The sequence below is a fragment of the Dermacentor variabilis genome, chromosome 4 (assembly GCF_050947875.1).
Source record: "Dermacentor variabilis isolate Ectoservices chromosome 4, ASM5094787v1, whole genome shotgun sequence".
Taxonomy (NCBI): Eukaryota; Metazoa; Arthropoda; class Arachnida; order Ixodida; family Ixodidae; genus Dermacentor; species Dermacentor variabilis.
This window is the reverse complement of record NC_134571.1, coordinates 149,317,607-149,461,785: the sequence shown is the minus strand read 5'-3', so window position 1 is coordinate 149,461,785 and position 144,179 is coordinate 149,317,607. Positions and strand designations below refer to the sequence as shown.

At 46.1% G+C, this 144,179-nt stretch overlaps 1 protein-coding gene across 3 annotated transcripts; it reads left to right on the top strand.

Annotated features, from left to right (window-relative positions):
- The first annotated feature begins 34,538 nt into the window (after positions 1 to 34,538).
- Positions 34,539 to 134,870, top strand: LOC142578004 (glutamate receptor ionotropic, delta-2-like). Of its 3 annotated transcripts, XM_075687430.1 has the most exons (10): positions 34,539 to 34,699; positions 73,477 to 73,520; positions 81,687 to 81,793; positions 86,488 to 86,578; positions 110,274 to 110,435; positions 111,438 to 111,588; positions 117,832 to 118,049; positions 118,420 to 118,712; positions 125,261 to 125,460; positions 134,671 to 134,870. In XM_075687430.1, exons 1-10 carry the CDS (start codon positions 34,687 to 34,689, stop codon positions 134,841 to 134,843), a joined length of 1,452 nt encoding a protein of 483 aa, XP_075543545.1. In that variant the 5' UTR covers positions 34,539 to 34,686; the 3' UTR covers positions 134,844 to 134,870. The 3 variants fall into 3 exon arrangements, with proteins under 3 accessions (XP_075543545.1, XP_075543547.1, XP_075543546.1); XM_075687431.1 differs by lacking the exon at positions 73,477 to 73,520 and having other exon boundaries at positions 34,545 to 34,699; XM_075687432.1 differs by lacking the exons at positions 118,420 to 118,712; positions 125,261 to 125,460 and having other exon boundaries at positions 134,671 to 134,813.
- Positions 134,871 to 144,179: the final 9,309 nt, after the last annotated feature.

Sequence of the window (144,179 nt, the reverse complement as noted above, 5' to 3'; positions counted from 1 at the left end):
GCACGACCCTCGTGACACTTCTCCGTCGTGGGCGTCTCCTGCTGCTAGGGAAAGCTGTTCATGTTTTTCTTCCTATGGATATCCCCTTGTTAGACCATCCACCACTGAGCCGCTAAGGGATGCCAATCACACTCCCTTGGCAATGGTTCTGGCTGCTGCGAGTACAGCGGCAGCCACCACTTCGCAGTACACAGTTGTACATAAAAGCGTCCGATTGGATGAACACGCTCCTTGGTCCCGACAGCTGCGAGTAAGCTTGCGTCTTTGCGCTCACTGCGTTTCAGAACTTCGGAGATGATCAACGCCATAACCCCTATTTGAGAGATGTCATTCTCCGGTGGACTTCTGAGACACATATGTGTCTTCTCTGCGTATGTTTGTGCTTCATGATGGCGTCTTTTACAGATACAACATGCAACGTGACGGTACAGGACTGCTCTTGGATATCTCCACACATATGCGTCAAACTCTCATCGCACAATGTTCCTACCACATGTCACCTAGGAGTCTCTCGGACGTATGACCGTGTGTGGCATCGATTCTTTGGGCGCCGTATTTATCGTATTGCATGCCGCTACGTCGCTTCCTGTGAACAATGCCAGCTGGTCCCAGCTGGTCCCAGTCCCAGCATCTGGCCGCCTTCAACCCGTTCACGTACCATTGCAGCCATTCTTTAGGGCGGTTCTTGACCTTTCTGGCCTTTTCCCTCTATCTGCCGGCGGAAATAAGTGGATAGCAGCCGCTACCGACTGCGCGATCCAGTACGCGATCTGTACAACCAGCTGTGCAACCAATGTCACGGGCATCCTCCTCGAAGACCACGGCGCTCCTCGAAGACCACGAGGGTCGTGCTTCACCACGGCGCTCCTCGACAGCTACTAGGAGACCGGGAGCGCTATTTCATATCATAGGATGTCCAAGGCCCCTTGCGCTCCTGTTTTACAAATCACAAGTTGACAATGGCATACCACACTCGTATCAACGGTCTGACAGAGCATCTTACTAGAACTATCGAATGCCGGCTTTCTATGTATGTTTGTGCTGACCATCATGACTGGGACGTCACTCTGGCCTTTGTAACATTTGCGTATAATGTCTCCTTATATGACTCTGCAGGTTTTTCTCCGTTTAATTTCTCGTGTGTTAGGAAACTCACGTTGTTATTTGACACACTCTTCCCCGCCGTTTTTGATACGTCTTCATAATAGGCTCCCGAAGCCATGCTTGAAGCTGTAGAGGCAACCCAGGTTACCCACCTGCTCCTTACCACTTCGTAGGAAAAGCAACCACGCTTCTATGATAGCCGGCACCGCTATGCCCACTTCAGCCCTGATTTTATGGTCGTTCTTTTGGCAACGTCATGGCGGGTAAGCCTTCGTGAAAAGTATATTTGGTCATGCCCCAACCGGTGCAGTGTTTTGCGCCAAGTGACCGACGGCACATATGAAATCACGCCTCTCGATTCCACCATGTCCCGATCTTCCATCGATGTCGTCCACGTTACCCGCCTTAAGTGACACAAGTCGGACAATCTTACGAGCACCGGGATGGCGCTTTCGCCGCTAGAGGTCACGTTATCAAACACCGCCAGAGATGAAGCTGCTGACAGTACAGAAGAAAACGATTCTCGCTGAAGTCGCGCGGACTGTCTTCCATCTTATACGCCACTGAACGCATTGTGAATACCTGTAATCATATCGAAACCTCTCTCCTTCCCGTAATGACATGTACATAATAAAGGCGCCATTAGCAGACCACCTTGTCAACCCACGTAATTTCAGAGTCATAACAAATAGAGTACATTTTTTAATGTTCTGTGGCAATGGAAACCAAATTCATGTTCATAATGAAATAAAAAAAACAGCCGTATAATGCCAATTATTCTCATAAAATTTATAATTCATCTCACCATCTGAATGAAGTATTCGACGAAGCAAATGAACTTATAACTGCTTTAACATAGTGAAACTATGCACTGGCCTCAACAACCTACACTGTATTCGCACATAAGCCATTAGGTACCTATACCCGATTTGTTCAAACTTTAGGGGAATATCCGATCAAACTGGGACAAGTAGGTACAGACAAGAAGTCCACTTGTGTCCATGGTAAGGAGTCTGTACTCTAGATCTGTAGCTAAGTTAGGTCCGTGGTCAGTAAGTGCTTTTAAAACGAGTCAGTTGCTGCTGTTTGTCTAAAATATCTCTAAAGCTACCTTGTCGAGTGTCTGTTGGAAAATAATTGGATGTGGGGTTTATCATTTCATTTCAATTTTATTTCAGATATATGCACTAGTATTGCACTGTTTTGCTCCGCTTATGTGTCCCTGTGATGTTTTTCAAAATTTCAGAAACTGGGAGTTTATTTTTGGTGCACGACATGTTCTTAACTGCTTCTGAACGTGTGTGATATATTTGTCTTTGTGTTATAGAGTAGCCATCAGCGCACATGAGTGACTATATGTAATGACTTTGTCTTATCCCTAAATTATAACTCGGCTTTTCAAAACAACCAAGAGTAGTGAATCCAGGGTCACGCTTTACGGCTCTATGGTGCATAACGTGGAGAATGACGGGGCTTCAGGCCATGAACGACTAGCGACATAGAAATTCTCTCAAGAAGAAAAAGCTTAGCTCCCTAATCACCATTATGCCACTGAGTTATTGCTAGTCAGGGCAGACAATTCTACACTAGACATTGCTGATAGCCAGCAGAATGTCAAGTGAACGTTAAGCATTAGCTTTAATGAACAAACCAGGAGTACGCCGATTCCGTAGTCTGACATTAAAATGCAATGTAGTGCTTACTCGAAGGTTGCCTAATGCGCCCACCTTCTACTGACGCAGCTTGTTTTTCTTCAGCTAACGAGGCCCACTTCCATTTGTGCCAATATACCAGTGGCCTAGGTTGACAGCTGTCTGATATTTTGTTTTTTATTTATACGTCGTCTCAACCAGTCGCCGAGTCGTTGTCATTCCGACTTAATTTAGGACGTTCTCTTCATTTCCTATTACTTGAGTCAAACAACACCGAATGAACGCTCTCTAAAGAGTTAACCATACACCTTATCAAGCCTGTTTAAAGCAGACGCCACTGCAGATCGGCGCACGACATGAATGAAACCGGTGATTTTATTAAGCTTGAATACAAAACGTAAGAGATATTGGAAGTGTGGGTGCTTCAGAGAGAACGTTACAGAGTGAATTGATCGATGGAACGTCGCGCTGCGCTGAGGACACGCTGTCGATCTTTAGAGACGACAGCTAGTTCTCAAGGGTGGAGAAGGAGACGGCCTCGGCAGGAAGAGGTGACCGGGAGAGTGCCTCAGCATCTAGCATGCTTGCGGCCAGAGCGGTATACAATGCGGATGTCATAGTCCTGAATCCGAAGAGCCTAAAATGCAAAGCGGCCTGATGGGTCCTTCAATGAAGGCAACCAACACAGTGCGTGGTAGTCTGTGACAACTTCGAAGTCACGGCCATCTAAATATAGACGGAACTTGGCGTGTGTCCAAACAATTGCAAAGAATTCTCTCTCGCTAACACTGTAATTTCATTCAGCTTTCGTGAACGTTTGGCTGACATATGCGACAACATATTAGGCGAAGCCAGGTTTCCATTACACAAGAACTGTACCGAGACTGACACCGTTTGCACTGACACCGCCTGGAAACGGTAGCGCCAGTGTCTACAGAGCATGTGCACGGGCGTCTTCCAGAAAAACCTTCGAAAATTTTCTATGGAACAGGGTGAAGACTTCGACGTTTCGACACCAGCACAGTTGTTGCATCCTGAACTCCGGCACTCAGTTTACCTCTTCCCCAGGTTTATAACGATGACGCATCGCAGACAAAGAGCGGCAACGCCGTGAAGGTGCACGACTATGGTGGACGTCTACCTATAGGAACATACTGGATTGCGGGTTCGAAGAGTCCCAGCGTTAGCGGTGCCGACCAGCGTAGTAGGTTCCATGATGAGCATCCTTAAGCAATTGCACACGAGGACCGCAGTGTCTGGCGATGTGGCCGGAAACCATATGCGAAACAGATCGGCTCTTTAGAGGGCATACGACAAGTATTCGCGGCCACGACGAGACGATGCGAATCAGTAGGCGGCCAAGGGGCTATTGCGGCCACGGGACTATGCAAAATAACTGGCATAGAAGTGAATATCATAGGCGACACATGATGAAATGGCAAATAGGTTTGTGGTCGGTGTCATTTTGCTGATTCGACCTACTTCACAAGCGCGTCGAAAGGCTGCTGCAGGACTGTAATTAGTAGGGTCTCAGCGATCTGCTCCTCAATCGCGTGATGGAGGATAGGACCCAGAGTAGTGGGCTGCTGCTGCTGCTCCCGTTGCGGGTCTGGATGCTGTGTGATGGTTGAGAAACAGTTGACGCGCAACGTGTTTCCACAGTAACGTTTTTATTTGTGCGGGGAGGGCCGACTGGTCCGGCATGACATCCAGCCCCGCGAGAAGCTCGTCCTGTTAGTGAGGAAGCCAGGTCAAGCCTGGTTGCTTCCGCGATTCATCGCAACCCTGAAACATCGTCACATCTTCGGCTACAGTCACAGGGGACTTCTGGAGATTTAATTCAAAGGCTCCATCGTCGATATGCTTCGTCATGTGCTTAATTTTAACAGTTCATGTCATTGAATTGTCGACAAGCTTGCATAGGTCGACGAAGTCATCGATATAACTCGTAAATGTCTGACCATGATGTTGCGCCGGAGCACATAAACGTTGTTCGACGCACAGCTTCTGGACGGCAGGGCGGCCGAGATCGTCCAAGAACGACGCTTTGAAAGCTGTACAGATGTGAAAGTCCGTCTAGTTGTTTTTATACCACGAGTTTGCCACGTCCGAGAGCCAAATATGACGTCATATAACTTCGTGGTATCATCTCGTCGATTGTGTGGGCTCCCCTTTCGTAGCATGTGAGCCAGTCTTCAATGACGTAGTCGTGGGTGTCTTTGCCACTGAACACAGCGGGCTCTCCTAGGCGAAGCGTGTCCGAACAAATGACTGCCGGTGATTGTGACAACGTCTGCTGGGCGGCATCAGTTGCCATGGTTGACTCTAGCGCGTGAGATCGGTGTTCCAGGGAGCAAGCGTTGTTGGGACGCCCGCACCTCTACCAATTGAAAACAGGTTTCTTCGACGTGTGCTGTGAATCCAGAAAGGTCCGCAGCGAAAAGCACTGGTTCAGATCGTGTACTGCCTGGCCTTCTTTGCTAGAGATCCCGCTTGCGCCGGAAATGTCCTCCTCTACTTCATTACAGGATCAGCGCTGTGGTCATTCTGGTTAATGCACTTTCATCTCATTCCATCTCATTAAACGCTGTATAAGGCAAATGTAAACGACATCAGCCAATCGCCATTATTTTTACAGGACCTGATTACCAGTTTCAACAAAATACTTGCTTCACACAGCTTCCAAATGCGTGTTGAACCTGCATAATTTTTAATGTGCACAGGTTCCTGTATGTCTTCTTTTCATTTTGCGGATGATGGCTTTTAGCTGTTGGCTGCTATTTCGCTGAGCGTAAAACTGAGACGGCTAGCTATGTGTCACTGAGTATGTGCGTAAACTTGTGTGTCCGTGTATATTTGACTGTGCTAGTACCACTGGTTATATCGCTGGACAAACAACTTAAGACTGATAATATGCCAGTGTCATTGTGTCACTCAGTATGTGAACATTCTTGACCAACTCCCAAGAATGTGCATATGCCAGTAGGTAGACGCATGAATAGGCACGCTGAATTAGCGGCAACAAATAAACAGTTCTGAGACAGATTATATAAGTTGACTGCAGAGAGGGGAAGAAGCCGGTGACAAAACACCAAGTGCGGATAAAAAATTCAAGGAAATGCAGCTGGACCATAGTGTTCATTCAGCGAGGAGCCTGGTGCTATCGAAAAATAAACTCCACTTGAGAATACTCAAGATGTTCAGAGGGAAATGTGTGATAAATCGGCAACAGTTTTGACGACTGTGGGGAAAAGTCACCAAGACGAGACACGACAGGCCATTAAGCGAACAGCATTCAGTTACGTAGAACTGAAAGAAAACTGAAGCGAAATCACTTATGTAAACTCTACAGGAAGCTTACATCGTAACCTAATCATACATATGCGTGGTATCTGCCAATTCCTTTGATGTGGTTTCTATCTGCTGCAACAATGCGACAGAGGTAAGTGCAGTGCCCTTTATTTTGCACGGGAGGAAACATTAGCTGGTAATATTATACCGGAAGCCACTGATCTATGCCGAAAAGCGTCAAAACAGAAGCCGCTGTTGGACAATATCAATAAGTTGGTTTACATAAAGCTACCAGATGCGACTCTCAGTGGTTAGTTTAATAACAAGTATTTTGTTAGGCTACCGAGCGTCTCTGCTGTCTGTGTCGGCGTTCTTTCCGCCTGTGTTCTTTTCATCTGCAATGCAGCGCTTTTCTGCCTTCAAGCATTTGTGTTGCAGCATTGCATTTTAAATGCATAAAAAAGCGTAGAGAAATAAAAAGTAGCACACTTATGGAATATTTCAGAATATAAACCTACATTAGGCGGAGCTGTTCGTGCAATCGCTTCCCACGCCGTCCTTTTTATTTTATTTTTTTTTTGTCGCTTAGCCTCCGGAGCGTCCAATAGCTACGGCTCCTACGATCATGTCGCGAAAAACACGTGTTTTTTCACACTAGGAGTGCCAGCTGCGCAAGTTGGTACAGAAGTATACTCTTATTTGTTCCCAGCTCAAGAAATGAGCGCTCCAACAGAAATGCTTTCTTCGTACCATGGACGCTCACACATCACATGCAACGCGTACTCAAATTTTTGTGTTTAGGACCTGGGTCTAGCTCCATGGCGAGGACAATGGGACACAAGCAAGAGACTCAGTTTGTGTCAATACACAAAGCATCTTAATCAGCTGTGCCCTGTTTGATGGCTGATGAGGTGACTGCCAGGGTCACATATTGTCGTACAGCGCGTATGCGCGCCTGTTGAATACAAGCAAGCCCAACGGAGAGATTGCCTTGAGACTACCAAATTGGGCAATCGTTCAACATTGCGCCACACGTCCATATCTGAGAATCCTGAATCTGCTATGAGGAAAGTATATTACCAGTGGGTTCAGCAGCGAGTATCATTTTTATTTCTTCCAAAGAACGGCGTTGAGGTTTTCTGTAGGGTGCTCGTAACGGGTACAAGCTGCGGGTCGCTTGAAGTAAATCTACCTTCATGCTTCTGTCGAAGCCCGCGAGGGCAGGTAGTTACGTGGGACATGGCATGAAACGTGGCGTAGCAACCTTGTCGTTTCCTCAAATCCACTTGACTCAGTTATCTATTAGGAAATTGCACCTGCGTCGAGAGAAAGCGGTTGGACTAACGCTATGTGTTATCAGGTTGTAGCAGCAAAGGTATGGCTTTAGTTTCAAAGAGTCTATATGGCCCTAACTGGATTCATCGGTGTGTTTATTTGGGGTATTTTGCGATGCTGTCACCGAAGGTGCCTGCAAGTGCCTGCGCGTGTCTCCATCGGCAATCCTGGATTCGTTGATATTCGTTGAAAACATTATATGTGAGCCCGGTACTCTCTTCGACTGAGGTAACTATCAAACTATAGAAAAAAAAAGGCTGAAAATTACGCCTTTGTCTAACATACCAAAAATCTGACGCGGAGAGGCAGCGTCACTGTTGGTTGAAACATTTTAGAAAAAGCTAGGGAATCCGCGAATATTATGATCGTTTCTCTTGTTGTACAGGTTACTAAAATGTAAAATGGCGTCCAGTCAATCCTGACATTTGTTTGTTAAATAAAGCTGTTTACACAGCTGTTGGCACATGACCAATGCATTCTCAAACCAGGCAGGGTCGTACTGGGAAATTCTGTCGGCGGTAACGCAAATTTTAAATAAGGGTTCCAATACATCACGGGAATACTTCGCCTTTAGAACAGCCGCAGTATCCCACTTGTGACACCTTTCGACATTGAGTGACGAAAATGGGCGATTCCTGCACTTCACGAACCCTTTACTTCTGAACCATTTATTCTGATTATTATTATGATTTGCTGCAGCCGGAGCGTTTTACTCGAATGAAGACCTGCATCTTCCCAAGTATTTCTTTGCGATGTCCTTAACACCGTAACCTTCCATTGAAGCACTGCCTGATGGGGCCATTTTGACTCACCGAGACTATATGCTGCTCAAAGTTCTGAAAATTTTAAGAAGTGCGAGTGCTGCCCATTCCATAAAGTGCTGGATGCATGCGTTAGTTTACCTCAGTTCCGAGTGAGTTTATAGATATATATGCTTGGTCAAAAGTAGTATATGCTCCGTCGTGCGCGTTTCATTGAAACAAAGACAGATAAAAGTTATTTCTTCATGAGTGCATAATTTATGTAGCTACAAACAGCGCAATGTCTAATGGCAGGAGTTCAAAACCCCTTGAGAAGAAACGAATCCACATAAGCAAAATGTTACAGCTCAGCTCAGTGACGCTTACACATCCGGCATGAAGTCTGGCTCCTCCACCGAAAACACCTTTGTTTAAAGCGCAGCGCTCTGAACGGGATGCGCGTATCCTCTTCCTAACGTGAATGATGTTGTAACGCGTCGGACGCACATGAAAACAGGCACAAGCGTGACATAATTCACATAAGCAACGGTAATGGGTGCTCTGTAATAAGCTACCAGTCAAGTAAAGAAAACACTGAAAATTACCTGATTGAAAACATCGCCATTGCTGCTCGTTTCCAGCAGCGAGGCTGGCGAACCTGCAAGAGCCCACTCGTATAGATACTCCATATCAATTTTGACTGTTAGTGCAGCGCCATTCTGGCTATTCGGCCTGCAAGTCATTATGTCTATATTTGCATTTCCGTGTGAGCAGATCCAGGCAGAAAATTAAAGCTGTGCCAGCTAGTTATTCATTCTTATAGTGCAATGCTCCAGATCGCAATAAAGTAGGCGGTTTTTAAGACAATATTTAATTGGCACCGCGAATAAAATTCTTGAGATGCCAATAAGCCTAGTTTCTCCTTTCCCGGTCAAGTTTCATTCTTCTTTGAGACCACTTTATACGATGACCGGTACAAATTTTGAATTTGTGCAGCGTCCAAGCCGACTTTTTCGTCGTTGATGTCTCTCGCGGTGTTGGCCAACTGGACAGCATGGAAGACATCGCTACTTGCTTCTTACGTCTTCCTGCTTGTGCATGTCACTAATTTGTTTTGTGTTCCCAGGTCATCACGTTCCAATAAATAATCGTACCTGTTTTCACCGTTTTACGTGTAGAACAGTGTGCACAAATAAAAAGCAGATAAATATCAGTAAACAAATTTCAAGCTTACGGTGATTAGCTATTGTTTACTTACCCATCAGGCGCCCTATAACGTAAAACTATTCCAATCTACTTTTATTACAATCTCCTGACGTAATATTTACATAACTGCCGACGCAAGCACCGGTCGGTGACGCACAGCGCCGTCAGCCCAATCAAACGCTCTCGTCGTTTCTAGGAGGTCACTTTTGTTTTCTTTAAAAAACGAATAACGTTGACAGCATTGAAAGGTATTTCTTATCTAATTGGCTGACAAGAGGCGAGAAGCACGCCCAAGTGGAGAGGGACTCAATGGGGCCGAGCCAGTGCACTGAAAATCGATAACCGGATGAAGAGGGTGGTGCCGGCGTCTGTGATTGGTCCGCTTTCCCTAGCTTAGCTTGCGGTGGCTGGTCGAAAATCGCGGCGGCATGCAATCGAACGTTCAAAATGACACTAAAACGGTACTTCTCAGGAAAGAAGAGTTGGCGGAACGATGTCGTATACGTGCTGAAAAGGCTCGATAACGTTACAAGGCCCGCACAAGGCTTCATTATACGGTTAATTAACGCATGCTCGACGGCAGGTGCGAGCAGCCACTGTCTGAGCGATTGGCGGGCAGCCATCTTCTATTCCTTTTGGAACGGCGGAGCTTCCTTTTAAACAGCGGAGCTGTCATAAGACGAGCCTTCACCTTCGGGTGTCCGGTGTCACGCAGGGGGAAAGTTAATGGCCCAAACCCACTATGGGGAAAGTACGTAGGAGGGGGGAGGAGATGGGTACAACGGCAGGTGTTGCGCTAGCACGCGCTCTTTCACCGAATACATTCCGTTCGGCGAGAGCGGCAGCGCCGACGTCGCGCAAATTCCGAGCTTTGAGAGCGAGAAGCGCAAGCAAAGCGGTAGAGGAGGGAAGCCGCTGCCGCCGAGGATGGAGAAAGGGAAGCGCAAACGAAGCGCCGCTGGAGGGAAGCCAACCCCCAGTTCCAAGAGAAGGCAACATAAGCCAAGCGCCGTGAGAGGCAAGCTAACCCCCAACGGAGGGTGCCGACAGGCGATTCAAGAGAGAATTCCTCGACCACATCTCCAAGGTGTGTGAGAGACTGTGGTGTGACGACAACGTTACGCAACTGTAGAAAGTACGCAATCAGGAACCGATGTTCGTATCTAGCAAAATGGCAGCGATCGAGACTAACGACTTTCATGAAAATCGCGCTCAACACGATTTCAAACTTGAGAAAATGACCATCAGCTTTCCTGTTTTGACAGCTTTCACTGCGTGGAACTGTCTATTTTTTTATTTATTTGGATTTAGACATACGGCAGGCCAATGTTTTCGCCCAAACAGGAGGGATTGTGAAATAAATGACAAGCGAGCAAAAAACGGTGTATGACAAATGAAAGAGCAGACAACACAGAACCAAAAACAAAAAGAACTTATGAAATAGAATAATCACGCCAAAGTACGTTTCAGCTCATTTGCGAAGTTGTCGGAACCAACGATCAAGCACAGCACAAAGTACCTTCCTTGACCGGCGATTTTCCAGTGTTCAGGCCCATGGACCCTCACTTCTAGTTTGCCAGGTAAACTGTGACTTCGCTGTCATCATGATTTCGTTGCAGAAGCAAAACTTTAGCCCCGATGTGTGTGCCATGCTGCGAGGGATAGCGGTCAAATTTGGTACCTAAATTTTTTGCTTCGAATCAGGAACCCGTAAACCAAAGTGGCGTAGCAGTTATTTTTATTCACTTCCACATCAGTGCACGGTGCACTCCGGCAACAGATATCTGCCCGCAAACACGCCTACCGCAACTAACCCTTACTTCTGCGTCGCCTCCAGCAACTGGTCGTAGTGTGCATGGTCTGTCTATTCGGTCCCAACGTGTCCTTATGTATTCAGGATGTAGCAAACGCTCTGTCTCATGACTCGTAATTAACGACGCTGGGCTGCTTTAATAAGTATCTACACATAGGCATTAACCCGCATGAAATGCGCAAAATCGTATTAACTTGTCACGAAGTCTCTCACATTCCACTTCTGCCATTCGGGTTAGGCGATGCCACCAGCTCCTATCAAATAATGTGTTTAGTTCTGTGCGATGCGAACGGCCTGCCGGCTTGCTCTTTCCTAACTTGACGTTGTGATTATATTTTATGCAGTTTTGACGGGCACAATGAATATTTGCCGATCGTACTGCTGCGTATGTACATTTCCGGACCTATCGTCCATTCTGCGAAGGTTGATCATCATAATAATTATCAGCAGCAGCAGCAGCCCATTTATTACCAACACAAGACCAAAGCCTCTCGCAACGAACTGCAAAGGCCCGTCTTGTGCCAGCCAAGGCCATTTTATCCCTGCAAGTTTCATCATTTCATCACACCACCTAGTTCGCTGCCCTCCTCGACTGGGCTTTCTATTCGTGGCAGCCGTTATGTACCTCTAGAAGGCCACCGATAGAGAGAGAAAAAGAAAACCCTTTAATCAAAGGCAGAGATTTTAGCCAGCGTACAGACATTGCTGACATGCTACTCTGCGTGGGGAAAGGGAATTGGGGAAGAAAGAGAGGAATGAGGCTCAAAAAACAAAGGAATAAGTTTTAAAAAAATGGGCGCTTAGTTTTCTGACTGATCGGCAACGACGTGCTAAGGTAAAGTCATTCAGCGTGTGCACCGTCCCACAATGAGGTGACACAATTTGCTGCGGGAAAGGTACATTCGGGTGACAGAGTAGAACTCAAGTTTGTCGAGTTCACCAATGTTTCCTAAGTATGTGAATAAAAAGTTCATCACGCGCCTCTGTTGAGCGAGGCATGCTAAAGGGCCTAAAACACAGTCAAACGACACAGGTCTCTGTGTAAGCGAATGCACGCAATGTTCATAAAACTCACGCTTGTCGGCATACTCTCGACACTCAAACAGGTTATGCTGCACGGTTTCAATTCAGCCACAGTTGTTGCAGTGTGGACGTGTCATTTGACCGAAGCGGTACCGTAAGCTGGATGCCCATAGGGGGTGTTCAGGCGAAGACGATGATATAGAGTTTCCAAATGGCGAGGAAGGTTGTATGGCAGTCTGGATCTGGAGATTTGGGTCGATTGAGCAAAGGAAAGGATAATGCTGGATCGGCAAGCTCCGCAGCCAGTCCTTTTCTTCAGAAGCAAATCTTTCAGGCAGTTTTGAAGCATCAGATTTAGTGAAATAAATCCGCTTACAGTTTTGGTGTTGAAGACCTTTGCGTGCCGCTTCATCTACTTTTTCTTTGGCTAGAATGCCACAATGAGCAGGCATCCACTGAAATTCGGTACAGTGGACTCGTGCAATGGCCAAGGGGTGTAAGTACGCAATGTCGAAAGAAACAGGCTGATGATTGTTTTTATGATGTTTTTTTAACAGAGGATGTCCTCCGCTGAAGCCGATAAGAAAGCATTTGTCCTGCGGAGGCCACGTAAAGACCCCAGGAGGAAGTCTTCCGAGTGGTTGAGGCATCAGCGTAGATGTGAGTGTGCTGAGTATATTTCTCGATTAAATAGATTAGAGTGGTCTGCAGCACCACGGCCTCTGTCATGCGACTCTTTGTCCCATTTACACCTGGTACAAACCGGTTTATGTCTAGAGGCGAAAGTACCCGTTGAGAAAAAGTCTGTGGCTGAATTTCTGTGGCTGAATAATCGGAGGAAAGTCCAAGATTTGCGCAGTTTGGCCAAAGCCAGACTTACTGCGAGTTACGTGGACACGGTACATGAAGTGCTTCTTCCCTTGGAGCACATGCCGAAGATGGGTGCTCATTATTTCTTGGGAAGAGTAGACATCTAGCGGTGGACGTGTTGTTCCCGAGGCTGAAGAGCCCTTCGGGAGGCCCAGGCAAATCCGCAGGCAGTTGTCCCGCGCGGCTTCCAGAATCTTCTTATTTGCTGGTCACAATCCTTGAAGCAGCTGTAGGCAATAGCGCAATGTGCCTTCAATATAGGTTTTTTTCAAGTCGTACCATTGAGCGGCAATTGCAGCGCCATCGTGTTCCCGCCGTGAATTTGGAAGCTGGCGATTCAGCGGCAACCCTTGCACTTAGTTTTTTGACGTGCGGTGACAAAGAGTGATTTCTATCAAAATTTCAAGCAATCGCTGAGACCGTACGTATGGTAGCGGTCGTCCGCTACCATACGTACGTTCTCAGCGGTAGTAAGAGCGGATATTTGGTCTTTTTTTTTCTTTTGAGAACCATGACTTGGCTTTTCGGCGAGAGTTGAAGACCTCAGGTAGCCAAATACATGGAGAGCTTCGGTAATCCTTTTTGAAGTCCTTGTTGGGTGATATAGCACAAACTTGATGCGCCCCTGATGCACATATCTTCGGCATAGGTTGTGATGTGTACTCCTCGCGGCATGTTTCTTGTTTGGCGTATCAGGGTGAGATTGCATAGGAGCGGGCTTAGCACTGCACCCTTCTACACTGCGTAAGACTGTGTAGGTCCGTTCAGAGCACTGATAAATATTTTTCACTCTGTTAAATTGTTATTTGTTCACTTGTACAGCTACAGCTTTCTTCCGAAGCCAGGGCTAGCCATAGCTGCGAGAATTGCGTGGTGAAAAAGTAAGTGAAAAGCTGCTTTGATGTCAAGGAAAACGGATGTCGGTATGCGCCCAGCGTGATTGACCTCTTCAAGTTAAGAGACGAGGGCGATGACATTATCAATAGCAGACCAGTTTTGGCGGGAGCCATACATTTGTTGGGGAAACTTCTTGTGGCTTTCAAGGAACCATGTATGTAATACGTTTGTAGACCATCCGCTCCATAGGCTTGCCTACGCAGCTCAGTAGGGCGATGGGCCGGAAAGACGCGTAGCTTGCTGGTTGCTTAAGATGCTTCAGAATGGGCACGATTTTTCCAGTTTTCATTCCTTTGGAATCTCACCAGATATCCACGAAGAATTATAATATTCCAGGAGCCGTAAGCGGGAGGTGCGGTGCAGCTTTGCGATGGCTTCATAGCTTATTTCCTCATGGCACGTAGATGTCTGCCTGTTTCATTCAGCGATAGCGGTGGTGAGCTCTTCAATTGTGAAAGGCAGATCTAACGCTGGCACTGCCCTCTGTGGTATGCCAGATTGTCTATCTGTGGAGGAAATCGAAAGCCTTGAACCCACTGATAGTAGTCTGCAGTATTCATCTGAGATTTAATTGAGGAAATTTCGTTCCTGTAGAGAGAGTGCAGCAAAGGGGTGACGCTGTTGGGGCGGCTCTCGCATACCTCTAGGGATCTGCGAAATTTTGGCTACAGGTTGACGCACATCCAACGCGGAACAGAAGTTACGCCATCTTTGTCGACTACGTTCATTCCGGTATCTCCGGATATGACGCTGTGTCTGTCGGCAGGCACGGAGTTCTTCAAGGCATTTGGTGCGGAAAACTTACCTTTCAGATCGCCTGCGAATGGCACACAATCCTTCAAATTCCTCGTCACTTGGCTGTAAGCCGACTTTGTTAGTGGAAATTCGTGTGCTTTTCCTCAGACAATGAGCCATTGTTGTAATTCCTCGTCTTGGGTTGCAGCAGCAATTCCCCTGCGTGTAGCGTCCTTGTATGCATCTCAATCTGAGATTTTGTATGGAATTTTCTTCTTGGCAACTGCATGCAGACAGCTGACATAAGAATTGCTAATGGTCACTCCCGCGTGTATCGAAGTCGGTACACCAGGTAACGTTTCGGCAATTGAACTTGTTACGAAGGTCACGTCCTTGCTGCATAAGTTGCCGTGCTTCGGAAGTAGGTTATACGGCCGTCATTTAGAGGTTCAATTGAATAGTTGGAGAGACGCTCTGCGAGCTTGGCTCCCCGTGCAAATGTGTTTGAGCTGCCACAAATTTTATTGTGAGCATTAAATTCTCCATAAAAATATGTAGGGAAGGTGCCTTTGCAATCAATTTTTCAAATGTCGAAGCGTCGAATGACCTGCCTGGCTCCAGGTATACCCCAATGAGAGTTCATTCTTGTTGGCCTTTTATTTTTACGGCACACACATATTCCTTGTCACTGTGAGGCGGAATATCAACCACGGAGGCCGGAATAAAGAAGTGAGGCGTGCATAATGAATCCTTACCAACTAGCTCAGCTTTCTGTCGTTCTAGAACGGAATATCCTTGCGAAAGCCTACGAGTAATGTGCTGATGTCATCCGGTCACTGTGATTGGTGAAAATAGTTCCCTTGCATTCGGAAATCTTCCTCGATGCGCGATCCAGAGATTAACATGAAATTGATGTGATACGCACGCACCAGATGCCGGAAATCTGAAAAGTTTCGAGTGAAGACCGCGAGCGTTCCACAGAAATATGGTGCATGGATGGATGAATCGATACAACTTTCTTGTACGTCCGGCAAGGTTTAACGCGACCCGTGCTCAGGTCTCCCCCTGCCTTAACGCTGCCTCACGGGCTTGCTGGACTGCTCACGTCTGGATTCCGAGGTCTGAGCTGCGCAGAGTGGCGGCCCACCTCGACGACAGGTTCCCAGGAGAAACTGCCATCCCTCCTATAACTACATTGCACTCCCACAGCATGTGTTTGAGTGTTGGTGGTCCTTCCTGGCACAATTTGCACATGTCGTCTTGATGCTTATCTGGGAAGATACGTTTCAGACGGAACGGATTAGGGACGGCGTTCGTCTGGAGTTGTCGCCAGGCGACGGCCTGCCTCCTGTTCAATTTGAGACTCGGCGGTGGGTGTACCCTTCTGGCGTTCAAATATACACTGGTTATGTCGTTGTATCTGGTGAGCCTGTCCCGTTCTGCTCGAGAAGCGTTCGCTATCGTGCGAGAGGCATGACCCGCCGCGCCCTGTTCGGCGCGGCGGGTCATGTCTCTCTCTGGTCACTGTGAGGTAGTGCGCCCCTGGGGAGCGTAAGATGCCGACACTAACGGCTCCATTATAAGGACAGCTTCTACCTCTGGGAGACATCCTGACGAGAGGTTGGCGCGGACAAGAGCTATCAGGGCTGTAAGCAACATCTGACTAAGTAAGCGTATAATGTCGTGTTCGGTGCTTTCGTGTTGCTGCCTTTCGCAGGTCATCCTGCCGTGTTGTGGTGCCTGAGGCTGATGGCCGCAGTCGTCATTTAGTGGGACTTGTGCGACACGTTGCGGTAGCTTCGAAGGAGGCGATGAAGCCGCGGGGTTCCCAAGTTTCTTCCTGACCACACCAGCATATGTGTTTCCAGATGTCTTTTGGCTTTGTGGTGATTGTTCCTGGGAGTGGCTTGTCCTATTCGTGAACACCACGTCGAGCTTAGGCGGTGGTTCATGACGCTTAGGTGGTTTCCTTTGTACTTGCTCCACCTCGCAAGCAAGCGTAGCAGCCTTCGTTTTAATGGACCTTCCATATGAAGCAAGGTGTGAGCCACCGCACTTGGCGCATTTAGGTTTCGCTCTCGAGGTCCATTCCTTGTACGAATGCAGAGCATTGTACATTGCAGAGCACTGAGCCGGTGAAATGTAGCGATATAAAGCCATGTCTTTGTCATTTGTAACACTGTGTTGCTGCCCCGGCGTATTCGGTGACAGAGTAACTGCAGAATCGAAGCATAATTCGTCGAGGTAAAGGTAAATATTTGGCGAATTCCAATATAACAGACTGACGAAGTGTCTCTTTGACCTTGCCGCCATCTTCATGGATGTAAGTGGTGAGCCTTCTCGCTGTAGCGACACCTTGGTCGCGTAGATAATCTTCTAGGTCTTCATTTGAGTAGCTGAGAGGTACATCGTGTATTTTTCCGTAGCTGGTCGTGTATGAATGTGGGACACAGGCTTCTACATCTGCGCCAGCTAGCTTAGTTACCGTGAGCAAACGGTTGGCGTTGGGCAGTGTTCACATTGTAACCATCATGCTGCCGTTCTTGTTCAGGCGATGACTGGAAACTTTCTCTTGAACCGACGTTACAAGCACCGATGCCACGACGTTAGGGTTAACATTCTATAGGCTTTCCCCTTCCAGGGTAGGTCTGAAGGTAACAGGGACACCAGCACCCTTTTTTCTTGTAGGAAAGACCGTCAAGGATGCCTGGTCGACCTCCTCTGCACTTTCGCCCGAAGATGCTTCTTCACCTACCCTCTTGTTCGCAGGGCCTGCATGGTATGCAGCTGCCACTGCAGGGGCTGCAGGACTAGTAGTTGCCACCGCTACCATGGATGCAGCGTGGAGTGCATCTGGCGGTGATATACCATGTCGTGGTGGATACGGCACACAGCGCCTAAAGGGTCGCATGATGTGCTTCTACGGGTAGGCGGGCACCTACGGGTTGTCGCGCGGCGAGTACAGCGCCCGAAAAAATTTTAAAGGCTATCAGACGGAGAAAAAAACTGAAAATTAGGGATTGGTCTCAGGCATCCAAATCTCTAAGACATCGTTGTGCTCTTTTCAGGCCACCGATTATGTGCCATACTCTAGTTCAGCCCCACCTCTTCTCCATTCCCACCTTCAATGTCGAGTATCCCCGTTTTCCCTCTAATCCACCCAGCAGTACCTTTGTCCATTACGCCTATTATTTATCATTTAATTGTTTATTGCGGCATTTCAACGTTTTTTAAGCTTCTTTGCTAAACTTCGAAGTTCGGCTTCGCCCTTAGTACTGGCAGAATTAAATCATTGCACACTTTTAAAAGATTTGGTACAGGATAGCGTATGTGCTTCAACCCAAATTTATTGTCTTGTGGTGATCGGGGGCCCTTGGGTCTGTTAGGCCCAGATATACCTACTGTGAGAAGGTTCACCTACCCTGACAAAAGATCCACTTGCTTGGCTTTGTCGTAGATAGCGCCACACTTATTAACGGGAATGAGCGGCGCCCCATTATTATGCCCCACTCATTCAATTGAAATATACCGTGGCTTCTTTGACATTACTATCTGATATTGCCAGTTTCTTTTGAACTTCGGCTGCATTTTCAAAACGATAAACCATCTGCTCAAATGTGAGAATGAAATGGGGATTTAGCTGTCAGCAAGGAGGCCGCCTTTAGACGTTGTATTCCTTAGAAGTGTTCTGGTATTTTCTTAAATTACTGTCTTGAAGAAGCTTTTTGGGCGTTGTGTTATCTTGAGTTTGCAATATATTAGGAGCTCCACTGTTCTGGAGAAACACACACAACGCCATTCATGCACACACGCGTGGCACAATACCAGCTAGAATATGGCGCACATGCACCCATAATTTCGCTATGCACCCCCGATACGGTTACAAGAACAGTCACCGTTACCAAACAGCGCAGAAGTTTGTTTTGCGAACACGAAAGCGCCGCAACGCACTGCTAGCGAGCGGAGAAACCAGTTTTCATTAGCAGATATCCTGCAATTTAGCATTGGCATAGTCACCGCTCATCATGGGGCACTTTTATCCTGCTACTTATCTCACTGAACAATGCCGTGCAAGAGCGGAGGAGCGCATTGTCACCTCGCGACCTGCAGGGCCGAGTACAAAGCGTGGCCGGGTGCATCGCCCTAAAATTGACGTTGATACAGGCTACATGTTATCCTTACTTCGGCGGGCGTGGCCCTCGCGGCCGATGCGGGTTTACTCAACTAGATGTTTAATCTTATTTTTGCGCTTGGAACCCCAACCCAGGTTTCCCTCATCACTGGCAGAACGTAGCACACCAGCTTCAGTTCCTATGCCTCTCTGATTTTCTCCTATTTCTCCCATGCTTGGAAATTATTCTAGGTATACTATCATTCCTTAACTTTTTGCGGATGTATGTATTTTCACTCTTTTTTGTAAGCGTGCTTGATATGCAAAAGATCAGATAGCAGCATGCCTTAGTGACGGTAGGGCATTGCGTATACATCTATAAAAAATTATACACAGGGAATATTTCCTGGCTATACCGTCATCGAGAGTAGATGTAAGCATGAAATAGCTACCGGAAAAGCAGATTGCTTGGAGATGATACCAGCCTCAATGTTAAAACGGGTCTAGTGCGTGTTCGCCATACTGTACATTTGTCCACATGGACGCAATAGTTTCCTGCCACAAACAGAACCTCATTGGAAGTCTCCCCTCGGTCAAAGAACCATTCGCGGTGCTTCGGACGCGCCACGCGACTCGCGGACCGCTGGCGTTGAAAAGAGCACTCAACGCCAAAAGGTGACAATGAAGTGTATATTGCCCTGTATTTCTCTTTTGAACTTCGCTTCTGCAAATTACAAATAAAGCTTCAGAGTACTAGAAGTTATAGCTTAAATTGCGGACAACATTAGGAAGAACTCAGAATCAATCTCTTTTGTAACTTGCTTGGGAAGTCACTAGCGTATGTAATGCTGCGTTGTCTGATTGCCCAGATGACCTCGATTTGTTGCAATTTTCCCGGATGTTTGCGTTTGAGTGCCCGGATAGCGGCTCTCGCTTTTGGCTGGAGGTCACCGACAACGGTGGTAGAAGCGTTTCATGCTTAGAAATAAACGTGTTTCTGAAACAGCAAAGAATGCACAAATAGGCCCACGCTTTCCGGCTAAGTGATTCATGAGTCCAGAACAAAGACGGTGTATGCCATGACGAGCCCGCAGCACAGAAATTTATGCGGCAGAAGAACGCCAGACTGCATAAACACAATTATCTCTTTGAGTGATTCCAAATTATGGAGGACAAATATACACAGTACATTGCATATGGCCAAGAGAACCTTAATGGTGCGTTGAGTCTGCTCATTAGTATTTGAAACACGAGTCTGGAGAGTCCATCACCTCGCATTAGGCTTCAATGTGCCGGTCACTTGGATATTTTTGAACCTTTTCGTTTTAGTTGCAATACACGCCGCTCGCTTCCTTCTTACGAGGCCCGCTGCCATGTGTTACCAGTGTACCACGAACAAGTACTGACGCAGCTTAGCGGCTGTCTGCTCTCATATCTTTCCCCTCTTTTTGGTCAATCATCAAAGCTAGCCTAACATTGTTTACTGCTGTTGATTCCGTTAGGACCATATTTTGGCTTACCAGTGACAGGTATAAGCAGCATAGAGGCACTCCCTCCCTAAATAACCAGATATCTTACGAGGCCGTTTCAAAGCTAACTGCGCTGACAGTGCTGTGACGCATTGAGTAAAACTGGCGAGTACATTATCTCGTATTCCTTTACGAACAATTTCATAGTAACGGTTCTCAATATCGGTGGCCACAGGCGGACAGTAGTGAGATAAATGCATAAAAAAATCTGGAAGAGATAGTCAAGCGCTTAGTTTACCAAAAAAAATCTGTGTGTCCTAAGAATCTGCACGTCCTTACATAACAGAGGTTTTGCCCAATGATATATGGGGCGTAAGATGTAATTAGCTTCCGCGCTAACTAGACCTGCGCACATTTCACGGGTGAAATGTCGAGGCCTTGTTCGCTAAGATACGTCGATATTTATGCCGTGCCTTCTTGATGCGTCGCGCGCACCTGATTGCGTGTCACAGCTGGTCTCTATGTGCAGGCGTCATTGGCGTGCATCGATATCTGGACAGCACTTGGTATGCGTTTCGCGAGATTTTATAAAAACAAGGTAGAATAGTGTAGGGCTGAGGACGCCACCTTGCGGAACACCAGAAAAGGGGCTAATATTGCCCATGTGTGTGGCCTGAAAAACTGGGCCATAACGCTAATCTATTTTCTGTATAAGAAAAATGAAATTGTCTGTATAAAACCTTCAGATATATAGTACTCATATATATATAGTGAGATATATAGTGACATATGTCGTAGTATAGTAGAGATATACACAGAAACTCTTACCTGAATGAAAACATGGTCATTGCCACTTCTCTTGAAAATGTTGTCTTCCGGCTACGAAGCACTGAAACCTCTAAGACACCACACATTTCGCTTTCAGAGGTATTTCAAGAGCACTCCTAACGCTCTAGGGAGGCTACTTGCGTCGTAACACTTCATGCCACTAGCTGTCACTGTAGCCACAAACTCACAGTATTACAGCTTCCACTATGCCTACAGAACGAGATGCAACTACGCCTTGCACACTCCCCGGGCAAGGACAAAAAAAAAATTGAAAAAAACAGGTAAAGGTGGTGATTGGTGTACGGATGTGAGACACACGACGTGGCTGTGAGTGGATGTAGTCCACGTAGCAAATATATAGTTTCACCATATATACGTTTCGCTGTGTTTTAGCAGATAGGGGGTCGATTGGCTCTGCAGGGGCTTCCCACATTCTGATTTCTCTTCGCTGAGCGGTTGCGCTCTATGCCGAAAATTCTCACCTGGACCAATGTTTATACCTTGCTGTCATTGTCAAGTGAACAAAGGAAGCACGCAAGAAAAAAACAAGCCTTAATGGTATGCTGAAGATGTTAGCCACACGCATAGAAGAGGAAGCTTCATGTGTGCTACATGTGCAGCTGAAGAGGAAGCGGTTTCATTAAATATAATATGGATGTTCGTTGCTAGCACAATCTCTCACTCTTCCATAGCTTGGAATATTTTCGATGAAGGTATATGCGAGTGTGTTTCAGTGAAGCGCACGGGGTTTTGAGCAAGGTATACAAGTGATGGGGGGGGAGCAAGTGTGCGATTTGTGCTGGTATCGGTATCATGGATACCATGAGCTCAGTGCTTAAATGTGCCGTTTTTCGTGAAAAATTTCCGAACGACGGCTTTTTCTTTCTTACAAATTTATTGATCCCTATGTAGCTATTTGTTGTAATAGGTATACATGACAGCGTGGCAGAAGGCTGTCGATTTTGCGTTTATTAGGTGATAGCTGAGGATACTTGGGAATTCTTTCAGCTGCCGTCTCAGGAGGCACAACGGAGCCGCACGTAATTACCTGACGGCGGTGGTGAAAAAAAAAACTCGTTGAAACGAAACTATGTGCTTCCACAGATGTACGATATGGCGACATGTTGTCGTGAACAACACGGGGATGAAATTAAACTTTTTTCCATCTGCTTCAAAGCAAATAAAATTTACTCAGACTATTGGTGTTCTTTGAATGTGGACAGTCTTCGAACGCGGAATAGCGTCTTCATCGTCATCAACCTGGTTACGCCCACTGCAGGGCAAAGGCTTCTCCCACACTTCTCTAACTACCCCGGTCATGTACTAATTGTGGCCACGTTGTCCCTGCAAACTTCGTAATCTCATCCGCCCACCTAACTTCCTGCCGTCCCCTGCTACGCTTCCCTTCCCTTGGAATCCAGTCCGTAACCCTCAATGACCATCGGTTATCTTCCCTCCACATTACATGTCTTGCCCATGGCCATTTCTTTTTCTTGATTTCAACTAAGATGTCATTAACTCGCGTTTGTTCCCTCAACCAATCTGCTCTTTTCTGATTCCTTAACGTTACATCTATCATTCTTCTTTCCATAGCTCGTTGCGTCGTCCCCAATTTAAGTAGAACCCTTTGCGTAAGCCTCCAGATTTCTGCCTTGTACGTGAATACTGGTAAAACACAGCTGTTATACATTTTTCTCTTGAGGGATAATCGCAACCTGCTGTTGATCTGAGAATGCCTGCCAAACGCACCCCAGCCCATTCTGATTCTTCTGATTATTTCAATCTCATGATCCGGGTCCGCAGTCTTTACCTGTCCTAAACAGATGCATTCCTTAACCATTTCCAGAGCCTCGCTAGCTATCGTAAACAGCTGTTCTCTTCCGAGACTGTTAAACATTACATTAGTTTTCTGCAGAATAATTTTTAGACTCACCCTTCTGCTTTGCCTCTCCAGGTCAGTGAGCATGCATTACAGTTGGTCCCCTGAGTTACTGAGCAAGGCAATATCATCAGCGAATCGCAAGTTAGTGAGGTATTCTCCATTATCTGTTATCCCCAATTCCTCCCAATCCATCTCTTTGAGTACCTCCTGTAAACACGCTGTGAATAGCATTGGAGAATTGAATAGCATCTCCCTGCTTGACGCCTTTCTTTATTAGGATTTTGTTGCTTTCTTTATGAAGGACTACGGTGGCTGTGGAGCCGCTATAGATATATTTCAGTATGTCTACATACGGCTCTTCTAGACCCTGATTCAGTAATGCCTCCATGACTGCTGTGGTTTCGACTGAATCAAACATTTTCTCGTAATCAATGAGAGCTATATATAAGGGTTGGTTTTATTCCGCAAATTTCTCTATCACCTGATTGATAGTGTGAATATGGTCTATTGTTGAGTAGCATTTACGGAGTCCTGCCTGGTCCTTTGGTTGACGGAAGTCTAAGGTGTTCCTGATTCTATTTGCAATTACCTTAGTAAATACTTTGTAGGCAACAGACAGTAATCTCGTCGGCCTATAATTTTTCAAGTTGTTGGTGACCCCTTTCTTATGGATTAGGATTATGTTAGTGTTCTTCCAAGATTCCGGTACGCTCGAATTCATGAGGCATTGCGTGTACAGGGTGGCTAGTTTTCTGGAACAATCTGCCAACCATCCTTAAAAAAATCTGCTGTTACCTGATCCTCCCCAGCAGCCTTCCCCCTTTGCATAGCTCCCAAGGTTTTCTTTACTTCTTCCGGCGTTACTTGTGGGATTTCAAATTTCTCTAGATTATTCTCTCTATGCATTATCATCGTGGGTGCCACTGGTACTGCATAAATGTCTATAGAACTCCTCAGCCACTTGAACGATCTCATCGATATCAGTAATGATATTGCCGGCTTTGTTTCTTAACGCATGCATCTGATTCTTGCCTATTCCTAGTTTCTTCTTCACAGCTTTTAGGCTTCCTCAGTTCCTGAGAGCATGTTCCAATTCTACCCATGTTATAGTTCCTCATGTTAGCTGTCTTACGTTTGTTGATTAACTTCGAAAGTTCTGCCAGTTCTATTCTGGCTGTAGGGATAGACGCTTTCATACATTGGCATTTCTTGATCAGATATTTCGTCTCCTGCGATAGCTTACTGGCTTCCTGTCTAACGGAGTTACCACCGACTTCTATTGCACATTCCTTAATGATGCCCATAAGATTACCGTTCATATCTTCAACACTAAAGTCCTCTTCCTGAGTTACGGTCGAATACCTGTTCTGTAGCTTGATCCGGAATTCGTCTATTTTCCTCTTATCGCTAACTCGTTGATCGCCTTCTTCTGTACCAGTTTTTTTCCGTTGCCTCCTCAAGTCTAGGCTAATTCGAGCTCTTAATATCATATGGTCACTGCAGCGCACCTTACCGAGCACGTCCACATCTTGTATGATGCCAGGGTTAGCGCAGAGTATGAGCTCTATTTCATTTCTAGTCTCGCCATTCGGGCTCCTCTACGTCCACTTTCGGTATCCCGCTTGCGGAAGAAGGTATTCATTATCCACATATAATGATGTTCTGCAAACCCTACTAATAACTCTCCCCTGCTTTTCCTACAGCCTATGATATATTCCCCCCTTGACTTGTCCCCAGCCTGCTTCTTTCCTACCCTGGCATTCAAGTCGCCCATCAGTATAGTGTATCTTGTTTTGACTTTACCCACCGCCGATTCCACGTCTTCATAGAAGCTTTCGACTTCCTGGTCATCGTGACTGGATGTAGGGGCGTAGACATGTACGACCTTCAATTTGCACCTCTTATTAAGGAGTAGCGTAACTGCTGCAAATTCTTCGTTATAGGTCATTTAACAAAGGGAAAATCAGACATCCACCCGTTCGTAGCAATTGCTACAAACTGCTACAATCGTCACAAAAGGGTAAATGCGTTTTTGTGGATAATATTGTGCTTACGCAAACGCTATCTTCTATATTATAGAGTGGGTGCTATATCGCGCTGCGGTAGTGATATTATTTTGTAATTCTAGCATGACTATGCCTCACTTTTATTCAAATATTTAACTGTATCCCTTACGCAAACGCAGCTAAAGCACCTGTCTTAGCAAGTGTCATAACTTCACTCAATTCCCCCACATATATAGTTCGCTTAAGCTTCGCTTTTGAGTAGAACGTGGTAGCATTTTAAGATCCCTGACTGCATATTTCGCTTCCTGGCAACTGGAGAGTATGTAACCGTAATGTTTATCGCAAATCGTATTTACAATTGCTAGTAGGTATAGGGGGCCTGGCACTTCGGGGATGCCGAACATGTGCGCGCATGCGCGAGTAAGAGCTTGTGCGAAAGATGAAATGTGGGGACTTTTGCTCCTGTATTATATGACTCTGCCTAGGCACTACGGAGGAGTTTCTTAGCGCGTGTTGAATTTGTTTGTCCCTAGGCGTGCCGGCAGAAGTCGCGAGGCGTGGTACTGCTGAACTTATGGTCGCAAGTTGGCGGCTGAACGTAATATTATATTTATTCAATCGTGTTCTTTTTTGTTACAAAAGGAAACAACGTCTCATTATTTGGAATTATTGGCGGCGTCTCCAGGACACCAAAGCGGCAGCGCGGTCATGAAAGCTAGAAGCCGGACTGGTCCTTGGGTTGAGGCTCGTCGAGGCCTGCTCGGGGCAGGGCTCGGCAGGACAGCCAATTTTTTATGCGAGCACCCCCTGGCAAGCTTCGGCCTACGCGGCCCCAACCCATGGGCCGCCCTGCTACCAGCTTTGATCCCCCCGCTACCGCTTGGGTGCCCTGGACATCCTGCGCCGCCTGCTTTATTATAACCTCACATGCTGTCCTGAGGCCCCAGTTTGCCGGTTACATGTGCCCTCCTGGAGCAGTGCTTGTAAAAAATGGAATATATCGTCACGACGAAAAAAGGGGCCCGCGACGTATGCAACACCAGTCAGAACCTTGCCCCTTCAGACACAGCGATCACCAAATGGGTCGTCCGGGCCCACTGCCTCACTGCGCGGGCAGCCAGTGGCGGGCCGTAAACAAACTCGACCACACTGCGATATGTCGGCATGTCTAGGGGACAAATGCATTCAACACGGGCTAAGAAACCTCCTCCGTAGTGCTCGGCAGAGTCACATATTTAAGAAGCAGAGACCCACAGATTTTCTCTTTCGCGCCCGCTCTTACTCGCACCTGCGCAGAGACGTCCAGCGCTGCGAGAAACTCCACGCCCCGCTGTACCTACTAGCAATTGTAAAAATGCTACCGGGAAACGATGGCCGCGAACGCTATGCACGAAAAGGGGTTTTCTGGTAGAAACGCGGCCTCTTGCGTGTTCCGCGGTGTGACAGGGGCGAGCGCCACCTAGAGCTATTGCAAGGAACCGGGCTCGTTGGCCTCCGAGATACTCACGTGTCAGCGCGCGCAAATGGCGGACGCCGTGGCTGCTCTGGGAAAGGTAGGAGCGCTGGAAAAGGAATTTTTTAGTTTTCGTGTATCAAAATTATGTTTCCTCCTACAGTGAAGTTACACTCCGACGCTATCATGTCTGTAGGTCATGTGTAAATCGTACTGTACGAATTTTCTACGTATTTTAGTTTGACAAATTCAATTAATTCAGTCGCTTCTTTGCCCCACATGAAGGGCCGGCGTATGGGTTGTTCGAAAATATTTTTGCCCGAATGACGTGCGATGCCAAATTTTTTGCGACAGGGAGCCCTAATAAATCTGACAAAAAAGACTACGTCGACCGTCCGTGACGCTCCCAAATGTTTGTGATTTCATGCTCTCAATTGCTAGGCTGATAACTATACGGCGCTCTAAATGCGTATGTCGTCTGTAAAGCTTTTAGATTTAGAAACACTATACAGAACACCACAAACCATGGCGACGCTAGTATATATGTCGTCGGCGCACCCTGCCAACATCGTTTCAGAAGAACTCACAGTGCACTCATATGGGCAGATTATTTGTCGCGCTCACGTAATGAATGACAGTAATCACTAGTGAACCAACCTAAACATGTTGACATGTTACCTAAATAATTAACGTTACTGTTTTCGAGAGGAATGCTTTTTAAATGAGGCAGAAAACAACGAATTTAATGGGCTTGAAGGTTTTGAATCCCTGCAGACATTAGAGACATTAGTTAGAGTTAGACAGACATTAATTTGAGTTTTGTGGAATAAATGTACCTCTTTGTGGAATGCAATATTTATGAGGTCATGGTCATGTTTCTCGTTAAGCCTTAAAGACAACAAGGCAAAAAAAGAAATACACCGCTGAAAGCAAATAAAAAACATCTCATCGGACGCATTCGATTATGGAGACGTCAGAGATGAGACTCCAGTTGCTAAGATGCCCAATTTTATAACCGCCCTCTACGAAGTACCAATGTTCTAAATCCACCGTCATGCCTCTAAGGCGCAGTGAGACCTTTAGGAATAATACAAGGCTCCATATCTTCAGGAGGAACAACAGCGTTTTCTTCCAATTGGTCAAGCACAGCTCATAAACGGTTTTTATGGTGTTGATGTGTATGGATACTCCGAGACTCCGTAGTGTCGCTCTACGCGGTTTCGTTGTAGCGGGGTCAACTATTTACCCCTAATAACATTCGACCCACATTTTACGTCATATTCATTCAAGCTAATCTTTAGTTGCCTTGCATTAAGGCTTCGGCGTGGCATCTGCCAGCGTTCGAAAGCCGGCGCCTGCCACTGTCCGCTCAACGAGCGCATGGGTCAGTGTATGCTCACGCGTGATACGTTTCCCAAGTACCGAACCATCATAATGCTAGCTTTTACTTGCATGAAGAATATCTACCTCGACACCAGAGCATTTCAGCGTTTTCACTTCTCCGGAAGTTCTCGGCGTGAAACATTCCTACGACTGTCCCAGGTATCACAAACAAATGTAGAACGTCCCGGCCAGAAACCCCGTGCCGAGCAGAAGACGACCACGTATTTACATCAAAGGATCTATAATACCACCTTCATCTGGTACAGCTATATAAGACACGTGCAAAAGCACTGCACAATGGTAAAGCTGAGCCATAAGACCTTCACCACTGCCACGGAGCAGGCTGCATTATATAAAACATTGAACCACCACGTTCGAATGCAGGCAGTCATCACCTGGTTAATCTCTACAGATTCACGCGCAGCCTTAGCGTTACCGAAGCCACAGTGGACTAAACGCCATCTTGTTGGTTATACCAGCGTCTTGCACTCTGAGAGCCATCAGTTAGGGATGGGTGACTCGTGGTTCGTGGTCGTCCGAAACGGCGCCCGTCGATGGATCGAGTGAGCGCTGGCAAAGCGAAGGAAGAGTTAGCGGCGGGAGGAGCGAAGCGTTCATTTACGAAGCAAAGCCTCTGCTCGGGCGGCGGCCGGAATAATGCGCCCGTGTCCCCCCCCCCCCTTTTCTAGCGTCTTTCGTTTTTTTAAAGAAAAGATCGGTGTAGCTCTGTCAATCACCAAGTCAATTTCCGCATTTTCCTGTGAAGACTAACAACCACACGCATACATTATTTGCGCTTGCCTGCATTCTACCGAGGGACGCGACATTATGTCCAATCCCTCGTGCATTTCAAGCTGCTCGCTGCCGGTAGCCACCGGTCATCACACGCATAAGCATCTGTCGTTGGTACTTTGCAGCAGCACAGGCTGAAAAGGTACAACCAGTGCGAATTACTTTCCGCCTTAACCAATATTCCACCACCGCGCCTTGCCTCTCCCAAACACACCCTTCACGTGCGATTTGTAATCTCTACGCACAACGGTAAAGGGAACGACTCCATGACTTTCAGCATCGTCTATATACAGGCTGTTAAAAATTAGGCTTTATTGTTTTCTGAAAATTAGGCACTATGCAGCCCGCGAAGACGACCAGCGTAAATAATATATGTGGCATGGGGGACTCAAATTGAGAATTATCGCTGTCATCAGCCCAATTAACTAAATTTGAATAACTTACGTTTCGTTAACTGCAGTGAGTGGTTATGTTTGTATTAAAAGGTTAGAGGCAGTCGTGTTTCTACAGAGCATCAGTTGCAAGAATTCTTCTAGCGTGTCTGTCGATGTCCGGCTCCAAACTTTAATTGTCGTTCGCATGATTGCGCATGCAAGAGAGTTAGGATCAGCGCAAAGCTCCTCCCTAATGCGACACAGCTGTTGCGTGCGGAGTTTAGCATGACAACGGGATGGAGGCATTCGCAAAGATGATAACTATCCCCCTTCCCCTCCCGGCTGGCGAAATAAAAAATCCAACAACTCGGAACCACTGTCTTAACCCGCCACCGCGCAGCCTACAACGATGGCAGCAGCTGCCATGCCGAGATAATGGTGGGAGTGAAGAAGCCGGAGGTCAGTGCGCGTGCCTAATGGTGACTAGACGAGCAGGCGTGGTCCTTGCCTGGACTACGCAAATAAAGTGACTATTGATTTGCAAGTATTGTCACGTTTATTGAAATCAAGAGCAACAACTGCACGGCACAACGCATTGTCATTCTTGAATTTCGCCAGCCGAGAGGGGAGTGGGAGCAGTCATCATTTTTGCCAATTCCTCCGCCACGTTTTCAGACAGCCTAGTCATATCAGGGAGGTGCGCTGCGCCGATCCTAAAGCTCTTATGTGCGTATTCATGCAAACGACAATTAAAATTTGGAGTCGTATATGTCGGAGCACAGACACGCTATAAGATTTTATCGAACTGATGCTGTGCAGAAATACGATTGCCTCTAACTTTTTTATATAAACATACCCACTTAATGCAGTCAACAAAAAGTCAATTTGTCAATTTTATTTAATTACCTGCTCACAACGTTAATTATCATCTGATCTTGTGTCCCTCTGGTGACATCACTTATTTGCACAGGTGGTCTTCGCGTTCCTCCCAGCGCCTAATTTTAAGAAACCCATAAAGCCTCATTTTGCACACGTGGTCTACCACCCTAGTGTGAACAGCTGAGTGAGCTCGGTGCCACTGCAGCAGCAGCCACAGTGAAGGACCGCAGGAAGAACTCCTACTCAGAAGCTCTCAAACATGCTTCATGGGTTGCTGCAGGTTGTCGCACAGCAGCGACTTCCCTCACGTTTCAGAAAATAGGGCAATGCCCACGCTCGCTGCGCTGCCGATATCACAGTCAGCTACTTTCCCGAGCCATTACTGATACATTGTTCTTGAAGCTACGGTTACATTACAGGGTTTCCATTAGAACAGTGCTATTTAGCATAATATCCTATACACTCGGAGCAGCAACCTTGGTGCAGGTATTTCATATTGTGCTATTTTCGCATAGCATGTTGACTTCATAGGACTTATTGTGCGCGTTGTCATCGTATTTTTCTGAACATTACCTAAACGACTTACTAATTGTGTGAAATTAGGCGAGTGGCAACACGACATCGCGTCGATTTCGATGTACGAGAAGAAGAAAATTAAACCTCTTGGCACTGAAAGTACCGTTATGGCAGCATAAAATCTACCCCAAGGTACATGCCATTAGCTACAACTATCAACTGGCGCGTGAAATACCGCCACCACTCCATTCGGCTCTACACCGGTGTTTAAATTTTTTCCGCGAAACATGGGCATGATCAAGGTAAATTATTTATTTATTTATTTATTTATTTATTTATTTATTTATTTATTTATTTATTTATTTATTCATTTATTTATTCATTGGGACACCCTCAGGGCCCAAAAGGTACTACAGAGGGGGTAGATAAACTGTGTTTATACAATCGTAATACCGGAAACAACATTGTTAAATATGAAATAAACTTGAAGACTAATAATTAACGGAGCAGGTTATTCTAACAGAGGTCAATAACAAAAGCATTCAATGGCAATAACGTAAGCACCACTATTGTACATGTACAGCAGGAAACGGTATTAACAAATAGCAGCGCAGGTTATTCAGAGAAGTGTTCAGCGACGGCAGCCTTGAATTACTGCGCATCTTCATTGCTGGCGATGGTGCTGGGAAGGTAGTTCCATTCTGAACTAGTCTTGGGTATAAATGAATCCTCAAATATGTCAGTATGGCAAAAAGGAATGGTGACATTATACTGCTGATTCAATGATTGGTTGATGGAATAAAATTTATGAAAGCGACGAAGACGTGAGATATTTCTTAAGACCAAGTTACGAAGGCCATAATTAGATTCCATCGGTGAAACACTGGCAGTACGGAATAGCTTAATAAAATAAAGCAAGCTGAACGAGTCTGAACAAATTCTATTCTATCCTCAAGGTTACGTAAGCTAGGATCCCGGACAGCAGACACATACTCGAGCGTAGATATAATTTGCGTTTGATAAAGCAACAATTTTAAATGGCTTAACTCTTCAGAAAGCTTGTGGCATTGGGATACTAGTGCACGATTAAAATTCTTAATGATATAATTAACGTCAGTGTGCCATGGGACGTCATTTGTGACGTGCAAACCTGGACATTTAGTGATTTAGGTATAGATTTTAATATTGTACAATGTCTTATGTAGCTGTTTGTGTATGTAAAGTGCCATTGGTCCTGTTTATAGATATGAAGCAGGAAGCTAGATTGGCTGTCAACCAAACTTCAGAAAATCTTGCTAAAGAACCTCTATCCCACTAAAATGTTAGTGAGATAGAGGTTTTATCGGTGTTCTACATAAGTGCGCACATTTCCCTTGCATCTGCATATTTGGTTTTCGAAATCCTTGCCGACCACTTTGACGAGCACACAGCACTGCTACCTCGATGATGTATTTTTCCCTTATTGCGCTTCCCTAGTTCTTTATTCTTTATGTACTTGCTTTTGCACGGCTAGCGCTAACGTCGATATCTTAGGGATTTCGGGGGAATAGATTTTGTGAAACAGTAGGCCTTCAAATGTCTAGCACAGCGGAAATATCACTACTGTAGGGAGAAATTTATTTATTGCATTTATGGCGTGTTTTATGGTGCAGCGTAACTACATACAACTTGCCCAAGTGAGTAAAGGACACCCTCACTCATAAAACCATTAAAGTGATTTATCTGGTCGCTAGGGAATTATACAGCCTGGATGGTTTATTTAAGGATGCCGGACATATTCGTGTATACTATGGATATTTAGAGGTCCACATGGATGTCGGACCACCTAAGTCTTACCGCGCATGAAAACATGCCCTTCCCAGTGAAAGAAGCCGGATCAGTTACTCTTTTCCGACAAATTGTGCATGCAAAAGTAAAAAAGAGGTCGAACGGTGCCATGAGGATTATCCCCCTTTTTCGTAATCCCCTCCTCTCTTCCCTGTGCTCAAAAGGTCGAATCCTCAACTGAACACACGTTCGTGTCTCTACAATTGACGTAAGTATATTTTCAGAAGTTGTTCATATTTTGGAGAGCTCATTCTTGTAAATGACATTCCTTTTGAAGCACCTTAATTTCCGTATTCATCTTCAAGGTTTCTATTCACGTTCGACACATGACGTCAGTTATTTATGAGGCGTAGCGCTCTAGGCTTTTTTGTTCTTTCGTACAAGTGCTGCACAAATAGCGACACGTTGTGAGCATGAAAGATTACACTAACTCTGTTGCCGATCTCCTCCTTGAAAGCAGTGTTAAGGCGACCTTTTGTCGGCAGGCTTTCTAACTAAGCTATAAGAAAGAGGAAAGTGCCACGACATGTTTTGTGCTTCTTTGTTTCGTTCTGGCAATATCGTGTTCTCGATCCTTCGTTATAAAAAACCTGCAAAAAATAGCACACGTTGTGGAACACAGCTGGAGGCAGAGACAAATAAATGTATTCAACGTCCATCATGCTTGCGGTGTTCTATTGTTATGGAAAAGACAGCCTATGTTCTCAGAATGAAAGGCTTCTGAAGGCTTTGTGCACTTTTGTTTTTCCAGAGGTATACGCGACAAAAAGGAAAGAAAGCGCAGCGGAATACCCAATACGTTGCGCCTAATTCCGACTTCTACGTAATGAATTATATGCCACTACTTAATGGTAATCAACTACGCTTGTGGTTGTTTTCTAAATATGTATAATTTATAATCCGCCGCTTTTTCTGGGCAACGCTGCCTGTAATTTAACACATTTCGCTGCAAGCGATTACATCTAACCACTTACATTATGATTTAGACAAGCTCTAACAACTAGGCGACACAGCTTTGTGGGCATCAATATTGTGAAAAATAGAGTTGAATTACACGGTCGGGGCACACAGCAGTCTCGTAGATATGCATTTTCAGAGAGGAAAACCCGGGCGCTCAATAGTTGTTCCCTCATCCGAACGGCGAACAGTGTGTCACCATTTGAACTGACGTTTTCAACCGCCGCTGCCCTGGCTCGGTAGCAATTGCGCCTTCCAGCTGTGAAGGCAAGGAATCACCTACAGACAATTTTGTCAGTTATTTGTTTTCGCAGGGAGCACTTCTTTCGAACCCTGCCTCAAGGAATGAGGATGCTTCCCAAAGAACACAGAAGGGGACGTCGCGCGATTTAGTAAAAAACTGTCGTTATTATGATCAAGGCACCCGTAAATGAAAATACCGCCCTTTCTGTGACGTGCGCATCGAGTGCTCTTAAATAACACTGCCTCATGTGTTAATAAGAAAAAGAGGGAAGCAACAAAAATTTTCACAAGCAAATGATAGTGAAGATAAATAATGTCTGATTGGTTGACGCCAGAAAGGTGACAATCAAGTTTATAGTGCCCTGTTTTTTCGCTTTTGAACTTCGCTTCTGGAAAACAAATAAAGCTTCAGATTACTAGAAGTTATAGCTTATATCGTGAACGAACATTAGGAAGAACTCAGAAACAATATTTTTTGTTTTGTAATTTGCTTGGGAAGTTACTAGAGTATGTAATGCCACCTTGTCTGATTGCCCGGATGACCTCGATTTGTTGTTGCAACTTGCCCGCATGTTCTCGTTTTCCCAGATAAGGGCTCCGGCTTTTCGCTGAAGGTCACTTGAAGGTCGCCGACAACGGGAGCTAAAAGCGTTTCATGCTTACAAATCAACGTGCTTTCTGAAACAACAAAGTGTGCACGATAAGGCACACGCTTTACGGCTCAGTGATTCATGCGTCCAGAACAAAGATGGTGCATGCCAGGACGAGTCCGTAGTACAGAAATTTATGCGGCAGGAAAACACCAGGCTATAGAAACACAATTATCTCTTTCAGTTATTCCAAATCATCGAAGAGAAATGTACACAGTGCATTGCACATAGGTAGGAGAACCTTAATGGTGCGTTACGTCTGCTCATTGGTATTCGAAGCACGAGCATGCAGGTTCATTACCTCGCATGAGGTTCCAATGTACCAGTCACTTGAATATTTCGCAACGTTTTCTTTCTATTTGCAACACACGCCGCTCGCTTTTTTATTCCTTCTTACAAGGCCCGTAGCCATCTGTTACCAGTAAAGCACGAGCAAGTACTGACCCAGGATAGCGGCTGTCTGCTCTCATATCATTCCCCTCTTTTTTGTCAGTCATCAGAGCTAGAATAACATTGTTTATTGCTACTGATTCAGTTAGAAATACATTTTGACTTACGAGTGATAGATATAAGCTGCACTCTCTTCTCAAATAACCAGACATCTTGCGAGATCGTTTCAGAGCTGACTGCGCTGACAGTGCTGTGACAAAATGAGTCAAAGTGGTAAGTACAGTGTCTCCTATTTCTTTAAGACAATTTCAGAGTAACGGTCCTCGATATTGGTGGCGAGAGACGGACAATTGTGACATAAAAGCCTAAAAAATTCTAGAAATGAGAATCAGGTGCTCAGTGTAACAAAAAGAGTTTGTGCGTCCTAAGAACCTGCACGTCCTGACGTAACAGAGGTTTTGCTCGCTAATAGATGTGGCGTAGGATGTCATTCGCTCCCGCGTTAACTGCACCAGCGCTGATTTCACAAGGGAAATTTCGAGGCCTTGTTCGCTAAGATACACCGATATTGAAGCCGCGCTTTTGTGAAGCCTCGCACGCACCTCAGTGCGTGTCACAGCTGATCTCCATGTGCAGGTGGCGTCGGCGTGCATTGCTAGCTGCACATCACTTGGTATGCGTTCCACGATAATCATAACAACAAGGTAGAATAGGGCAGGACTCGAAACCCCACCTTGCGGAAAAGCAGTAAAGAGGCTCATTTTGCCCATGTATGCTTACCGAAAAAACTGGGTCACAAAGCTGATCTATTTTCTGCATAATAAAAATCTACATGTCGATGTAAAACCTTGACATATTATGTGCACTCATTGGTGTCCCTAGCGTAAACTCCTCTCTTCATGAAATAGGACGTTAGATAGGAAGTGTCTCATCGTTGTCTAACGTATGTAGTCACAAACTGCACAATGTCTGAGCGCAGAAGCTCAAATCTCATCAGAACCAGCGAAACCACGTGAACAAAATTCTACAGCTTAGCTCACTGAGGCTTGCATATGCGACATGAATTCTGGTTTCTACGCCAAATACACCTTTGTTTAAAACGCAGGGCTCAGGAAATGATGCGCGTTTTGACGTTCTGGTGCGTCGGATATACATGAGAAATGACACGAGCACCGGATGTAATAAACACAAACGCGGACAATATATGACACTGTGATCAGCCACAGGCCAAATTCAACAAAAGACTGAGAACTCTTACCTGAATGAAAACATGTCATTACCGCTTTTTTGCTTGAAATTGAACTCCGGCTACGAGGCTGTCAAACCTCTAAGACGCCACTCATTTCGGTCTGGAAGGTATTTTAGAAGCACTCCTAAGTCTTCCGCTAAGATACACGCTGCTTGCGTAACGTCACTTCTTGGTATACTTGAATAGGCACCCGCAGATGCCACAAGCTCAGAAAATAAAAACAGCTTCCACTCAGCCTACAGAACGAGATGCAACTACGCCTTGTTTACTCCTCGGGCACCGATGAAAAAATATGCATGAATACAGGTGGAACGTGATGATTGGTGAACGGGTCTGAGAATCATGAGGAGGATGTGAATGGACGCATTGCACGCAGCAAGCGTATAATTACACTGAACACTCTTCGTCAATACCCGCCTAAATCAACGCATATAACGCGGAGTGTAGGCCAAGATTTCGACGCTTATAAATGGCTCACTCCAAGCGACCTACTGCGTATGCGCCCCGCATTTAAACGGCCACATTCGTTGCAGAGAAGGGCCGCTTGGAAAATGTCACGCATGGCGCCAAATCTTTATGTGGTTTCACATCAAATCTCTCCGTTTTACTAGACGGTTCATGAATATGCGGCCCAATGGGCATTTTGCATGAAAAGAAAATATCTCTTTGATGGACAGGTGCCGCCCAGAGCCGTTTGGCACGAGGTTTCACACACATAGCTTAGAACTACATTATAGGAAATTGGTAGCACTGATCACACAAACATCGAGCCACACATGGCACAAACATAGACACGCTGGGAATCGAAACCGGGTACACTGCGTGACAGCCGAACACCGTAATCACTACAGCACATGGCTACGCTGACACCGAGATTTTTCATGTCTACTTTTACACACATTTGTGCTTCCGAGGCTGCCGCTTCATGCCCCAGGTTGCCGTTTTATGTCACTTGGTCAGCATCAGAGAGAGTGCGTGCTATACAAATTTCGTATAACTGTTGCCGATGATTATGCGCTTGGTGACAGTAAAGATGTATTTAAATAAGTAGCTGTATATGACTACCGCTTTTACCAGCTGTCATGTGCGGCGGAAAGGCTAAAAGGGGTAAGATAACCGAGCAAGCGAGCTGCACGAAAACAAACGGCTTCACCAGGCGAATGTTGTTATTCAATGTTTTGTCTTTATTCGCTATGCTGCGTATTGTTCGCTGCAGTCAGTGTTTAACCGGGAACTTGGCTTTGCCTGAGAAACTTTCAACCTCGTCCATAAGGTTCACGGAAGTATGATCCGCCGCCAAGATGCACACCTGCAAGTATAGGTAACTGCACTTGATTCAAAGCTGCGCTACCTCGACGTATAACGGCAATACGGCTACACTATTCTGAGACGTCGAATAAGCGGGCGGCATTTTGCCGGCACGTTCGTAAGTTTGTTGAACCAACGAATCTTTCTATTTACTTCCGCTGGTAGCAACAAGGATGCCCCGTGCGTAAAGCACGAGTCACATGGTGCGATTCGGCGTCCGATACGATGTGGGGCACTGCATGCTCAGGCATGCGACATACGACGATTCGGGCCATATGGTACGTGCATCCGAACGAGCGAGTGGCGCGTAATCTCCGCCCAGATGCAGCGCCCCAGCTTGTGACCTCATAAGAGTTCACATCCACGTCGATAAGCACAATATAAACAACTCTGCACAACACTGCTTCGCTTTACGCGAACACTGAATAAAATTATGCCCCTGCGAGTGACAGAACACTTCACGACGGCGCGTTGTCCACTGACGGCTCCGCTCACAGCCAACGATAGATGGCCGGTAGGCGGACGCCGCGGCCGATGGCGCTTCCGATGCAGCTCGAGCTCGTCGAAGAGCGATTATTTTTGCCAAAATGAGTAACACTGTAATTGATGAATTGATTTACTCGACGCAGTCGTTGGGAAGGGTAAACGTACAAGCGAAGCGGGAAGCCTCGCTCAGAGTATCGGTGTGTGCTGTCTGCCTGCCTGCAAAATGCCCTCACATCCCGGCTCTCGATTTTGCCAGTAGCTTGGTATTAGTGTACTAGGCGCTACTTTGAAGAACAGGTACACGTCCGAGATAATTTTACGGAACTGGTAACTATTTCGCGTCGGAACCAAACCGCAGGCGGCAAGGAAAAAAAAGAAATACGTCGAGAAACCTAGAGAAACCGGCCCGCTGGCGCCACCTCTGTGGAGAGAACGTCAGAGAAAGTCACATGCCAGCCGCGCTGTCACTGACTGCGGCCGAACGAGGTTGCGATTGTAGAACGCGTCGAACGAGGAAAATCTGCCCGATATGTCGCACGCCGGACGTCCGATCTGGCGCTTCGACACGGCAAAGCGCCCCAATTCCGGCTGCCGTTCCGGAGCGTCGGACGCCGGACCGGTCACCGCTTCAGGCAGAAAAATATAGCTTTGTGAGTACGAAAAAAATGCTCCCAAAGCGTGCCTTTTATGCCGCTCCGTTGGGATTTATTCAGTGTTTATTTTGAAGCAGCAAGGCACGTCACCATCTGCGTTCATGAGCCCGACGTAACTGTATTTCAAATATTGGAAGCTTCACTCGTTTGCACATGCTAGCTTGTTTTCCCTTATTTACCTGCCAGGCGTATGTCAGCGCAAGTACATGTGGCCATACCTGCAGTGCCGTCGATGTTATAAGAAGGAAAGGTGTAAAGAAATTAAGGTATAGGTAAATAATTTATACCGTGGGCCTTAGCATCCCGAGACTGCTGCGGATTACGAGGGATGCAGTAATGGAGAGCTCCGCCTTACTTGTAAACACATGGGGTTAATTAACGCGCACCGAAAGGACGACAAATGTTTTTGCACTTCTGTCGGAATGCGATAGGCGAGGCCGAAGCGCTAGAGCCACTAGGTTACTGCGGCAACTGTCGTCAAAATAACGATTTTGAAACGTATAGCGAGGAGCGATTTTGCCTGGGCACCGAATCTGCCAACGGCGCCATTCGTAGCCTTTCAAGTCGACGGCTCCGACGCAGGATGCACCTGGAATAAACGCGATTGCTACGTTTGTATGATCACTACCAACGCAATGAGCACTTTCTGCAGTCTGGAATGCAAGCAATTTTCTGTGCGGACGACGAGCCGTATTCACGCACAAACTCCTTTCACATTCATAATATATATATATATATATATATATATATATATATATATATATATATATACAAACGCCAACTATATTCAGGTGAACGTGCTGTATTACGCGGGAACGACGCTATTGGGCTGTACGTCATGCAAAGTAACGTGTGCCAGGCAGTGGTTATATGCATGTGATGTGTGCTGCACGCCTGCATTCCCTATTATTTCGTTGGGGCGATTGAATCAAAACTTAGGTGTCGTGTACAATAGTTGAGTGCCTCCGCCTTCGTTAAATTTGTTATATCAGCTGCACCCATATACACAGTTACGAAAATCATCTTTTTCTCTTAGCACCTGAAATTATCTTGAGCGGAATGTACACTTCATCTGTGCACGCAATCTGAAAACGTGCTGTACATTCATGCAGACATGTTAATGCAGACTTAGACATAGAACACATTTTTCAAAGGAGAATACAACAAAGTGCACAGCATAGTTTCACTGTTGGTTCCTAACACAGAAGGACGACTTATACCAACCTCTGACAGTAAAAAATTAAAGACAAACTTCGACAGGAAACACAACAGCAGATAGAAAGCGTTCGTGCCTGCAGCTTCTAAACTGTGAAACAAGCATAATGCATGAACTTGCATGAACTTCACGCGATTGTGACCAACAAAAGTTTGCTCACTCAGTTCATTGCTTTCTCGGTAATTAAATAAATCTTTATTTAGAACCAAAATTACGTAAAATAGCAGACAAGTACAACATCAGGAACAGAACACACATACATCTCAAATTTAGTGTAAGGTAAAATTTTTGTACATAAGTTATCTAATTAGGAACTTAGACAGCGAAGTGCTCATAGCTAATGAAAAGATACCTAGCCATGACTGGCCTGAAAAACGAAAGAATGAAAGTGCTGCAAGAAAATGTATGTATTTGGATTGAAGAACTCTTGTGGGAGCCAAGCAACATACGTTTCTTGTTCTGCGGAACACACTCCGTATACACGTTGCTGTGTTTGGGTGAATGCAGAGAGATGGAAGTGAAGTTCTTTATATATACACAGCCAAAAAGAGAATTATAGAAGCCTTTTCAAATATGTATTTCATATTGGCATAATTGTTTCGTAATCACAAACACATCAAATAACTTTCTTATATGTACAGAATTATTTGTCCAGACGACTCCTAAACCTCTATTCTATCGTAGTACCTGGAAGAACAAACAAATTTCACTCAGTGTTAGACAATTTCGGAAACTGTTTCACCTTGGCCCTGTTCGGGGTTTCTTTGGTCCAATAGCTGTTCAATGCCAATATAGTAGTGGTCTTGCACTAAACAGGTCTCTATGTTAGACGTAAACTTCTGAGGCTGTCAGACAACGACCCGAGATCTCTTATGTGTCTGCCTTCATTGTGGTGTGGCTGGAAATCCAAACTTGACAAGACTTATTAGCACCGTGTTGGGAGAGAGAACCACTGTTGAGATTGTGCTCAACACCATTGCGTTGCCCTGCTACTTCACCTGCCGGCTGTTGCTAGAGTGTGCTGTATGGCATTGATGTGTACGCATTCTTTTACTTTTTATTTTAAATCACGCCCGTCCTGTTTCCCTTCATTCCACTTATACCTTTTCCTCAGCACAGAATAGTTCCCCTGTATTTATGCTCCCTAACCTGCCTATCTTCCTGTCTTGCTTTCTCCTTCCTCCAAGAGCATATGTCAGTATCATAAAACTTATCTGATGCGAAAGGCATGAAGACGACGGCGGACAATCTAGTCAAGCCAGTCTAATCAATCTAGTCAAACGCAACATGGCTAACATGTTCCTGCTGAACGTTTTCAAGTCCTGCCCGCATAAAGCGGCGGAGAGGTTTTCTAAGCAGACTGAACGACTAATAGAAGCAGGCTACCCACAACTTGTGATAATTTCCGTAGCAGAAAAAATCCTTAATGAGTTGTGAACTCGGGAACTGGCCTACGAGCCATCTCGCGGAAAAGGAAAGGCACCCGTCATACCTTACATTCACTGCATGTCACGTAATCTGAAGAAGACTGCCGAGCGAGCTAATGTAAAAATTGTGTTTTCTTCCTCATGCAAGCTTTCAAGGATATGCATAATAACCAACCCTTTTTTAGCAACGGATATGCCTGTGTCACAAATTACAAAAATAAATACGTCATGTCACATATGTCAGGCAGTAGTCGTTTATGAAATTCCTTTGTCATGTGGCAGAAAGTATGTGCGACAAACCGAGCAATGCGTGAATGATAGGCCGAGTCGGCACCAAAGCGATGGCAGAAATGGAAGAGAAGGCCACTTGGAAATTAGTTGTAGAGATTGCAAATGTACGCCAAATTTTCACGCCTGCTAGGAGCCGTGACAAAGAAGTTGGATTTGTAATTGAAGCCAAAACGATCATTGAGGCAGGTGATAGGTGCATGAGTGTTGCATCAATCTAATTATCGCAAAAAAATACTGCCATATTGTTGTTTCCACTATGTGAAAAGGAGTAGCCGTCACCATTATGGGGTCACTATGTCTATTTCTTTTATTTTCATTTCAATAAAAAAATTGCCTTACCTGTACGCGAATGTGCACAGGTAAACTGTGATTGTGCTCCTTGTATAAAATAATTGAGTTTTTTTTCTGATTGAACATTGTTGGAAGTAAATAAGGCGCACGGTGTGTGTGTTTATCTTCTTGATTATCATCTTTGCGCCTTCCGCATCAGATCATGCCTAACGAACACCCCCACTTTTCGAACTTAACATCATGTAACTAGGTGGCGATGATTTAGTACAGAAAGCAGAGCATTCTGTATCGCACACTTCACAGGGGCATATATCACAAAAAATTGTGAACAACATACGAATGTGTCCGACTTGTCAAGTGACAGCCCTGTGTTTGAAATTTCACTGGCATAAACAGCACTGAAGTCCATCCCTACTTAATCTGAATACAATGAGTACATGCATAGTGTAAAGAAAGTATTCAAAAAATGGCCCCCCAATAGGCGAACGCACGTAATTCTCTGAATAAGCAACTAAAGCGAGCGAAATACGCTCATTTGCATTCTCCTAGTTCTTCACAAACACATTTGACATAAACTTGTCCTTTTCAATATCAACTCAATGTGCTTGGGCTTATGTTTTTTTTTTTCACAGCCCTATTTCGTTACATTCGCAGCTGATAACTAATCAGCCCACATTGTCAGGTGGCACTCAGGGATACTGATTTATGCCCCTCACACTTACTGGCATTCAGCTGCACTTGCGTTCAATTAACCTCGCCTAAACTGACTCATTGACTTCTCACTCTTGTTAGACCAGCATAAATGAGGGAGAGGGCTTTTGAATATCTGTCTAGGTGTAATCATAGTACAGCGCGTGCATGCGCTTGAATGTCATCACCATGCGAGCAATATTGGAAACATTTGTCTTTTTCTGCGCCCCACCCCACATTTTGAAAAAAAAAATATCGGGTTTTCGTTCGTATGCTTCATCATAAGCATATGATCCTCTTGCAGTGTAATCAGCAGCCATTCTGGACCAGTTTTTCGCTTACCGCTGCTTTGATCCACTGTATAGTTGCACCGGTGAGAAGGGGGTGCTGCTTTTCATTGGTGGTATCGCTATTAGTGTCGATCTCTCCTGCTTTAATCCTCTATAGAGAAAAACAAGTCAGTTGGGCGATAATAGAAATAAATTGCATAAATTTGAGAATCCGAGAAACAAAAGCTCATCAGAAAATTTTATTACGGCTATTTTTGGGCTAGTACGTACCTCATAGCTGAAAATCAATACTACATACAAATCACTAGACATAAGCCAAATGTAGAACTTGTTGATATGTTTTTTTTGGTTCTTTGGTAATTTTTACCAATGCAGCGCTGCTTTCTGACAACAATATGAAACTTGGAAAGTACAGAAATTCACAAATTTTTCAGTCTGCAGTAAAACTTGATGCTAGCTCGACGTGAGATATCGCCGCGTTGAAATCTTGGCAGGAGCACATAACTTTGCCCCTTCTACAAGTAACGTGTTTACTGCTAATCTCCAACAGATATTGTGGTAAATTGTGCTTCTAACGCAAACTGACGCTTTTTCTCTGCTGCTGCGTCATCGCAGTTAAATGATTATGTTCGCGTCAAATACGCTTCGAGCTAATTGGGCTTTGAATTTCGGTGAACTCGAAGCATTGAACTGGAAAGCCAGAAACCCATACAAATCCACACATTACACCTAGGAAAGTTCATAACACACCAGAAAACTGTTCAAAATAAGGACGTCGTTGGATAAACTTAAACTACGAAATGCAATGAATTCATTTCGCTAAATCCACGAAGGGGACAAAAAGAAAGGTAGATTTCATGGTTCGGAGACTACACGCGATTACTAGCGACGCAATAAAACGAAACCCTCTGCGAAAATCCACGCATGAAATTTCAACGAAAGAACACCTGGCTACGCAAGCAAAAAATATCGCCAGCCATAATGCAATTTGAAGAAACCGCAACGGAACTACGCCTGCAGTAACAGGTAGGTCACACGCCAAAACTTCAATGCGCATGTCCGCATTACTACTACACGTGAAGATGTTTCATCACCGAGATTCATTATCTGCTGACTCATAATAATGAAATGGTAGAAATTAAGCATTTAGCAGTATGGTAAGCAAAAATCACCCCACCGTTATCACCACTGGTTCGCAGCTGTAGAGCACACAGTCCAGGGGCTGACGATCCAGCGCACACGGAGGCTCACCGCTGCTGATTGTAGCCCTGCGGTCGCAGTCCCACGAGTTGTCGAAGTTGCATTGGCTGCTTACTATTTACGGCAACATCGGCGGAATCGAACACCACTAAGATCACCAAAAGCATTCATCAACGCGGCCAGATGACTTCACAACGTGAACACAGTCGTGTAACGTCGCTGGTACAAAGAAGTGATTATAATTGCCCCCGAAATGAATCGCCTCATCCACCGGCTCACGCCATGTTTTGGCTTCCTTCCGGCCGCCTATTTACAATTGCTTGTAGGTACTGTGGGGCGTGGCACTTGCGGAGACGATGGACATTTGCGTGCATGCGCAAGTAAGATCGGGTGCGAGAGAGGAAATTGGGGCACTTTGCTCCTAGAATATGCGACTCTGCCAAGGTACTACGGAGGATCTTATACGACTCTACTTAGGCCCTACGGGTCTTATACTCCCCTGCGTGTGACAGGTGGGTATAAGATGGGCTGTCCGCTTCAGGATGCCCTGAAGATCCTGCGCCGCCTGCTTTATTATAACCAGAGGTGCTCTCCTGAGGCCTCCGTTTGCCGGTTGTATGTGCCCTCCTGGAGTAGAACCTGTAAAAATTGCAATCTATCGTCGCGATTAAAAAACATGACCTGCGGCTTATACAACACAAGTCAGAACCTTGCCCCTCCAGATACAGCGGCCACCGAAATGGAACTGGATCGCACTCCGCAATGCCAGCATGCCTAGGCGACAAACTCCAGAAACCTCCTCCGTAGCGCCTAGGCTGACTCACGTATTTATGGAGCAAAGGTCCCCAGATTTTCTCTCTCGCACCCGCTCTTACTCGTGCCTACGCATAAACGTCGAGCGCCGTGAGAAACGCCACGCCCCGTTGTACGTACTAGCAATTGTACCGGCGTACCGGCCATCCGTAGCAGTCTTTCATCCACCTTTGCCTTCAAAGCGACGCACAGAGGCGACGACTTCGTTACTCTATCCGCTCTCTCCTTTTACCTTTCGCTTTTCAATTTCCCTCGCAGCTTCTCGCTCGTCATTGCTTACACCTTTCGCTTTGTAACGCTCTCTCAATGCTTTTGGGTGCATTTTAGGCGCTAAATTTGCGGGGCTGCGTATAAACGATTCGTTTCCTCATTGTCCGCATACAGCCGTGAGCGGCGGGTCGGCCACATTTTGTCACGCATGATCTCGCTGGAAAGGACGCTTTTATGGGGTGGTCTGTAATGAATCAAGAGCCTACCGCTTATTACGGAAGAGCCTAACGCTATGCCGGACTTGACTATTAGCTGTGCTTTAACACTTAGAATTGTCGATTGGCTGTACTGGCGCTTCGCGCATGCCGCTTTCTATTCGCTGAGCGGTTGCGCCCTATGCTGAAAATTCTCACCTGGATCAATGTTTATAGTTTGCTTTCTTGGTCAAGTGAACAAAGCAAGCATGGAAGAGAAAACAAGCCTTAATGGATTGGTGGAGATGTTAGCCGTGAGCACAGAAGATGAAGCTATATGTGTGTTAGCTGCGCGTGCAGCTAGAGAGGAAGCGTGTTCATAAAATATATTACCGCTGTGAGTTGCTAGCACAATCTGTCACTCTTCCAAAACCTGGAATACTTTCTATGACAGTACGTGCGAGTGCGTTTCAGTGAAGTGCATGGAGTTGGTAGAAAGGTACGCGAGTGATATGAAAGATGTGACATGTAAGTATACGACTTGTGCTAGTGTCGGTGTCAAGTATACCATGAGCACAGAGCTTAAACCGGCCGTTTTGTTTAAGTTCCGTACGGCCGCTTTTTCTTGCCTTTTAAAAACTTAGTGATCCCTATCTAGCTATTTATTGTAATAAGTATACATGACAGCGTGACAGAAGTTCCTCAAGTGCATGTGTGCCCCTCGGAAGCATCCGGTCCGCTGTCGAGTCTCCACGTCCGCGCCCTCCTGCGGCATACTGGATCCTCTCGTGGTTGCGAGACTCCGGAGGCGAAATTTAAAGTCTCTGAACCGAAACTGCGTTGCCCTACACCAGAACCCTTCCTAGTAAAAATGAAGAGACGAGTATGCGAGGCAAGGATATTGGCAACACAAGTATAGGCGAACAGTCAGTGACGTCCCAAATCGCACAGATTGACGCACAGTTATTCCTGAACGCAGGGTGCACGGATGTGCGGGTCTTGGGCATGTAACAGTGGCGGTGTAGCTGAATGGTTCGTTCGCCTCCGCCGGTTTCCGTTGGTCCAAGGAGGCGGCTTCGGATCCTCCATGAATATCAATTCTGAAAGTCTTTGGGTTAATATGAAGTACTTTGAATGTGCCGTCGTAGTTTTTTGAAGGAGTTTCCTGACAGAATCGCGGTGCGGGTAAAGGTAGTTGCAGTTATCCAAGTTTATGCACACGTAGACAAGAATAGTCTACTTCACGCCAGTCGGTGTGGGACGGAGGCTGTCCTTCATAGTCCACAAGTGCGACAAGTACAGAAGAGGGTAGGGCAAGGCATGTTTTTGCTTGCTTCTATAAACTGACCAGGGAGGCAAAGGGTGCTGCCATAGACCAACTCGCCGCTGGTTAACTTCAAGTTTTTTTCAGTGACGTGCGCACACCGAGAAGAACAAGTGCCAGCGCTTCGGTTCATCGATATGGTTCTCCGTACGTGGTTTGAATATTTGAACTGCACGAATCATTCGGTCAACCAGACGTAGCTGCTGCATGATAGCCGATGGTGCGAATACGATGTGTGCCGAGGAGACCGAAAAGGACCTCGAAAAAAGAAGCTCGCAATTGGCGTCTATGGTCTGTTGTAATGGTCGGTGGTGTTCCGGAGTGTGAAATTCATGTCGCAGGAATGCCCTCACAAAGGTCTCTGCAGACATATCTCCTGTAGTGGCATATCTAGCTTCTGTCCAGCGAGTGAAGCAATAGAGACAGCTGAGTATGCAGCAGCAATCTTGCAAAGGTGGCAAAGGGACAATCACATCTTATGACAAGAATGTTGACAATGGAGTCCTAGTATGATGCTTTATCTTCGAACGTTGACACTGAGCGTATGTAGGCGATTAATGCCAGATGCTTATATTCATTTCTGATCACAAGTATCACGTTCTCACAAGTGCTTGCGTTGCACGGTTTCGCGGGTGCGAAAGAGAGAGGGGAGAGTCAAATGCAGATTGGCGAAATATTTCGATACAAATGAGCGCGGCGTGTCAGTGGGCATGTCACATGTGAGTAGCGGCGTGCAGGTTTGCAAGGGCACCTCTTGAAGTACTAGTCCGTAAAGAATTTTTTTAGCTTCGGAGCTCTTTGCCACCCTTCTGTTGTAATGCGATTTAGTGTGAATGTCGATTGAAATTGAATTCCAAATGACATTGCCCATTTCTGGACGTAAGAGGGCATCAGCTGCCGCTATCTCAAGGCCAGTGACATGGCACATATTTGTATAGAATTCAGGTATGAACGATTGTTGCGGAATTTCTCTCGGTGACAATCCATCTGGTTGGGCCGTGAAAGCGTGGGTGTGTGGCTTGCGATCAGTGCGAATACAGAATGGCCTGCCTTCCAAAATGTACCGTATGTATTTCACTGCCCTTTAGATAGCGAGTAACTCACACCCGCAAATGCTGAAGCGGGTTTATGCAGGGGAGAGCGTTCTTGAGAAGAACGCTAGAAGCTTCCATTCATAACTAACGCACTGGAGCAGTACGGTACCGACACCTAACGTTGCTGGAAGCGTCTACCATGAGGTGGGTCAGTGCGTCAGGCTGCGGGTGAGGTAGAAGAGCTGCAGCTGCCAGATGATCTTTGATTGTGCTCAAAGCGGCGCGAGCTGCATCCGTGTACTCCTCGGTGCTGTGCCTGGTCGGCGTGATGGGTGAAGATCGCTTAGCGGCTTCGGTGTGCGTGCAAGAGCTGGTATGAAATAACGAAGGAAATTACCGAGTCCGAGAAATTCTTAAGTTTTTGCTCATTGACCGGCAGAGGCAAGTTTAAAACAGCTTGGACTTTGTCATTCAATGGTTGTATACCGCCGCACGTGATGCGAAGTCCGAAAAAAAGGATTTCTGGTGCTCCAAAGAAGCATTTGTCTGGGTTGATCACAATTATGTATTCATCCGGGCGAGATAATGGTTGCTGTAAATGCGTGGCATGTTATTCAGAGGACGGGCTAGCGGCTGCAGGATGCCGTTGCCGTATGCATAGCAGAAATCCAAGCCTGTGGTCTCGCGTTTGCGGCACAATGCGCAGTCCAAAGGGAATAATGGTGCACTCCAATACACCGAAGGGCGTCATGACTGCTGTCGTGAAAATATCAGCCTCTTCCACCCGTATTTGTTGATAAAGTTTAGGTTCATCTTAAACAGCACAGTAGCTCCGTGCAGCGTTCTGCCGAAGTTATCAATCTGGCGGATGGCATAGCCGTCCGGCTCGTTAGCTTGTTGAGGTAACGGTAGTCACCGCATGGGCGCCAGTCACCTGGAATAGAGCTTGGGACGAACTGGAAGGATGGTGACCGTGGACTTGAGGATGGGCACACTATACCGAGTTCAAGCATCTTTTCACTTTCTCGTCGGGCATGTTCAGCCTCTCAAGTGGCAGGCGGCGAGGACGAGCGTGCACTAGGAGTCCCGACGTCACAATATCATGCGTAGCACTGTGCTTGACGGGAAAAGTGGTGTTCGCAGGGCATGTGAGGCAGGGAAAGTCTTTGAACAAGTCTGTGAATTAGGTGTGAACCTTCGGACCTTCCTGTCGAAGGAGTATTTGCGACATAGTTTCCGTGCAGTGTGCGATTCAATAAATGTTCAAGCGCGTGGTAACATCTCGTAGCCGGCAGTTCTGCATGTCTACAAGAAGTACGAAGTTACGCAGAAAATTGCAGAAACGATGATCGCGTGATTCATGTCTGCAGCAATGAATATCCAACGAAAACTTCCGTACTGTCCGTAGTTCATCGCTAAAGATCGCTTCCCATACGTTGCTATTCACGTGGCGTTCACGGCTCGCAAATTGAATGTTGGGTGGCCTTGGAAATGTGCGCGCCTCGCCACAATGTCAATGACCTCGGCACCTATGTACACCAAGAAGCGCCTTTTGACGGTTTTTCCATTGCATAACATAATCGCCACGCGGACTAACCGGATACTTGAGACGAAATCAGCAGTGAAGGTGGATTTTAGGCGGCGTCTGATTATTTGTCGAAAGTTGAACTTTTTTGGGAAGTGCAAATTTCGATAGGTAACTTAAGTCTAATTTCCTTGTTGGAGCCGGTCGCAGATGAGAAGCGGCCTGTGGTTGCGTTTGGCGCTCCAATCACTTTCATTGCGTAGCCGGAATGTTGTCCCGATGGGCGCTGATCGCCACGCACTCGCTAACACTTTATACAAAGCAGCGATGGTACCAGCAGATGCGTCGAGCTCCAGGAGAAGAAGATGACGTGCAGTTTAGTGACATGGATTGCGGGCGTCACATTCTTTGATTCGTCAGCGCTCCAAGACCACGCGTAATGAGGTGGACTTTCTGCTTATGTAACTATAATGCAGAAGTGGAATTCCCCAATGATGACTTGGGATAAGCTTCACTCATTCTTCCGGTGCTGTCATATCTGTTGTGCCACGACCTTTAGCACCTTGTCTGTAAGAGCGGCGAGTTACTGGAGGGGCAAGTCCCCCGATGCTGCCAGAAGCATACACACATGAGCAGGGCGCTGCAGACACAGTTGGCGGAGGAGGCAGCGGTCACTTTCGACGCCTTCCTCTCCAAAAGCTGAAGCATGCCGCAAGGTAATGCCATGGTTGGCGGTGGCCCAGGTTTTGCGCAGCTAGGAGCAGTTGCAGGCGCTTCTGCTCGGAGAGGCTCATACGCCAGAAGAGCTCGCGTTTCAGATCATCGTACGGCTGCTCGGCAGGAGGGGCGAGGATAATGTCGCGTACCTCGGCTCCTTTCATTCATGTAAGAGCCCCAATAGCTTAATGCAACTCTGTTTCTTGGGACACAAGTCTGCTGTATGAAAATTGGGTTTCCACTTGGGCCAACCAAAGAGCAGGGTTTGTAAGTCAGAAACACGGAAGCTTCAGACCGATGGCCTAGACGGCAGGATATTTCTGGACTTCGTCAAATATCTCCGTTTGGGAGCGCCGGTGATCGACATTCAGCTTACTGTTGCTGCTTTTTGCGATCAGCTGGCTTGCTGTCGAAGATATTTCGAAAACTGTAGCGCTTTTTTTTTCGAAACTCCGGGTCACCAGTTATGTGGAGGATTTGGGATCATTGAACTTTTTAACTATTTATTGTGGTAGGTACACATCACTGCGTGGCAGAAGCCCCACCAGCATGCCTGCTCCCCTATGAAGCGTCTATTCTGCTCTTCGCGCCCGCGAGCAACTCGATCCGATGTTAAGTAAGGCTAAAGCCCTAAATCTGTATGTTTCGATTAAGGTTCCATTCGGAGGTACAGTAAATATCAAGTGACCCAAGGAAGGCCAGAAGCTAACCGTGTATAAGATATGATTAACGATTAGCAAAGCCGATATTTATTAATTAAGGATTTGATTAAGCTATAGTAGGATTGCTTAGGGTGGAATAAGGAGTATTAGGGTAAGGTAGGCGTATTAAAGTGGATAATGGTGGATTGAGGTGGATTGCGGTGAATTACACTAGTCTTTGCAACGCTCTCGACTTCGAGTCTATTAGGCGATAGCTGAGGACACTGGCGAATTCCTTCAGCCGCAGCCTCTGGAGGCATAACGGAGCCGCTCGTAATTACCTGACGTCGGAGTTGAAACGAAAACTCGCGGTACTGAAACTTCGTGCTTCCAAAGACGCACCATGTAGCAAGATTTTCTCGTCAACAACAGCGAATAAAAATAAACATTTTTCCATCGGCTTCAAAATAAAGCAAATTTACTCAGACTAATGCGTTGTTTGGATGTGAACAGCCTTCGAACGCGGAAAAGCGTAACTCCAGCAAATTCTTCGTTATAGTTCATTTCATCGTCACAAAAGGGCAAATGCGTTTTTATGGAGTGTTATTGTGCTTACGCCAACGCCCTCCTTTATATTATACAGTGAGTGCTATTTCGCGCTGCGGTAATAATATTATTTTATTATTTTATCCTGTATATACGTCACTTTGATTGAAATATTTAAGTGTATCCCCTATGTAAACGCAGCTAAAGCACCTATCTTTGCAAGTGTCATAAGTTGACACAATTCCCCTAAAAACAGAGGATGCTTAAGCTTCGCCTTTGAGTGGAACGCGATAACACTTTAAGATCACTGACTCTTGCTTCCCGGCAATTGGAGCGTTTGTAACCGTAATGTTTACCGGAAAATGCTGGCCGCGAACGCTATGCACGAAGAGGGGTTTTCTGGAATGAACGCGGACTCTCGCGTGGGCCGCGATTCCGCGGAGGCGAGCGCCATCTGGAGCAATTGCAAGGAACAGGGCGCTCCTCTCCGTGGCCGCAGAAATACTCACGTGGCGACGCGCGCAAACGGCCGACGCCTTGGCTGGTCTGGGAATGGTAGCAACGCTGGGAAAGAATTTTTTGTACCTTTCGCGTATCAGAGTTAGGTTTTATCCTATAGTCAAATTACCATCCAACGCTATCATGTCTGTAGGTCCTGTGGAAATCATACTTTACGATTGTCCTAGGTATTTTAGCTTGAGAAATTCTATTGGTTAAATAGCTTTTTTGCACCACATGAAGGGCCTGGCTATGGGTTGTTCGAAAATACATTTACCGAAATGACGTTCGATGGTGGATCTTCCCCAACAAGGAGCGCTAATAAATCTGAGAAAAAAGAGCACCTTGATCGTCCTTGATGCTCCCAAATGTGTGTAATTTCATGCTCTCAGTTGCTAGACTCTATTCTATATCGCACTTTTAATGTGTAAAGGGTCTGTGAAGCTTTTAGATTTGGAAACGCTCTACAGAACACAACAAACTAGTGCGACGCGAGTATGGAGGTCTGAGGCACCCCTTCCCAAGATGGTTACAGAATTGCTCACAGTACTCTCATATGCGCAGATTTCTAATCGCGTTCACGTAATGAATGACAGTAATCAGTAGTGAGCTAAGCTAAAGAAGTTCAGGTGCTACCTAAATCATTAACATTGCTGTTTTCGAGAATTGCTTTTTAAATGAGGCAAAGAAAACGAATCTAAAGGACTTGAAGTTTGGCATAAGATAACCCCGGCAAACATTGAATGCAGTTAGGGTATTCTCGAATAAATGTACCACTTAGTGGCATGGAGTATTTTATGCGGTCATTGTCAAGTTTCTCCTTAGGCGTTAAAGACAACAAGGCAAGAAATGATGCCCCGCTTAAAGCATTGCAAACCAGCCGAACGGACGCATTGGATTATAATGACCTCAGATGAGCCTCCAGTTACTGAGATGCGCAAATTTGACAACCACCCTCTACGAAGTACCAGTGTTCTAAATTCACCGTCATGCTTCTAAGGTATAGTAAGACACTTAGGAATAATACAAGTATCCATATCTTCAGAAAGAACAGCAGCATTTTCTTCTAATTGGCCAAGCACCGCTCATACAAGGTATTTATGTTTTTGATGCGCTGTAATACTCAGAGACTCCAGACTGTCGCATTACGCAGTTTCGTTGTAAAGGGGTCGACTATTTACCCATTGTCACGATCCACCCAGGTTCGTGAATGAGGGGGGACTCGAGGCACCCTCCGTTAGACGGATGCTCCACAGCGTGGTGGTGACGAATGATGACTGACCCCGAGCAGCTGTGCTCGGCGGTGTTTATTGGTATTCTCCATTATCTCTTATCCCCAATTCATCCCAATCCAGGTCTCTGAATACCTCCTGTAAACACTCTGTGAATAGCATTGGAGAATTCGTATCTCCCTGCCTGACGCCTTTCTTTATTGGGATTTTGTTACTTGCTTTATGGAGGACTGCGGTGGCTGTGGAGCCAGTATAGATATCTTTCAGTATTTTTACATACGGCTCATCTACACCCTGATTCCGTAATGCCTCTATGACTGCTGAGGTTTCGACAGAATCAAACGCTTTCTCGTAATGAATGAAAGCTATATATAAGGGTTGGTTATATTCCGCACATTTCTCTATCACCAGATTGATAGTGTGAATACGATCTAGTGTTGTACGATCTAGCCTTTACGGAACCCTGCCTGGTCCTTTGCTTGACAGAAGTCTAAGGTGTTCCTGATGCTACTTGTGATTACCTTAGTAAATAGTTTGTAGGCAACGGGCATTAAGCTGATCGGTCTATAATTTTTCAAGTCTTTGGCGTCCCCTTTCTAATGGATTAGGATTATGTTAGCGTTCTTCCAAGATTCCGGTACGCTCGAGGCCATGAGGCATTGCGTATACAGGGTGGCCAGTTTCTCTAGAAAAATCTGTTCACCATCCTTCAACAAATCTCTTGTTACTTGATCCTCCCCAGCTGCCTTGCCCCTTTGCATGTCTCCCAAGGCTTTCTTTACTTCTTCCGGCGTTACCTTTGGGATTTCGAATTCCTCTGGACTAATTTCTCTTCCATTATCGTCAAGGGTGCCACTGGTACTGTATAAATCTCTATAGAAATCCTCAGCCACTTGAACTATCTCATCCATATTAGTAATGATATTGCCGGCTTTGTCTCTTAACGCATACATCTGATTCTTGCCAATTCCTAGTTGCTTCTTCACTGTTTTTAGGCTTCCTCCGTTCCTGAGAGCATGTTCAATTCAATCCATATTATACTTCCTTATGTCAGCTGTCTTACGCTTGTTGATTAACTTCGAAAGTTCTGCCAGTTCTATTCTAGCTGTAGGGTTAGATGCTTTCATACATCGGCGTTTCTTGATCAGATCTTTCGTTTCCTGCGATAGTTTGCTGGTATCCTGCCTAACGGAGTTACCACCGACTTCCATTGCACACTCCTTAATGATGCCCACAAGATTGTCGTTCATTGCTTCAACACTAAAGTCCTCTTCCGGAGTTAAAGCCGAATACCTGTTCTGTGGCTTGATCTGGAATTCCTTTATTTTCCCTCGTACCGCTAACTCATTAATCGTCTTCTTATGTACCAGTTTCTTCCGTTCCCTCCTCAAGTCTAGGCTAATTCGAGTTCTTACCATCCTGTGGTCACTGCTGCGCACCTTCCCGAGCACGTCCACATCTTGTATGATGCCAGGGTTAGCGCAGAGTATGAAGTCTATTGCATTTCTAGTCTCGCCGTTCGGGCTCCTCCAGGTCCACTTTCGGCTGTCCCGCTTGCGGAAGAAGGTATTCATTATCGTCATAATATTCTGTTCCGCAAACTCTACTAATAACTCTCCCCTGATATTCCTAGTGCCTATGCCATATTCCTCCACTGCCTTGTCTCCAGCCTGCTTCTTGCCTACCTTGGCATTAAAGTCGCCGATTAGAACAGTGTATTTAGTTTTCACTCTGCCCATCGCCGATTCCACGTCTTCATAGAAGCTTTTGAATGTAGGGGCGTAGACCTGTACAATCTTCATTTTGTACTTCTTATTAAGTGTCACAACAAGACCTGCCATCCTCTCGTTAATGCTATTGAATTCCTGTATGTTACTAGCTATATTCTTATTAATCAGAAATCCGACTCCTAGTTCTCTTCTCTCCGCTAACCCCGGAAGCACAGGACGTGCCCGCTTTTTAGGACTGTATAGGCTTCTTTCGGCCTCCTAACTTCACTGAGCCCTATTATATCCCATTTACTGCCCTCTAATTCCTCCAATAGCACTGCTAGACTCGCCTCACTAGATAACGTTCTAGCGTTAAACGTTGCCAGGTTCATATTCCAGTGGCGGCCTGTCCGGAGCCAGTGATTCTTAGCACCCTCTGCTGCGTCGCAGGTCTGACCGCCGCCGTGGTCAGTTGCTTCGCAGCTGCTGGGGACTGAGGGCCGGGGTTTGAGTGTTGTGTTCATATAGGAGGTTGTGGCCAAGTACTGCACCAGGGTGGCAGTACTTGGCCGTCTGGTGAGGGAGTGCTTTACCGGTTCTGGTCCCTGGGATCAGGCCACACTCTAGGCCTGTTTGTGCAATTTTATCAACACGCGGATTTTTTTTAATCCGGTGGAAAATTGCCGGCACCGGGATTCGAACCACGGACCTCTTGCACGCGAGGCGGGTGTTATACCTCTACGCCACCGCTGCCCCGCCACCGCCGGAATAAATGCAGCGAAAAACAGAAAGGCCAGTGGTCTGGTCCATGCGCCAGGCAATGCATACCCTACATAAAAAATTCATGCAGAAATTCTTGTGGAAGTTCTCTATACGTAAGTATTTTGCCGCTTGTTCATCTTCATGCAGCCTGGTCTGGCTCTTCTTGAACTTGTCCTTGATGGTTTGCACCACCCGCTTTTCTGCACCGTTTGAAGCAGAGTGGTACAGCGGAACCATGATCTGGCGGATTCTGTTCTTCGTCAGCCAGGCCAGGAACTCTGTGCTGGCGAAAGCAGAACCATTGTCGGACACGACGACGTCTGGCAACCCCTGGGCGACGAAGACCTGTCGTAGCGCTGCAATGGTCGCTCCTGCTGATGCAGTGGTGATAGGTAGAACCTCCACCCACTTCCAAAAAGGCATCCACTACCCCCAGGAAGTAATGGCCCTTGAAGGGCCCCCAAAATTCACATGTAGGCGGGACCAGGGCCTCTGTGGGAACGGCCAGGGGGTCATTGCCACATGCCGCGAGGTCCTCTCATGCTCCTGGCATATTTGGCAGCTCTGCACCATTTGAGCGATGCCTTGGTCCAGACCATGCCACCAAACATAAGACCGGGCCACCATCCTTGACTTTTCCACGCCAGGATGACCCGTGTGTAGCAACTGCAGGACCCTGGACTGGAGACTTTGTGGGATCGCAACCCTGGAACCACACGGTCCTGCAGCCCTGCCGCAAGTTCAGTTCGGCGGCCTTGTGGCTATAGGCCTTCTGAACCAATTCCTCCCCACGGGACACGGCCTTAATCACCTGAGACATGACTGGGTCCCAGCTGGTCGCTCACGATATCGCGGATCTGGAGAGCACCTCCGGGTACGCGTGCTCCAGCACGAACACTTCCTAATGTTCTAGAACAGCATCAGGCACCTCTGGCAGGGGAAGGCGGCTAAGGGCATCAGCAGGTCCCAGGTCCTTTCCAGGACGGTAATCCAGCTGGTAACTCTCAAGGCCCAGGGTACCACTCGCGGTGATGCCTGCACAGGAACTGCCGTGTCAGACCCCAGCAGCCCCAATGGCAGCTTGTGGTCCGTGACCGCCTCTTCCGGTCCCACAGATACTGGTGGAAGCTTTTGACACCGAACGTGAGGGCCAGGCCTTCCTTGTCCAGCTGACTGTAGCGTTGCTGTGCAGCATGAAGCCTGCAAGAAGCAAACGACACAGGGCGTTCCTGGCTATCTGTGTCCCGGTGTGCCAGGACGGCTCCCACGCCATACGGCGACGCATCTACGGTAAAAACGGCAGGCTTGGTAGGATCAGAGTGCGCCAGTGCTGGAGCCTTGGTGATTAGCTCCTTGCTACGCTGCTCATTCTTCCACACCCATTGCTGACCATTCCGAAGCAGAAGATTAAGCGACTGTAGATGCTCTGACAGGTTTGACAGAAACCGCATGTAGAAGTTCATGAGGCCGAGGTAGCTCTGAAGCTCTTTCTTGTTCTGGGACTTACTCGCCTTGAGCAAAGCATCAACTTTGGGGGGAGCTGGGGCTAGGCCAACCTGGGAAATTACATGTCCCAAGTACTCCACACTTGGGGCCAGGAAAACGCACTTTTCCAGTTTGAGCTTGAGGCCGGTGTCCTGTAGTCGTCCTAGGATGTTCTGCAGGTTCTGCAGGTGGTCCCCTTCGTCGCTGCCAGTAACCAGGATGTCGTCCAAGTACACCCCCATGTGCCTAATACCCCTGAAGAACTTGTCCATCTCCCTCTGAAATATGGTCGGGGCTGAGGCCACGCGTAACGGTAAGCTCGTGTACTGGAAGAGCCCCAAAGTTTTTGATATTGTGACATAATTCCGGGAGGCATCCTGGAGCGCCAGCTGCTGGTAAGCATCTCTGACCTCAAGCTTGGTAAACTTCTGTCCACCAGAGAACGCTAACGAGAGATCTTCAATCCGGGGCAGCGGGTACTTCTCGATGGTAGAGACGGGGTTGATGGTAACTTTGAAATCTCCACAGATCCTGGAACTGCCGTCTCGCTCGAGCACAGGTAGGATGGGAGCGGCCCATTCAGACGTCTTGACGGGCACCAGGATGCCCTCTCGCTGTAACTGTTGCAGCTCCTGGGTGACCCGGTCCTTCAGGGCGAACGGCAGTGGGCGAGGCTTGAAAGAACGTGGCCGGGCTCCCTCAGGTAGATAGATACCAGCTGTCGTGCCGGCGAATGTGCCCACCCCTGGCTGGAACAAGGACTTGAATTCGGTCAGGAGACTCGGGATGTCTTTCACCACGTGCAGTCTGGCTTCCTGGTACTCTGGCAGACGAACGCCCAGTGCCTGAATGCAGTTTCGGCCCAGCAGCGTCGGCGACGACCCCTTGGTTAAGCAAATAGGAAGGTTTGCCTCCCTGTCGCCAAAGCGAACGCTCACCTGTGCCTGACCCTGGACCTGGGAGAACTCCCCGGAGTAGCTGCGCAGCATCACGCCCGAAGCATCGATGGACACGCCGGGAAAGGTACGCTTGAACCGCGTCCCGGCCATGACAGACACGCTGGCCCCTGTGTCCAGCTCCATGGAAATGGGGTGCCCACAGATTTCGACGGCCATATATACGGTCGCACAGACGATGGTACAAGGCCTGTGCGCCACATGTCGAAAACTGGCGGGTCTTCGGCCACGACCTGGAGCCTGGCCACTGAAGAACTGGAGCCTGGTGCGGCACGCCCCCCCCCGTACCCTTGCGACGGCTACCCTGGCTGCGGGTTTGTGTGGTACCTGGGCTTGAACCAGGCTGCTACTGCTGTTTGCTGTTCGTCGTCCCCCTTCGGCATACACGTGGCAGGTGCCCAGTTTCCCCGCATGTGAAGCATTGTGCTTGAGGGAACTGGCATTGTGAGGGGGAGTGGGCACCACCACAGCGACCACAGGTACTGTCCTTTGTCGCCAACTTGTTTACCGCCGCTTCCGCCAAGGGTGAGCCAGTCGCACGGACAATCTCCCCCGCGTCCTTGGCGGCAGCTTCCATTGCCAGCGCTGCCTTCACGGCGTCGTTCAGCGCGAAGTCGGGAAGCTCCAGGAGTCGGGTCTGCATGGCGGGGTTGTTGATGCCGCAGAAGATATGGTCCCGGAGCAGTGAGTCCAGCTCGTAGCGCAGCAACGAACTGCCCGAGGGTCTCTCCTTCCCGGCGGCTCCAGTTGTTGAAGCAGAAACGCTCCATCAGTGTGGACAGTGCCGGGTTGAAATGCGAGCGCAGTATGGCGAGCAGCTCACCGAGCGTCTTAACATGGGGCGTGGCTGGCTTGAGAAGGTCGAACAGGAGACTGAAGAGGCAGGTCCCGCAGATGGCCAGGAAAATGTCCCGCTGTTTCGCCTCCGATGTGTCGTTTGCCCAGAACACGTGGACTTGTTCCTCGTAAATTGGCCAGGCGGACCCATCTCCCTCGAACGGCTCGAGCCTTCCATACAGCGGCATAGCGGCAACCAAGCGGGGGGGGGGCGGATTTTCGGTGCTCGCGGCGGCGTGGGACGATCCGTGGGTACTCGTCGCCAGTGTCACGATCCGCCCGTGCTCGTGAACAAGGGAGGGCTCGAGGCACCCTCCGTTAGATGGACGCCCAGCAGCGTTGTGGTGACGAATGATGACTGGTCCCGAGCAGCTGTGCTCGCCGGTGTTTATTGGTGCGGTGATCAGTGTTGCCTACTGAGTATGGCAGGCCACCGAGCGTAGCGGGCCAACAAAGTTATGCCCGAGGGGGACGTCACAGGCTTGCAGACGCATTAATAACGTTCGAAACACATTTTACGTCATATTGATTAAAGCTAATGTTTAGTCGCCTTCATTAACGCTTTGGCGTGACATCTGCCAAATGCAGAAACCAGCCGCCTGCCAATGCGCACTCAACGAGCGCATGAGTCAATGCATTCCCATGCGCGATATGTTTCCAAAACGCCGAAACATGCTATTGCGAGTATTATTTTTCTGAAGCATATCTACCTCGATTCCAGACCATTTTGGTGTTTTCACTTCTTCTCCGGAAGTTCTCGGCGTGAAACATTCCCACGACTGTTTCACGTATCCAAAACAAATGTAGAATCCCTGTGCCAGAACTACCGTGCGGTACAGAAAACGACCCCATATTTAAATCGAAGGATCTATAATACCACCTTCATCTGCAAGAGCTGTGCGAGATCCGTCAACAGGCACTGCCACAATGGCAAAGCTCAGCCATACGGCTTTCACCACTGCCACAGAGCGGCCTCCACTACATAATATATTGAACCACTGCATTCTAATGCTGCAATCCATTTCCTGGTTTATCTCTACAGATTCACGCGCAGCCTTGGTTTTACCGAAGCCCCACAGTGGGCTAAACACCATCTCTTTGGTTATATCAGCGGCTTCCACACTGAGAACCGTGAGTTCGGGAAGGATGACTCGTGGTTCGTGGTTGTCCGAGACGGAGCCCCTCGATGGGTCGAGGGCGCGCTGGGAAAGCGAAGGAAGAGCTAGCGGCGGGTGGAGCAAAGTGTTCATATACGAAGCAAAGCGTCTGTCGGGCGGCGGCCGGAAAACTGCGCCCGTGTTATTCCGAGCATCCATAAAAAAATCTCGGTGTAGCTCTGTCAATCACCAAGTCCATTTCCATATCTTCCTGTGGAGTTTAACAACCACTACAAACACGAATACATTCATTGAGTTTGCCTGCATTCTACCGAGCGACGCGATATTCTGTCCAACCCTGCATGCATTTCAAGTTGCTCGCATCCGGTAGTCACCGGTCATCACACACTTAAGCAAGGAATGATCGGTCGTTGGCACTCTGCAGCAGCACAGGCTGAAGAGGTGCAACCAGTGTGAATTACTTTCCGCCTGAACCAACATTCCGTAATCGCGCCTCACCTCTCCCAAACACGCTCTGCACGCGCGATTTGTAATCTCTGCGCGCAATGGTTTAGGGAACGACGCCATGGTTTTCAGCATCGTCGATATACAGGGCGTCCAAAATTAGGCTTTATTGTTTGCTTAAATATAGGCACTGAAAGGCACTGAAGACCACCTGTGCAAATAAGGTATTTAGCCAGGGGGACTCAAAGTGAGATGATAATTATTGCTGTCAGCAGCCTAAATAAATAAAATTGAATAATTGACGTTTCGTTGACTGCAGTAACTGGGTATGTTTGTAATGAAAAGTTAGAGGCAGTCGTGTTTCTACCCAGTATCAGTTGGAAGAGTTCTAGCGTGTCTGTCGATATGCGACTCGGAATTTTCATTGTGGGTTCGGATCATTACGCATGCAAGAGAGTTAGGAGCTGGGAAAGCTCCTCCTTGATGCGACGCGGCTGTTGCGTGTGGCGTTTAGTCTGACAACGGGGTCGAGGCATTGACAAAGATGATAACTATCCCCCTTCCCCTCTCGGCTGGCGAATTAAAGCATCGATAGAACTGGGAACCACAGTCGTAACAGCCGACCGCGTAGCCTGCAAAGATAGCGGCAGCTGCCATGCAGAGATAATGGCGGGTGCGAAGAAACCAGAGGTCACTGCGCATGCGTAATAGTCACTAGATGAGCGGGCGTGGTCCTTGCATGGGCTACACAAACAAAGTGACTCCTGATTTCCAAGTATTGCAACGTATATTGAAATCAAGAGCAACAACTGCAAGGCACACCACGCTGTCATATCTTGATTTTCGCGTGCCGAAATACCTGCCGAGGGGAAGGGGAACAGTCATCATATTTGCCAATGCCTCCGCCCCGTCGTCAGACAGCCGCGTTATAACAGGGAGGAGCTCTGCGCCATTGCTAAAGCTCTTACGTGCGCAATCATGCAAACGACAATTAAAGTTTGGAGTGGGATACCTCGGGAGCACAGACACGCTAGAAGATTTCATCCAACATGACGCTGTGTAGAACTATGATTGCCTCTAACTTTTTAATATAAACATACTTACTTCAGCCGACAAAAAGTTATTTCGTCAATTTTATTTGATTACCTGCTCACAGCAATAATTATCATCTCACCTGGTGTCCCTCTGGTGACATAACTTATTTGCACAGGTGGCCAACGCGTGGCTCCCAGCGCCTAAATTTAAGAACACCATAAAGCCTCAGTTTTGAACACGCGGTCTACCACTCTTGTGTGCGTAGCTGAGCGACCTCGGTGACACTGGAGCACCAGCCAGAATGAAGGACCGCAGGAAGAGCCCCTACTCGTAAACTCTCAAGCTTGCTTCATGGGTTGCTGCATGGTTACGCACAGCAACTACTTCCCTCACATTTCGGAAAATAGGGCAATGCCCATGTTCGCTGCGCTGATAATACCACACTCAGCTACTTTTCCTAACCATCCCTGATACCTTTTTCTTGAGGCTACGGTTGAACCTCAGGGTCTTCGTTAGAATAGTGCTATTTAGCATAATATCTTACGAACCCAGAGCAGCAGGGCACACTTGGGTGCAGGTATGTCATATTATGCTATTTTCGCATAGCATGTTGACTTCAAAGGATTTATTGTGCGCGTTTTATTCGTATTTTTCTGAACTTTACCTAAATGAGATAATAATTGTGTGAAATTATTCGGGCAGGAAAACCACCCCGCCTGGTGTTCGATGTACGAGAAGCAGGAAATTAAACCTCTTGGTACTGAAAGTACCGCTATAATGACATATTGAAATCTACCCCAAGGTACATGTCTTTAGCTACAACCACCAATTGGCGCGGTAAGAAGCTCCATTCGGCTATACGCCGGTCCTTTTAATCATTTCCTTGAAAACATGGGCATGATCAAGGTACTTTATTTATTTATTTATTTATTTATTTATTTATTTATTTATTTATTTATTTATTTATTAATTGGGATACCCTCAGGGCCCAAAAGGCACTACAGAGGGGGTGGGTAAACTGTGTTTATACAATTGTAATACCGGAAACAAAATTGGTAAATATGAAATAAATTTGAAGAATAATAATTACCTGAACAGGTTATTCTAACAGAGGTCAATAACAAAGCATTCAAGGACAATACGGTAAGCACCACTCTTCTGAATGTATAACAGGAACCGAAATAACAAATAGCTGCGCACGTTATTCTGAGAAGTATTCAGTGATGGCGGCCTTGAATAACTGTGCACCTTCAATGTTGTCGATGGTGCTGGGAAGGTGGTTCCATTCTGAACTAGTCTTGGGTATAAATGAATCCTCAAACATGTCAGTATGGCAAAGAGGAATGGCGACTTTACACTGCTTATTCAATGATTGGTTGATGGAAAAAAAAATTTATGAAAGCGACGAAGACGTGAGATATTTCTTAAGAGCAAGTTAGGAAGGCTAAGATTAGATTTCATCGGCGGAACACTGGCAGTACGGGAATAGTTTAATAAAATAAAGCAAGCTGAATGATCCTGAACAAATTCTGTTGTATCCGCCAGGATACGTAAGCTAGGATCCCAGACAGCAGACACATACTCGAGTGTAGATCTAATTTGCGTTTGATATAGCAATAATTTTAAACGGTTTGGCTAAAACCCCTCAATTTCCCAAAGTAGCGCCAACCACTTCCCTCCTCCACCGCTCGGCGCGGCCTCGACGGTGGCGCCGCCGGTGGTGGGCCTGCCGTAGCAGACGAAGGCTAATACGCTACGGGAGGAAATCCGCAGAAAAGTTCGTTCGAGCCCTGCAGAGTAGTTTTTTCAATCGAGATCTTTCTTCGTCAATCGGTAACTGGCCTTTCGAATTTCATGTTCGAATTGCGGAAGAAATAGAGAAAAGGACCATTATTCAAGGCATATTTAAGGCGTAAAGCGCGCGACGTTGAGAGTTCGTGTTGCTGAAACACGACGCAAGCACGCGGTGTACTGAAACATGCGCGTAATTACCAAAGTTTTAGGTGTTGACAGCGTGAAAGTACGTGTACGTAGTTTCGTAGGTTCATTTGCGTATCGGTAGAATACTTTTGTTCGGCCGCCGCGTGAGAGATTCCGGCTTTGTGCGGTCAGCAATGCCTGGCAACAGGGCCGTTTTTTTTATTGCGGGGTGCTTTGGTAATCGTGACGATATATTGTTTTTTTTTTACAAGTACTGCTCCAGGAGGGCACATGTAATGGCTAACAGAGGCCTCTGAAGAGCACGTGTCATTACAATAGAGCAGGCGTCGCAGCGAGTGTTCGCATACAAAATTGACTGTCGGCAATCTTATAATCCCTTTGCATGCACAGGCTTCGTCGAGCCCCATCCAGCCCTGGTTCTAGCTTTGGTGTTTGCGTTGCCGCTTTGGTGCCCTGGAGGCGCCGTCAATATTACTAGATAATGACAAGTTGTTACAACTAGTAAATAACATTTATTGAAGAAATACAATCGCGCCGAGACGCCAACTTCTAAAGCAGCGCTAGTGCGCCCGCGCGAGCGTTATGAAACGCCAACGAGGAATTTACCGGCTCACGTACGACTGTACGATCAAAGTGCACGTTAAACATCCCCAGGTGAGCTAGATAAGGTTATCCGGAGCCATCCTAGCTTTAGTCGCTTCGGAACGTTAAAAACGTTAATCACCACAAATAATAATATTTGGGGTTTTACGTGCCAAAACCACTTTCTGATTATGAGGCACGCCGTAGTGGAGGGCTCCGGAAATTTTGACCACCTGGGGTTCTTTAACGTGCACCTAAATCTAAGCACACGGGTGTTTTCGCATTTCGCCCCCATCAAAATGCGGCTGCCATGGCCGGGATTCGATCCCGCAACCTCGTGCTCAGCAGCCCAACACCATAGCCACCGAGCAACCACGGCGGGTAATCACCACAAACCAAATCAATACATGCGGGCGTACATTCGAAGCTAAAAGACTGCATCGTAAGTCATAGTGATCCTTGCAAAAGCGCCGAGAATGTGCTAACTTCTGGTGGAGCTCAAAGCACACCCTGAAGAAAGTCGCTTTTATGTCACAGGCCAGCTGCAGCTGCGTGCATTTCACCCCAAGATGAAACTACGTGAAACAATAAGAGCACATTCGAAAAGAAAATGTCAACCAATGCGCTGAAAACCTCGCAGCACGTGAACACACACTTTTTCTAAGCGGAAAGCGTGAACTAGGCTCAAAAGAAGAGGTTGTGAGTAGCCGTGGCCGTTACTTCAAAAATCCGTGCGTTCTTTGCCACTTCCTCGAAGTGGCAAAGTGGCGAAGTGGCAAATCACCGAATAAGTGCAGTCGAAGTCGGCTCAAGAAGAGTAATTGTCAGTTTATTGATGAAAACGCGTAGACTAGCCAACGAAGTCACCAAACACACGGGATAATAAAAGCGCGTGTTAGTGCAGCACCACCGATGCAATTCTGCTGCACACGCTGATGAACTACGGTTCCCCTTCAGTTTAATTTCTAATTTAATTCCTTCAGTTCAGTTTTCTACCCTTCAGTTTGTGCGATTTTAATTTCCCCAAGGGAGCTGTTGGAAACGTACAAAGCTAAAGACTGACTAACTTTTCAGTACTTTTTTATATTACTAGAGAAAGGTGCCACATGATATAACTAAAGGCAGAGCAGCGCCAGTCAAAGTAGATGAGCGCTGGCGGCAAGGCCCGGTTTAGTCTTCTGTAGCGTAAGTATAAGAACGAATTCAGTTGAGTACCAAAGTCACATGCAAGAAGGGACTACGTTGTGAAATAAACAAATCACTCGGCGTGTTAATTTTGTTCTGGTAGCATCGATGTGTGATGACTCGCCAAACGGGACGCCAACTTTTCAGCGAGAAATGGAACAAAAATATCATATGCAGCTGCTATTAGCAATTCTCGCCCTGAACTACCTATTTTCTAAACACATTTCCAAAAACGCAAACGATATCTAAGATGCCCTCAGGTCAAAACAATAAAGCTGTTAAAGAAGCACTTCCTTGGTATCGTTCCGATAGGACACAGCGTGATTTATATCCTTTACAAACTAGGCAGGGTGAAAACTTCGCAGCTCAAAAGAATCGACAAGAGATATGCATGGAGCAACTAGCAACAGGTAAACATGTGAAAAGCCACGCATAAAATAGATGTAAAAACATGAAGTGCGCGACAGATGGTGCAAGGATTTACCGCGCCAAATGAAACCAACAATTTCAGTTCTTGCAAACTTCAGTAGCTTTAACATACAACGCAATGCGCTCGTGCAGTCGTGCTGCCTAGCTAGCGCAACGCGGTAAAGAAGTGGAAAACAATATAGGCGGCAAACAGCATTCCGAACTTTAGCGAAATGCCTTTAAACCTCATGCTGCACTGCAGACGAACTTCGTCGCTCACGCGTCTATGATCGAGTGGAAAAAACACCGACGAGACAAAGGAAAGGATGAGAACAAGACATTTCCCATCGAAGCGACGATCCATTTTTGCTACCGTTGCTCCCGCTGATGAGGCTTTGCCGGGAATGATTAGAACCGTATCGCCGGCAAGTTTTCACCGGTATTTGAGCCCCCCACCCTGCAACAATTCTTCTTCGACATTCCCTGAAGCTTTGGCCACCCCACACGTGCGAGTGGTGTTGCCTATCTTGATCTGAAAACGTGAATAAGACTGAGAAGCATGATCAACGACGCAACAAACTACGGCAAGCGCCAGGCTCCTCTCCCGCGTGTTCTGCGCAAGGCCGCCACCAGTGGCGCGTCCGTCGGCGTGCACGGCGCCTATAGAGGCGCCACTGAAAGCCACCTAGCGGACGCTTCCAACAGTACACGCTGTAGCAGTAGCAGACGACAACCCTTTGCAGCAAGGATGGCTGAAGTTCGCGGCTGCGATTTCTCCTTTGTGCGGGTGCCAGGCTGCTTCTTCTGCGGTGACAGCTGTAGGGTAGATGCTGATCTCTCTGCGTGCGGGTATGAACACGATCTTACCGGTGTTTGGGACAACATGGTCCACATACGTGCAAGGTGTGTCCTGCAGACAAACGCCATGAACCCCATTTACATGACGTGGAGCTCATGTTCACTAGCCGATAAATTTTGTTGAGTGATGCGATCTCTCGACGGTTTTTTTTTATTCTACCCTTGCCGCAATGCTGCTTCTGTACCTGAATAATAAGCACCCGTCGTTAGTGCAGACTATATCAAACAAATTCGCACGGTGCAATCTCTGCATATACCATTGTGATTTTTCTACCGATGAATACATCTGACATCACCAAATAAGTGCAGTCGAAGCCGCCTCAATAAGAGTAATTGTCAGTTTATTGATGGAAACGCGTACACTAGCCAACGAAGTCACCAAACACACGGGATAATAAAAGCGCGTGTTAGTGCTGACGCCGATGCAATTCTGCTGCACACGCTGATGAACTACCGTTCCCGCTTCAGTTTGTGCAAATTTAAATTCCCCAAGAGAGCTGCTTGGAAACGTACAAAGCTAAAGACTGACTAACTTTTCAGTACTTTTTTATATTACTAGAGAGAGGTGCCACATGATATATTTAAAGGCAGAGCAGCGCCAGTCAAAGTAGATGACCGCTGGCGGCAAGACCCGGTTTAGTCGTCTGCAGCGTAAGTATAAGAAAGAATTCAGTTGAGCACAAAACTCGCTTGCAAGAAGAGACTACGTTGTGAAACAAACAAATCACTCGGTGTGTTAACTTTGCTCAGGCAGCATCGAGGTGTGACGACTTCCCAAACGGGACGCGAACTTTTCAGCGAGAAATGGAACAAAAATACCATATGCAGCAGCTATTAGCAATTCTCGCCCTGAACTACCTATTTTCTAAACACATTTCCAAAAACGCAAACAATATCTAAGATGCCCTCGGGCGAAAAGAATAAAGCTGTTAAAGAAGCACTTCCTTGGTATGATTCCGTTAAGACACAACGTAATTTATACCCTTTACAAACAAGACAGGGTGAAAACTTCGCTGCTCAAAAGAATCGACAAGAGTTATGTATGGAGCAACTAGCAACAGTTAAACATGTGCGAAGCCACGCATAAAATAGATTTAAGAACTTGAAGTGCGCGACAGCTGGTGCGAGGATTTACCGCGCCGCATGAAACCCAATAATTTCAATTCTTGCAAACTTCAGTAGCTTTAACGTACAACGCAATGCGCTCGTGCAGTCGTGCTGCCTAGCTAGCGCAACACCGTAAAGAAGCGGAAAAAAATATTAGCGGCAAACAGCATTCCGAATATTAGCGAAATGCCTTTAAACCTCATGCTTCGCTGCAGACGAACTTCGTTGCTCACGCGTCTAACTATAATCGAGTGGAAAATAACACCGACGAGAGAAAGGAAAGGATGAGAACAAGAAATTTTCCTTCGAAGCGACGATGCTTTGCTACGGTTGCTTCCGCTGATGAGGCTTTGCCGGGAATGATTAAAACCGTATCGCCGGCACGTTTTCACCGGTATTTGAGCCGCCCACCCTGCAGCAATTCTTCTTCGACGTTTCCTAAAGCTTTGGCTACCCCACACGTGCGAATGGTGTTGCCTATCTTGCTCTGCAAACGTTAATAAGACAGAGAAGCCCGATCAACGACACAACAAACTACGGCGCGCGCCAGGCTCCTGTCCCGCGTGTTCTGCGCAAGGCCGCCACCAGTGGCGCGTCCGTCGGCGTGCACGGCGCGTATAGACAAGAACGGCACTGAGAGTGGCGCTGCTGCGCCGGCGTTTAGAGCGCCGCATGCGGGGTAAAATTTAACTAGCGCGTAGTACGCCTCTCCCATCTCTCGTTCGCACCGCCTTGATTGCCTCTAGCACTGCGCGTGTTTGGGCACGTTTCGAACCGCGCGCGGTGTGTGCCTACGTGTGTAGCTTGGACATTTTATTCGAAGGACGATGTACAGCCTGTTTCACACTTAGGGAAAAACTCGAAGCGCATTGCATCGCGATACGGCGAGCGCTCGAGTCCGGCGGCGGCAGCAGCTCGCGCAGGCGCAGGTGCCCGAGGGGCGGGGTCTTGAATGGCGTCGTCTGGTACGGCGGCGCGCGCTGACCGCATCGTCGGGAAGCGTTCTGCTGTCAGTTGCAGGGCGCCAATCTCCCCGTTACTGCGTGAAATGAGCCGGTATTCTTTACTAAGCGTTGTGCGACGCCCACTGATACGCCTAGAAGGTGTGTTCATCGCTGAAAAGTGCAGGGCAGTCACAGACGACGTACTGATTCCATACATTCTTGACGGCCCGTTCCTGGAAGGTGACTATGTATTCTGACACTATAGGACGCTTGAAGAGCGCGCGGTCACTCTCTTGGAGTGGCCGCCTCAATTCCCGGGCGCCTGCATCATTTAAAATGTCGGGGCTCGTTGAAAGTATCGCTGGCGCACGATCCCCTCTATGAGTAGCCCAAAGATAGGCTTAGATCCACCATCTTCAGCAACTGAAACGTGCTGCGAATGAACACATCCCTGATCAAGTCACTATACACTTCACTGCCTTCCAGGATTAGCGCTGTCGTCGCTGCCGCTGGGGACATATGACGAGACACTAACTGAAGTTCGGAGCGTGACGTGTCCAGTTCCTTGCCGGCGGGCAGGGTCTGTCTGGTGTAGTGACTGATTGTAGAAAAATATCACTTCCTGCTCATTGTCTTAACCTAAAGCATTCCTTTAATCGCATCCATTTGTTTCATCGTGTTCGACCCCCATGGTTATCATTCTTGAGTGCTTTGTCTTCCTTTCGAGTCAAATAAATACTGAGCATGTTGCGCGCACGTCTTGGTACGTCTTGCCGCTGCTTAATACGGTAGCACACATAGTGAAGAAATATACTTGCACGCGCTCAGTACCCCGGTCTTTCGAAAGAACAAACGAAGCATGCTGGCAAAAGAAGTTTGTGGAACTCCATTATCGCCAATGAAGGCTCAGAGTTTGGCGTCGCACAACGTTTAGTAAAGAATATCAGCTCAATTCCTGCAGTACGGATGAAATCGATGCACTGCCCCTGACAGTAGCACGCTTCCCGACAATGCGGCCAGCGTGCGCCGCAGTAGCAGACGACTCAGATCACGACTTCGCCCCTCGAGCGTCTGCGCCTGCGTGAGCTGCTGCCGCCGCACGACACCATTGCTTGCCGCATCATGATGCAATACGTTCCGAATTTTCCCCTGAGTGTGAAACAGATTGTACACGCTTCTATTTGCCTTTAAGAAGATCGGTACGCTTGACGATTATTTTTATGGCTGCAATGCGGCGAAAGGGCAGCGTCTGCTTAGCAATGTAAGTGACGCTGTGCAGGTAATTGGAAACGACATGGTATGTGCCACCGGAAAAATATGATGCGGCACATACATACGGCACATACGGGCTAAAGTCGTTTTTGCAGTTTCTCAAAACATGTTTACTACAAATCCGTGTTGTCTCTGATTGCGACAACGGGCTTCCATCGACACTGTGCGGAAATAAACAAAATATATCGCTGCATAGCACAAGTACGACATGCGCACACAACTCTAACTACTACGTCTCCTACAATATAGAAAGAGGCAGCAGTGTAAATAGCTTGACAATTTTTAACAGTGCTCAAGAGACGGAAGTTGAAAGCATTAGTAATCATTTCTTCTTCAGCAATGCCGCGCGACAAAGACGCGGGCGTGTATCGTCCAGTAACTCGAATGATCGGTGCAGTGGTGATGCAGGAAGGAACTCCAGTCATGTTCAATGCATCGTGCACATATTCAGTTTCTCGCCACGCGTGAACTTCGGCCACTGCTAGCGCATACAACAGAAGTGGTTTCCATTCTTGGGCAGCGCACACATAAACGAAACACGAGAAAGAAGAAGGGCAAGCGCTGGTCGAACAAATGAAAGGTTTTATATGAGTAAAAGGAATATATAACAAGTAATTATTAAGTTCATGTGGGTTACATATAAAAGCCATCATACACTCACCAGTGATCAATGAACGAGCTCGCTTCGTTTGGCAGTTGTTTACTTCGTTCGGCGCACCGCAGTAATCCATGTCCGTCGGCTGATTTTTTCGTACCATTTTCTTGTGAATCGGCAGAATTTCGCTGGTGGAATCAACCCTTTCGTGTTTACATTGCTGTCGCGACAGTTAACGACACAATCATAATTGCCAGTCATCCGAAGAGGTGCCGTCGCAAACAAGAGACGTTTCGCGCGCAGCGCGACCTGAACACGGGCGCGATCGTGAAGCGGAAGCGGCGGCGAAAACCTACACCCGTTGGAGGTGAAATCGTTCCGCCAGGGGGGAAACGAGCGCTGGCGTCTAGGATGAAACTTGGCGTGTGGACGTCCATTACGCTAACGCCATAAAGTTTCCTACAAAAATTACTACAGGGAACTCTGCCGCTAGCGCCTACAGGGGCTGCAATGGGAGCGGTTGTCCTAGCATGGGAATTATGGGAAGTACATGGATTTGCCTTAACTTCGTTCCTTTGGCTTCACACGACTTTGTGACTTTGCAAACTCGTCATTTTCAACAGTATATTGCGCAATAAATAATTACATAAACATAATTAAAATTGCCCGACGGCAGGATTCGAACACAGGGACTGTAGCACAGAAGCCTGATATTGAAACCATTAAGCCGCGGACGCTTCTTTCTCTTCATTACCTTGATTTCAACACCACTCAAATGTGTACAAAGTAGGTCACTTGGTGCAGTAAAGTAATATTACATCACTTCGAGAGACTGTACATATTTAAAAGGCATTCAAAGAGGATATCACCGACACCAAAGTGTCAAGCTCCTGCAACCACTCTGGCGGTTCAATCATGTGCTTGAGGGCAACACGCGTGTACCTAAGACTTTCACTTAGGTGTTCCCTTGCACACCTTTCATCTACGCGGGCATTCCTGACATTCATACACGTTTTCCAAACGCTGCTCATACACAAAAGCATTATCAAGTCAGCCGGCACTCCCCCTCTGTCTACACACGGTAAGAACCGAAACCGAAGGACTTAACGGCAGTTCTTTCTTCAGAGTTCGTTCGAGAACATCCCACAAGAAAACTGAGTCACGGCAATCCAAGAAGATGTGCTCAATAGTTTCAGGTATCTTACATATGATGCAGTTAACAGACCATGGAACAAAGAAGCCCTTGTTTGGCGGCCATGGCTTCACAAGGAGAGTGCCCGAATGCAATTGAAAAAAGATGGCTTTCGCTGAAGACGTAACCGGCATTTTTCTAACGCGTTTCAGCACATTGCGTTCAGGTCCTAAGTTATACATCATATGGTAAACAGGATGCGGCAAGAAAACATCAACCAGATCACTATAAAGTTTCGTACGCGTCACTGAAGTCAAAAATTCATTCGAAAAATGCGCTTTCAGTAAAGAAAAGGCCATAACAACTTCCCTCAGAAAGCCAATTACTGTTCGAATACGTTCATTTGCAGATGAAACAACCCACTCAGGTAAGGAAGAACTCAATCTCACTTGAATAACAGTACGCAGAAATATATCACTTTAGTCCCTTAAGAAAAGGAACCTACTAACAATCTGTTTCAAAAACAAATGTGTTAATCCTAGTCCTCCATTTTTCACAGAATGAAACAAGTTACACCGGCTAGTTCTCTCCCAAGTAGATCCCCATATATATACCGCAAACACTCTGTGAAGTTTCTGCACCCAAATCCTTGCCATGCATAACACTTGTAGTACATAATACACCTTTGTAACTAAAAACAAATTGCAAGCACTAGCTCTGGAAAACATCGAAAAATTATGCCCGCCCTACTTTTCTGTCTGATTTTTAACTCTTTTTACTTCGATCCAATACGCGGCATTGTCACGATAATGTTGTAATGGCACCCCAAGATATTTTCCAGGGGTAACGCTCCAGTTCATATTGCAAAAAAAAAAATAGGGTACCTGTGGCCAGCTGCCGTGTCATAAACCTAGGCACTTAGTCCAGCTGACAACACTTCCAGTTGCGGCGCAAAAGGAAACTACCTCTTTCATAGTGTTATTCAAGCTTTCCGTATCACGGCAAAAAATTGCCATGTCATCTGCATAAGCCAGAACTCTAGTCTCAATTCCTGCGTAGATAAACCCACTAATAAACTGGCTTTTAATTATTTTCAAACAGAAAGGCTCTAAATACAAGGAAAATAAAAAAGGCGACAAGCAGCATCCTTGTTTTACAGATGATTCCACTTTTATCCTGGCGTCTAATTTCCTATTAATGACTAACTTTGCAGTGCAATCTTTGTACACCATTCTTACTCCTTTTGTTATCACTGCACCGGCTTTAACATGTTCTAAGAGCAAAAATATGACATCATGGACGACTCTGTCAAAAGCCTTTTCAAGGTCTATTTGTATCATAGCGACTCGCATGTATCGATAAGCGAATGAAACACCCTTATGAATTTATCGCGGGCATGCCAGTGCCTTGAGACGCTTCGCGTGTTTCGATTTGGCCACCTGGACAAGCTCAATCGTTGCATTTAATAGCAATTGTACGCGTTCCCTGCATCTTCTGCACTTCGAAGAATATAGATTGCTCTGAAATATACGACAATAAGATTTATATAGCGTAATATACAAAGCCACAAGAACGTCTAAATCCACAAGCACGAATGTCAGACAAATCCATGTACTTCCCATCATTCCCATGGTACAACAACGACTGCAGCGCCAGAGTTCCCCTAGTAATTTTTGTAGGAAACTCAATGGCTAACGCACTCCGTCAGTCCGCCTGCCGTAGTTTCGTCGCACAGGCCCAACAATGGAGGTCGGCGCGCGCTGGAAAGAAAAAATATACAAAAGCACGGCGCCTGCTTCCACGTGACACAGATTGGCCAATGAGGGAGCGGAGGAGGCTGGGGCGACAGGAGGTGTGGAGGAGGACGCGCCAGGGTGAGCGGGGTGGCGGAAAGATCTAAGAATGGCGCTACTTTGGAGAAATTTAGGGGTTTTAGGTTTGGCGCTTCAGAAAAATTGCAACGTAGGTATACTAGCGCAGGAATGGAATTGCTAAGGATATAATTAACGTGAGTATGCGATGGAAGCACATTTGTGATATGCACGCCAAGACATTTATGGATTTAGGTATAGAGCTTATTATAGTACAATGTCTTATCTACGTGTTTCTGTGTGTAAAGTGCCATTTGTCCTGTGTATAGATATTAAGCAGTGAGCTACGTTGGATGGCAGCCAAACTTCAGAAAATTTTGTTGAAAAACCTCTATCTCACTAAAATGTTCTTTACATGAGCGCCAACATTTCCCTTGTACCTGCGTGTTTCTTTTTAAGAATCTCTGTTGACCGCGTTTTTGAGCACACAGTACTGCTACCTTGGCGAAGTGTTTTCTTTTTTTCATTATTGCACCGTCCTAGTTCTTTATTATTTCAATGCTCCCTTTTGTGAGACTAGCTGTAACATCGATAAGTTCGGAATCTTGCGGAAACAGATTGTGTGAAACAGTAAGCCATCAAATGTCTAGCACAGCCGAAATATCGCTACTGTGGCGAAACATTTATTTAGTATATTTATGATGCAGTTTTTATGGTGCCGCGTAATAACACACTTCATGTCCAAGTGAGTAAACGATGCCCTCGCTCACAAAACCATTAAGGTGAATGAACTTATCGCCAAAGCTTTCTACAGCCTGCATGGTTTATTTAAGGATGCCAGCCATATTCACGTATACTATTGATGTTCAGTGGTCCACACGGATGTCGAACCACCTAAATTTTACCGCGCATGAAAGCCGGATCAGTTACTCCTTACCAACAAATTGTGCATGCAAGTCAAAAAGAAGGTCGAATGCTCCCATGAGAGATTAACCTTTCTTCTAAACCCGTCCTTTCTTCCTTGTGCTCAAAAGGCCGAATCTTCAATGGCACACGCATTCGTGTCACTGCAATTTACGTAAGTAAATTTTCATAAGTTGTTTAAATTTTGGAGGGCTCAATTTTGCAAGTGACATTGACTTTTGAGGCGCCTTAATTTCAGTATTCATCATCAAGCTTTCCATTTCCGTTCTACATAAGATGTCAATTATTTGTGATGCGTAGCGCTCATGACTTTTTTGTTTTTTCGTACGAATTCTGCAGAACTAGCGTCTGCGAACATGAAAGATTTACACTAACTCTGTGGCCAATCAACACCTTGGAAGCTGTGTTAAGGCAGCTCCTTATCGCAGGCTGTACAATTAGGTAGTGTTAAAGAGGAAAAATCCGCGCCATGTCTTGTGTTTCATTGTTTCGTTCTGGTAATCTCGTGTTCTTCATAATTTGTTATAAAGACCTGGAAAAATAGCACACGCAGTGAAACACAGCTGGAGGCACACACAAATGTACTCAACGTCCATTATACTTGCGTGGTTCTATTGTTATGAAAAAGACAGCCTATTTTCTCAGATTGAAGGGCTTCTCAAGGGTTTATGCGCCTTTGTTTCGCGAGGTAAGAAAGAAAAGAAAGCGCAGCAGAATGCACAATACATTGCGCTTAATCCCGACTTGTGCGTAAGAAATTATATGCAATTATTTATTCGTACTCAACTACTTTAGTGGCTATTTTCTAATTATGTATAATTTCTAATCCATTGTTTTTAACTCGCTAACGCTTATTGTAATTTAGTGCCTTTGTCTGCAAGCGATTAGATGTAACCAGTTACATTATCGATGAGACAAGCTCTAACAGCTAGGCGAGCAGGTTTGGCGCATGAGATTGCGGAAAATACAGTTGAATGACGTGATCGCGGCACACATCAGTCTAGCAGATGTGCATGTTCAGAGAGGAAAACGTAGTAGCTCAATACTTGTTTCCTCATCCTAATGGTGAGCCAGCTATTACCATGTTATAAGGCGCTTTTAACCACATTTGCCCCTGCTCGATCGCAACTACCCCTTACAACCTTGACGACAGAAAATCTCCTAAAGGGGTCATTCCACGCCAACTGTCCCAACCTTGGGGCTCGAAAATCAGCGATGTTGTTGAAGAAAATTGAGGTTACCTATTTAAAGCAAGAAGTCTTTCTTCAAAACATTTTTACGAAACAAATTTTTCAGCACCACAAGGAACATGTGAAGTTTTTTTTAGAAAGCTAGAAAATATGAGTCGTAAAACGCATGGCCAAAAAGTTTTCTCTTCTTAACTTAGGCGAGCGCACGATTTTCCCTTTGGAATGCAGGTTGGCTTTTCACTTAAAAAAAGTGTTATCGATCTTTACGTATCCGTGAGTTTTTTATACGTCACCAAATATGCAAAATTTCTTGCATATTGGTATTTATTTGCAGAAAGATAACTTTTACTGAAAGGTTATATTTGATAGTAGCTAATTTCTAGCAAGTAGTATTGTAAGTGAAAAATAATTTCGGATGAATATAACGTGAAATGGCCTGTACAGCTCGCGACAAATTTGCATAAAAGTTAGTTTTAGCCCATGTTTAGTCGTAAATTTAGCATTGAGATGGTCGGGGTAAAAAAACCCTAATTAGTGTATTTATTAGGAGCATTTATTGTCTACAAACTCAAAAACTTTTATCAAATTACGTTTTGTTTTAAACAAGAAAAGCATTTTTGAATTTTTGTTATACCGGTCTCTATGCTTGTACGTGTTTTGCCTTCATAGGAAAGCGTCCTAGCGGTAAGTAGAACTTGCGCGGACGCAAAATTTTCTGAGTCGATGGAGGAACATCTAGAGAAGATAATCAGCTCCTCAAGTTTTTACTTTAGTGATTTGTTGTAAATGATTAGCCTAGCCAATAAACAACGGGAGCCCCAACAGAGCGCGTTTAACCGGATGTCGCCGTACACCGACGGCCTGCATAGGGTCGTCACGCAGCATCGGAGAGCTATGCCGGTGAGTACAGAGTGCAGTTAGGTACACTAAGATTTATAAATGATCGAAAACTTTGTGAATAACAAAACAATATGTTGCTTCATTACGGTAAATATATAGCAAATATCAGCCAACACAATCGTGTTTTAGCAACCATGTAGGCAATGATATTAAAGGAGCGATGTCGACTCGTCATCAAATGTTTTGACATGCTTCAGTTCAAACTGCTGCATCTAAAAATATTATGGAAAGAAATAAATACGTTCAGTTGCTCGCCCTCTCTGTCTTTATTGTTTTTAAATGTTAAATTCAGACCGAATCAAGCAGTCCGCTGACATTTGTGAAGCGCAGGAGTTAATATCCAGTCTGCGATAACTGAAGAAAAAAATTTGAAGGCTCGTTCGAGTTATCGACTATAGGAAGGTTGCGCCTCAAGTCAGCGGTTCTGCAGCTTGACGGAGCAGATGGGCGCGAAGTTTGAACTTGCATTGTTACGAACTGCCGGAAGTGTGTGCTGCCGACGCGCATCAAAAGAAAGCCTACGAAACTTCTGTAGCAGTTTAGTAAAGCAGACGTGCACCAGTTTTTTTTTTTTTTTCGTGGCACGCTAAAGAAGACGACGAAGACCCAACGCATTGATTGCTTGAGTGTATATGTTTCTCGTTGAAACTCACTCTCACACACCGACACAGAACTTCCAAGCTTACACACCACACTCCAAAGGCAGCTTTGTTTCCAGATGAAAATATGCGGCGAAAAAGACACCGGCGGAAAAATCTTATCTCACTTTTCAGAGACCGAGAGCAGCGGCGAAAGCTTCGTGAACGCGGTTGCTATGGCAATGTTGACATTTGGGGTAGCCTTCCTAGTGCTCCTTTGCGAAAAACAGCACGTGACTTCCGCCTCACTTTCTCCAATACGTTCGTGTGGTCGGGGCCTGTCCGGGGTTTCCTTCCTCCATGTCGGATGCAATAAACGTGTACAAAATCAATAGCATGCGTCTTTTATTCCGGTGTTCCGACATATGAAAGAATGAGTGCGACCACTCTAAACATGGATATACAAAAAGGCTATTAAGCACAACCGCGAGGAAAAGTATCTGATGCCCTTTTTATTCTCTAACGAAACAGTGGCCACAGTCAAAACTTTAATTCTCTAGGCGGATCTGGAAGAGTCTTTCCAGGCTTCAGCATATATAGTCTGACTTCTCTGGCAGATATCACCAATAAATGTTCTGATGTCTTGCTTCAGCCACTACAGCAATACATTGTAGCTATAGGTACGGGAAATATTTGCACTTGAAATCTCCCTCCTTTCATTTAAAGCAATTGTTGAGACATTTTAATGCCCAAGAGACATCTTACCTTATTCTAAACATTGCTGTCAGAAGACCACCAGGGGAAGTGCAAGCAATGAAACACAGTAGCTTCTGCGTGAAAAAAATATAATGCATCTGAGGAACATAGGAGCGCGTTTTAGGATTATAGCCGCAACGTTTTTACAGTCGATCAGTCCAACGAGCCTTCCCATTCCTTTCTTCACTTATCGCAGACTGGATATTAAATCCTGCGCTTCACACATATCAGCGGACTGCTTGATTCGGTCTGAATTTACCATTTAAAAACAAGAAAGGCAGAGAGGGCGAGCAACTGAACCTATTTATTTCTTTCCATTATATTTTTAAATGCAGCAGTTTGAACTTAAGCGTGCCAAAACATTTAATGGCGAGTCGACATCACTCCTCCATGATCAGTGCCAGCATTGTCGCTAAAACACGATTGTGTTGGCTGATATTTGCTGCATATTTGCCGTAATAAAGCAAGACATTGTTTTCTTATTCACGAAGTTTTCGCCCATTTAAAAATCTTAGTGTATCTAACTGCACTATGTACTCACCGGCATAACTCACCGATGCCGCGTGACGACGCTATGCAGGCCGTGTCGGTGTACGGCGACATCCTGTAGAATGCGCTCTATTGGGGCTCGCGCTTTTTTATTGGCTAGGATAATAATTTATAATAAAGCAAGTAATAATTTGAGGAGCTGATTATCTTGTCTAGATGGTTCCTCTATCAACTCATGGAATTTTGCGTCCGCGCAAGTTCTACTTACCGCTAGGACGCTTTCCTACCAAGGGAAAACACGTACAAGCATAGAGACCGGTATAACGCAAATTTAAAAATGCTTTCCTTGTTCAAAACAAAAAGTAATTTGATTAACGTTTCTCAGTTCGTAGACAATGAATGTTTCTAATAAATACACTATTTAGCGTATTTTTACCCTGAACACCTCAATGCTAAATTTACGACTAAACATAGGCTAAAACTAACTTTTTGGCAACTTTGTCGCCAGCTGTAGATATTCAGCTGCTATATTCATCCCAAATTATTTTTAACTTACAGTAAAACTAGCTGAAAATTAGTTACTATGAAATGTAACCTATCGGTAAAAGTTACCTTTCGGCAAAAAAATTCCCAATATGCACCAAATTTTGCATATTTGGTGCTGTATAAAAAACTCACAGAAATGTAAAGATAACACATTTTTTAAGTGAAAAGCGTATCTTAATTCTCAATGGAAAATCGTGTGCTCGCCTAACTTAAGAAGAGATAGCTTTTTGGCAATGCGTTTTACGACTAACACATTCGAACTTTCTAAAAAAACTTCACATGTTTCCAGTGGTGCTGCAAATTTTTTTTCGCGAAAATATATAACAGAATGACTTCTTGCTTTAAATAGATACTCCTCAATTTTTTTCAAAGAAATTGCTGATGGTCGAGCGCCAAGGTTGGGACAGTTGGCGTGGAATAACCCAAAGACGATTTTCCCAGCTTTTCATTATCGCAAGGAGCACTTCTTTCGAGACCTACCTATAGGATGGAGGGTGCTTCACAAAGAACCCGGAAGTGAGCGCTGCGCGATGAATAACCACTGTCATAATTAGGCGCAAGGCGTCCGTAGGTAACAATACCATCCTTCATTTGGTCGTGCATATCCACTTTGTATTTAATGTCGCTGCCGGATCTGTAAATCAAAGTAGAGGGAAGACGACTAAAATTTTGAAAATCATATGTTAGTGTAGATAAATAATGTCTGACTGACTCAAGACGTATTGAAAGGGCCAAGACAGCTGGTTTTATTTAATATCTTTTCATCATCAGGCTATAGGATGTCCACTGCTGGACGAAGCAATCTGCGATTACCCCTGTTTGAAATTACCCCAATTACCCCTCCAATTGCCCTCGCAATGCGTGAAAGGTTCCAGGTAGCGCCTGCGAATTTGTTTTTTCATCACCCCACGTATCTGCCGTCCTCTACTGCGCTTCTCTGCTTTTGGCATCGATTATCTAACCATAATGTTCCAACGGTTACATAACCTATGCCATTGCATGACCTGCCGAATGCCATTTTTTTCTCAATGTCAATTAGAATATCAGCTATACTCGTTTGCTCTCCCATTCAAACCGCTCTCTCTCTGTCTCTGAAGGTTATGCCTAGTATTCTTAGCTCCATCGCTCTTTGTGCGGTCTTTAACTTGTTTTGAAGCTTCTTTGTCAGTCTCTAAGTCTCTGTCCCATATGTCAGCACGGGTAAAATGCACTGATTATGCACCTTCCTTTTCAATGATATTGGTAAGCTTCCAGTCCGGAGCTGACAATTTCTACCGTATGCAATCCAACACTTATTTTTGTTCTGCGATGTATTTCCTCCTCATGATCAGGGTTCTCTATGATTAAATGATGTAGGCAAACGTACTCCGTCACAGACTCTAGAGGCTGACTGGCGATCCTGAACTCTTGTTCCCTTGCCCGGTTATTCATCATTATCTTTGTCCTCTGCATATTAATATTCGACCCCTCTCTTGCACTCTCTCTGTTAAGGTCCTCTATCACTTGTTGTAACTCGTCTGCAGTATTTTTGCATACAACAATGTTATCGACAAACCGAAGGTTGCTGCGGTATTCGCCTTTGATCCTTACTCCTAAGCCTTCCCAGTTTAATAGCTTGAATATTTCTTCCAAGCACTCGCTGAATAGCACTGGAGAGATTGTTTCTCCTTGTCTGACCCCTTTCTTTCCAGGTATCTTCCGACTTTCCTTGGGCAAAATTAATGTAGCTGTGAATCTCCGTAGATATTTTCCAAGATATTTACGTAAGCGGTCTGTACTCCTTGATTACGTAATGGCTCTATGACTGCTAGTATAACTGCCTCTATGACTGCAAGCGTAAGTTCAAGTGCCAGCAGACGAAGCCCTGTAGCTCCGTCTGTACTGGATAACGATAGAGCTGCACAGTGGCGGCCATCATGAGAAGACTGGGTGACCTCATTTGCACGGTCGTATCCGTTATTACCGCAATGGCCCAGTATCCACTGATAAACTACGTTGCGTTTTTTCTTTATTGCGTAGAGATGAAGATGTCTCATATCAGCGACGAATAGTTCATTCGGTCGATAAGGAAATCGCGACATAATGCACTGGAGAACAGCCTTGGAATCGAAGATTGACCACGTGTGTTACGGTTCTTCGATTATGAATTCTAGAACTGCAAGGCGGGCGGTGAGTTCTGAAGACGTCGCTGATGTAAAATGCGATGTCTTGAATTTATGGTGACGGGCTGCGCGGGAATAACACTGCTCCTGCTGAGCTTGCAGAAGAAACTGAACCATCCGTGTTAATGTGAAAGCATTGGCTGTTTTTCTCATGCAGGAGCAGTAGTATGGCTAGTTGTAGAGCTAAAAATGACGATTGTGTTTTCTTTTGCATTCCAAGAAGGCTTGGGAGGGCTTCGAGGGGCTGTAGGCACCACAACAAAAATGGTGGTTTTGCTACAGGTGCGACGTTTATCGCTGAACTCTGAGTGGTGGCCAAGAAGCAGGAAGTGAGGCGAGGTGGCTTTACGGAATTCCGGCCAAATACGTGACGTGCTTTCCTAAGGCATCGATGCAAATATATGTAGTGATTAGATGATCACGCGTCATGGCGACAGTCCCTGCTGAAGATGCACATCACGGAAAGCCAAGGCGTATTCTGAGCGCTTTAGATAGAACCTACTGGAGGACGCGTACGTTCGTTCTTCCTGTCCTGCGTAGCACAGGCAAGCTGTAGATCAACAGCATAAAGTTGAAGCATCGCTCGTACAGATGCACCCAATGATTTTATTCACAGAAATCTTAGCACGTGAGCGATGACGGTGAGTCGCTTTTTTATGTAGGCAATATGACGCTTGAGGGCAAGTCGCGATCTATTATTAGTCCCAGAAAGCGACAAAAATGTCCCGACAAATTTTTGACAAAAAGCATTTAGCGCCCTAAGCATGCTATACCTATAAGAAAGACAGTAGTAAGGCCAAATTGAAAACATAGTAATGTCAAATTAGTTTGCGAGAGTAATGTCCTATAGTGTAAAAGCAGAGTAGCGTCCTCAAGCGTGGAGCGGAGGAACAAACTGAAGGCAGGCTAAGAAGTGTTGCGAACGCTGACGATAGTTTTGTATTGTTAGTTAGAGCCAAGCTAGAACCCTCTACGAACAAGTCGCGGGCAATAGCGTTCCAATTCTAAAGTTTATGATATGGCTTAGTCTTTAATGCCTCAGATATAGTCAGTACCTTGACACTCCATCAGAAAGATTCGAAAGCTGAACAAATCAACTGGCAAACCCTTCAAAATTTTGGAAATGAAATCAACAAGGCTACTATTTTTTCTTTGAAAACGAAAACATCGTAATGAGCGACAACTGTGCCCAAAATTTGGAACTTATGGGGGTATAAAGTAGTGATTCACTTTCCGAACAACTTAGGGCAAGCGAGGAAACCATGACGAAAACCGTCAAAGCAATCATGGAGAAAGAAAACCGAATCAGCGCATATCGACATAGTCAATAACATGGTATGGCTTGCAGGCCGATGTTCTTAAGGGAATGGGAGAAGCACAAAAATATAAGCGGTCAGGAGGTGACCTGAAGGCTAGGCTACGGAACGCAGAACATTCTAATGTCAAAGCAGTTGACTTGGTTACCTCTATGTCAACCCTACTTTCACATACGTCTCTACCGACGAATTGTGACGTTGTACACTGAAGTCTTGAGGAAAAGTGCATAACTAGTTACTGCCAGCATGGATACCAAAAGACTTCCTCACAATGGCAACCTTTATGCAAGGAAGAGTCTAGCAGAATAGAAAAGGTGGTCTCGCATGTTGCTACATTTGTGTATGCGTAGCCCTTATTTTATTTCTCGCTTTTCTTCCTCTAGTGGCCTCCTTGGCTGATTCTGAATTGCAGTGATCAAGACCCACGGAAGTCCATGCATGGGCCTTTGGCGAATATGATCGAAGTGCTGTCCAACGAAGGCGGCTTCATGTGAGCGCTTGGGAAAATATATTTTAAACTTATACCGCAATTACATAGTTTATGGGTGCATCACATGTCTAGGATAGATGCAGTGTGTAGTTACAACTAGTAAGGCCGGTTCACCATTTTCAGTTTAAAAGTCACAGTACAAGCCCAAAGCTGCAACTAATGCACTTCTTCCAGACAGAATAATAGGGCCACTGACGAGAAATTGACGTTTCGTTCTCATCATTATTTATGATTTTGAAATTTTGAATCCCAACTGTTTATAGTGTCCTAGAACCCCTGAGATGCATTTTCGGAGTTGAAGCCATGGATTTTTTCGGCGACCACATTTCAACTCAAGGGATCAGGCCAGTGGAATCACGGGTGCGCGCAATCGAGTACTTCCTCTCCAACCTCCTTCTGAAAGTTGAGCGAGCTTCTGGAGCTCATAAATTTTCACAGGCACTACACTTCCGTCCTGTGCACAAGTTCTCCACCTGCTTACAGACCTGCCGCGTGGCAACACCAAAAAAAGCTTACCTTCCACTGGTCCTGGGAAAACGAACACTGCTTCAAGGAAGCCCGAGGGCGGTTGGCGACTGCAGTGTTACTGATTTATCTATTGCCCGATGCGCCAACTTGCCTTATGGCAGACGCGTCGGCAAGGGCAGTGGGTGAAATACTGCAAGAATACAATGGCGCAGACTGAAGGCTGCTCAGCTCCTTCTCAAAGCGCCTCAAACCTACTGACGCTCGCTAAAGTACCTTAGCGAGGGAGAAGTAGGTAATCTGTGGCGCTGTCAAGCATTTCCGTTCTTTTTTCTTTTTATTGAGCGCTGTGGCTTTTACATTTAGACCAAGCACAAGTCGTTCACCTTCGTTTTCAAGAACAACAATTCGTCGTGCTCAGAGCATGAGCTTCGACAATTTTCTTTATTTCCGAATTTTCTAAAACATACGCCGTATCCCTGCGACCGAAGATCAGGCAGCTCACGCACTGTCGTGGATCGCCGCTGCGCCTGCTTGGCCTGTATATTTCTAAGGTGTAGCCTCCGCCCAGCAAGACTGCTCTGAGCTGCACAAATTGCGGGAAAAGGGCTCGTCCCTGCAGCTAGTGGAGGTTCGGCTTCACCATATAATAACAATAGTCACATGCGACCCATCGCAAGCAGCTCTTCGCCTGATCGTTCCCCATCAGTTTGAGCTGTCAGCATTCGATTCACTGTACGGGTTAAGCGATTCCGGCTCCAGACCGACACAGAGGCTTATCAGAGACCGCGTCATCTAGCCAGCGATGAAGAAATACTTTGGCAGCTTGGAAAGAATATTCAAGTTCAAGTTACATTGCACAACAAAAAACGACACAGACGTAAGAGAAGACGACACACCAAGCGCAAACTTTCAACTAAGTTTCAACTAAGTTTCCAACTAACTCTACTACGTTCAACTAAACTTAGTTGAAAGGTTGCGCTTGGTGTATCGTCTTCTCTTACGTCCGTGTAGTTTTTTGTTGCGCGATATCACTTGAGTAATGGATTACGAACTTGCCCGGAATGCTGCTCTCATTAAGGGCAAGAATATGTCGAGCCTGTCAAGGCGTGAAAGTGACCCGGCACACGCCGAACGCGTGTACCGTTTCGGCTAACAGAGAGCCGTTTCGATCACGTGCATTTAGACTTAGTGGGGCCTCTTCCGCCCTGCCAAAGAGTCATATACCTGCTCAAGATGTGGACCGGTATTCAAGGTGACTTGAGGCGACGTCTCTACAACACATCACGGCTGAAATAGTGGCGGGATTATTTGTCGCTGCGTGGGCGTCACGTTACAGTTGTCCTTTGCACGTAACTACTGAACTAAGCTAACAGTTCCTAAGGTCGCTTGTTTATGCCTTGACGAGAGTACTTGGCACGCGCCTTCATAACACGACGGCTTACCACCCACAGAGCAATGGCATGGTTGAGTGTTTTCACCGACAACTGAAGGCGTCATTGACCGCCCCGCTCGACAGACAGTATTGGTGTAGAGTATACCCCTAGTACTACTGAGCTGTGCACAAAAATCAAGGATTACGTTGAGAGAGAGCGCAGCCGAGATGCTCTGTGGGTCAGCAATCCACGTTTCATGCCAGTTTTTCGGTACCCCTGCAGCAAAACACTCCGTCAACGGCCGCGCTGCACTTAGGCCACATGGCTCGCTCGACCAGCTTCGACCTACACCACCACGTGTCGTGCGCGGGCAGCCTGTGTTTAGTTTCCCGACAATGGACGCAACACCGCACGTCTTTCTGCAGTGCAATTTTATCAAGCCACCATTAACTCATTCCTCTGAAGGCCCCTTTCGTGTAGTTTCGCATTCAGAGAAAACCTTCAAGATTGACGTTCGTGGCAAACAAAAGAAAGGGTCGTGTGACCGCCCGAAAACAGCCTATCTTGAACGTAAAGTTTTAATTCTTTCCGCTATTTACACCGGAACCTCCAGCATTCTAGAAGAGGGAGGGGGGCGTTTTAGCGACCATCCGTCACTTCTCCACTCCTCACCGTGGGGATCATTGGCCCCTGCTCTTCCTTGGAACCGAGGTAACGGGCCGACTCGGGCGTCACCACAACCACTCTGCAAACCTGCTGTTACTGTTCAACAAAGCCAGTCGCTCTCCGTTCTCAAGCTGACAAACCATGTATTCCTTGGCACCGTCAAACGAAGCTCCTAACAGGTTTCAGCATGAAATGGCAACCGGCAAAGCAGATTAGTTGGTGATGATACTGGCCAGAATCTTAAAATGGGTGCAGCGCATGTTCCAAACGGCGTACCTCACCGCAACACGCCATATTTTGCACTGGCCTATATGGACGCAGCCCAGCAAGAAGAGGAAAATAGGCTGGAGGTGGCACGACAGGTAGTGAAATGATCCGGGGAGACAAAGAACCCTGGCCAGCTAGAAGAAGAATGCGCCTGAATGAGGCGCCACGCAGCGTGGTGGCATCGCTCGAGATGACGCAAAAATCGTGGCGCTGGGGTTCAGAAAAGCACAGGCCACTTTGCCTCAGTGCCAAAACCTGACAGTGAAGTCTATGGTGACTTGCATCTGCCAGTTGAACATCTCCCTCCCCCCTATTGGAAATGTCAAATAAAACTTCCGCATGCAAGGAGTTGCAGCTTGAGTAATAGTGCGAACATGCATTAGCAAAACTCGGAAGCAATATTTTTTGTAACTTCTTGGGTCTTTAACTGGCGTATGTAATGCGGTCCAGTTTTGACTGCTTCCTAAGTACTCAAGTTTTGACTCGCAACTTGACGGGATGTTCTGATATAAGGGCCCGGGTACAGCTCCAGCTTTTGGCTCAAGGTCACTTGAAAGTCGTCCACAACACCAGCTAAAAGGATTTCATGCTTCAAATGCAGCCTCCTTTATTACGACAATTTGGCCGCGTAAGCTGGCAAACCTTTTGAAAGGTTTCAAAGGTTTTGAAATGAAGCTGTCACCTCCTTTCCTTATAAAACATGCTTCAACTATTTAGCATTCTGTTTTTGTGTTTTCTTAGGTTCTCTTAGATACCCTTAGATTGTGGACGCGTTTATATAGGACAAAGTGGCCAGTGCTTCAATGGCAGGGCATAACAGCGCCATAATGACGTAAGAAAAGGATACGGCAGTCACTGGGCCGAGCACTGCAAAAAGTGTGATTGCGCACCTATGCTTGGTGACACAACTTTCTTGAGGAAAGAAAACGCAAGAACAGAACGCGAAATAGTTGACGCATATTTTATAAGGAAAGCAGGAGAGAAGTGCGTCAGCTGTACGTCTTTGGCTTTGCAGGAAAAATAAGTGACGTTTCTTTCGAGATATCTAGGCACATGAACTGATTGACCATGCAATCGTGCGTATGATCTGATTCATTTAAAATCTTTTGTGTGTATGATGATAAGTGGTTGATGTACCTGATGCGCACAGCATTAATTCTATAACCGTTTGTAATAAACGCCTGTTGAACGTAGTGCCAGTCCTGTCGTATGTTTTCCTTCGTGTTCGTCTTTACAGTTTTTTTGTGACAACTGTCAAGTTGAACCCACTCACCCAAATCAAGGTACTCTTGTGGTTCTTTTAATAAAAGTTACAACTTAGGTCTTACAGCATTGGAGAGCGACGCTTGGTAGCCATGTGCATCCCCTTTTATAGTATATCAGGCTTAACGTTGCATCACCAACATCAAGCCCAAGAGATTTGCGTAACATACCGTGTAATGAACCTTTCATGATGGAGGCTTTTCGGTGTGATTATTTGGCCGCAGCCGATAGCCACACGCTTGCCCCAATAGGATCATTACCCCCATTCAAAAGTCTAGGCTTGTTGAGGTCGGTCAGGCCATGCTACAAAAACCCGCGATAGCCATTTATTTAATGTATTCAGAAGTAAGCAATATATGATAAGCTGGAAAGCCGGGCTAAATGAAATTGTTGAATTCTTTGAATCAGAGCGGGAAATGGTGGCAGCACAATAAACAAGCCCAAAGGTCTTGCGCGGTCCTTCTTTTCTTCTGTTGCCGCCGTTTTGCGCGCTGATTCAAATAACGAATATTTCGAGCACAGCCCCTGCTGTCGCAAGATTGCGAAAACTGCAGAAAGCGTGATAGTAATTTCGCTACATAATAAATATGAACTTCATCCTGAGACATAGCGCTCGGCATAAATTCACTGCCATATTTTTATTTTCACATTTCTTAGGTATGATATCGCCTGCTCTGAAGGAGGTGGCACAGGATTGCTCTTTCCTAACGGCACTTGGACTGGCCTCGTGGGAGACCTCAACAGTAAAGTGAGTCACATCCTGGGATCAAAGCGACCGTAGTGACTGATACCGCACTGTTCACCGTGAATGCCAGGTTTTTCATAACATACTTAACAACCAATTTTGGAGCACAATACCTGTAAACAATGTAACGCCTACCTTAGATGTTTAGACATTCAAAGAAAAGGCCATGTTTCTAATAGCGTATGGCATCGTGAGTAAGGAGGCATGAGTGGATTACTTACAAGAAGGAGTTTCCACTGGCGCTGTTGCGGTGAAAAAAAAATCGTTGAATGCACATGTGAGAAATCATCATAAAGATATATATAAGAAAGCTATACAGAGCTTTATGGTGTCGACGCCGAGTGGGGTGTAATTAGCTGGTGTTATTTAATTACTGCTCTTAGAATCTAAATACTCAATCGACAAAAAGCACCTGAATAACCATACGCTGGGTAATTTATTAAGATATAATTAAGATATAGGCGCGCCATTTGTACCACTTAACGCATAAATATTGCCCCCTCTCACACCATTTGCATATTTCGAAAGAAATCCGTAGGGGCTTCGAACCGTGAATATCAATTTCGCTCTGTTTACACCTGAAGCGAGTGCTTGTTTCCGTCTACGATATATCAGCCTTGGATCACATGTTTTTGTGAAGCTTTGGACTACTAAGCCCTTATGTTTAGAGCTTAGTAGCATATTATATTATTTTTCTTTGTAGTGCTGACTAGTCCAAAAGCGCAGTAGTCCGAGACCTATTAGAAGAAACTTCAGCATAGCTTAATGATGTGATGCGAGACCAATGTGAGAAAGCAATTAATAATTGCTTTTCCTCAAGCACAAGTTTGGTGTTCAGTTTTTCCGAAACATAATCATTTCCAAAGACATAATCAGTGGAAATTTGTCGGTGATGTTTCGTGGGATATAAGACTCAGGACAATCAAGCCGGTTTGTTGGTGAAATATCGATTAGAATGCCAAATTGGTCAGTGACGCATCTAGTCAGGAGTCTCAGTAACGACTCAACACTGTGAGTGGGACGGATTCTAGTGTATTTGTTGTCAGGAAAGTTATAACCGAAGGGTCTGATATTCAGGCCATGCATTAAAACCACGTTGCATGTTCATTAGAAGCATCGTGCAATATTCAAGCGCAGCAAAATCTGCATTTATTCCAGCTGGATGACCGGTAGATACATCTGAATAAAGTACTTTATTCACTGGTATCTAAAGAACAATCATACCTCAAATCTATACTCTTCACCAACTACGCATGCATAGTTTAGGTGCAGTCTGCATTTTCGCTCTATATCTTGCAATATAGACATTTTAACACTCGCATTGCTGCAGCGTAAGCAATGACACTATTCGGGGCTATAGGAAGGAAATAAATTCAAATTCTAACAGTTATGCCCCGTCAATCACACATCTCTGACGCACGCAAGTAAAATGAAAATTGGGACCAATAATAACTACAGGAACTACTCTGCAGCATGTGATTTTTACACTTGAAGCAATAAAGTAGTTTGCCGAGTTGAGAGAATCCGGAAGTAACGATAATAGTTTACCGGAGCAAACCAAAGTGTTGTTGAAATAAACAAATAAGTCTTATAATGTCTTTTAGCAAAAACGCTTAAATTGGTCTCAAGGCAGAAAGGAAAGATCCAGCGTATACACTATTCGTTCCTCTTCAATACACAAGCAGTCGTCTGTCCATTAGAACTGTCCTGGATTTTTCTTCGTTAGGGACAAAGCTTTCTCAAACAAATGTCTGTTTGGGAAAGCTCTGTCCTAACAGATGACCGTTCTCATTATTCGGCTTTTATGCTATTGAACATCTATGTATCAAGCCTGAGAGAAAGTCTCACGTGCCTTCCTTATGCCTCCTTTTTTTGCCGTTGATGAGGACCTTGCAAACACGGTTGCTAGTTGAACCGGATGGCACTCGGTGGGCGATGTCGACATTTTGCTATATCTAATGCAATCAATTTCACTTCCAGCACTCTGAAGAATTGCGTCAAAGGCGTCGCCTTGAATGGAGGACTCACACTTTCTTCCACCAATAGTTTCGCTAAAATTCCTGTAACTAACATTCTTTTCCAAAGATGCGTGTCGAGTTGTTAGCACAACGGTCACGGTTCTAATGTGCTGCCTTTTATTCGATAAGGAACAGCTTCATTTGAAGAAAGGTAAGGCTCCCTAGGATTTTTTTTCCGAAATTCTTATCGATTTTATCGAAATATCCTCCACCCCTTCGGCACGGAGGACGTTTAGGGAAATTTAAATACGTCCCTTCTGCTATGTGCGCTTGCACTAGGCCTTTTTGGAAACCCATTTTAGTATTACGTACCGGGGACGTATTACACTATTTGCAATGTATTTTTGAGGCTTAAAGAAAGAAAATGGAGCCGAGCCGTTATAACGATACATACTAACCGCAAAAACACGGATTCAACGGAGCGTTTCGAATGCGAAGGCGATCTGACAGTTACCGAGGACAAGGCGGATGACGAGGCCTGTAGGTGCTTCTGTCAACGCTGTCATCAGCGGCAAGTTCAACGCATCAGGTAGCTGCTGCGTTATCCGGGAGAAGTCGGCAGGAGCAGTTGCTTGACCGTCAGCAACGGCCATGATAAGGAGAACAGTGTTGCCGTAATTTTATGAATGATGTCGCTAAATTGAGACAAAATGACTAAATTTCTGCAGTTTTCTGACAAGTTCGCCAGAATTATCACTGACGCTGTCGACTGAATTTCAATATCATAGGCGTGTTGAAAGACTATGAGCCAGAAATAAATTAGAAGTAACGTAGAAAATTAATTATGAATAAAGGGGTCGGGCAAGGAGACAATCTGTCCAATGCTACACTGCGTGTTTAGAAGAAGTATTCAAGCTATTAAACTTAGACGGCTTAGGAGTAAGGATCATCGTTGAATATCAGAGAAACCTTCAGTTCGCACGTAACACTGCCCTGTTTGGAACGTTGGGGAGGAATTGCGCCAAATTATTGAGGGCCGGAACCGCGAAATTGTGCATATACATCATCATCATCATCATCATCATCATCATCATCATCATCATCATCGTCGTCGTCATCATCATCATCATCATCAGCCTAGTTACGCCCACTGCAGGGCAAAGGCCTCTCCCATATTTCTCCAACAACCCCGGTCATGTACTAATTGTGGCCACGGCGTCCCTGCGAACTTCTTAATCTCATCCGCCCACCTTACTTTCTGCCACCCCCTGCTTCGCTTCCCTTCCCTTGGAATCCAGTCCCTAACCCTTAATGACCATCGGTTATCTTCCCTCCTCATTACATGTCCTGCCCATGCCCGTTTCTTTTTCTTGATTTCAACTAAGATGTCATTAACTCGCGTTTGTTCCATCACCCAATCTGCTCTTTTCTTATCCCTTAACGTTACACCTATCATTCTTCTTTCCATAGCTCGTTGCGTCGTCCTCAATTTAAGTAGAACCCTTTTCGTAAGCCTCCAGGTTTCTGCCCCATATGTTAGTACTGGTAACACACAGCTGTTATACACTTTCCTTTTGAGGGATAGTGGCAACCTGCTGTTTATGATTTGAGAATGCCTGCCAAACGCACCCCAGCCCATTCTTATTCTTCTGGTTATTTCAGTCTCATGATCCGGATCCGTGGTCACTACCTGCCCTAAGTAGATGTATTCCCTTACCACTTCCAGTGCCTCGCTACCTATCGTAAACTGCTGTTCTCTTCCGAGACTGTTAAACACTACTTTAGTTTTCTGCAGATTAATTTTCAGACCCACCCTTCTGCTTTGCCTCTCCAGGTCAGTGAGCATACATTGCAATTGGTCTCCTGAGTTACTAAGCAAGGCAATATCATCAGCGAATCGCAAGTTGCTAAGGTATTCTCCATCAACTTTTATCCCCAATTCTTCCCACTCCAGGTCTCGGAATACCTCCTGTAAACATGCTGTGAATAGCCTTGGAGAGATCGTATCTCCCTGTCTGACGCCTTTCTTTATTGGGATTTTGTTGCTTTCTTTGTGGAGGACTACGGTGGCTGTGGAGCCTCTATAGATATCTTCCAGTATCTTTACATATGGCTCATCTACACCCTGATTCCGTAATGCCTCCATGGCTGCTGAGGTTTCGATTGAATCAAACGCTTTCTCGTAATCAATGAAAGCTATATATAAGGGTTGGTTATATTCTGCACATTTCTCTATCACTTGATTGATAGTGTGAATATGGTCTATTGTTGAGTAGCCTTTACGGAATCCTGCCTGGTCCTTTGGTTGACAGAAGTCTAAGGCGTTCCTGATCCTATTTGCGATTACCTTAGTAAATACTTTATAGGCAACGGACAGAAAGCTGATCGGTCTATAATTTTTCAAGTCTCTGGCGTCCCCTTTCTTATGCATTAGGTTTATGTTAGCGTACAGTTGAATATTAATATACAGCTAGTTTTCAATGGACTGGAAAGGGAACAAGGAACAAAAATTCAGGTTCACCAGTCAGCCTCTAGAGTCTGTGCAGCAGTACCTTTATCTAGGTCAATTACTCAAAGGGGTCCCTCACCACGAGTCGAAAATTGAAGAACAATAAAAATGGGTTGTATTCCATACGGCAGGCATTGTCTAATCCTGACTGGCCGCTTACCATTATCGTAGAAAGAACAGGCGTAAAATCCTTGCATTCTACGTGTGCTGGCATATGGGATGAATCTTGAACTTCGACAAAGGAGCTCGCGAACAAGTTAAGGATCGCGCAAAGAGCGATGGAATTGAAGATGTTAGACACAGCTTTAAAATTGATGACAAGAGCTCTGCGAATCAGCAAACGGGGATAGCCGATATTCTTTATATGTACTTGACATCAAGAGAAAAAGAACACCGACGACTACGATAATCCTAATGCGAAATTTGAGCGCAGCTCTATGCGTGAATTGATGGAGTGTGGTTATGGCGGCACTTTTCAAAGAGAGGACACAGTAAGAATGCACAGGTAATAGCTCCCGAACTTCACCTGAGTTTTACTGCGTTCGGCAAATGACCTGTGTGCATTTTCTCTCTGTCTTGTGCTCAAAACGCGCTTTTATAAACATGGTTCATCATTCCAGCAACCAACTAGCCTATCTAAGTCCTAATCAATGCTTCAAACAAGTGTGCGTGTCAATATATTGTATAATAAATGTATATGTACGCGATTTATATCAGGAAATAAATACTGCGCATAGCGTGACTGGCGCGGAAATTTGTGTCGTGTAGCTCATTGAAAACGCAGCGAAGAGTGGTGCGATTGTTTTGCTTGCTAATCGGCAGTTTACGACAGGCCGCGTATGGGGGACGCGTCTGCACGAATCGCAGCAGCTGCCACAGGCAGACCTCCGCTCCTGCAGCACTTTGTTTTCATAGATGGTATCGGTGGCCGCGCTCGTCGCGTGCCTTATCGATGGCGTCATCCCTGAACAGACAGCGACAGGCTACTCTGGCGCCACTTGGAAGCGGTCGTCACAGCAAAGCCCGTCTTGCGCGGCACTACGCTCTTGTTGTCACGCTTTCGCCGCACTCCTGCTTCTGTTTCCGCCTCATGCTTTCGCTGCACCCACCTCCTCCCCTTTCCTCCTCGTGCTATTTTCCCTGTCGGCTTCTTTCATCCCCCACTGCACTCCGCGTTCGCTCTTTGATATTTCGTTGCGCGCGTTCGCATGGTTACGGCGAACTGGCGTCTAGGAGCTGCGCTCTAAATATTGGAGCTGGGCAGACCATGTAATGGCGTATGGCAGATAACCGATCACCCATCAGAATTACAAATCAGTGCCAGGAAAAGGAAAGCGCAGTCGAGGACTGCAGAAAATTAGGTGGTGTGATGAATTTGCAGGTGCAAAATTTGCAATCTGCTAGTGCAAGACAGGGGTAATTGGAGTTCGCTGGGAGATGCCTTCTTTCTGCAGTAGACATACAAGTATGCTGTTTATGATGATGAATATGAGCTAACACAACGTAACTTATCTACCAAGACATTTCAGATTTGTTTAGTGCATAGGGAATTTCTAGCCGACAAATTTACATAAGGGATCATCATAGCTTTAACACTGCGCTGAGGTATTCCGACTGTCTAATTAAAAATACAGGGCGACTCAAAAGAGAGGGAGTAGTCTATTTTTTATAGCAGGAAAAGGCGCTTGGTCTGCATTTTTCTTGAAGTTTTCTAGTTCTAGACTTTCGTGATATCAGAAACAAGTTCAGCTGCACGCTTGACCTCATGTTGTTAACACTGCGATGAAGATTAGCGGGCCTTTATACAGGTCCACTATTACGCTTCTCTGCTTAATCTACGTGAAGGCCGCCGCGAAGTAATCATTTTTTCTGATGCCGCGAGAAAAGAAAGTGTTGCATTTAGATTATTGTCGAGGAGCTCGGTCACTCCGATATATTTACTTTTCGACAAAGTGGATCTGTCCTAATCACCTGCAGTATGCTCCATGTGAAAATACATTTTATTGCAGCAGATTTTCGTAAATTGGTTTGCTGCTACGCTTCGCATATCCGCCAACCGAATGCGCTTAGTAATTCTGCTGGGCCCTCAGTAGAAGTGAATTCAGTATAATTCAGTAGAATTCATTAGAAGTGGTTTTTATCAAGTATAAAAAAACGTACAACTTGTGGGCGCAATGTGAAGTCTATGATTACCTGTGAGCCGTCAGACTCAAGGGCAATATAAAGATTACTAAGGGAAAGGCAGTGGTTGATTTATCGTAGATACGGAGCCTATGAGCCGTAGAGCGAGATCTGTCAGCTGATATGTATGTACCTTTTGAATAATAAATCTGTTCGAGAGGGTCATTTTCGAATGAGCTTCCCTAACTTCGAAGTCTGTGAAATCTCGTCAATTGTTCAATAATGACGCTAAAATGTAGTCGGTCGGTAAATATAACAATAGGTCGCTAGAAGGATAGAAAACTGGCTATATCTACCAACGATATTACTAAATGGCCACACTGGTGGAGAAGACTCCGGCTCCCTTGTCCTGTTGGGCAGTCGTCACCAACCACCATCCAGCCATCGTATCTTGCTCCTTCCATGAATGGCTCTGGCCTCTGGAACAGCAGAGAAGTTTCCCGGTTTGCCCCATAAGATATCTACCCTGCTATTTTCGTCCGTCCAAATGAAAGCCGCCGTCAGTACAACCCCGTGAGCTCCGCAGCTTGGTATCGTAGCGCCTGTCTTTCTTCCCCACCTGCCTCTCGCTTTGATCCACTTCTTTCCTGCGCCTTTCAAATTTCTCTGCCACGTGCCTTTCGTTGGAGTCGTTGCTTCTCTCTTCTTCTCGTTTCTGTGCTGCAGCTGTGCAGCCTTTCTTCCCACACAAGTGTTACGTCGCGCTCACGTTACAGCAATATTAAAATTATGTTTTACTCAGTAAAGTTAATCTCAAATCTCTGCATACTGCCGATTGCTATGAGCACGACACCGACTAAATGGAATATTTACTGAAAAATCAGGGGCACACATTAGCTCAGAACGCCTACCCTAAGAATAGCGAATGTCTGGGTTAATTGGTTGTACATGGTTAATGAGTGCAGCGTACGACTCTGAAATAAGACGCTCGGACGGAAAGAAATGACGAATGCGACATTGGCTCAGTTCGAAATAAAACAATTTGCTTCACACAATCATGTGTGGGCGTACAGTTTAAATATGAAAGGCACGTCGGAAGCGAATTGAACCGAAAGCATACTATTTGCGCTAGCCTATAGTTACTGAGAAACGTTTTTCTGTCATAAGTCATTAATTAATGAAGTTTAATTAACCAAGTCTTCAGTTATTGGTTTAGGACCCCAAGTGTGATACGCAGATTTGTAGAGTACCCTCAGAAAACACCGATCTTGTTGTTTCCTTTAGGATACGTCTGGCGTAGTCCTTTTTTCCGGGTTATAAAGAAAGCCCGCGGAATATCAAAAAGGCCACGTGACGGAGTGTTTGAGTAGTGGCATTGTGCTTCTCTCAAGCGTGCGCTTGACGAACAAGGTCAGCTGCATCGTGACTGGCGAGGAGGAAGCGGCAGGGCGAGCAGCGTGCATTTTCGCCGTCATCCGCCGTCGCCAAATATTGGTTACAGTTAGTTGGGACACCCTTTATATATACATATATATATATATATATATATATATATATATATATATATATATAAACACGCAGAACAGGCACGCTATAGTGTGTTTTTGGTAGGAGAAAGTCCCTCGTGCTAAGAGTTCGTGCCCTGCTCTGACGCTCGGTGCAAACGCTGGTGACTAATGAAGACCTTTACAAGTGGTGGAGGGTGCATCTGCTTACAACGTCAGTCCTAGAACTTCGTTTCCGTACCCTACGCACAACTATGCCTGAAGACGTATCCTAGGAAGCAGCTCATACACCATCCAGAAAATTACTCCTAAGTCAAGTGCTCTTGTGTGCCTCGCGACAGGGACTCTGCCATTTTCGATGTCGCAGACGACGCCGACGGGGAGACCTTGCTGACGACATATGATAGGGTGGGCACCCACAATAAATTGGATCACCCCACCAAGCGGAGCAATGTGCTATTCTATCTCGCGGGTGTGGCCAGTCTCCGGTACAACCACGATCCGCGTGCAAGATCTCTTGAGTGGTTGCGCTTGGTCGCAAGCTACGTGCGGTATCGCGTTTGCGCGAACTTGCACAGCAACCGGAGGAATCATCTATTAGCGACATTCTATATGTTCTGGACTTGTGTAAGAGAGTCAACGCGATGATGTCGGAGTAGAAAAATTCCGACATGTCATGAGTGCGATAGAGGACAATGCTTTGAACATGCTACTTACAAAAAATCGTCAGTCCGTGACTAATACCATCACTTTGTGCCAAGGCTACGAGGAGCCACGCAGGAAGCACTCGCTGGCACTTCGACCTTAATCGCGCGATGAACAGATTACTGGTTTGGGTACCATATCCGAGCAGTCAGCGCTGCCTGCAGATATGAAAGCGTTTGTCCCGGAGGAAGTTGCACGCCAGATCACCTTGAAGAGCTTCGCTCCGCCGTCGCATATACAACAGCCCAATTCGAATATTATGACGCCGCCCGTCGCGCCATCGAGCAGGAATTCGCCGAGGCCTTGCTAGACCACTGCCAGCATCTTCCTGCGGCTGCCCCACTAAGCCACACTGTAGTCACTGCGCCGCCCGAACAGGTTTCAGTGGCTGCACCCCTCGGCTACGCTGAAGTCGTAGCGAGTACCTAGCCGCTGTCGCTAAGTATGTCCCCCGTTATGCCAACATCGTGGCTAAGCCCCGACTACTGCGCGCCATGCAGTAATATCAGCAACCGCCCCGTACTACGCGTCGTGTGACATTGATGGGACCTGCCCCAATGAACCTATGGTCTACTCTGAACAATTACCCGCCGTGGTTGCTTAGTGGCTATTGTGTTGGGCTGTTAAACACGATGTCACCAGATCGAAACTTACCACGGTGGTCGCATTTCGATGGAGGCGAAATGCTAAAGCACCTGTGTACTTATATTTACGTGTACGTCAAGGAATCCCAGGCGGTCCCTATTATGCCGGAGTCCCCCACTATGGCGTGCCCCATAATCAGATCGTGGTGCTGTCACGTAAAACCCAATAATCTATCATTTTTATCCTAACAACCGTCCCATATGTTTTATGTGCCGCTACGGCGGTCGCGTCGCACGTTTTTGTAATCCTGTGTAGTCACCTAGTGCCGCACCACCCGTCACCAGCCGGCCCAACGGTCCACATTATGACCGCCGTCGGCCATCTCGCTTTCATTGCGCCCGACGCCAACTACCTGCCGTTCGCGTCTCCTCGTCATCGTTCTCTTTCGCCGATGGGGCCTGGCCCTGTAACTCGGGACGAGGAAGGAAAACCACTCGTTGCAGTCCTATTGGCAAGCGTTACGACACCGTCGGAATATGAGAGCCTCAACGCAGTCGCTCGATTGTAATCGAAGTGTTTGTTCACTGTGTTCGCGCATATGTACTCGGGGACACAGGAGCCACCGTATGTGGTATGGACGCTGAGCTTTGCTCCTTACTTCGGAAAGTCACGACGCCTCTTTCTAGTCTCTCCCTCCCCTCATCCAGTGCTCAGAATATTCGTGCCTGAGCGGCTTCTACTGTTCGTGTCGTCATTGACGACGTTCTATACGCCATAGAATTCATAATCCTCGTTTCCTGCGCTCATTACTTTATCCTCGGCTGAGATTTTCTGTCTCGTGAGAATGCCGTTATCCATTGCGCGCTGGCCGAAGTAGAACTCTCACCACAGTTAGATTTGCCGCTCAGCGATATTTCTTCACTTTCGAGGGAACTACTTGTCCAACCGGACACCCGTATTCCTCCGAACACGCCAACGATTTTGACCATGTACTGAATCCCAGACGCTGTTTCACTACTGTCTCCATCTCACCACTGTCTCACACGGGAACGTTTGCTGCTACCTTTTGCGACAGCCCACATCGCACAGAGCTCCAGCACCATTTTCGTTAGCTACCTGTTTCTATACGCAATGATGCTGCCCCGTGGGGAATGTATTGGAAATGTAGAAGCGATGGAAGACGTGCAAGTTATTGACGTGCCCGATGACATTTTCAATCAATCAATGAATTGATTATTTTTAGACATTACAATTACAAAGACAGTGTAATACAGAAGGAGGTCCCAAGGTGAAAACTTTCAGGGGGACCTCCTGTTACAACATGTACAACATAATATAGGATTAGCAACGAGGGTAACAACAGTGTGAAAATACAATCAACATATTAGAAGTAATTAATCAAACATCTGGTAGTTGAAGATTCCACAAAATTTAGCAAGAATAATTCTATATTGAAATAGACATGAAGGTACGATCATTACAGTAACTGAATAGGAGTATAATGATGATGAACAACAGTGCGCAATCCAACAATGCAACAAAACTAATTTACAAACGGCTGATAATCTATGAACATGAATCTCGAAAAACAATAAAACATGGGTCCACAGTAATAAATGTATATACACACGCATACATACATACACACATATATAGGGATACACATAGAAACATATGTACACTTGTCGAATAATCAGGTGAGGTATGTTGTTAGTAAGAACTGTTTTAGAAGCCGCCGGAAACAGTGTAGTGAACAGCATGATTTAATATTTGATGGCAGAGAATTCCAAAATGAAATTGCGGAAAAGAAGGCTGTCATTTTACCATAGTTAGTGTTGACTTCAGGAAGCAAGATAGTATTATTTTGTATTGAATTGAAACGTATTGAAAAGTTGCGTTGGAGGAAGTAACTTACTTGGAATGTCACTGTTTCTATATAAGACCTAGTTTGAGTTGAAATGAGCAGGTTACACAAGAGTTACACAAGTTACCCAATATTACACAAGTTTCGGTCACAGACAGGGGATGGAACCATCGATAACATTCCAGAAACTTTCCACAGATGCAAGCGCGTCCTGCGCTGTGCCATAACATTTGTTAGGCGGTGAAACGTGTCGCCCGATAAAGACAAGTACACGTGTCAATATGGCTTCCCGGTGCCGATGGTTCCTGAGGTGATGTACAGGTAGCGTTCGTCACGGGCGGCACGTGGCGCTCCGCTAATACAGCCAGTCCTGTGAAATTTTCGTAATCTAAGGCCCACGCGTTTTAAATAGGATGGCCGTTGCACTGCTGACGCTGGTTCACGGTAGTACTGCGAAAATTCTGTAGAAACCTGCGTAGGTGACGGAAAATGATCAACAGAATTTACCGCTGCCGCGACCTCAGCTGCCAAGTCACTATTTCCGCAGTAGTTACAGTGCGCTCACTGCTGTTTCTGCGTGTGACCTATGGCCCAGTGAGATGTTAGGTAATTATATCACCGATGACCTTGCACCTTGTCCAGCAGGTTCAGCTTTCGTGCCTCTTAGAAGAATTTCGTTCTTTCGACGTAGGGCAATCTTCCCTGGGTCAGTCGCCAACATTTACACATCGCGTCAACACTGGCTAGCAAACGCCATTGCGGCAACGTCCGTACCATCTATCTCCTCCAGAACGTAGTCTAATCAACGAACAAGTCGACGACATACTCTGCGCCAGGTCATACGACCTTTCAATGGCACATGGGCTATCGTCCTTGTTACGACGCTGGTTCCTTGCGATTCTATGGGCTACCTGTGCCTCAACAAGATCACTCGCAAGGACGTCTACACTCTCTCTTGCATGGACGACGCGATTGACAGCCTACAGTGCGCTGAGTTCGTTCCATCTCTCCATTTGCGCTGAGTGTATTGGCAACCACCCATGGTAGACGCCGTTGGGCCGAAGGCGGTTTTTGTCACACCCGATGGCTTATTCGGATTCCATTCGAACTTCTTCATACGCCCGCAATCTTTGAGCGCATGATGGACACAGCTCTGCGTGGCCTGAAGCCACACACGTGCTTGTGCTATCTTGACGGCGTTGTAGTTTTTGCGGCTTACTTCACTACGCACTTTTAGCAGATCCGGTGTGTTTTGACATGTTTAACAAACCCTGACCAAGTACTAAACCAACAGAAGTGCCCATTTGAAGCTCAGTAGCTAACAATTCTAGGTTACGTCGCATCAAAGGGTGGAATTCTTTCGAATCGAGTCAAACTTGAGGCCATCGCCAAAATCTCTCAGCTGATGTCTGTTGAAGAATGGCACAGTTTCATAGTATGTGCTGCTCAGGCGCTCGCAATTTCGCCGCCGTCATATTGTCATGTAGTAGTGACGGTGAAGCAAGCAGCAGAACTGTGAAGGATCACACTTGCATTTTATTGGGTGAAACTGTGGCCTAAATATAGGCTGCACTCAAAGTACAACGATAGCGGCGAACACAGTCATTAATAGTCGAAAATTTGATCAGCGGGTCAAGCGCGTCGGCTTTGGTAGCTGAGTCATGAAAGGTTCCAGAGTAATCGGTGGTGCCCGCGTGTCATCCAGAAAGTAAACAATTCACGTTGCTCATACATGTAGTTGCATTACACAAAGTTCATTGACAACAGACGGCGGATAGAACAATCGATAACACTCGAGAAAATTCCGATACGTGCAAACGCGTCCTGCGATTAGCGATAACATTTCTTTAGACAATGAAATGCGGTCGCCCGATAAAGATAAACAAGGGCACGAGTCAATACCCCACCCCCTCTTATAAAAATCATCGTCCCGGTTCTGCAAACACGAAAGTGGAGACAAAACCACGCATAATAAGGAAATACAGCAACACAATAACAAAGAAACTAAGTCTCTAAGTTTGTCGGCGGTCGCAGAAAGGCTTAAAGGGCAACTCCGGTGATTTTTCTATGTCCACTGATGTGAATAAATTTTAATATCAGTTCTCTTTTGCACTATGATTGTCTGTGTCAAACAATATGGCTACGAGTTATTTAATTTTCCTGAAAATGAATAATAAAAATTGGTTGCGTTCCCGACTCATGACTTTCTAACGGCCCCCCTGTGCTTGCGACGTCAGAGACTACACCCCATTTGCACTGAAATTGTCGCCTAAGTTTGCGCTGTCTAGTTCGGAAATTGTGTAAAAGCTCTGTCGTCAGGAGACATAATCAGCGTCACTTCTTTGGAGTTAGCGCCATATGCACTGCGGGTTTAGCACGAGTTCTGCGTGTTTACATTACGGTAATGTAGGCTGTGACATAATTGACTGATCGTGACGTCACAGGAAGCAGCTACCCATTTCGGATTCGGTATCTCATTTATTGGTTATTTAATATTATCGATGAAGTTCCAAGCAAACTGAACCAACCTACAGGTGACCGGGCTGCCAAGTGAAAACGGCAATACCCTAATATGCCTAAAAAACGCCGGAGTTGCCCTTTAAGGCCCACGAGCTGGATGACTTCAACTCGTGCGCGGCGCCGCTGTGATTGCGAAATGCCGTCTGGCAACACCTCATAGTCATGTGCGCCAGTGCGTCGGGTTATCTTGTAGGGCTCAAAATAGGGGCGTAGTAGTTTCTCGGTTAGCCCTGGTCGGTGCGTCGGAGTCCAGACCCAAACATGGTCGCCGGGCTCGTACTCGATGTAGCCTCGTTGAAGATTGTACTGTCGGCTGTCCGTCCTCTGCTGATGCTTGATTTGCAGGCATAAGAGTTGTCGGGATTCCTCGGCGCGCTGGAGACAGGCGGTATCAGCATTGTTTTCGCGAGTGACGTGCGGCAGCATGGCATCGAGAGTCGTTGTCGGGTTCCTGCCGTAAACCAGCTTGAACGGCGTGGTCGGCATTGTTTCTTGCAGCGCCGTGTTGTAAGTGAAGGTTACGTACGGCAAGACGGCACCCCATGCCTTGTGACCGACGCCGACGTACATTGCAAGCATGTCGCCGAGTCTTGTTCAGCCACACCGTAAGATCACTCGTCTTCGGGTGGTAGGCAGCTGTTCTTCTGTGGCTTGTCTTGCTGTATTGCACAATTGTTTGTGTGAGCTCTGCAGTGAAGACCATTCCTCTCTCGGTGATGAGGACTTGTGGGGCACCCTGTCACAGGAAGATGTTCTCGACGAAGCATTTAGCGACATTGGCCGCCCTACCTTTAGGCAGACCTTTCCTTTCGTCGTAGCCGGTAAAGTAGTCGGTACTCACGATGATCCACTTGTTTACAGATGTACACGGCGCAAACTGCCCCAATAACTTTATACCGAGCTGCTGAAACTGTCGCTAGGGAGGCTCGATCGGCTGTAGTAGACCCGCCAGCCTTGTCGGTGGTGTCAAGCGCCCCTGGCGGTCTCGACATGATTTGACATAACGGGTGGCGTCGGCGGTCAGGCGTGGTGAAAATCCGAGGCTCCGGGCAGTCCTATCATTGTGCATGGCGTGCAGGACTGACAGGAAGGCTGTGGGCACAACGAGGAGGTAGTTTGCCCTGGCTGGGGACGAGTTCGTCACCAGGAAGTCATTTCGCAAGGAGAACAACTGCAATCTGCGCCTAAATATCATCGGGTCTAAGTCAGTCTTGCCTTCCAAATACTCACCAAGACTTCCTATCTCTGGATCCCCTAGCTGCATGGGTCTTCGTGCTATGTTCCCCATTTAAATCGACGTCGGATTTTGCGAAATGGATAATCGGTCCACAATTCTTCAAAAGTATCATACAAGTCGCCCGTAATAGGCACACAGAACAAAAAATGTGCGCACTGCCTTCTTGGCCATAAGCTGCGGTAACTTAGCGATAACAGCTGTCTTCTGTGGCTAAGGACACACTCCAGACTTGCTGAGGACGTGACCTAGAAATAGAGGTTATTCGCAAACGAAACGGCACTTTTCGGTTTCAGGGTGAGTCCAGATGACTTGTTCGCCTCTAATTATGTGTGAAGCTGCCTCAAGTGATCATCGAAATTCGTGGCAAAGACTACAATGTCATCCAAGTAGACGAGACAAGTCTGCCAGTTCAGTCCTGACAAGACTATGTTCATCACGCAGTGGAACGTTGCAGGCGCAGAGCAAAGCCCGAATGCCATGACCTTAATCTCTAAAAGGCCGTCTGGTGTAATAAAAGCGGTCTACTCGATCCCTTTCGTCGACTTCAATTTGCCAATAACCTGCCTTCAGGTCCATCGACGAAAAGTACTTAGCACCGTATTCAACACGTTTTTTTCATCTGTTTTCACTCAGGAGGACGTTTCCAATGTTCCAACTTTTCCTGAACTTGATGCCGCATACATGGAACCAATCGATATCACTGTTGAAGGCGTTAAATTACTCATCAGTAACCTCAAAATATGTACTTCCGCCGGTATTGACAAGATTAATTCTAAGATTTTAAAGAACACCATTACTGCCTCAAGTAAGATCTGATGCCATATTTTTCAACAATCCCTAGCATCTGGAAAGTTACCCACCGATTGGTTAATAGGAAAAATAATACCAATTCACATATCTGGAGATGCTCATACACCTGACAACTATCGGCCCATATCTTTAACCTGCATACGTTGCAAAATGCTCGAGCACATAATCACTTCCCACGTGTACAGCCACCTAGAAGCTCACAATTTCTTTTTTTCTAATCAGCATGGTTTTAGGAAGGGATTTTCTTGTGACACGCAATTGTTCGAACTAACGGCTGACTTGCACTTTAACATGGACTGCAACCTTCAAACTGATTGTATCTTTCTTGACTTTTCTAAAGCTTTTGACCGAGTGCCCCACTGTCGCCTAATATCTAAATTATCTGCCTTACGACTTGACTCTTTAACATTATCCTGGATTCGTAATTTTCTTTCTTTTCGAGAACAGTTTACTGTTGTTAACAATTTCTCTTCCCCGCCTTCTTCTGTTAGCTCTGGTGTGCCACAAGGCAGCGTCCTCGGCCCCTTGCTCTTCTTAATCTACATTAACGACTTACCCACCCAGATTACTTCCTGCATGCGCCTTTTTGCCGATGACTGTATAATCTACCGTCCTATTCACACGACTGACGATCACTTGAAACTTCAAGCAGATCTTAACCTTATCGCTAACTGGTGTAACAAATGGCTCATGACACTAAACTTTACAAAGTGCGAGGTGATGTGCTTCAGCCGAAAATGTGTAAATTCTAAATATTCGTATCATTTTAATAACACTATGCTTTCCCACACTTCATCATATAAGTACCTTGGTGTTCTTCTTACGGAGAATCTTTCATGGGCCCCACACATCACTTCTACATGCGCCAAAGCATCACGTTCTCTGGGCTATCTACGACGCAATTTGCGAAATGCCCCGCCAAACATTCGAAAACTCGCCTTCCAAACATTCATTTTGCCACAGTTAGAATTCGCCTCCCCAATTTGGTCCCCTCATCAAAATTACCTAATAAATATGACGGAAATGATACAAAACAGAGCAGCCCGGTTCATATCGCGTAACTACAGTATAAACTCGAGCATTACACAAATTAAACTAGACCTACTGTTGCCGCCATTAGATATCCGCCGTAACATCGCTCTTCTGTGCTTATTCCACAAATATATTTACACTAATAAACGAACCCGGTTGCAACTACAAATACCCCACTCTTTTTCACGCAGATTACATAATCAGTTCAGTTTCATGCGCATATACGGTAAAACAAATGCATTTAATCCATCGGCACTACCACGTGCCATCCGTCTCTGGAATGACCTCCCTGATAACATAGCCTCCATATCTAATCCCGACACGTTCCGCTCTCAGTTACTCATGCTTTTCCCATTTAATACCGTTCACGAGTGACCAATCTAGTGTATGTTATCGTGAATTTTTGCTATGTTGTATATCATTTTCATAAACGGTATTCCTTTGCTCTGTTAACAGTAACAAGTGTTCGTGTGCCTTCAGATATTGCTTTGTATTCTTAGTGCCTTCAATATTTTGTAACATGGTATTCTTTTTATAGCACTGTTCCTATTAGAAATTTGTACTTTTTATACCTCTTACTGTTCAATGTGCCCCCCTTACTTTATGCCCTTCCATAGGGCCTGTAAGGTTCTTTTGAATAAATAAATAAATATGTGTGTGTGTGTGTGTTGAAATAAGCAAGTGAATCAATGGCACGTGTAAAATATTACAAGGCATTCCGACGAGACCATAGCCAGGAAAGCATCCAAAACGCGTCTCTACTGCCATGCGTGTTATCGATACCTTCTATTGTAGTTTCCTCGAGCGAATGTAACCTCATCTTCACTTAGTAGAATTCATGGCACAAAAGGTCGTCACCAATATGCTGCTTTGTGAAGTCTTCTATTCTCAGTCATTGTTTCCGCAGTAAATATTGCTGGTGCACTCATAATAACCTAACCATCCTTGAACATAAAAACTACCCTCATCAGGTTGGTGGTATCATCTCTACATGACCAATCAATCGGCAGGTTTTATTTTACCCTTGTTAACGTAGGGTCGAAAGACACCTGCTGTCCTTTGTTTACACTGTGTGGTGTAGACACCAGGACAGCCCCTTTCAAAGAGGGATCTCTTTTCGAATACTCCCCGACTTTCTTTGCCGTGGCTGCTGTCCTGCCGAACACTTCGCACCTTGTGTCGCTAGGCCATCCATAGTGGGATAGGTAGAGCAACGAACTATTGTACTTAGGAAATCGGATTGAAAACCTACCGTACGACCAACTTGTGTGACTTAGTACGTAAATATTCCTGCAGAACTCTTCTACCCTAATGCGCTTAGCATTGAAGCACTGTATGGACTTGTCGTATTGTCACCACTCGAGCGCGTCATGTATGAGGCGTGTACGAGCCAGGCTCCTCTTTACTGCTTGCCTCTGGGCACGCTGCCTAACCAAACGCCATCGCAGTGAAGTGCCCGCGTTGAGTCTATTTCTATATATATTCGGACAGGGCTGGCGAACGTACGTTGCCACATAATAAGGATAGGGTAGAATCAGTCCCTTTCAAAAGCGTGACTTCAAAACGCTAACTACGCATTGGGTGAACGTGTGCCCAGAAATAAAAGTACAATGATAGCAGTTGGTACAGTAGGCGAACTCTGATCTGCCGGTCAAGCGTGTTGGTTGCTTATACATGAGTCGTCAAAGGTTCCGGCGTAATCACTGGCACCAGTCGACTTTCAAGAAAGTACAACGCCATACGTGGCGCACATAGAATCTGACTGCAAAAGATCCAACGACAACATAGGCAACGGAAACAATAAAGGATGACATTCGATGAAGTTACGATTCGTGGTTCTCGACATAAGGCCACCAATAACCATTGTCCTATTTTGCAACTAGATGGACAGGTGAAGACCAAGTGCTGGAGGAAGGACGAATAGCGCCGAGCTGAAGGTCATGCTCGAACACACGGTGGTCGACTTCAAACCTCCGTCCAGCGATCCTCCGTGGCCGGGCGCCGATGGGTGTGCCGGTGGTGTTGATATGACGCGTCACTTTGCGCTTCACGGCAAGCACATAGCTTCAGGGCTTCGTGAATTATTAGTACTCAGCAAATATCTTCTACAATGAAACCCGCCGAAACCTACGGACGCCAAATGAGGTGAGGTTGAACTGCAGGCCAAGTACATCGAAGGATGGGACGTTATCCTTTAGGTGCCGGTCGCGAACACGCGCATCTAGGCTGAAACGACTGAGGAAACCTCTTTCCATTGTGGCAAAGCTGACGTCGCCGATAACAAACACCCATCTGTGGATGCGCCACAGTATGATGTCTAACATTACTGACCAGAGTACGAACGACGCGATGGCGTTGTTTACTGCGTCGAGCATACATGTTGACTTACCGCGTTGGGGATCTGCAGCCGCGGCGGTAACGGTACATACGCAGCTCGGCTCCGGTGTCAACGAGTAGGCGGCTACCGGTGATGCAGTCGACTACGAAGGATAGGCGGCTTGCGCGATGGCCGATGTCGCGTGTCACAGTTGGCGACAGGCCGGTGTGTTTCCAATCCATGAACAGGGCTGAATGCAGCGGCTGGCTTGTTCGCGAAAGCGACGGTACTACTAGCACCACTGCCGCGGCAGATATCTAGCTTCGCTCCCAAATTGTGAAGGCGAATAGTTGTGCCGAAGTTGGTCGCCAGCGTTGCCATCCGTCGTCAGCTTCTCCACCGTACTGGTAAGGTGGCTGTTTCCTTGAGGCACGAGAGTCAGTCTCCTGGCTCTGAGACTCTCGCAAAAGCGATAGGTAACTAAGCCGCATACTAGCAACCGAATATGGGATCAGAGAGGGCAGCTATCCGATCGAAACTCGTCTCGACGGAACCCACCAGTACCATGCGTGCAGGCGGTGGGGGGCGTTGCAAGAACAGCTCGCACAAAACTGGGAGCTGGCTCTCGTTTGCGGAGTGCTCACCTAGCAATTGACGCAACCGGTGCAGGAGTTGCGAGAGCCGCGGTTCGCCGATTCCCTTAGAGAGAAGCTGTTGGAGGATACTCTGGACCGATGGCTCGCGGCGCTCCCGGACCATGCATTTCATTTCGTATGCTATGGCCGATGGCGTACCCACTAGCTGGTGGTCCATGGCGTCGGAAATGTCGGAGGGTAGCGCGGCGAAGATTTGCAGACTCTTTGCTGTCTCTGGCGTGATGCGCCTAAGTTCAAAACGGTCGTTAACTTGTATAAAGCAAACTCGGGGATTCCGGGGTCAAAAACTGAGAGGCTAGATTTCTGAGTTGATGAGAGAAGAAGTAATCGTGGTGTCGTCTTTGTCGGCAGGAGCAGCCGCAGCGTCCTCCATTGCTAGTGTTCGAAAAAAAAAACGTTAATGTCCTGGGTCACCATTTGTTTGGATCTCGGTTTCATAGAGGCAAGGCACACATGTTTTGATAGCTGAGAACGGAGAGTAGACTGGATTTATTCAAAAGTGAAAGAACGTTGCCGAGTGGCAGTGGTGGTGCTCCAGTGGGCAGCGGGTGGGCAGAGGGCAGCTCCAGTGGGCAGCCACTTTGCTTCCACGAAAGGGTAGGGGCAATGACAACCATGGCCAGCCAAACTACATTTCAAGAGTGAGGGGCAATGACCCCCACGGTGGGCATAACGAAGTGAAGGATGCTTGCTACATACCTAATGGCACATACCGAATGACTCAAGTCGATATTGTTACGTAGGAAGACGCAGGCGACAAGCTATGTACAAGTATATTTACAAGGGAATACGCCGCACTCGGCCAAGAGGCAACAGCCCGCGCTAGCCTGCCAACGTCGTCGTCTTCTCACTGCTCGCCTCTTCGTCATTGGGAATATTAAAACGGTTCACTGAAGACAGGCACACACCCAGTTGCACGTACCCTGTTACCTAAATGAAAATGATAGAGAATCGTTGAAGTATGACAGAAGGGCGCAAACTTTCCACAATGAAACCAAACCAAGTAGCCCGCCTTTCAGTCTTATTGGAGTGGCGCAAGTTGTCACCAAAATGGTTAGAGACACATATTGACTTCTATCTATGTGTGCGCATCATCCCGCAGCTCTAACCAAAATGCGACAATTTGTTTATATTTATTTTTAGCTGGTACGTCTTTAACGAAGCCACCGCGACGGTGCACTAGGCTTAGGTCACAGTGATCAATCCGTTGCTAATAATTACGGATGTTGTAGACACCTTCTCATGCGCAGATCTTGGGCGCCCGTTCCTGGCATTGGCATGGCGATCCCTCGATCGCGCTCTTGCCATTGCTCGCGCGTTCTTCGCCGTCTTTTTCCACAGCTGTTTACGATGTCGCTCATTATGCCTACGTTCCCATGCCGCTATCCCTCTGCGAAGGTGCTGACGGCACTGGTCGACTGACAATGCGTACGGTGATTTTGGTCTTAAATTCTTTGCCTCAGTATATCGCTAAATGAAAACACTTATTGAGCTGCGCTGAAATTTCGCATTAGATAGTATCGTAATCATAGGACATTCTTAGATGGCAAAATCTGCGAGCTCTGCCTTAGACCAGCATATTCTAATATTCTAGTAGCTGCTAGGCTAAAAAATGTCCAGTCACATGTTCCTAATAGAACCACCACGGGCGCTTCCGTTTTTGTGTTTACGGGTTTTTGGAATACATTAGCGAACTCAGAAAAAGTTGTACATCGACGTTGGTGATTTACTTCTCGATGGGCGACTCTACTGATCGTCGTATTATTCTACAAGACATGAAAGAGATGCTTTAGAAGATTCAAGTGATTGGCCGCACCAGTGGCCGCAATAATATACTTATTTCAATCGCGCGGCTGCATATTTCCCCTTAGACATCAGGAGCAGAGCAATTATTGTTGATTCCATGGTGCGCTCAGTGTACATTTTGCTAAAACAGCGAATATACTAAACATGCTTTCCTTGAAAGTCGGGAAGGCTGCCTTTCTGCTGGAAGTGCTCCAAAGTGCTCCCGAAGAACTTCTGATTGACCCATAAGGAATCAGCTTCTTACGAGATCGTGGTTCTCCATTCAGTCTTGTCGTGCTTCTTGACCTACATGGCATATGGCGGTGCAAAATGGCAAAAAGGCATGCACACATCGTCATTCGCTCGGCGAGGGAATAGTATAGAGAAAGTACAGGAAATTTTGTAAAAGCTCGAAATACGTCTAAATGTGCGTCACGATGGTTTTCAGAGTGTCAGATCACTGACAGCTACAAAAGAGTTTCCATATGATGAGAGAATGAAAGAAAATATATTTACGGAAAGGCAAAGAGCTCGGCCTGATGTATGCTTTCTTCTGGCCTGCTAATATACACTGGGACATGTAACCTAAGGCAAGACTTGACTATAGGCAAACTTTTTCAAGTCTCGGCAGTTTTCTTTTGCGTAAACTTTATTTTGAGTTTGTTGTTTGCTACCACTACGCGAGTTCCGTATTGTTAGGCCACAATCTCAAGTATGCTATTCTAGTGCCAGCGACGACTATCTCTTATGACGTGATCGCCGTGTTTAATGGTGATGATGATCTTTATACTATGGCACATACCCTGCCTGAGGGATTGGCCAAGAAGTGGTTGGTAGATTTAAAAGAAATCAGAATAGTTGAGGAAATAATTTATGATTTGCATCGTTGGTTTGTACGTTGCAAAACCAATATATGATTGTGGCGCACTCCATAACGCGGGACTGCGGATTAAATCCGACCAATTAGGCTTATTTAACTTGCACCCTTTGCATGGCACACGGGCCCTTTTGTGTTGCAACCCCACCAAAATGCGGACGCCGTTGCCGCGAAATGATGACGCGCACCCTAGCCCTCAGAAGTGCAACGCCAGAGCGACTATGTCACTAGGGCCGGTAATCAAGAAACTAAAGGAAATATAATAATTGTCACGTGCTCTCTGTCACAATTGTCAGCGAGGTCACATGCGCGCGCGTTGTATTTCTTTACGAGGAAGACGCAGCAATCAAATAAACCAATTATTAGCATTTTCATCTGCAATATTGTTTAATTCGTGGGTTGCTTGCAGTACGTAGCGCTGCCATGTCCACAAAAGGTTGTCGCAGTGTTCACAGCATTATGGATGTGTTTATTTAAGCTGTGTTCAAAAGGAGAGGTACGCCTTAGATCCACTTCAAGGTTGGTTAGTCGAATCCTAAAGAGAAATTATATAATAAACGACAGTTCTGTCGTTGCTTTAGTGAGTTTTAAGGGTGTAGACGACCGAAGCTATGTGCTAACTTGATCAACTTGGTTGCTAGAGTGGGAGTATTAGTAATCCAGCACGCATATGAGGCCTATGAGTGTGCGGTATGTCCGCACACTCGCAAACGATCATATAGAATAATCTAGCGATCCCAAGTCGCCTTATATTTATCCACAATTAACGACGAGTCTGTTTCCGCTGGTATATGTGTAAATAGCTTTCTCGAGCAAAACGAACCCAAAAAGCATAATAAACTGGGGTTCGTTTGCTGTTTAAGACACTAGCTGGCCTGTCTGACCACCTGCCCGATCAGGAAGAAGCCCGCCACTAGCATGGACCACGCTGCGACTATAGTTCTTGTAATTTTTTTAGGACATGGTTGCGTAACATTTCGTTATTATTAGTTCTCGTTTTTTTTGACCAGTTTACTCTGTTTAGTTGCACATAACATCTGTGCTGTGCTACCTAGCGAATAAGAATTTATTAGGCATCAAAAATGGTCATCATTATGGAAATCTTAGTGAGAGATAGGTAATTTTCTGGGGAAATAAAACCATTCGCAAAATTTTACGTAAAATTTACTCCCAGATCTATCTTTCTGATTTATTTACCTGTGCCCTGTCTGTTGCAGAAGGCGGACCTTGCACTTAGTGCCATGGGCGTGACGTACGATCGCCTTCAAGTTGTCAACTATCCGCCACAGATCAACACGGAGTACTTCAACATTCTCGCAGGATTACCCGACGTAGTCGATTTCAGTGCATTCGGCGCCTTGATGGCGTTTGAGTGGCAGGTGATTCTAAAGTCCGACAGGACATCACATTAATAACAAGTATGGTCAACTCTTTGTGCACAAACACGTTTCTCGGATTTTATACGATTTTAATGTGGCTCCTGTGCATAAGCCTTTTATGTTCAAATAACATGTTGTCAGAAATGGAGCTTTAGTTGTATGTTTGCACTTGTTTACGTCGTTTCCCCCTTCTACTCTAAGAACTTCCACTGTAATTATTTTGATCAAAAAATAATAACTAGCACGATATCTGACGTTGAGGAGTTTGGTGCAATCCTGCAATAAACATCGCACTTTCCAGCATATGCATTTGTGTAAGCCTTGCATAAACAAGCACTTTAGTTAAGGCGAAGAGCACTAAGCTCCAAAATCCGTTATGCATGTCCTCTAAAAATGTACAACTTAGGCAGTATATTGTTTCCTCATCGCTTAGATAAAATGTTCCTTTTGTGCTACGTCTAAAAAGCAGAATCTACTGTCACCATAATTAACAAGCCTGCACAAATGAATGACGTTCTGTTACAAGTTTATGACCCTTTCTTAACCCTCTTCCTGAAACAACGAAGGCTGCTTAGGAGTCATTGCAGCGTCTCTCAAACAGCGCGTACAGTCGTTGAAGTTAATTCAAAGTAGAATAACTTGGCGAAATAGTTGTAATTAGTTTTACGGTGCTTATGCTACGCAGCGTTTGCCGTCTTGTAGCAGCTGTATGAAGAAACTGCAACAGAAAAAGCACATACGTTCCGTCTATAGCCATGCTGCTATTTTTAAGCACTCTTCACCGGCTGGTTGTTTCTGTTGTACGCAGGTTCTCACGATAGATTTTGATGGTCAGTACACTCGCAACTGAAACCTGTTTTGAAGTTTTGCCTAACGTCCTCCTTACGTTGGCAAGTCGATTTTCCTAGGATGTTAAGATTCGGAACTCGTTCAGTCAACTCGTACATGCGCGCTTAGGGAGATATAAGCAAAGTGCAATAAATACTTTTTTTTACATTACAGGTCTGGCTGGGACTGTTTTGTGCTCTAATGGTGTGCGTGCTCACAAGCGTACTGGTAGACGTAAGAAACGGTATCCATCGATCAAGCGTACGAATACGTGAGTCCTTTGGAAAGAACTGGTGGCTGTACGTGTCGGCGATGTTCATGGAGTGTAAGTGGCATCAAAAATGTTTACATCGTTAGAAGACTTGGATAGTGACTTGTTGCCTTTTAATATCTTTGCGTGTTGTGGAGCAATCAGCAATTAAGCATTTCGCTTCCTTTAAACACAGGGAAGCGATTTTGAAATGTTTCTCAAAAGAGCGTTCAGCAGTTGTTTATCTGTATTGATTGTGATATACACGGCAGAAAAAAAAACACGCTGCCTTGAACCAGTCGCCTGCGTGTTGTATTTCAGTGCGCCTCAAACCTTACCGACGAGGACAATGATGCCATCTGCCTTTAAAAGTACAAGGTCGTCTTCACTGTTTTAGCAGATAAGCTACCTAAAAACCGTGCACACTGTTAGCCCACTGAGAAAACACCAACATATTTCTTAAGTACGGGCCGTGCTGTCTTTAATCGATTATCTATAAGTGATAGCTGACTTCCTGTCATCTTTTTACATATACTTATGCAAAGCTAATGAAGCGCACATCTTGTTCAGCGTGTTTCTTGCATCCCGGAATGTTGTGTCAGATACGGAAGAGTTGTAGAGGTGACTTACCCCTAAATGTTGAAATAACACATAACGTACTTCAATGAACCATCATGATTGATCAAACAAGACAGAAGGTTAAAGTACGATGAAAACTTGAAATATTGAAGGGAAGTAGAACAGAGAAAGTCGAATTAGGCCACGGCTGTTGAGTCCTAAAGCGACATTCTTTGTTCGGCTACTCTTCTCTATGTCATATATAGATTTGTAGATTCCTTTCGGTCCCTTCGATTGTGTATCTTTTGATTACATCTTAGAAAACGCATTTATAAAGTGAAACAACAACGAATAAGAATGTGGTTGCGGCGGCAAAGCTATGGAAACGATTGATCATGTTTTATTAGAATATGAAGATATCTGCCCAGCGCTTGGTTGATGCACCTCTGGCCTCCATGAAGCCCTTGGGTTCAGCGAGACCAGGGGGAAAGTAAACATGTCCGCATTAGAGATTAGTAAGAGGTGATTGAAAGAGTCGTGGAAGCAAAGTAGGCAAACGACAAACAAAGGAAGCATACAAAAACAAAGGTCACAATATAGGTTCAGAATGTTTGGTTATGGAAATTCATCGTGGGCTTTATTTCTGCTTTTCTTTCTTGCCTTTTCTGCATAGGTAGAACATTAGGCAATATTAGACAAGAGCTTGGCATCGCAAGCCACCCGCCCATTCCAAAGGGGACGCTAATAGCACATATCCATCCATCCGTTCTCGCATTCTTCCCTCGTGACAGCTGGCGCTTTGAGACGCTGTCGTTGAGAAGCTATGCCTCTGGTTGCAGGGTTTGCGATTGGAGGTGGTGCCAGGCGCGGCACGGGGTTCAGAACGCGTGGCGCTCGAGTGGCGATCGAAGTACCGTTTAGCTTCCGCGTGCGCGTAAGGCACAGTGGTAAGGAGGGTCACCCTCCCCCCCCCCCCCATTAACATAGTGCAATATGGTGCCGCAAATAAACGTATTCTTGAACAGTAAGCGGGTTGCTTCTTCATATATTTTATCGCCATTCTTTAATAGCAAGCATCATCATCATCAGCCTGGTTACGCCCACTGCAGAGCAAAGGCCTCTACCATACTTCTCCAACTACCCCTGTCAAGTACTAATTGTGATCATGTTGTCCCTGCAAACTTCTTAATCTCATCCGCCCACCTAACTTTCTGCCGCCCCCTGCTACGCTTCCCTTCCCTTGGAATCCAGTCCGTAACCCTTAATGACCATCGGTTATCTTCCCTCCTCATTACTTGTCCTGCCCATGCCCATTTATTTTTCTTGATTTCATTTAAGATGTCGTTAACTCGCGTTTGTCCCCTCACCCGATCGGCTCTTTTCTTATCCCTTAACGTTACACCTATCACTCTTCTTTCCATAGCACGTTAGGTCGTCCTCAATTCAAGTAGAACCCTTTTTGCAAGCCTCCAGGTTTCCGCCCCGTACGTCAGTACTGGTAAGACACAGCTGTTATACACTTTTCTCTTGAGGGATAATGTCAATCTGCTGTTCATGGTCTGAGAATGCCTGCGAAAGGCACCCCAGCCCATTTGAAATAATCAGCCCAGACTGATTATTTCAGTCTCATGATCCGGATCCGTAATCACTACCTGTCCTAAATAGATGTATTCCCTTACCACTTCCAGTGCCTCACTACCTATCGTAAACTGCTGTTCTCTTCCGAGACTGTAAAACAATGGTCTTCTGCAGATTAATTTTTAGACCCACTCTTCTGCTTTGCCTCTCTAGGTCAGTGAGCATTCATTGCAGTTGGTCCCAGGGTTAGTAAGCAAGGCAATCTCATCAGCGAATCGCAAGCTACTATGGTATTCACCATTAACTCTTATCCTCAATTCTTCCCGATCAAGGTCTCTGAATACCTCCTGTAAACACGCCGTGAATAGCATTGGTGAGATCGTATGTCCCTGCATGACGCCTTTCTTTACTGGGATTTTGTTGCTTTCTTTATGGAGGACTACGGTGGCTGTGGAGCCGCTATAGATATCTTTCAGTATTTTTACATACGGCTCGTCTACACCCTTATTCCGTAATACCTCCATGACTGCTGAGCTTTCGAATGAATAGCATGCATATCACAGAGCAACTTCAGGCATATGCGTTTCAGACTGTGTTCAACGTGTTAGTTTAAAGAGTATGAAGCACGTTTAACGAGTATATATCCTCAAATTTCTTTCTTATGGTTGCCCATAGTTCTAATTAAACGTGCAAACGAAATTTCCTGACAAGCCGGAGCCAGCACGGATGTACTGGCGCCTTCTTCGTTCGTTTGTTTCGTGGATATACACAAACACTGCCTATTTCACGATCTCGCCTGTTACGCTTGCGCGTAAAAACTTTCTGTTCATGCAATACGCAACCTAACCACGCTCACCAATAAACCTAACCTCACTGTTCGGCAGATAAACAGAGGTGTCGTTGACACAATCACGTTCTTTCTTATATGGCACGCTTCGCGTAACTCTGTGGCTCGCCTATCTCGGCAGGGACACAATGCTTTCAGGATCGGCTTACCTTACACGTGTACCTAAGGTGAGCGGGCACTGGTGTGACGCGCCCGGGGGTGTAAGCCGATCCTGAAAGAAGTAAAATTTTTTTTTGTCGATGCTGAGATAGCCGACCGAGACAGTGAAACGAGGTTTATTGATGAGCGTAGTTAGTTTATGTATTGCGTGAACAGGAAGCTTTTCTGGTGATTTTGTTTTTGTGGTGAATCCGTTATGGAGTTTTTCTGGGATGAATTTATATGTGTTCTTTGGATAATAAAAATTAGTTGCAAGGCTGCGCCGGTGCTTGTTTGCCCTCTTTGTCAACGTTTGTTCGCGCAGTTAAAAATGTTTGGTAATGTGCAACAGCTTTCTAAAGTGACTGTCCATTTATTTTTTTAAATGCTAAAAGGCGTTTTTGGCGAATGATTTTTCGTATTAATACAGATGACACGTTAGCGTAAGTGAAATTGTTTTGGAATTAAAGAGGAAATTAAATTAAAAACAAAGCGAATCGTTTGGCAAAATCTTGCAAGAGCTTCCATAACTGAAATGCACTTCCCAAGAACCAGTGCAGTTTGCTAGATAGGAACTGGTAACTTGACGTATTCTCTCCCAGAACTGTTGCTTATATAAACGGCTCTTAAATGAACGTATATTCAGAACTGCTGCATCAATAATTTCTCCCTATGGTACTCCCAAAAGGGTGCAAAAGGACAGATATGTGGGCTGAATGGTATGGAATCGTGCACACCTTAGTACTAAAGGGTACACAGGTGGGGACATAAATGATATTATTGGTGAGAGAGGGAGAAACATTTTAAGCTTTGGCAAATGTGAGCGACGTTGTTCCTGCTTGTGTTTGACTCAGTCAGTTCTTCTTTTCGTTCGATATAAATGTATTCATGAGAAGCTGCATATTTGCAATGAGGGCTAGAGCTTATTTCTTGGAGCACGATAAGTGGCAACCCAACCTTCTTTACATGTAGAATATGTCACACTACCGCCAGCAATAAATTTTTTCCACGTCATTGTTCACCGTCTAAAGAAGCGAATGTGGTCTTATACTATAGCTACTGGTTCCCTATACAATTATGCATATGTCCTTGCTGATTCCAACGTGAAATATATGTTAGAAATCATAATTTACTAAGAAGCCTAAAGCGTAGCTATTTCTGACAAGTATTCGCAAGGCGTCGCGACGACGCATGCTGGAGCGATCTAAATGACAGACAGGAAGTGCTTGAATGTACTGGAATAGCACCAACGCCTGCGCTTTCACCCCCTCTCAGTATCACAGAGAGCAATTTTTCTGCTTGCCAATTGAATTCGTCAGTGTAGGCTTTGCAAAACATTCATCTTGCTTGTTTTGATTTCAGAATAAGTGTTCTTATAAACTTCAGAGTAATAAACCAAAGAACCAAATCGATGTTGGTTTCTCATGCCCTTGGTCTGAATTTCGGCTGTTTTAACATTTTTGTTATTCTTCGCTAAAAACGGTAGTGTCTTACATGCAGAAATCACGGTATGGTTATCAGGCACGACGTAGTGAGGTCTCTGCATCAATGATCGCTGTTTCCATTGCGGTGTTCTGGCTGTGCAACCTGCAATCTATCACGGGTGTATTTACCTGTCTCTGTGAAAGGGTCGGAGAACTCAGAGATGAGTGCAGTGAGTTTGTTGAATTTGGAACGCTGATAAATGCAAACTAATAACATAAACCCGCAAAAAGACATTTTTCGCTCACAAATACTCACTGGATAGGAACCCCATCACACGCCCTAACTCATACAAGTACCTCGGCATTCTCCTTACACCACACCGGTCATGGTCTCTCCCCATCGAAAAAATAACTGCTAAAGCCTAACGCACGCTCGGTTATCTTAAACGTAACCTGCGCGATGCTACGGCCTTCACCCGACAAATCGCCTATAAGGCATTCGTAAGGCCACAACTGGGATTCGCAGCCCCTATCTGGTCACCTCATCAAGCTTAGCTAATCGCGACTCTCGAGTCATTCCAACACCGCGCTGCCCTTTTCATCGTCAGGGATTATCACCATGACTCTAGCGTGACTAGCATTTAGTTATCTTTATCCCTCTCATTTCTTGAATCACGAAGAACCATAGCATTGCTTTGTCTGTTTCACAGAATAGTGCATAGCATGCGCCCGTCCACCCTGCCGCTCACTCGTTCATCTCGTATATCTCGGCGTCTGCATAATCATCTGAATTTCCAGCGTATCTTTGGCCGAACCAATGCTTTCAATTCTTTCACGTTACCACGTGCCATTCCGCATTGGAATAACTTACCAAACGACACAGTTGACATTCTTGACCCTGTATCCTTCGAAGCACGCTTGTGCATATCATTTCCATAATTGATGGCAACTAAACCACACTGCGCACCTAAGTAAATACTTTTAGCAATGTTGTAAAGTTTCTTGTGTTTATTTTGTTTGAACGCTTGTTTTGTACTGTGTTATCATTATTAGAGACTTGTTCTTTTATCGTTACCAACTACCCTTAGTATAATTTCATGGTTCACCTGTTTTGCTACTCCACGCAGTCGTTTCGTTTCATTTATCGCGTTATTTATATTGTTAGATATTTGTTCTGCCATGTTTACTCGATAACAATGTATAATTTCTTAGTACTCCTTTCTTTTTGCTAATTACCTGTATCCTTCCCTCACGCAATACTCCTTCGGGAGGCTGTGAGGTTACTGAATAAATAAGTTATATTGGCACGAGCAATAAAATTTTTAAGATACGAGAAAGGGTAGTTTCTACTTTCCTGACCAAGCTTACTCTTTCTCCGAGACAACATTATACAATGACGCGTAGCAATTTTCCATGAGGGCCGCGTCCAATCCCCCTTTTCCGTCACTGATATCATTCGCGGCACTGGTCATCTCAACAACACTGAACGATGCTTGCCTCCTACGTCTTCCTGCTTATCCGTGTTACTCCCGTTGTTTTACCGTTCAAGAATCAGCACTTTCCAACAAATCACCGTACCTGCTTGTCATGGCTTTACGTGTAGTAGAATGGGCCCAAATATAATGTCGATAAATATCAGCAAACAAATTTTGAGTTGCTGGGATTAGCTATTGTTTCCTTCCCAATCAGGTGTGGAAAAGTTTTTGTGAATATCTTTATGCACACGAGCAGCCAAATGTCCAGCTGTCACTTATCGATGTAATTTGGTTTCAGCGTCGACGCACACACCTCGCAGCACGGCAGGACGGCTCGTTCTGGCCGCGTGGTGGTTGACTGTAGTCGTGCTGATGAACGCCTTCACGGGACACATGAAGGCCACCCTGATGCTGTTCCCGGAACCAGAACGTATTGACAGCTTCATGGATCTGTCTCACCGAAAAGACGTAACGCCCTTTCTCTGGGGAGGCGGCGCATATGAAGAACTCCTGAAGGTATGACACGTCCTGCCCTCACTTTCCCAATGCGACGCAATGCTACTGCGAGTGGAAGAGCAATGTGGAGTCGAAGTGGTCCCTTGCTCTCCCTCTCTATAAGAAGATGCTCGTTTGCATTACTACCATTATCGATTAGTCCCAGATCTGCCCATATGTAGCTGCACATTCCCTATGGCCCAACGGCGGGGCAGTTCAAATATAAGAGGTCGAAGGAAATAACCAGTGTCCTAGAATGTCATTCGTTGCTTCCATAAAGTCTCAGTGGTTATGTACACCAAAGAGCCAACAACATGTGTACACGCTTTGTGACAATATTTGTTTGATAACAAAGAACGAAGGCGCGCTTACCGAATCAATGATCTCGCAGAAATCTTTGGACGTGGAAGAATACCGCGGTTTGTGGAACTTGATAATTGCGCGCGATGGCCTACGAGACGAAGCGCACCTCTACACCGATGACAACCTTCGACTGGTTTTGGAAGGCAAGGCGGTGATCGTCAGCGACTACACTACGATGCTCTACCAAGCTTCCCGTGCTTGTCGCCGCCACCTCGCACCCGGGAGCTACTACTTCGCCAAGGAGCGCGCGTTCCCCACGACACTCGCTATGGGCGTCAGCAGAAGTGCTGACCCGGCGCTGGTGCAGTTCATCAACCAAAGGTAGATTATATGTATCTCCCGATGTATCTTTTGTGTGGTGTCACGTATTGTATTTGCACTGCCGACTTTCCTCATGATATTATATACAAGTTCCGAATTCTGATTCGTGTAATTAATTTGTTTATAATAATTATGATTCTTAGTGTTATATAAGAGTGAGCTTGATTTGCCCTCGGTGTATGCAATCTAATGTCAGCGCGGTGAAGTTTGGCTCCAACGGCTGAAAATTCAATCTAAACTTTCCATTAGGTGCACGTGCTCTACACCACAGGCAATCTTTCCTGCCGTGAAATTTTCGATATCTAAGAAAACTTAATATATAGTGGGCATCTCACACCATTGATCCATTTCATCACTGGAGGCAAACTTAGCAGACTGTGCTTTAGCATCATGTCTCAATTTAAGAAAAATGTGTTCCGAACAGTAGCTGCTTGCTGCTTCCTGGGCGAGTTGGTACCTACAAGGTATTTTGTAGAACTTAAAGAAGAAAAAATTATGAAGAAGAGCAGAGAAAAAATTTGACTCGCCATCAAGACTCTGCGAAAGTGGATGGCCAATGAAGCTGTTAGAGAACCACACTCAAATGCAGTCGATGGGGCTATGAAATGCTTTATTGTTCGGCCTATTCTTAGCATGACACCGTTGCGGAGCATTACGATTTTGCGCTCTTCGACGTTCATCTCGTTCCCTCTGCTCGTCTGGAGTGTTAACTTCGCGTGGTCTACCTATAGCTGTCTTGAAATGAACGGAATGAATGGCTAGATGGGTCTCCCTTTTATATATCAAGTTTGGCGACATCACTCACTGATTCGTGCACTACTGTCTCCACTTTCCCGGTGGAGCAGCTTATACAGCCTTAATCTTTACCGGTAAACATGGGGGGAGAGACACGTACCTCGGATGGTTCACACGGGCCTTACTATCCATCATGTGATTTTGACGCTTGTTTTATGCTTTTCATTGTTGAAATGAATACTCAGCTGTGTGTTGTGTGCCTGATTCCAAAGGAGATATATACTTCTTTTTCGGTTCAATCTTTTTTTTTCTGACGGACACAAAGACTCCGACCAACTTGAGGCTAACAGCTTCGCTATAGAAGGAACAGGAAGGGTGCTACCAGAGCCATTTCTAGGATTTGCTTCGTCTGTTGCGTAATAATTCTTCCTGGCATTTGTTTGCGTTTGATGGCTTACTCTTATAAAGTATGTGTGAAATCCTTATCCTCAGGTAACAACCACCACCAAGGCCTCGAGAATGTTAATTGTATTCATAATATTTGACAGTGCAGCACTCACAGGTAAAACAATGAATTCAAGCAAAGAAATTTTACATGACTTTACATGACTTTTTTTTACTGACTGCCAAAATATTTTCTTGTGAAGTTTGGTAAAGGAAAAAGCTGCGAAAAGTAATTGGAAAACTATCCCACAGTGAAAACAGAAAACAACGCGTTACATATTGCCGCGTCTGTATCTAGACCCAACCACGCGGAAGGCGGAGACGACGACCTCGAGAGTGCGAGCAAGGTGCTAGAGAAGAAGGAGCCTGAAATGAGTCCTTTTTATAATTGCCTCCATAAAATACGTCCCTCGTCTAACTAACTACTAACCCTCTACTATCCATTGACGAAGAATTGGAGGTCTTGCTCTCCAGCCCCGTCCTGGAAGACCAGCTCCGACTGAACCACAGGGGCTAGGCGGCCCTGGAAGCATATGGAACCCGTGAAGAGGGAGCCACCTCATCAGGTACTTAATGCACTGATTTTCATTATGGATCAATAAAGTTGTTTCTCTCTCTCTCTCCACCCGCTCTTGTTTACACTGAGCCGTGACACTGGTAGAGGTGCTGGGTATCGCATAATCGGCGAATGATTCGGACGACTCCTGCGAGCCCTACATACAGCCTTTCAAGACGTCATCCACGCGTCGAGACACTTGTACAACGCTCAAGCTGCCGCTTGCAAGGTCTGTGCCCGATATTCAGTATCTTGCAAGGAACTTCGTCGGAGACCCCAATGAATCAGGAAAGGGCACTTGCAAGTGCAACAAAGGTGACTGTTCAAAACACTCTGCTCTCCACCAGCTTCCACGGTGACATGTATGAAGGCATCAAAGACTGGCTGAACCAATACAGACTCGTAGCTAAGATCAAGAAGTGGCGTCGCGACTAGAAGTTTTCCAACGTGTTCTTCGATCTTGAAAACAGCGCAAGGACGGGGTTTCAAAACTACGAGTCATATTTTCCAACGTGCGACTTTTGTCTTCGGTTTCAGCGTACCTTCGGTATTACTGATGGCCAAGATATAGGCCAATGCCTTCTCCAGTTGCCCAAGAAAGAAAGCCCAACGGAAAGCGTTTGCATATTTACCGAGGACATCTCTGATTTATTTGGCCCGCGGATCCCAACATGCATGATTTGAAGTTGAGCCGTCTCATGCGCGGCGTCATAGAACAGATATTCCCTGGTATTGTATGCAACCCCCCCTACAACTGTGGAATGGAATTATGCTCATTAGCATACTTCGCAAGGCTCGTCGCACCAAAAATTATGGCGTAAAATCTCTGCAATGACGTCCTAGCGTAATGTCATGCAAATTCAAATTGACGTTTACGAAACGGCCCTTCCTGTGACGCTCCCCACGCCATATTCCTTCGGCCAATCACCAAGCTGACATGGCACCCATCTTGGATCGCCACCACATATTCGCGAAATTGCAGATGCATTGAAATGGCTTCTGTACGCTACCGCTAACTTTCTTTCTGAAGAGCTAATATCACAATGTAGCTACGAAGGACTAAAAATGCAATAAGCGGTAAAATTTGCAGCTCCACGTGATGTTTCGTCATCTTGACGGAAACGCAAAATGGCATTTTGCAAAACTTTCGTTTCCCGCCCTAAATATTAAGGCCCGTGAGCTCTCTACAGCCAACATCGGTATAGCGGACACCATCGCTACGGTCACCCACCGCTACTCTTGGACTTTCTCCGATACCAGTCAACGGACCTTGGAACGTCGCTTATCGCCTAGACAGCCTACTAATACAGTGGGACCTCTGTCTGTCTATGGGGCGTGGTACTGGCAGGGCTATGGCTGCGTCGCTAACGCGAATGCTCTTCTTTGGGCAGGTCAGTCAGAACGCTATGTGCGATGCTTATTCTATTCTCATTCTACCGGTACCACCCCGAGTGCTTTTTGCGAGTGTAAGAGCTCATGCCTGTCGCTTTCAGCCTCTGTCCTGTAGGCGTTATCGGTTAAGGCTGCTACGCCTTTTCGCATTTTACTTTTAGTTGTTACTTGTATGGGGTGACATGGAGATGAACCCAGCCACGATGATACAGTTCTTAAACAGCTTTTAGACGGACAAAAGGAAATTAAAGAAAAACTGCGTGCTATTGAAAAATACCGAGCCGGAAGTAACTCGGCCACATCGGACCTCAACGAACCTATGACTAAATGAGAAACAACGCTTACTAAACTAGAAGAACTGCAGAGCCTCGTCAAGGGATGCAAACAGATTTGCGAAATGCAGCAAGTTCAACTGCAGGTGCTTGTAGATAAGGTTGATGACCTTGAAAACCGCAGTAGGAGGTGCAATTTAATTTTTTATAGTGTGAAAGATGATGAGCGCGAAACGTACGAAAATGCTGAGGAACGTACCTTAGAAATTTGTCAGTCGAAGCTTCAATGTGAAAACGTATCAATAGAGAGAACACATCGTCTTGGAAGGCACAAACCTAATGAAAACCGGTCAATAATGGTCAAGTTCATTTCGTTTAAGGAAAAGCAGGCAGCGTTATTAAGCGCAAGGAAATTAAAGGACTCAGATATTAGTATTTCAGAGGACTTTTCAAAGAGCGTGCGCAAAAAGCAGAAACGATTGTGGGATTATGCTAAGGCGAATCAAGTGAAGGCTGACAAAGTAAGCCTCAAATTCACTACTCTTTATATAAATAAGGTGAAATACGCCTATGATGAATCCCTGGACAAAGTTGTGCAAGTAGACTGACAGGAAGTGAAAGCGGATGGGTCGGTGCTTCCTTTTCTTATTGTGAATTGCAGAAGCACACGAAATAAAAGCGAATTTTTTAGCGTCGTTGATATGTCTTGACCAACTGTCGTTCTTGAATCTCATTCCCGGCTTTACGCTGACGTTGAGGATATTGAAGTATTTCCCAGGGGCTTTGTTTGTTACCGTAAGGACCGAAATGGTTTCGGGGCAGGAGTCTTTATTTTAGTGGATGCGACAATGTGCTCCTGGGAAATTGATATTGAATGCAGTCAAAGAGAAGTGTTGTGAGTAGAGATTAGATTGAAGAATGGTAGGTCATTATCGGTATGTTCGTGCTATTGCCCACCAGGAAGCAAAATTATATTCTAGGTGAGCTTACCGCCGCAATGGAAACAGTGAGCACCGATTATCTAGTTATAGGCGGTGATTTTCATCTTCCAGAAATCGTCTGGTCTCTAGCAGATCCCAGTTCCAGCGCATGCAGCCAGTCAAGTAAAGAAATGTTGAAGAAATGTCGCCCCTTCGAGTTAACACAATCAGTTCTAGAGCCCACAAGAGCAAAAAATGTTTTAGAATTATTTTTCACTAACATGCCCGATGCAATGCGTCCTACAATAGTGCTGCTGAGGATAAGCGACCACCAAGCTGTATTGTGTGATATGAATTTGCAGTATGTGAGAGCTGCTAGCAGTGGTCCACGGCGTATCTACAACTATCAAGAAGCACGTGTCAGTGATATGACCCTGGCTCTAGAATCCTACTATGATGTATTTGAGACACAGGCTGAATTCATGAATATGGAAGAGCTATGGAAAGTATTTAACAACAAGTTGCTCGAGATGGGTGAGAGATATGTGCCATCATGGGTTATGACTGCGCAGCGCAGCAAAAGTAACCCGCGGTGTTAGCGACAAGTGAAATGCAAGGCTAGGCAGAGAGCGCACTTTACGTTAGAAAAACGCTTCGCTCAACCTTACAGATAAACTCTAAAACAAAGCTGTAGAGAAGAAGGCAGCTATGCAGACACCCAAAGATAAGTACTTTAGCACGTTCTACTTGCGTATACAGAAAAAAGCGAAAAGCTGTGGCAATTTTTTTAAAATGAACAGTAAAGATGTATTATCAATACCGGCCCTTGATAGCAACGGTGCTACCATCCACAACGTCATTGAAAAAGCCGAGTGCATTATCTCGTTTTTCAGTTCCGTCTATGCTGCTCGTGTTGACACTCAAAATACTGTGGCGCGTTCCACCCATGGGTGAGCCCATGGACGATATCATGATCGGCCAACGCGGAATAGAGGCCGCTCTCAAAATATTGCATGCGTCTGAAGCAACTGGGCCTGATGCTTTGTCACCGGCACTGCTTTCTTTGTGCACACGCGAACTTTCCAAATATCTTTGCGTAATGTTTACTAAATCTTCACTAGAAATCTGTTTACCAGATGACTGTAAACTTGCCAATGTTGTCCCTGTGCCTAACGGTGGACCGCGAAGTAGTGTCTTGAATTACCGGCCTATCTCGGTTACTAGCGTTGCATGTAAGGTATTTGAGCATGTGCTTTACAGTAATGTTATGAGCCGCATGAACGTGTGCTCTTTGCCCAGCCCCCACCAGCATGGATTTTGTAGTGGATTTTCCTGTACAACACTGTTGCTGGAGTTGACGCATGATTTAGCAACAGCTTTGGATAAGGGTTTTTCTGTTGACAGTTTGTTTCTAGATTTCAAGGAGGCGTTCGATGTTGTCCCTCACACTTTGCTTATGTAAAAATTTGAAATGTATAATATAAACAGTACGGTTGCTAAATGGATAAAAAGAATACGTAAATTTAAGAAAACAGAAAGTTGTGCTTAATGGCATAACATCCCTTGAAGTAGATGTGTCCTCTGGCGTGCCCCGAGGATCAGTCATAGGATCGCTTTTGTTTCTTATCTATATAAATGATATTTGCTCCGGTATTTCACTGTAGGTCCGGCTATTTGGTCATATATTTACCTGCACTCAAGGCTTTTGTAATGTATGCACATGAACAGATGTCATTAACGGACAACCAAAATTGAGCAGCAAGCAGAAACAAGCTCGGCAATAATTTCAGTGCGATTTATTTAGCGTCAGTGACTGCGTTCGTACAAAAAAAAAAACTCCGCGAGCTGTCCATGGCAGAACATAATCAACCCGTAACAAGCCAAATCATTCGAGGACACGCATATGACTTTTTTTTCATCGAAAGCACTGCATTTCTGTACATTTTGATGAAATATTGTACATGTTTAATGGCGTCTGCGAATGTAATAATGATGTGAGTGACACGTACAATCGTTCACCTTTTGAATGCTAAGATCTTTCTAGTTCCACCTTTGTGGCGTTTATCATAACCGCGATGGCACCAAAAACGAAGACGAATGAAACATGCAGGTACAACTACACCAAACAGTGCCCAGAAATGTTGTTGACTTCTGGGTTTCGGTTTTAGAGAACACGACTATAGTTTCATGAGTTATTTCTTCACTCATTCATTCCATTTCTTCTTACAGGGTCAGCTGGCTTACTGAAAGCGGTGTACTGAAAGCATGGCTAGAAACGCAGCTCGGTGACTGGCGGTCTTGTTTGCTGGCGGACCACGAGGACACCTACAGCCCACTTTCTCTCTTCGAGATACAATCTGTCTTCACCATGTTCCTAATCTGTATCGGATTCGCCATCGCTGTCTTCATTGGCGAGCTTCATATTGCCGGTACAAAGTGGCACACCTTTTTTAAGTGATTCTATATTAATACCTCCTCGAGCACGAGGTTAGGATGGATCACAATGTCTCGCGAAAGAGCTTTCGTGGCGCACTTGCAGCTCGAGTTACTGATCCATTCGACTACGAAGTATTACACCGAGCAACCAAAAGAGCACCACGCCTCGACCGATGTAGCCATTATTTTGCTGGAGTGCTTTTTTCCCCTGCCCCATTTTTTCATACCTCGTATAACGATTATAAACAAGATAAGGTGCCTCAATAAGGCTGGCCAACTAAGTGCCAACCTTCATCAAACGCAGCCTCGTTATCCTCAGCAGGTTAGTTTTAACGCATTGGTGGAGTGATGTCACTGTGGTTGTTATCGGTGGCGACTGGCTGTAAAGAGAGAGAGAGAGTGAAAATAAAATGAGCGGGGGTGTTTGAAGGCTCTGGGAGTGGTTTTCAACACGAGGGAACAAGAGCGGGAGAATAGTAAGGCGGCCGAAGGAAAATAAAAAAAATTGATAAATAGAAGGACACAGGACGCTAGGTGGTGAAAGGAGCGAGAGGTTAGGAAGCCTTCACAGGTGTTATAAGTCCCGTACGCTTGTAGATTTAGAAAAACCTGTCGACCGATCAGTGTGCGAATAACAAAAAAAAAGCTAAGCCGTCTTCACAGAGACGCAACTATCGGATGAGACGTCACATGATTTGATTGCAAAAACGACATACCTTCTCATTCTGGCTACCGGATTTTCTAGAGGCTCTGTTGGTACATTGTGCTGAATAGCAAGAACTTTGTCGGAATGTGATTTCTAGGCACATCTTACGAATTTGTTACTTTAGTGCAGAACTCATCTCAAAACACCTGACACATGCAAACCTCAAAGAAGGCGACCATTTTAATCAACTTACATCAGAATAAAAAAATCCTCAAACGTTTGCAAGGGCTGGCCTATTCTCAAAAGAGAAAGAGAGAATAAACATTTTTATTAGGTAAATGCAGCTTTGGAGAGGCGTCCTCATTCCAGAATGCCTTGAGCTCGGGCCGCGTCCTGGGCCCTCGCAATCAGCCGTTGCTGATCCTCGAGGTCGGAGCTGGCCAAGGCTCTCTCCCAAAGCTCGTTAGTGGGGTAAGGGTTCGTAGGATTTAATGTATGGGATTGCATACATGCCAATGAATCGTGTATGTAATGATGCCAAATAGCAGTGTGTGATATGTGTAGTTGATGTTGTCGGCCGTTAGGAGCACTCTCTTGATGCTGCAAAGTGCGTAAATCTTTAAATTTTTAAGCAAGTCGTCAATTTTATGTGGCGTTCGTAGTTCGGACGTCGAGCTGCATGCTCTTAGGCAGTCTTAATATAATCAGAGGTACGAGTGACACGTGTACTTGTTTGTCTTTATCGGGCGACACGTTTTGCAGCCTAACAAATGTTATCGCACAGCGCAGGACGCGCCTGCATGTATGGGAAGCTTCTGGACTGTAATCGATGCTTCTATCCGCTGTCTCTGGCCGAACCTTGTGTAATCTGATCGCATGTGTGCGCGACGCGAATAATATAGATCTTTGTGGAAGGCACGCGTGTCCCAGCGATTTCTCTGGAACATTCGACGACTGATGTATAAAAGCCGACACGCTTGACCCGCTCGTCAGATTTTCGACGATCGCCGACCGTGTTTGCCGTTATAAGTGTAGCCTGTTTTTGTGGGCGCAGGTTCACCCAATAAAAGCTAGTTTTGTCTTTCACAGCATTGCTACTGTGTTCTTCAACGTCACCATCACGTGACATTTGGTGGAGGTGCTGGGTAAGTGCGGGCATGGATCACGGCTTGTCCAGGGCGTCCGGTACATTGACACGTGTACTTGTTTGTCTTATAGCTTCGCGTTCTCGCGTCGGAACTCGGTAAGGGCTCTGGCGGAGTGGTCGAGCGCACTCTCAGATTATTATGCAATGCTTTGCGACTGGTGTTTGTCGAATCCTCAATGACGTCGAAAAGCAGTCTTTGTATCGTCGAAGCAGACTTCTCAGCTGTTGCCGCTTAATCACGGGGAGACTTGGATTTATGTCGAAGTCTGGCTACTGGCGAATAGAAGTCGACGAAAGGGATCGCGAAAAGACCGCCTCGGCGCCTGCAACGTTCCAGTGCGTGATGGACACGGTTTTAGCAAGATTGAAGTGGCAGACCTGTCTCGTTTACTTGGATGACGTCGTCGTCTTCGCCGAAAATTTCGACGATCACCTGAGGCAGCTTGCGACAGTACTAGAGGCCATAAGGTCATCAGGGCTCACTCTGAAGCCGGAAAAGTACCGCTTCGCTTACCATGAGCTTCTATTCTTAGGCCACGTCATCAGCAAATCTGGGGTACGCCCCGACCCGCAGAAGACAGCTGCCATCACAAAGTTCCCGCAGCCAATCAACAAGAAGGCAGTGCGCAGGTTCCTTGACATGTGTGCCTAGTATAGGCGCTTTATCAAGGACTTTTCACGCATCGCGGAACCGCTAACACATCTAACGAAATGTTATGTCGCGTTAAAGTGGGGAAACGCCGCAGGCCGACGCATTACAAGAACTCAAACGACGCATACAGTCGCCGCCGGTACTTGCACACTTCGACGTGGACGCCGATACTGAAATCCACACTGACGCCAGTAGCCTGGGCCTCGGTGCTGTCCTAGTCGAGAGAAAAGGACTTGAACGGATTATATCGTATGCTAGCCGGTCGCTGTCAAAAGAGGAAGGCAATTGCTCTACGACTGAAAAGGAATGCCTCGCCATCATTTGGGCTACAGCGAAATTCCACCCTTACCTCTATGGCAGGCCATTCAAAGTCGTCAGCGACCATCACGCGTTGTGTTGGCTAGCTAACTTAAACGACCCTTCAGGACGGCTGGCGTGGGGGAGCCTCAGACTACAAGAATATGACGTCACGGTAATATACAAGTCCGGAAGAAAACACTCCGACGCCGACTGCTTATCACGCGCCCCCATCGATCCCCCGCCGCAAGACGACGAGGACGACGACGCCTTCCTTGGGATAATAAGCGCGGAAGACTTCACTAAACAGCAACGAGCAGACCCGGAGCTAAAAGGCCTCGTCAAGTATTTGCAAGGGAATACCGACGTTGTCCCTAGGACATTTAAGCGCGGGTTGTCTTCGTTCACGCTACAAAACAACCTGCTCGTGAAAAAGAACTTCTCACCAGTCCGCGCCAGCTACCTTCCTGTTGTACCGTGAGCGCTGAGTCCAAAAGTACTGCACGCCTTACACGACGATCCAACCGCTGGGCACCTCGGATTTTCCCGGACGCTGTCAAGGATACAGGAAAGGTATTACTGGCCGCGTCTGACCGCCGACGTCGCCCGTTGCGTCAAGACATGCCGAGACTGTCGACGACGCAAGACACCACCGACAAGGCCAGCATGGTTACTACAGCGAATCGAACCTCCTCGTCGACCTTCCAGCAGATTGGGATGGATTTGTTGAGGCGGTTTCCGACGTCAACATCCGGGAATAAGTGGATCGTCGTGACGACGGACTATCTCACCCACTTCGCTGTAACTAAAGTTGCACCAAGAGGCAGCGCAGCCGAAGTGGCGAAATTTCTCGTCGAGAACATCCTGCTGCGACATGGTGCCCCACAAGTCCTCATCACCGACAGAGGAACGGCTTTTACAGCAGAGCTCACCCAAGCCATTATGCAATATAGCCAGAAAAGCCACAGGAGGATAACTGCCTACCATCCGCGAACGATTGGTCTCACGGAGCGCCTGAAGAAGGCCCTCGCCGACATGCTAGCAATGTACGTCGACGTCGAGCACAAGACGTGGGACGTGGTCCTGCCCTATGTAACCTTTGCTTACAACACGGCAGTGCAACAAATAACACAGATCACGCCGTTTAAGCTGGTTTACGGCAGGAACCCGACGACGACGCTCGACGCCATGCTGCTTCGCGTCACTGACGAGGAGAACCTTGACATCGCTACCTATCGCCGAAGAAACGCGACAGCTCGCCCGCCTACGGATCAAGAACCAGCAGCGTACCGACAGCCGACACTACAACCTCCGACGACGCTTCCTCGAGTACCAGCCCGGTGACCGTGTTTGGGTATGGACCCCGATACGCCGACGAGGACTGAGTGAGAAACTATTGCGACGCTATTCGGACCCTACAAGGTCATCCGACGTATTGGCGCACTGGACTATGATGTCGTGCCAGACGGCATTTCGCATTCACAGCGGCGCCGCGCACGATCTGAAGTGGTCCACGTGGTATGTCTTAAACCCTTTTACGCACGCTGACGAACTTTCCTTATTTTGTTGTTTTCTTTGCTACGAGTGCTTCTTTATTGCTTTCGTTTGTGTGCAGCATCGGGTCGATGCTTTTTAAGAGGGGGGCATTGACACGTGTACTTGGTTGTCTTTATCGGACGACACGTTTTACCGCCTAACAAATGTTATCGCACAGCGAAGGGCGCGCCTGCATGTATCAGAATTTTCTGGAATGTTATCGATGCTTCTATCCGCTGTCTCTGACCGAACCTTGTGTAATCTGAAGGCATGTGTGCGTGACGCGAATAATGTAGAACTTTCTGGAAGGCACGCGGGTTTCAGCGATTACTCTGGAACATTCGACGACTTATGTATAAAAGCCGACGCGCTTCACCCGCTGGTCAGATTTTCGATGATCGCCGACCGTGTTCGCCGCTATCGTTGAGCTAAAAGTGTAGCCTGTTTTTGTGAGCACAGGTTCGCCCAATAAAAGTTAGTTTTGTCGTTCACAGTATTGCTACTGTGTTCTTCAACGTCACCACCACGTGACACGAGTGACGAGTCCCATAGTCTGGATTCAGCAACATGTAGCAGCGTTCTCTTCTAAAAAAAAGCGTTCTACTAGAGGGTCGAAACTGTATTTGAAGGATATAGTGCTGTCCCAGCTGTGGAGCTTATTGTCGGATAAATACGTCAGGAAACTCTCTCCAGCGACTCAGCCAATGGCCGGTGTGCTGAATATGTCATTATCAAGTCATGCGAGTACTAGGGTATGTATCTAAGTCTTTATCATTGCTCATCGAGGCCATGCTCACGCATAGTGGAGAAGAACATGGAGAAGAACGCTGTGACAATAATACGAAAGAAAACAAAAGCAAAAAAAGAGATCGAAAGAAAGACATCGTTAACAGCATAAAATAATAAAAAATGTGTAACGTAAACATAACGTCATTAAACACTAAAGATACTTCCCCCAAGGATAAAAAAGTTTAAAAGGTAGCAAAGGTAATGCAAGAAGGAGGCACCAGAGAGTCATCGCATCTGTAAATTCTCTAGCGAGAGAAAAGTGACCGGGGAGAAAATGAAAAGAATAATCGGAAAAGATGTTGCCTTTATCCTTGCAGGTAATGAAGTTCTTTCCTCAAGAGCTACACAGAAGGTACGCTGACGCAACTCGTACCAAGCCATTAAATCCATGATTCGCCAATTTCTCGTGTGGTCTGACTTTGATAACTTCTGATTATAACATTCTGGTCTAAAAACGGAGAAAATCCGCATGTGGCGCAGTGGAAAGCCATATTGCTGCCCGACTTCAAGTTGTTAGCGTAGTATTGTAAGCAATCATTGATACATTCGCCTGTTTGACGACTGTAAACACGTGCACAATAAAGCGGCACATTGTAGACAGCGCCGCATTTCCAGGACACAAAATTCTTGGAGTGGTTTTGCTGCCGCCTTTAGGCCATTCGCCACTCGTGTTACATATTTATAGAGAAAACATAGATTGGGTGGGGGTTGGGGGAGGGGGAGAGGCTGCGAACACGGCCGCAACTACGGCCCGTCCCACAGCCTTCTTAATCCTGTGTGACATTTCGCACAAATGGGATTATGGCGGTTTATGCCCTATCGGTATTCTACCTTAGCACAGCATTTTTGCTTCGTAGTTCTCGCAACAAGGTTTCCGCAAGGTTGCATAAAAATTATTCAGGAAGCTCAACTACTCCCACTCTCTTGATTTGTGATGCAAGGCTTTGCTCTACTCGATGAGGCCACGACCTCAAGAGTACGTTCTTCATGGCAATAAGTGCAACGGCACGTTTCACTTAAAGTGGTTAAAGTTGAAGGGAAGAAGGCATTTCTTTGACCGAGGGGCTCACATCCAGCAAACGTGCTATGGGGTGAAGTGTTGGCCAAGATCAAGGAAGGCTATGTGGCCATCGAGAGGAACTTCCCCTGGTGAGAGTTTGCCTGCAACACTAAGTGATGCAGTACACACATTTATACCATTATTATCTTGATTGTTTTCCGCCTGACGATTTCCTATTCTTAGAGATTTTACACATGCCCTGACTCTCTGATGTTTCTACTTTTACCCTACTTTTACTTGCTGTTCTAGCTTTTTTGTTGCCGAGGGAATCATATTTAGTTTTTCAGTGTGTTATTTGTCTTTTATAAAATTTTGTCGATATTCTAACCTTTTGAGGATGTGCCTTGTTTTTGCTACATTGTCTTTTATATATTGTTTTCTCAGCGTTGTTCTCTGCGTGGGCGTGTGTTTTTATCAGTGTGTGGCTTGGGCATCATCTCGAAGGACAATGGTGTTAGACATCTGGGTATTAAATGTTTTCTGACCCATGCACAGGGGTTATGAGTGATGAATCTTTATATGCAGGTATTCTTCTGCAATAAATTCAGTAGGAAGTAGTGCTGTGTATTCCCTCATTCATTTCTCTACGTGTTTTTCGCGCTCGCCTATAAAGTAAAGCCAGGTTTTCGCTGTGCCTCATAGGTACAAGCGCATATTCATAGCCTCGTCAATCCCTTGTGACCAAGTATTGCTCTCCAGGCTTGAGCGCTTGCAGATGACGAACCATCATAAACATGCCGGTTTGCCGTTTCCAACCTCGCCTCCGAGAATGCCGGCGCACATTTTTGCCACGTGCTGTAATACTTGTTGCTGGTGTCCACTGTTTTTCTGTTCGAGTTGCATTGTTTGATGAAAAATCTATATCGGACTCTCACATTTTCGGGCTTGCTCACTCATGCTGGTGGTACACGGTTACGTTATACCACAAATAGCAAAACGTCGTGTTCGTGAGCGTTCTGAACAAGGGATCAGTGCTCACCCGGAAAAGCGAACCGTCTTCCGTGGAAAAAGCTGGCTACGCTGACGTGCCTGTCGCCGTACGCGCATATTTCGATGACATCCAAGCACATGGTTCTCGCTAAAATCACGCGGGTGAGGTGCGCAACGCAGGTTCCTACCCTGTCCACTACTGCGTCAAATCTTTATTAAAACTGAGAGAATTCGTTATGACAAAGTACCTTCTTTCCCTTCTCTCTCACCGTTTCTCCTTCTTCTACATTACATGGCTTACCAGAGAGCAAGCGCCGACTCCACATCTTCCCGCAACGAACGGGTTAGCGAGATGCTGAATCGACTGTGTGCCCCTACCGCTTCGGCTTTTTCCCGCCTCACCTCGCCACTCAGTTTCGCGAGAGCTCATGCGCTGCGACACACCTCCCCCTCTGCCCACCGCTCGCCATGGTTGCTCGAAATCGTGCCCCCTTTCTGTCAGCGCTTGTCCCCGACTACTTTTGGCCAAGTTCGACCACCGTCGTACGAATGACCTACCACTACAACGGCCGAAAGAGCCACGTGAAATCAGAGACGAGGATTTGCATTGTGTCTGCTATGCATGAGCTCCTTTTGCACGTTTTCCCCTCTAGTTAGCACTTAACTGCAATATTCTCTTGAAACTTCACTTGTACAGACTAAACGGCAGCGATCCAACGGAAGCTACAAAAAACAACAGGCGCGTCGAATTTCTCTTAACAGCTGTCGTTGCAAATATTGCGATCTCTGGATTTGTTTATTTCTGTTCTCACAAGTTGACTATGTGTACGAAATATCATTTCTGAAGCATTTTTCTTGCGGCTGTAAAGTTCTTAGAGCATTTGAGGTGGCAATATGCTAAAAAGCTCGGAGATTTTGGTATGCAGAATTTTGTAAAATACTGATGTATTATTTTCAGTTCCGTACGGTTTGAGGTTAGACACAAAGAAATGTTATGCGTGGCTCTGCTATCACAAACACCAGAGACCTGCGAAGCAGGGGGAGGCCAGTAAAGTAGTGCCAAACAGCGCACTTTTGCTGAACTTCCCTCAGCTCCGGTGGACTCCGGTGTTTCTGGTAGGAAAGCCACGCTTAATTTTTTCCACTCTGAGAAAGAGGAGAGTCAGAGCGAGCGCGCGGGTTTTTATCAGAGCAATGACATCACACCACCTATGTTCCTGCCGTGCGACCCCTTCTCCCCCGCTAAGCTCCACCCACCCTCGTTGCGTCGCTATGCGGCCCGATGCTATTTTTGTACTCTACTTCCACTCTCTCCCAGCTCTCTCGCCTCCAGCTTGGTGAATCTGCTGACGTCAAGAGAAAGCCAGCGTCGTTTTAGCTGCTCCACTCTAAAAAAATGGTGCCTGAACAAATCTTGATGTTTTTCTAAGCGAGAGCTTGCTCTCCTTTTTCTGCCGGTCGTAACTTCACCTGCTGTTGTAGATCTGCATCCTCCTTAGGAGCATAGTGACTGCGCTAGGCTACCGCTAGGCACCGTCCATCGCTTTCGCACCTGTGGCGGGAAGTTTCTTCGGATGACCCACAACAATAAATTTGTGTCACTTCGTCTCGCCCTGCAACATCCATTCCGGGGGATTGACCCAAAAATGGATACATGCGAATATCACATGCTCACTGTCAAAGTTGTTGCTTCCAGCACGTACCCAGTGACCCAAGTTTTCAGCTACGCCAGCTAGCAGCCACCTGCCTATTGGGGGCATACCCATTGCCACAAGTTGTCTGCTCGGCCAAACAGCCACCTAGCACATACCTAGCGGTGCAAATTGATTATCCTCCCATAACGGCCAGAAATGTACAAACTGCAAAATGGGGGCAGTCGCTGCACAAAAGCTCTGCTATATGTAGGACAGGTTGGTACTCTCACTTGGAGGACAATTTTAGCGCCAGCCGACGAGAACAGAACGGACACCTGGAGGTTGAGACGTAAAGAAGGTAGTGAATTATGTTGCCAACGTGTCTTTCTATCCTCCTGCGCTAATGCTAAAAATTGTTAATCAAAAAAAGCAATTCCCATGAAATTGTATTTCCGTCATTTTCATTATAAAATATGAATACATTCGAATCATTACACATTCTTTTCTTCCAGGTGCGATGAAAAAGGCCAGAAGAAAACGCCGGGTGCGCGGAATAAACCTGATCACCCCGAACAATCCTCCCATTCGACTTCACAAGATCCGAGCTTTGAAAAACTGGGCATCGGGGGAAACAGTGGAAGCATGGCAACCTGCGTCTGTTCCCAAGCCTAGAAAGTTGTATTGAATGCATCGGTAAATGTTCATTACCCTAATTTACCTGCATTTATTGCTATTCTGGTCATTTTATACACGGTATATTGGCAACAGGGAACCTAAGTGTTAGAGATTTTTTTTTTCACATAGGAGGCACTGGCTTTGCCTCAGTCAGAGCAGTATACGCCAGTGCGCCCGTAAACATTGCGTTCCTGATTTTTACCACAAGAAAATATGCCCTGCGTGCTTGAGCTGTCTGGTTTTTTTTACCCGTGTAGGTAGGTGATATTAGGTAAACCGTACATTTTGTCTATAAGTTTGAAGGCCATACAGCGCAAACGGCAATGGTAAGGAATCGCCATGGATTCCCATATCCAGAAACAATAGCATAAAATGAAGATTGGCGGTAATAGCTATTGAGTTGCAAATATACTATTTTCGGCGCTAAACAGCTGGAATATGGGCGGTAAAGCGTATAACAGAACGACAGACCATAGGGCTTACCCAAAGCAGCTAGACGGAGGCATTCTGCGATTGAATATAGCCCTAAGTGCCTTCCTAAACCTTCAATGTTCCCATGTTCAGGCCCATGGGCCCTCCCTTCTAGCTTGCTAAAAAAAGTGCGAGTTCGATATCACCAGTGTTTCGCTGCCCAGGCAGAAGTTTAGCCAAGTTCTGTCTGCCATGCCGCCAGGGATAGCCGCCGAAAGTTTTGCAGCAATTGGTACCGCCAATCGCGAACTCGTAAAAGAAGCTGTCGTGAGAGATTTCTCGATGCACTTCCCCACCAGTGCATCGTGGACTTGGATAAAAAAAAATATCTGCCTGCGAATACGGCAACCGCAACCAACCCTTACTTCGGCTTCTCCTCCAACAACTGCTCCTAATGTGCACCCCCTGTAAACCTTTGATTCACACGGGTACGTATGTATTCGGGACTTCGCAAACGCTTTCTCTGATCTCTCGTATTTCACGACGCTGGACTGTTTTACTGATTATCCGCACATAGGCGCTAAGCCGCACGAAATGCGAAAAATCCCATTCTCTTTTTCGCAGAAGTCTCTTTCACTTTACACACATGCAATTTGGGTTAGGCGATGCTCCCACCACCTATCAAACAATGACGCATTTAGTTCAGGACATTTTGAACTACCGATCTGCTCTCTAGTACCCTGATGATCTCACAGTATTTTAGGCAACATTCATGGGCACATTGGGGAGAGAGAGAGAGAGAGAGAGAGAGAGAGAAGTTTAATGATACAAAATGCTGAGAGGTTGGCCTGAGGTATATTCCTCTAGCCAGCTACTTGGCATTGGGGGAAGGGGAAGAGGGAAAGAAAGAGGGAAGATAGAGGTGCATGACGGGTGACGATGACGATAGAAGGAAGATGTAGAACATATAGCAAGCAATTTGGCATGCTCAAAGTCTGTAATCCAGGCCCGTAATTTTTAAAAAGTTCAGTATTGCCTGGATTGCCTTGAAACTCGATTGAGCATCTGGCCAAGGGCCTAAAATAACGTCCTCCGACAACGGTGCGCTGTCGCGACGCGTAAGGTCGTTGTCCAACCTTTCACGCTCTTCCACGTACTTAGGGCAGTCACAAAGCACATGACCTATAGTCTCAGTCAAATTGCACACCTCACAGTGTGGAGACTCGGTGCGTCGCATGAGGTGCACGTATCCGCGCGTAAACGCTACCCCCAACCTTAGTCTGTGCAGAAGACTGGCACAGTTTAGTTGAATTTTCGGTGGTAGCCTAACATTCATGGTAGGGTCCAATCTCTGGAGTCGTCTGTGGCGATTATCCGGATTCTCCCAGTGCTTTGCTGTCAATTTTCGAATGACACTGGAGAGGAGACAGTTGGCGTCCGCTCTTGAAAAAGGAATTGAAAGCAGTGACTCTCGTTCTTCGAATGCTTTCTTCGCTTCGGCGTCGGCCAGTTCGTTGCCCTGTATACCACAGTGACTGGGAATCCACTGAAATGTGATGTGGTGGCCGTTTTCTTGCGCTAAAGTGCAGAGCTCGGCAGTTTCAAGAGCCAACACTCTGTATGCGCTTTCTTTCAACACCACTCTGAGTAGTTGAAGAGCCGATTTTGCGTCACTGAAGACTGTCCATATTTGAGGAGGCTGTCGCGAAATATATTGAACGGCCTCTCTGATTGCCACTAGTTCCGTAGATGTTGTAGTAGTCTTGTTATGCAGACGAACCCGTCGAATGACTTGATGCGCAGGCACAACGAAAGCCGCACCAGACGCATACGACGAGACCGATCCGTCTGTATACACGCTCACCGAGGAGTCATATTCTTTCTTTCGATATATATTCAAGTGTAACATGTCTGAGGCCGACGGTAGGTATTGGCGGTTTTTTAGAAATTCCGAGAATAGATAGACGTACCGGTATTTTGGACATTACCCATGGGGGCATATGAGGAAGGTCAGCCGGGGCAAAGTATGCTGGCATGGCAGATTCTTGGCACTTAACGGCTCTTGAAAAAGTGGAGTCCGGCCGTATATCGGGTAATGTCGACAAGGAATGGCGTCCATGACGGCAAAGCACTCGCAGGAATACTCGAAGAGGTTCGCGTCGTAGATAGACAGGTAAAGGGTGACGCGAGCCTCCTCAATTGTTCCGTGGGTTGAGGTGCATCGTGGAACACCGAGACATGTTTTCAGCATCTCTGCCTGGGCACTTTCCAGCGTACGCAAACAAGACGGGCTCATACTTGACAAAACTGGCAGGCTATACCGAATGTATCCGACGTAGAGAGCCTGGTACAGCCGGAGTAGCGAATGCTCAGATGGACCCCACGTCATACCGGCCAGGAAGCGAAAAACTTGAACAAGGCCAGTTAATTTTTTCTTTAACATTGCCACATGTATCGACCGTGAAACACCGCGGCCAATGACAACGCCAAGGTATTTGTGGTAGGTGACATATGGGATGGCATTTCCATTGATCATAATCGGATACCAACACATAAGCTTCCGTGTGAACGCTATCGCAGCGCACTTGTCTGGGGCCAGTTCCAGTCCTTGGCACTGCAGGTACTGAGACGTTAAAGAAACAGCTCGCTGCAATCTGGCACGAATTTACGGTCGCGTGACTGCGGATGCCCATATGCAGATGTCGTCTGCGTAGGTACTGATGCGTTTTATATCAGGAATTATTTCTGAAAGGCCAATAAGGGCAACATTGAAAAGAGTCGGGCTGAGGACTCCTCCTTGAAGCGCTCGACGGACCACAGCGTGTCTTGTCGTTTCGCCATCATTCGTGGACATGAAGACTGTACGACCATCTAGGTAATTTTCAATCCACATGTGGAGACCGCCGCCGATGCCTAAATTACTGAGGGCATCAAGGATGGCTTCGCGCAGTACATTGTCATAAGCTCTTTTTATGTCTACGAATACTGCTCCTACAAGTCGGTGTCGCTTTTTTTCGTGTTCGCTCGTGGACACGAGATCAATGACCCCATCAATTGCAGACCGGCCACGTCTAAATCCGGTCATCATTTCAGGATAAAGCTCATTCTTTTCCATGAACCATTCTAATCTAGTCAGCACCATCCGTTCTATCACCTTACCGACACAGCTAGCTAAAGCTACTGGCCGGTAAGATGACATTTGGTAAGGCGATTTTCCTGGCTTTAGGAGGGCCACCAAACGGCTGGTTTTCCAGTGCTTCGGGACTGTACTCTACGACCACGTGGCGTTATAGCATGACAGCAGGTCTTTCCGACCTTCCATCCCAAGTTGGCACATAGCAGTATATGAAATACCGTCAGGTCCAGGGGCTGAAGATCGTCTCGACGCAGCAAGTACAATTCCAATTCAGGCATCGTGAAAGGAAGGTCAAGACGATCATCTTTAGGAGGTAGCACGGGTCGATCCAATGTTGGACATGCTGAAACATCGGTACGGGTGACTCTCTTACAGAAGTCTTCGGCAACCTGCACTTCCGTCAGAGATTGGTGGAGTGCTAGAGCACGGAAAGGATGTTTTTGCTGAGGAGGGGCACGAGGGCTTCGTACTCTCTGCCAGATCCTAGAAAGTGGCTTTCGAGAATCCAGGGATGAACAGAAGGTCCTCCACCGTTGTTTTCCCATTTTTCAAAGGTGACGCTGTATTTTTCGTTGAGCTCGCCGACATAAGACAAGGTCTAATGACGATTGAGTTCGCCTAACCTTCCTTTCCGCTCTACGACGGATCGCTCGAAGCCGTTCATATTCACTATCAATCGCCGTTCTTGATTAGGTGCACTGATGAACTTAGTTGTCTCCGGCACTGATGATACAATAATGTCTTCTATATCAGATGGTGAAGTGATGTCTCCGCAGTTCTCATCGGCAGATGTAGAGAATTTGGACGAATCAGTGCAGCGTACAGCAGACGTATTTGACTGCACAAACCACTTCATCAGCACATATGTTGGTATATGATCGCTCCCATGCGTTTCTATGTCTAAGCACCAGTTGACTAAGGGCAGGAGGCTCTGAGATACAATAGTGAGGTCTAAGCAACTTCCATAGGTAGTGCCACGGATGTAAGTTGGAGATCCATCGTTGATGACAGCCAGACCTTCAGTGTCTATGAAGTCCATCAAGTTCCTACCCCGACAGTTCATTGCGGCACTTCCCCAGTAAGGATGATGAGAATTGAAGTCTCCAATAACAACATGAGGGCCTGGGGAACTTTGTAACACAGTGGATAGATAAGAGAGTTCAAGTCTTTGTCTAGGAGGTATGTAGGCGCCGACGATTGAAAACAAATGTAGTTTATGTTTTAGTGTCACACACACATATTCATTGCTGTCATGTGGAGTGATCGTGTTCCGCACAAACGTCGTGTCACTGCGTATACGCATTAACACTTTGCTCTTGTGTCCATCTTCACATGACCAGAGCTTAACCTATCCGGAAAGGCGAAATTCCGACTTGAGATTTGGCTCACATATCACGATCACTGGGAAGCGGTATTTGAAGACTCGTTGCCTAAAGTCAGACATGCGGCCGCATAGACCTATTTACTGCCTATCATACTGCAGCGCATGCGCTTTGCTGTAATGATCCTGCATCCTGCGAAGGCTCATCATAATGGTTACCAGCAACTGCAACCGATTTATGAGCAATGCTGAAGAAAGCCTCTCACGGCGATGTGCAAATACCGGGCTTGCATCAGCTCACGGCGTTTTATCCCTGCAAATTTCGTCACTTAGCCCCACTACCTACTTAGGTGCCGTCCCCGACTGCCCTGTCTTTTCTCGCGCCCATTTTGTAACCCTGAAAAGGCACCGATTATCTGCCCTACTCATGTTCTGCCCCACTGTTTTTTTTCTTCTTATTGTCAGCTCCTATATTGGGTATCCCGATTGCTCTCTAATCCGCAACGCAGTACTTCTGCCCCCTACGCCTATTACTTTTCGTCGAAGTGTCCATTGCACCGTACTGAATTTTTTTCAAGTTTGTTTGCTAACATTCGGGGTTCCGCTTTGTACGTGAGTAATGGTAGAATGCAATACCTGCATACTTTTCAAAATAGCGCTACGCTGTAGGTGAAGATTTGGTATATTGTGCAGTATGCGCTTCGAACCATTTTTATTCTTTCGTCATGATGAAGAGCCCTGGGGTCTATTCATCCAAGATAGACCTACTGTGAAAAGGTTCACCTACGCGATAAAAGATCAACGTGCTTGACTTTGTCGTGGATAGCGCCACACTTCTTAGATCAAATTAGGTTTGCCCCCTTATTATGCCCCACCCATTCACTTGATACGCATCTCGCCCTCTTTGCGTTCCTATCCAATATGGCTACTTTGTCTCAAACTTTCCAAGATTCATTGTATACCTCTAGAAGAACTCCTCTCGCTCGCGCCCCCAGGTGACACAGAGCTCGGTAGGAAATTCCGTCAGGTCCTGGCGCTGATGTGCGGCTACACAAAGCTAATGCTGCCTTAAGTTCGGGGATTGAGAATGGTAGATCCATCCGGTGATCACGTGGTGGCGGACAGCTACTCGAAGGCGATGGAATGTTGGTAGCTGTGAGTTGGCCGGATAATCTGGCGCAGAAATCCTCTGCCACCTCTATCTCCGATCTCTTTTGAGAGAGGGCAAGCGCCTTGAATGGGAATCGCTGTACGGGGAGTGTCCGAAGACCGCGCACCGTTCTCCATAGCTGCGATAAATGCTTGCGTGGATCTAGCGACTCACAGAAGGCAGTCCAACGTTGCGATTCGAGCTTGTCTAACCGGCGCTGTATCTTCTCGGTAACTTCGTTCAGCGCATCGTCGGATTGTTCGAAGTCGTTCTAGTTCCACATCAAATTCATTCACTTTGGAAGAGCATGTGAGAGTACTCATAGCGTCTTGCACCGCGCTCTTGATTGCCTCTTCCAAGTCTAAAGGTGGATTGCCGTCGCAGTGTTCTTCCATAATAGACTGAACTTTAGGCCAGTCCACTCTTTGCATCGTATCCCGTATTTTGGAAGGGGACAATCCTCTGATATTGATGTACGTGGCGATATGGTCGCTTCCGTGCGTCTCTATGTCCGCAAACCACCCTGTCCGTCTGACAAGGCTTCGTGAGACGAAAGCCAAGTCAAGACAGCTGCTGTACGTGGAGCCCCGTAAGAACGTACGAATTCCATCATTCAGCAGCCAAAGTTCCTGGAAGACAAGTCGCCTTGTTCCACTGCTGAAGCCTGGCAAGTCGCCGTTGGAACTCTCATCATATAGCCCGATCGCTTTGCCGAGCTGTGTGGGCAAAGTAATGGAGAGGATGGTTCTAGGACGCCTGGAGTAGTACTTGGAGCACCACAACATCTACTCAGATGCCATGGCGGGCTTCCGACGTGGTCGATCATCGATCGATAACGTCGCCGACGGTCACCTAAATGTAGCATGAGAAATGCCGTAAGCGCCACTCCGCTTTATTATTCTACGCGAAAGAGGTGTATGACAACGGTAAGCATGAAGCCCACTTCTCTGCTCTCGCAGAGGTAGGAGTGGGTGGTCGGATGTTTCAATGGATACAGAGCTATCTCTCCATGCGATCCTTTTTTGTACGCACACAGCAAGGTCATACTTGTCTACATTATAGCTACCGCGGCGTCCCCCAGGGCGGTGTACTTAGCCCTGTGTTATTTAATCTAACACTAATTTCTCTCCTTGAGCACGTGCCAACCACAGTCAGGCTATCAATGTATGCCGATGACATCTGCATATGAACGTCTGCAGTAACACGCCTACAGTTGCTAGCGAGAATTCAGAGAGCCGCCACACAAACCGCTCTCTACCTCCGCAATCGGGGCCTGGAAACTTCCTCAGAGAAAGGCGCACTAGTGCCATTTACGCGCAAACCCATAGCAAATTGCAGCGTAATGATAAATGGCCAAATAATACGATGGGTCCGATTGTACAAGTTTATAGGTGTCACAATCGACAGGGACTTGTCACGGAGCCCCCACGTATCATACGTGGAAAAACGATTTACAGGCATCTGCCGCCTGTTCAAGTTTTTCGCTTGCAAGACCTGGGGAATGTCGACAAGTGCTATGTTACAACTGTACAGGATGCTTTTTTCAGAATTTCTGCGATACAGCTTGCCAGCAATAAACAACACAGGTAAAACGAATCTAGGCACAATACAAAGTCTTCGGTGTCAAGTGCTCCGGATCTGTCTACGCCTGCCTCAGAGTGCTTCAACAGTGGCTACAATAGCAATCTCTAGAGACCACCTTGTTAAGCCCCACATTGAAATTGAAGTACTCAGGACCCATATAAGGCATCTAACCATGTGTCGTCGTCAGCAGTTAGCCTCTCTACCAGCCGACAGACTGCACACATCTTTCAGTCAAACGATAACCGCATATAATGAATCATTGCGATCTTGTTTCCCTCCGGCTGTGAGACCTTCGATTCGTCCATTGTGCCTCGCTCAGCCAAAAATCAACCTCACAATACCTGGTGTCTCGAAAAAAGCTCATCTATCATCACCAGCCCTTAGACAGCTCAGCTACTACATTTGTACGAGAACTACCGTGACTCTACGCATATTTAAACTGATGGATTTGTCCTTCCAAGCGGCTCTGCGGCGGAAATCTTCATACGAGCGAAAGCTACAACAATCAAATTTAGGACGACCCACGCGACAACATCGACGGCAGCAGAGCTCGCAGCGCTCCTTACTGCCCTTCATCACATTCGTGATGAACCGCCACACAAGTGGACGATATTCTGTGACTCGAAGGCGGCACTGCAGTCTCTACTGTCACCTTTAGGACGCGGACCGCAACAACAACTAATATTCCATATTACAGAGACGTTACACCATATAAGTGATGCAGGCCGTTAAATAACCTTCCAGTGGCTTCCAAGTCACTGCGGGATTATCGGCAAAGAACGGCTGGATCAAGCTGCCCGCTCAGCCCATACTGACGAGAACCACGTCCCAATTCCTCTCCGTAGAACTGACGCAGCACGGAAGCTCCGCCAACTTGCTGGGCAGAGCACCGCGTCGTAATTGAATGAGTCACATTTAAGAAATACGGGACTGTACTCACTTGATCCCACATTAAGTCTACGAGCTCCATCACAGTTTCGCCGTAGAGACGCCACGCTTTTATATCGACTTTGATTGGGCGTTGCCTTTACCAAAGCCTATGCATTCCGCATAGGGATGATTGATACCTCAACGTGTGACCACTGCGGCCATGAAGAATCAATCGGCCATATTTTGTGCGCCTGCCCGCAGTACAGGGAATGCCTTCGCCACAAACATCACCAACTGGACGACCAACCGCTATCCGAAAAAAGAATTCTACAACATCGAAAGGACCTACCGTAACAAAAGAAGGCCATGCAAGCGCTATTGCGCTTTTTGCGATCTACCGGCCTGTATGAACGACTTAACTGGAACGATTTTTGTGTGTGTGCCTCCATGCGTGCGTGTTTCTTATTTTTGTCCTTTTTTAGCGTTTTCCTCTCTGTCATCTTTCCAAACCCCATCACCCATCCCCATTGTAGGGTAGCAAACCGAAAACTCATATCTGGGTAACCTCCCTGCGTTTCCTCTTCATTCTCTCTCTCTTGTCTTGAACTTCAGTTGCATTTTCAAAACTCTAAACCAACTGCTCTAGCATTAATGAAATGGAGATTTAAATGTCAACAGGAGGCCGCCTTCGAGATGTTGTGCTCCTCAGACGTCTTCTTGCTTTCCTTGTTTTCTTTTTTTTTGAAATCACTGACTTTAGGAAGTTCCTTGAATGTTGTGTTATTGTCAGTTTGTAATATATTAAGAACTGTATTGCTCTGGAGAAACTCACCACATGCCATTCATGCGCGCACGTGTGACACAATACTACCTA

Excerpts from the sequence above, each read along its gene's own strand:
- LOC142578004 (XM_075687430.1), top strand. Across the intron at positions 86,579-110,273 it reads TGGGAGACCTCAACAGTAAA|AAGGCGGACCTTGCACTTAG; the intron begins GTGAGTCACATC and ends TGTCTGTTGCAG. Across the intron at positions 118,713-125,260 it reads GTGCAGTTCATCAACCAAAG|GGTCAGCTGGCTTACTGAAA; the intron begins GTAGATTATATG and ends TTCTTCTTACAG.